At 41.1% G+C, this 144,179-nt stretch overlaps 2 protein-coding genes across 2 annotated transcripts; both read right to left on the bottom strand.

The window, feature by feature from the left end:
* Nucleotides 1–2,211: 2,211 nt before the first annotated feature.
* LOC149275988 (CMP-N-acetylneuraminate-beta-galactosamide-alpha-2,3-sialyltransferase 2-like) lies at nt 2,212–14,563 on the bottom strand. Its single transcript, XM_089504049.1, has 6 exons — nt 14,276–14,563; nt 13,415–13,608; nt 11,767–11,946; nt 11,217–11,262; nt 2,486–2,605; nt 2,212–2,379 (listed from the first exon to the last, which is right to left on the bottom strand). Exons 1-6 carry the CDS (start codon nt 14,561–14,563, stop codon nt 2,212–2,214), a joined length of 996 nt encoding a protein of 331 aa, XP_089360175.1.
* A 16,108-nt stretch (nt 14,564–30,671) lies between these two features.
* LOC149275987 (arf-GAP with SH3 domain, ANK repeat and PH domain-containing protein 1-like) lies at nt 30,672–100,417 on the bottom strand. Its single transcript, XM_089504070.1, has 26 exons — nt 100,292–100,417; nt 77,933–78,005; nt 66,018–66,163; nt 64,602–64,676; nt 63,697–63,746; nt 63,430–63,559; nt 62,505–62,590; nt 62,033–62,108; nt 57,170–57,256; nt 55,354–55,457; nt 53,815–53,884; nt 53,314–53,401; nt 51,861–51,909; nt 50,699–50,862; nt 48,172–48,305; nt 47,840–47,931; nt 45,568–45,754; nt 45,098–45,183; nt 43,151–43,266; nt 42,226–42,293; nt 41,984–42,091; nt 41,451–41,676; nt 40,199–40,357; nt 39,492–39,547; nt 38,627–38,745; nt 30,672–30,822 (listed from the first exon to the last, which is right to left on the bottom strand). The coding sequence occupies exons 1-26, from the start codon at nt 100,415–100,417 to the stop codon at nt 30,672–30,674; spliced, it is 2,826 nt and encodes a 941-aa protein (XP_089360196.1).
* Between the last annotated feature and the right edge of the window lie 43,762 nt (nt 100,418–144,179).

The raw sequence follows: 144,179 nt of genomic DNA, 5'->3' as shown, positions 1-144,179 counted from the left end.
CTCACAGGACCAGGGCCCTCTTCTCTTTCCGTACCGTCACTGTGCCTTAACGTACCTTAAGGTTATCGTTAAAGGGACACCCCAGCCATTGCATGCACTTTAATGCACATGGGAGCTATGTGGCCCCTTTACGTTTTCGTGGTGTCCATTTACGAATGCAGGGGCTATTCTGCAGAAAACATATATGTGTTGCCCCTTGTATGCGATATGCTCACCCTCTGAACGCTCCAAGCCCCCCAGGTGGGACTCATTCAGACCCCTGTGCGCATGCATGCCAAGCGCTCCCATTGATTTAAATGGGAATAATTTTCGACCACTGATTAGCTGCTTAAATGAGCCGCGTGAAAGGAATCATAAAATCGTATCATTTTATTAAAATACTATTGGAAGAGTCTTTAATCAATAAACGTTGTTCATCGTCATTGTAGCCACAAAGGAGAATTTAGGGATTTATTTTTGGGGGGAAGAAAGTTCTTATTTTCATGTGTAGTCAGATGCCGTCCCATCATCGCAGCTTTTGAACACATTCATTTTTGCAGATGTTTGTGTGTGCCGTTACTGACAATTTTCCATCTTCCACATGGCGCTGCAGACCCTGGACCCTCAACAAATCCTTAGCAGGCAGCAGCACTTGCCCATTCTCCAGGCCAGTGTATTCTAGAGTGCAGGCGTGGACTAGCCTTTGGCACCCCAGGCAAATGCCAACAACGCCCCATGCTCATCTGATCCGCTGCTTTAGCTGGTTATTGAGTGCCGCTGCGTGCAGCTGTTGGCTGGAAAACAGCCTCCCACCGTGAGCATGAGAACTTAACGTGTGTGCGTCGCGCACATCCAGCCATTGGCCTTAAAGTGCCAAGGCAGCTCCATCAACAGTCCTGAAATAGATTGTTGCTAACTGTATCTTGTCCTATTAACCATGCGTGACTCAGATTTCCCTGATATTTTGGCTACCTTCAGAACCGCATACTAGATCTAATAGTGCTTTATATTTTGCGCATTGAGACCCAGTACACAGATAAAATTTAGGATGGACTCATCATCGAGGTAAGAATGGAAAACTGTGCCCCCCAGATATTTTTTTTTTTTTTAACAGAGGTTGTTTTAGTTACACTGCCCTTACACACACCTGTCCATAAACACACATACACCTTGCCTTTACACACACCTGCGCTTTAATAAAAATATGTGAAGCCGAGGTCTGAATTGGCAGACCTCGCGCTCCCTAATGCTGGGGCGCTTGGAGGAGGATTGTGATATCCCCAACCAGCCCTGCTCATCTGGCTCCTCCACCCCAGACCAGTGCTGATGATGCCTGGGTGCGCACAATCGTGCAGCAGTCCCCTAAAGACCGGCCCAGGGGAGGCAGCCTTTCCGCTTGCCCCTCCCCTATAGATTGGCTACTGTTTTTTTTTTTTTAGGGGCTTCATGGTGAATCACATTGCTGGCAGGAATACGATTCACCACTGGGCCCTGTTGAGCTGGTTAGGGAGATCCGTGATCTACCCAACCAGTCCTGGAGGCTTCAGCTGCTGATCGGGTGGCTGTGGGCCCCCTCGCAGCTGTGCCCGAGGCGAGTGCCTTCCCCTTTCTACGGCTCTGATCAAGATGGTACAGTTAGTATGTAACATTCTTATGCAGGTTTGAAATGTATTGCTGGTCATTCACATCTGTGCTGTATTCTGGTGATGGGATAGTGTTGTGTGTCTCACCTCAGTCCATGGACATCAAGGGAACATTTATTGCTGAACAATAAGTTACTGAGAACTCCAATTTACCCTGATAGCTTCCTCTTACTAACCGGGATTAATACCATTCTACATATAGTAACCTTATCACATTTACTATGAATGCAAACAAACATCCACCAAAAAAATGATTAGAATTAAAGATATCCCAGATCTTCGCTCCTTAAGTGCCACCTTGTGGTGTCCGTGGATATATTTATCAGCCATAATCTCAGTCTAGCATGTTTTCCTGGATTAGATGAAGTATGTTGAAATAAAGATTGTGCCTTCTCTTTCCTCTGGTGTTTCTATATATTTGTTTTTAGTTACTGTATTTAAAATTTATACCATTAAATGGACATTAGTAGATCTGCATTTGACCACCAATATGTTTGTATAACTTTTTTTTTTTTATTATTATGAAATTATCAAAAAAGGTTCAAACCACTGGTACGCTCTAGCTTTTGTAACCATGCAGAGTCATGATTTATTTATAAAATTTCAGTTTTCCTTCCGTAGATAATTTTGTTATGAGTGTCGATTCAAACTCTGCATTGTGGACCCCTGTCCAGCGAAACGCTCCAGCAAATCTGTTTCTTTCCCAATAGTGATGCCAGTTCCCATTTCCGTCTGCTCCGAACCCAAATACAGATACCTACAAAAAAAAAAAAAAAAAAAAGACGTATCAGTGAAGAAAGAAAATAAACTAATATAGCAATTATATCATTATCTGGCAAAAGAAAACAGTTTACTACACTCACCTCATCACATATATGTATAGCAAAGAATATCGCCAGTATTCCAGTAGATGGATATTTCCCGTGATGATTGGTCCAGTTATCATGAATATATTTAAAAAAAGCAGGATTAAATATCAATACCTAAAAGAAAAAAGGCAAATACACATTATTGAAAGTTCCATTCTGTTTTAAGAATTAGAATTTCCACAGCTGTCCACCAAACGTAGTGATGACAAGCAAACAGTCCCATAATATTTGCCTTGGAACAGGGTAAATGTGCTCTGCCCAGTTCAATCAAACATACATCCCCCTATAGATGCCTATGGAAATAAAATGTATGCTGTAATTGTAACTGAAAAGACAATTGAGTCAAGCAGCTGTGTGTATCCAGCAGTTGGCCACATTTCTGTCATTTATGGACCACAGGCCTTAAAGTGCCAGGGCATTTTGGTCCCAGTTCCATCCCTATTCACCGTATAGCTCTTGGTTACAACATAAAAGGTATACATCATTTCAATTAGTGGTACCCTTAACCCCTTCGTGACAAAGGCTGATTTTACTTTTTGTACCCTTCGTGACAATGGCCGTTTTAACATTTCTGCGCTGCTCGTGTTTAGCTGTAATTTTCTTCTTTCCCGTTTACTGAACCCACACACATTAGATATTGTTTTTTTCAGTACAAGAAGGGCTTTCTTTATGGGTAAATCAAATTTTATTCGTTTTCAAAAGTTTTGGGGAGGGATACAAAAAGGAAAAAAGGGAAGGGTGGGAAGGTCAAGGTACAATGCAATAAGGTACAGTACAGGACATTACAGCATCCAACACAACACCAAGTGTGAGAGGGCCCGAGAGGCAACAACAAGCCCCGGGACTAGGCACAAGTCCGGCGTAGATGAAATATACAGTAAAAAATGCAGAAGTCGCAGCTCGGAAAGGCGCTCCACCATGGGAGTGGAAGAAAAGGACAGGAGGCATAATCACAGAGGAGAGGGCGAGACAGAAGAGCACAAGGACTAGGTAAGGAGAGAACGGGCCAGAGGACCAGACACAAATCCCAACCAGTAGAACCATGTCTGTTGATATCGCTCAGTCGCCCCGATCGCAGTGAGGTGGAACTCCTCAAATACCCGGGTCTGTTCCACTCGGAGAATCCATTCCTTAAGAGTAGGCGGGGCGGAGCAGCCCCAATGTAGGGGTATCAACGCCTTGGCCGCAGTGAGAAGATGGCGAAGGACCGACTTCCGGAACCAGGAGGCAGGATACTGCATGTGAAAAAGAAGAAAAAATTCCGGCGTGAACGGTATGGCCCTATCCGTAAAGTGCTGCAGCTGAAGGTGGATGGAAGACCAGAAGGGAACGATACGTGGACAGAGCCACCACAAATGAAGAAGAGAGCCTGGGACCGCGTCACATCTCCAGCAGGTGTTTGGTACATCCGGGCGGTAAGCGGAGAGAACAGAGGGAGGCCGATACCAAAGGGCCAGCAATTTATAACATATCTCTTGGTCCCCGTTACTCCTAGAGCAACGATGAGTAAGGACACAGATCTTCTCCCATTCCTCGGGAGAGAGGACGATCTGTAGATCAGACTCCCAACGCCCCATAAAGGGGGGAGAGCCAGAGCTGAAGGCCTCGAGAAGTAAGCCATAAAGACGTGATATGCCATGAGGTGGGAGGGAGGGCGCCACACAAAGGTCCTCAAACGTAGTTAAATCCCGTAGCACATTATGCTTTGGAACCAGGGACCGAAAGAAACTATGAAGCTGAGCATGGTGAAGCACATCAGTAAGAGAAGGAGGAGAACGCGTGGCAAGCTGAGCCAGTGGTTTGACACCAGCCTTAGTCACGTACAAGCGGATGTCGGACCGCACCATAGGGGGGGAGGAGGGAAAGAGGGGGGCGGGCAATCCAGGAGGGAAGTCAGGGTTATTGCGAATGGACGTCAGGGGAGAGGGAATAGTGGACAACCTGGTCCGTCGCACGATGGAGAGCCAGGTGTCCAAGGTAGCCTTAATGAAAGGATGGGGCAGCGCAACCCCCCGGGCCGTCGGGATCGAAAGCCAGGGCAACACACCGGCAGGAAGACCCAGCAATGCAGACTCAACCCCCACCCATTGCTTATGACCAGGATTATGGGACCATTCCAGGACTCGGAGTAAGTGACAAGCCCTGTAGTAAGAGCGGGGGCAAGGCAAAGCTAAACCGCCTTGAGACTTAGGAAGGATCAAAGTGGAGAAGCGGATCCGAGGGGCCCGAGAATTCCATACAAATCACAGAAACAAAGTTCGAAGAGAGGCAAAAAAGGAAGGGGGGACAGCAATAGGGAGGGTCTGGAACAAATACAGTAAACGGGGCATGATGTTCATTTTAATGATATTAACCTTACCGACCCAGGAGACCGACAACCGCCTCCAGGACCGAAAATCATCGGAAAGCGCGGTGAGAAGGGGTAAGAAATTATTGGCGAAGAGGTGGGAGAAGTCAGGAGAAAGCCAAACCCCTAGGTATCGAAGTTTAGCGTCGCACCACGCAAAGGGAAAAGAGGACCGCAGGCGAGACGAGACAGTCTGGGAGAGAGTGACATTGAGGATCTCCGATTTGGAATTATTAATTTTAAAATTGGTGAGCATACCGTAGGTCGAAAATTCCCGGATAATATTAGGGAGGGTGACCGGAGGACAGGTGACTACAAACAGTAGATCGTCGGCATAGCTCAGCACCTTATGGTGAGCACCCCCGATGCGAAGACCACTGATGTCAGGGTTCAGCCTGATAGCCTGGAGTAGGGGCTCCAGGGCAAGCACGAAAAGAAGAGGGGATAACGGACAACCCTGCCGGGTTCCATTACGAATATGAAAAGGGTCAGAAAAGGAACCGTTAACGCGAACACGAGCAGAGGGAGTGGTGTACAAGGAGTTCACCCAGGAGAGCAGCCCAGGACCAAAGCCCATATGAGTGAGGGTGGACATCAAGAAGCCCCAGTCCACCCTGTCAAATGCTTTCTCCGCATCAGTGGCCAGCAGGATGGCTGGCGTGGAGGTGTGTTGGGCATAATGCATGAGGGATAAGGCCCTAATAGTGCTATCCCTAGCTTCCCGGCCTGGAATGAAGCCGGTCTGATCGGGATGAACCAGCAGGGGCATGAGAGGCTTCATTCTGTTGGCCAGGATCTTTGCAAAAATCTTCAAATCGGCGTTCAGTAAGGAGATAGGGCGATAGCTACTGCACAACGCGGGGTCCTTACCATCCTTAGGAATCACGGCGATTGAGGCCGCCAGAGTATGTTCATGGATACGGCCACCATCTAGAATGGAATTAAAGGCCCTCACAAAGTGAGGACCCAAAAGCTCCTGGAAGACGGTGTAATACCTCAAAGGGAGCCCATCGGGGCCAGGGCATTTACCAGGTGGAGAGGAGCGGAGGGCCAGTGTAAATTCTGATAAGGTGATTGGGGAATCCAGAGGAGAAGATTCCTCCGCCGTCAATTTCCTACCAATCGCCCTCTCCAGGTAGGAGTGGGCCGGGGAGACACCAGTGGGGGAACGCGAAGTGCCGGCGTCTGAGCGAAGGTTGTACAAGCCCTCATAGTAATCCCTAAAACACTCGGCAATGTCTGCTGGGAGAGACTTAGAAACGCCATCAGAGGAGCGGATCGTGGAAACATAGGTAGATTTCCGACTAGCACGAAGAGCCCGTGCCAAATACTTACCCGGTTTGTTGCCATGCTCGTAAAACAAGGCCCTCGTTTTCAGAAAGGAACGCTGCATGTTGTAGTTAAGAAGGGAGGCCAATTCCCCCCGCAAAGCCAATAGACGTTGGAGGTCCTCACCCGACAGGGAGGATTTGTGAGCCTGCTCAGCTACAGCGATTTGCCCATAGAGCTCCTCAATCCTCTTTGCCTCACGGCGGCGACGATGGGAACAGGCGCTAATAAGGTGGCCCCGAACCACACATTTGTGCGCCTCCCACACAGTCAATAAGGGGGTCCCCGACACTAAGTTGTCAGCAAAGTATCCCTCAAGGACGCGGGAAGTCTCCTCACGGAGCGCGGCATCCGTTAGGACAGACTCATTAAGACGCCAGGAACGCCCAGAGGGGCGGGTCAGAGAAGAGGAGAGAGAGAGGGAGAGAGGGGCATGATCGGACCAAGTGGCGATCCCGATAGCAGAGCTACGGAGAAACGGGGCAAACTGACATGGAATGAAAAAATAATCAATGCGAGAGTAGGAGCAGTGAGCCGCAGAAAAGAAAGTGTAGTCCTTAACAGCGGGGTGTAAAGCCCTCCAGCAATCAACCAATTTACGATCCGTGAGAAGAGAGAGAAGCTTCCGCAAGACATGTCGAGGAGTCCGCGTGCAACCCGCGGAAGCGTCAAGCGCCGGGTGCAGAGCCACATTAAAGTCCCCTCCCAAAACCAATAAACCCTCTTGGAAAAGGTCAAGCTCACGCAGGACCGCACGGAGAGCAACATGTTGTCCCCGATTAGGGAGATAAACGTTCGCAAAGGTGTATACCTGCCGCAAAATTGTCCCCTTCACCAACAGAAATCTCCCCTCAGGATCAACACGAGTGTCCAGCACCGTAAAGGGAACACGGCTGGAGAAAAGCACCGCTACTCCTTTAGATTTGGACAGGGGGTTGTTGCTCACGAAAACGGTGGGATAGAGCCGATGTTGAAGCTTGGGAGCCTTAGGCCCAAAAAAGTGAGTCTCCTGTAGAAAGGCAACATCAATCCGATTCTTTTTCAAGTCCCGGAAAAGGGAGGAACGTTTCTCAGGGGTGTTAAGCCCACGGGCATTGAGGGACAGGAAAGCGAGCTCGGAACAGGCCGGAGGCGCCATAGTACAGAAAAAGGAAAATCAGAGAGAAGGAGACGTGAAAGAGAAGGAATAACGAAGGCGAGAGAGAGAGAGAAGAAAGAAGAGAAAAGAAAGAAAAAAAAAAAAAAAGAAAAAAAAAAAGGGGGGGGGGGGGAACGAGGGGGAAACACACAAGAACAGGACCAGGGGGGAAACGAGGAGGAAACGCACAAGAACAGGACCAGGGGGGAACAAGGAAAGAGCGAGGGAGGAGGGGGGAAAGAGGCCGGAAGGGAAGCGAAGGAAAGGCGGGAAAGAAAACAGACACAAACTACGCCTGCCGGGGACCACTACCCGGCAACGAATGGCGTCACTGTGTAGGGGCAAGACCCACCACAGAGGGAGAACCGCGAACAAAAACTAGAGAAAAGAAAACCGTAAAAACCAAAACGAACCGACGCGAGCCGCCGCTCGCAACTCCAATAACACAAAAAGTAGGGCAGCTATAAAAAATCTGGGCACAAGGGAAACCATGAAGAGGGGAGGGGACACCCACTGCGTAGTCCACGGGCGCCACAGGGGAAGGCGTTGCCAGACATGCGACCAAAGTCGCAGCATATATAGGAAAGGGCCGGGGGGGGGGGGGAACAGGGGAGGAACAAAAAGAGAGAAAAGAAAGGAAAAGAGAACCGAAAGGACAGATGTGCAGGAGTGTAAGGGTGCACCGGCCAGGAAATCCCGCTACTAGAGCGGGTCCCCGCATAAGCGACTAAAACCACACCGGCGAAAGGTATAGCAGGAACATGCGCAGATTAGGGCCACAGCACACAGTGGGATTAAAGCCACAAAGTACACTATTCACTTAGGAAGCGGGACAAATAAGGGAGGAGCAAGGCAATACGCGCACCCGAGTGAGGTAGCATCATGCATCGGTATACAAGGAAACAGGAGAAAGTACAATCACAGCCACACCCGAGATATAAAACAGTGTGCAAGAAAACAGTCGTCAAACCAAAAACCCCCCCGCCCCTCCCCCGAAACAGCAGGTGCGTAGAGGCGAAAGGGAGCCCACCAGGGCGGGTCCCCACACATGCGGAGAAACCGCACCAGCGGAAGGCATACCAGAGACAGTTACCCGTGAGGCCACAGCACATAGAGGATATAGCGCCCCACAGTGCACAGGCCCCACAGACAGTGGGACCAGAGCAGGGAATGGGGGCTAAGGCAATATGTACATACAAATGAGGCGGTGGCAAACAGCGATAGTCAGAGAAGAGCAAAATAAAAAAAAAAACAAAAAAAAAAAAAACAAAAACCCCACCCCCCCAAGACCCACAACGCCCCCCAGAAGGGCTTTCTTTAGATGACATTGTTTTGATTGTATCATATTATTTACTATTAAAAAAAGTATAAAATATGGTGAAAAATTTAGAAAAAAATGACTGTTTCTAACTTTTAGTTGAAAAATCTTTTACTCATCTATAAAAGGTAATAAAAAAACCTGCTAAATAGATTCTACTATTTGTCCTGAGTTTAGAAATACCCAATGTTTTGATGTTTTTTTGCTTTTTTCTGCACGTTATGGAGCAATAAGTACAGGTAGCGTTTTGCTATTTCAAAGCCATTTTTTCCAAATCTGGTAATTCTTCCCCCATGTGCCATTTCGGGTATCTTTGAAGCCGGCCAATGCAATTTACCCCATCAAGTCATATATTTTTGAAAACTAGACAGCCCAGGGTATTCCAAATGCTGGTATTTTAACCCTTTCCAAGCAATTATTCTACCATCAGCCTTTGTCAAACTTTATGGTAGTAATTTTTTTGCATTTGTTTTTTCACACACATTTTACTTTAGGTATAAATAAACAGGTTCTGGTATATGTCACTATCAAAAAACACCCCAATATGTGTTTAGCAACATCTCCTGAGTACAGCGATACCTCACATGAATGATTTTGCCTGGCTGTTTGGGGGCAAAAGGGCCACATTTGGGGCATGCACATTTTTCAATGTTGAACTTTGGCATTTGGGGATCCACTGCCCATGCCCTATTTGGTACATCTTTGAGCCGGGCCATTTCAGTGTGCCCAATAAAGCTATATATTTTTGAAAACTAGACACCCCAGGGTATTTCAAATGCTAGTATTTTAACTCTTTCCATGCACCATATCTACCACCAGTCTTTGTCAAACTTTGTGATAGTCATTTTTTTCCATTTGTTTTGTCACACACATTTTACTTCAGGTATGAATTAAAAAGTTCTCGTATATGTCACTATCACAAAACACCCCAATATGTGTTCAGCAACATCTCCTGAGCGCAGTGATACCCCACATGAATGATTTTGCCTGGCTGTTCGGGGGCAAAAGAGCCACATTTGGGGCATGCACATTTTTCAATGTTGAACTTTGGCATTTGGGGATCCACTGCCCGTGCCCTATTTGGTACATCTTTGAGCCGGGCCATTTCAGTGTGCCCAACAAAACCATATATTTTTGAAAACTAGACACCCCAGGGTATTTTAAATGCTGGTATTTTAACTCTTTGCATGCACACATTTTACCACCAGCATTTTTTCAAAGTTTGCAGTAGTATTTTTGTGTGTGTATTTTTCCCACACACACCTACTTTATGTATGAATTTACAGCTCCTGGTATATGCCGCTGTCACACGACACCCCAATATGTGTTCAGCAACATCTCCTGAGTACAGTGATACCCCACATGCATGGGTTTGTCATTTTTGGGGGGAACTAAAAGGCCACATTTGGTACGTGTGCATTTTTCTAATTGGAAATTAGATGTGTGGCCATCCTTTTCCCCGTGTTAATTGGGACCTTGTTGAACCCGGCCAATTCAATTTACCCCATCAAATCATAAATTTTTTAAAAGTAGACACCCCATGGGCATTTAATATGCCAGTATTTTAACTCTTTCCATGCGAGAATTGTTTTAAGCTAATATGCTAATTTTAGGACTTGCTCACAAAAATATATTTTTTATATATATATATTTTTTTTTTTGCCTTTTTTTTAATTTTTTTTACATTTTTTTTCAACTTGAAGGTTCCCCTGATAGTGACATCAGTGGGAAATGATTTTTACATTTTACTGTTTTTTTACTATTTTTTTTCTAATTATTATTAATTTTATTTTATTTTTAATTTATTTTTTCTAATCACACTGTGATTAGAAAGCTGAGCTCCATTGACTTGCATGGTTGAATGCAGTACCTATATTCAACCTGCAAGTGGAGCCAGAGTTCTCTAGAGGGTCAGGAGACCGTCTAGCGAACTTTTTAGACTTTATTGTTTTTCTTTATTGACTTTTCCCGGACCGCCGCCATCTTGCAGATGGCGAAGATCACCGGCAGCTGCGGCTGTGACGGCTCTCCGGAGCAGTCACAGTCCATCCCCAGGTAAGTGTTTGGTGTCGCTGGATGCCTCCTGATCGAGGCATTCCAGCGACACCATTTAAGTTTAGGAGGCGATCGTTGATCGCCTCCTAAACGCTTTTAAAACGGGCGTCCGCCGCCATACAAAGTATGGCGGATGTTGACGCCCCGGGGAGGGGCCAGAGATGGCCCCTTTGTGCCGATAATGGCGTTGCTGAATGCCTCGAGGTCGAGGCATTACAGCAACACCGTTTCGGTGCAGAAAGCGAAAATAGATCGCTTTCTGCACCCGTTTAATGGCGTGCCGGTCCTGGCACGTCATTTGTCGTTATCGACATGAATTTCCGTGACGTGCCCGGACCGGCAATTGTCATCAAGGGGTTAAAATTGAACTTCGTGCAATTGCCTATTTTAGTTGCAATTCCCACTTAATCCTAGGTTACCCTACTATTGACTGCCGCATTTCCCATCACCCATTTTTCAGCTATGCTAGCTCAGGGAAAAGATCACCGAGTCGGAGATGGAAGCTTCTCAAAACATCTAAAGTTAAAATAACCCTCACCTTGTCTTTGTCAGCCTCAATAAATTTCTTCACCCTTGTGTAAGTGCTGCAAAGAAACAAAAGAACACAAAATAAATGACTGACTTACTAGCAATTCAGAATAAGGTACAACATAATTTAGTATTCTAGGAATGAGTTTGTTAGAAGAGCCCAAGAGAATATGGAGTCTAAGGAAAAAAGACCTCTAAGGTCCCCAAACTTTGTGTGACTTTTTTTCTACACAGGCCCAATAAAATAAATAGATACTTGAAATAAAGAAGCGCTGTCTGGAGTATGTTGGCCAGGTAGTGATTTGAAGATCACTACTTTGAGCATTAAAGAAGATTATTTACTGGAATAAATTACCTATCATGGTGGTGAATAAACACGATTTCTTTTTTTTTTCTTTTTTATTAAAGAAAGGGTATTCATTGAAAATGTAAAAGTTGCTGATCCAGAGATTACTCCGACTGCCTGTGGAATCATTAATAGATTCTACATTCTTATGAGAAGAACTGTGCTTAAAAATTCACTGTGAGATTTCGTAGTGTGAAAGCAGGGGAGTACTTACAACGTGACTTCTCCTGTTGTAAGAGCACTGGTGATCCATTTAAGGTCCTGTAGTTTGAATGGGATCAGCACCATATGGACTCCGTGCGGTAGATGTACAGCACTCTCTGGGTACATAAAGTGATGAGTTGTTCGAGAGCCAACATCTGCTTCAAACCCTGAGGTGCGAGCTCCATTCATTCTAGAAGAACATACTCAAAACCTCAAACTGGGACCCTTGAGAAGTATTAAATAATGCTCCACATGAAAATCATGACTTATTTTAAACCTTAAGTCGCCTGTATTCAGATACATGATAAATGGCACCAAATGGAAGGCTTAGGTATCATCAAAGCAGAGAAAAACTACAAAATGACTCAGCACCATACCTTAAGACTTTGCTCATTCATGTCGAGAATAGTATAACACCCCAAGAGCTCAACAAGAATTATGAAAAGAAAAAAGAAAAAAATACACTTTACAGTTTCAGTTTACTTGATCACCAACAGGAGGAGTACAAGGCATGCGGTTACAATGGCCATCTGCTAGCCGGTGGAAGAGATATACATAGCTAATAGAACACTGATTTTATGAATTACTTTTACAAAAAACCTTTACTCAACGCAGTAACTCTTGAATAAGTATTTATACGGTTTAAGTTATTTGTTTCTAATCGTTACTTTAGTTTGGCCAGCCCTAGCATGAGGCCTGAAGCTAATCAATTGCACATGCTTGGTTGGATAGCGTAACTGCCAAACCACTTTTAAATGAAACTGGATACTTACAACATTATACAAAGGACCAAACCTTATAAAACATTATACGACTTGTGCACAATACCTTATTGTTCAATATGTGAACATAAAATGGAGCCAAGATGCAAGGTGGGAGCCAAACACTTTGTAGTTTATTAACTAAACCGCGAGTCTGTAGATAAATTTAGGTTACGTTACACGATACCAATCTAGCAATGTAGGAGAGCTAATCCTATTGAGCTAATACATGATCAAATTGTTCTTGCATAATCCATAGCTAAATTGATGGCTTTCAAGATACTCGTGAGATGATGTTCAAGAAACTAGCAGGAACACAAGCCTAGCTCAGCCCTTCATCCAATGCCAAAGTTGTTCTAGTGCATTAACTCTGGATGCAGAAATGTTTTGACTCAGCGAACAATCAGAATGTTCTTAAAAGGGGTTCTAATTTTTTTTTCTCAATTATTCAATGTAATATGTATCAGGAAAAACACACACGGAATGACATATGTTTTTGTTCATATGTCCATTAAATCAGAACTGCTGCCTTCACAACTTCAAGCCTTATTGAAACTACTAATGACTTGTGGTTTAGGAGTTAGGAGCCAATTGTTTAGGAGGCATTTTATTTTAAACCTCAGCTCATGGAAGCTGGGGTTGGCAGCTTGTGGCAGAGCCAGTATGAAATTTATCATTTGAAATTTCCATAGGCGTCATATGTATCCCTCCACTGTGGAGGGACCTGACCTGTGGGATGGAGGGAACATTAAAAAAGAAAACCTAACCTCTCCCCCACACGCAAGTAGAGGTTGGAGATGTGGCCCATTGAACACGCTTGGTACATTGGTGCTATAATCGGCAAGCTGAAACTGCAGCTCTCCTATAAATTCCCGCTGTAATTTAAAATCCTTTTACCTGAAAATGAATCCATGGGAATCAATCTTCTCCCCATGTCCAGATCCTTTCAATTTCCCAGAATTTCCCACCACAGCACAGCTTCGGCATGGTCGGTTTTCTTGTTCCTCATATGGATTCCCAGTAGATAATACCTTGAACAAACGCTCCAAAATTCCCGGAATGGTGCTTGCATTGTTTAATCCTTGGAGTTTCTGAAATTAAAAAAAAAAAAAAGTTACACGTCTACTGCATCCTATAACATTTAGAATGTTTTTAGAAACATTAATGTATCTAGGCCTCTGTATGCTTCCATAACCTGTGGCCATTGGGACAGAGGCATAAAGTATATTTTTCTTCCCGTGGTGGAATACTCAGGTTATAGACCCAACTACTGGTAATGAAAGTACCCACTTTTCAAACCTTACACTGATGTTGAATTTTATTTATTTTTAGATGTGTCAAGTTTGACAAACACATGAGGGCTTACCAGGTGGTAATTAAAGAAAAACTTTTGGTCAGTGTGATAATATTAAATCAAACAATTCTGTATGAGGGCAATAATAGAAACCTCAAACCATGCTAAGGGGCCTCAGAATTAACAAGTGGGTATAAAAAACAAGGAGAAAAAAACAGCGGGAACAGAAGGTCAAACTTTGAGATCCAAGGGTAAGAAATTTAGTGCAACAAAGAAAATAAAAATCTAATAAACCCCAAAACATTCGAAAAGGCCTTTGATAACCTCCCCATGTTGCAACGAGAGTCATATATATGTATCCATCGGTCTGGGTACAAACTTTGCATACTATTTGCAATTTACCAATACCCCCATTGTTCTGACTTTTATATAACATGTAGAGTACACGCTGTGGATTTTCTTACCAGCCACCACTTCTGAACATGCGCTGGCATCTGCTGATCCTTCCTCGTGAGAAGAGGCTCTATCGTTTCATTGAACCGTTCCTCATACCATTCTGTGTTTTTCTTCTTCGGCCTACAACGGCCACACATGCATCTGTGTTGATCTATTTGGTCAACCCTTTCCACGGGGTTTGAAAAGTCAGCGAAGAAAGAGAGATATATCAGGAAGACCGTTAAACACACCACTGGCGGGATCCAAACGGTTCTTCTATAAAGAAAAACCCGGCAGCACAGGCGCACACAAACCATGGCTTGATCCTCCAGCAGCCTTCAGATGGACCCAACAAGTTGCGAATTCAATTTCTTAATTCACCGGTCCCTCCATTATATAATGCTTGCGGGCTCTTGCATTCCATGCTGACAGACGAAAAAGCAGCAGAGTGGTTTTCTGTATCTACTGAAAGAGTAGAAATCCATCTGCTGCTGGTTACAAAACAGATGACAGTCACCTCTTCAGCTAAATAAAGAACTAGATTGAGAGCACTTTTATGGCAATGTCTCAAAATCTTTTAGAGTGTTGAATCCAATTCTCCTTTATTTGGGTCAGAAACAGTCCTCGAAAACAAGACAATTCTAGATGTGCAAGCCTCCCAGGTACTTGTTATCTTCAAATCTTGACCGCAAATCTACTGTTCCTTTACAGCGCCTGAATAAAAAAAAAACCATAAAACACGTTTTACAAGAACCTCAAACTCTTCCCACTTCTTTGCCAATCTTAGTTGTCTATAGGAAAAATCTATAATAAAAAAAGTGGACTTTTCTATCCACAATCAAGATTCTAACTTTGGATTTCAATTAACCAACAGGCTGTCGCGCCCGGTTACACAGAAGAATCATAAAGAAACATGTATTGAATGTTCTCGCATACAACTTTGTGAAGTCCCATGAAAGATCCTGTTTACGTCACGCTGATTCACATATATGTATAGTGCTGATAGAGCGTGGCGTGATGTCACCCCGTCGTAAACATATCCTGAGATGCTGAACCCAGGGTCTTGGTAATTATGAGACTGAACCCTAAGAACCTAACCATCATTCAACTGCATCTGTTGGCAGCTATGATGCAGGCGACTTTCACTAAATGTGATTTCACTTTGATCACCAGAAACTCAGCGACCTTGAAACACATTATTTACTGCTGCAAGAATCTGCAGCCATTGTCTGTTTCAATTAAACCCTTGAGACCTTTCCCAGACTTACTGTGTCCTGCCAACAAACACATTTAGTTTGCTACAAAGTCAGCAATACACATATCCATTTGTAAAAATGCTACAGGCGCTCTGCCATTAAGCCTCCAACTACTTTAAGTCAACTCAAATTTTTGTAATTAGAAATTATATATACAGTACACGCCATGTAGCAGGAGATTTTTATATGTCTTTACTAAAAGACCCTGGTGGCCATCTTTGGAACTGCAAGTAAAAGCACATGCTCGGTTACCACCCTTCACCCCCACTGCCAGCTTTCCTGTGGTTAAAATAATAAAGAAAAATGGTCCCTCTTTCACATTAGTTATTTAATGGTACTTTAAAAAACACACAAATTGGCCAAAAAAAGTTTTGTGATTAGTTCTCCAGCCTTTACATAGTTCTCATTTTTATTTAGATAGCACCCAAAAATCTGCGGCATTACAGTAAGTCAAAGATACGATAAGATTAAAATAAACAGACAGAAAACGTCTCGCTTAAGAACATACGCTGTATAATTTTATTTCTTTTTCATAAAACAGATACATAAGCAACAATATTGAATATAATTTGTTTTGTTAATCTTTATATCTCAGACATAAATTTATTTCATCCAACCATATTAAGGGCATACTTCATTTCCTTGCCTTCAACTCATTGCACTGCATTACAATCTCCCCTTGTTGATTGAACTATGCATTATACAGGGCCAGCTCAGTCCTTCTTATGAGCAAATACGCCAAGGATGGCTCTTCATAACGGCACACTTATCTGTGAATAGCCACCTTGCGAGAGCTCCCACTGGTTTAACAGCCCTCTGGGCAAGTCAGGGGTAGTCAGTGGACCTCTCCAACTGGCCCATGATCCACACTGCCTGCAAAAAGCAGGACAGACAACCTGGACTCGTGGGAGGTATGGTGGAAATCACCATTTGTAATGGATCCAGAGTTCATTCTACTCATCAGCTCAGCCTACTCTGCTAGGCAGGTGATTAAACTTGCTCTATACTGCAGTTGGTTTGGAGTAGGATGGACTGGCATTTAGTGGAACTGAAACTTGGTTCTCATTTCGGTACCCCTGGTGACTTACTCTATGGGTTTTTAGGAAGGCTGTGGAAGCTACAGCTTCCCAGTGGCCTGACGATTCTCATCATTGATTGGCTGCTTGAAGGGGCAAATGGATATGAATAGATCCTAAAGATCTATCTAGGGTATTTCTTAATGAGATGAGACATGCAAGATATTTAATAAGCCATCGAAAAACACCTTTCTAGCGAATTAAACAGCTTTGAAAACCAGATTCTTCTAATGCTGGTGTATAAACAATTTATATAGCACATTCATATTCTGCAGCGATGTTACAAACAGGACATAACTGGGACTTACGGAGAGAAAAAGTGAGGGGACCCCTACCTGAACGTGCTTACAACCTCGAAGGCGATGGGAGTATATTACACAAGAGGTGAACGTGGGAAGGTTGGACCAACCACACAATTGTATCTCAGTGTAAACATTGATTAAATAAATATCATCGGGCATATGTACAGAACGACAGCCGGAGCGAGGCTGGGAAAGGCGAGTGGAGGGGAGCTAGCCTGTCTTCCTTGAAAAGGTGGCCCCATGAACATTTGACACGTGTGTAGCAGAGACATGTCCTCAGACGGTATGTTAAATCAGTCTGAGCACCTTTTGTGCTACTTGACGCTCCAAGTTCCCTGTTTAACTGTTCCAGTACTTATCTATTTCGCAACTCCATGTGTGAGCATCAATATGAGCAAAAGTGTACCTATTATTTCCATATCAAACTATTTTAGAACAAAGTGATAATAAAAACTAGATTTGGGCGCCGGAGTCGTCGTGTTCAGCTTTGTATAAAAAAAAACAAAAACAAAAAAAAACAAAACAGGGCTGTCCTGGAAAATTTGGGACTGTTGGCAGGTTGGATGGAAGAAAGTGGGCTAAAAACTTAAAAGATTAGACTTAGAGTTCTAGGGTTAATGTAAGGTTAAGGATAGTAGTAGTGCACCGGTTGGGTCCAAGATCTATTAATTTATTATCTTATTTTAAATGTAATAGGCGTGTTTAAATGCATGATGCCACAAGAGTGAGCTGAGTGGACAAACGAGGATCAGCTCACTCAATGTCCCTCCTCCTCTTTCAAGAAATGACAAGAAAACAATATGAACAAAATAATTTCTTTATTCGTTATTCAGTTTGAAAAACAAAAAACGCAACCTTCGGGTTTGTTTTCATGTTCTCCCGAATACAAATGCAGAAGTCTAATAAAAAATATACCGTAGATGTGAGCCCAATGCATAATAGAAGTGGGAAGGACATACAAAGTACATTGGGGTCAATATTGTGTCTATGCGAGGCAGAGGGGATGTGTATAAAGCAATTTGGGCTTGATTGACATGGGCCTGCTGAAGCCATATCCACTGAGGTTGAACCCCAAGTATAAAACATTGTCAGCCTAATTGGGCGATAGAAGTGCACAGCAGCAATCAACGAGCAAGGTTCTATTACGAGGGGGCTCTTTTCCATGTAATCAAAATGTGGGATATGAAGTCAAATAAAACAGAGGACAAGAAGCCCCCCTCTGCGCTGTAGGTGTGGGGGGGCTGTACTGGGTCAGGCCTAGGACAGTGACCCCCCCCAGAACCGCATCACCAGATCATGCAAGCCTAACTCAGCATTCACTCTGGTTGTTCTTCATCAATACGAGACTTAACGTTCAACTCATGGCAACCCAAACGTAAACTCAACGTCTGTTGAATATGTAAATGTTCTGGCATAGGATTATGTATGCTAAATTTTGTTTAAATCATCAGCAAGAATGTTGGCAGCCTTTTTGAAATTCGGTTTTATCAGGCTCTTTTAAAAAAGTACCACCCAAGACTGGAATACAAGACATATGACACGCCATTTACTAAGCTATGACTTTTAGGATCCGATTGAACTAGCTTTGCCACATTCGGAGACTCATCTGCCCCAAAGCCATGTGTTAGGTACAAACATATACTGCCAGGTTGGATAGAAGATCCAGCAGTTTGAATATAAGAATTAAATGTCTAAATTATTTCTTAGAAGCTATCTATAGGACACAACATTTCACTAACCCCCCCCCCCCAATACTTTAGCCACAAACACATTACAGTTATTACTATTGATTGATGTAGTACCATCGTATTTCAAAGCGCTATACAAAGGGATACCAAAATAAAAGCAAATACCAGCTCACAATTTACATCAAACAGTTAATAAGATATAAGGGAACAAGAAGCTTAACTACATGAATTCATGTTGGTACAGGAAATATGATTTATGTAAAAAAAATACCCAAAAAACCTCTTACTGGAGATATTTACAATAAAAATACTGTTCTTGCGCAATTCTGTGTCCTTGCCGCGTACATTTTTAATGGTTACATTTTGCACATTCATAGCTAGAAAATAAATGCTACGTATTGATACGCAATGCATCAAGAGTCCATTCTGGGAGTCAAATAGTTAAGTGCATTTATCCAATTTAAAGCGCAGAGATCATGTATTCCGATCATGTATTCCGTAGCGAAACAATGACTAACCTGGCTTTACCGTCTTTACAGCGCAACATCTGTAGCGACAAGTCAGCGTTGTGTGGCCCCCAAAGTCTCCTGAGCCGGGAGTCTTATCCCCAACAGCGAGAATTAAAGAGTCAGTGATCAGCTAGGCTGGATAATCAAAGGGAATACCTCCGCCTTGCCTTCTCTCCCGAGGAATTTGTTGCCTTAGGGAGCGAAGACTGAAAGTAAAAAAAAAAAAAGTAGTAACCTGATCAGAGGAGAGACATTTCAGATCTCAAGTTTGTGTCGTAACGAGATGTCTTGTGCCAGATGAGGAAGGTTCTGCTTTAAAAGGGAGTATTTAAGGAATATATATAAAAAAAGACAAACTGAAATCTACTCTTGCTACCCAGTAAAACATTTTTCCATGTTTTATTATAGACTGTGCAATGCTGTGCCATCGAGGACTTTACATCCAAGGTGTCCATGAAAACCACAGAAAGCCTATATTCCTAAATAGAGCAAAAAAAAAACAAACAAAAAAACTTAAAAACAGACAACCTGCAGCAGGGACATAAGACTGGTTGTCAGGACTGTAATGAGCAATTTGAGACCCTTGGCAGTTGACATGCTTAGTGCGCCTTATGGAAAAATTAGCACCTATTTAATACTCCAGTTGTCCATTCACCCCGATGAAATCTATAATTAGCTTTTATATTTAACGTATATTAGCCCACGGCTGGATTTCCACAAAAACTCTTTCAGATATTAACAAACAATTCAGACACGCAACGTTACAATGTTGTCGATAGGCTTCTAACAATCCAGACTGATCATTAATAAAAATTCCCTTAACTGATGAACTGGAGATCTTTAAAATGAGATCTAAACCCCCGTTCTATAAACCAAGCATTTAAAAGATCCATGCGCTACCATAGACCCTTTTTACTATCACTTCCACTCAATGTATAATTTAAACTCTTCCCTAGTCTATAGTTCTGAAGCTCTTTACACTATAATTACTAACATTATTCAAACCGAAAGAGGAAAACGTCCATCTCCAGATTCCATTACAAAACACAGCGTTCTTGGCGGGCGCACCCAGTGAGTCAAGGAAATGTTGTAATTTTAAGTAACTGAGAAATTATTTTAAAAAAGGAACATCGACCTGGCGGACTTCAGGAATAAAAATTCAGAGCAAAACATTACTGTCGCCTGTGAAGACTCCCTACGGTCCAGACGGAACTGGAACGCATTTATGGGAACCTTGCTTTAATTTGAATAAGCGTCTAGGTAAATAAATATGGCGGCCCTTTCGTATGTAAATTAAATAAATAGGTGTTCTTGCCAATTTGTGTACTATTTGCCAGAAAAACACTACTCTCTACCTGTTGTTGATCTCAGTTTCCTGTGGGTGCAGCTGGGCAATCGCCATCATTTCCTGGTTTGTGCACCATTTATAAAACATGTTACCAAGCGCTGGAATGCTGTTGAGTAAGGAGCCAATCAGGAAGGGCAATGGGGAGCCGTGCACCATGCTGTTGGCCGATCAGACAGGAAGTGCAAATGCAGATCTCCTCAGAGCTCTCTCTTTTTTTTCTCCCCACGATACCCTGTAGTATGTGGAATGGATAAACCCACAGTAGGAAAGCAATTTTTCGAGTTTATTCATCCCTCATAGTGCAGGGAAGCGTGTGGTCAGCAACATGTAAAAATTATACATGACCTGGGAAAAAAATGGCCGACATGATAACCCTAGCCTGTGTGTTTACAATCATGAGCCGCACACGCGCAGTTTATTTATGCCTTGCGGATTATAGTCAACTATATATTTGGTGGCAGACCAACTTTAAGATTATTTTGTATTAATTTGCATATTTAATATGCATGCTGGGATATTTGTGATATGCAGGCCCAATCGTATTCACTATGGTGACCATTTTCTATATAGAGAACTGCAGCAGGACATGGGCCCCTAAGCTAGTCCGTTTCATGGGGCTCAGAATCAGATGTGGGGCCCCTATAGTATTCATACCTATAGTATTCATAGCTATAGTATTCATGACATTCCGTCGCTGTCACTATTGACATCTGTAGACCCCCGAGGGATTCATAGGTCACAAAAGAGCCTCATAATGTTGTTATTATTATTATTTATTGTTTTATATAGCGCCATCAAATTCCGTAGCGCTGTACAATGGGTAGACAGGACATGACAAGTAGTATGTAGCATAACAATTTGACTTACAGAGACAACAGGTGAGGAGGGCAAGTCATTTAGCTGCTGACATCCATGGTCCTTCACCGTGTGAAATCATATGATGTCTTATGACCACCATTCATTGCTGCAGGGTTTGGTATCCAAGCAACAACAAAAAAATACCAAAACCACACAAAACAAGAAAAGTACAAATACAAACATCGCCATCGCAGGGCAACAGCAGACCTTGCCAACCTACGCATTCATACCTCCCAAATGACAAACTTTGGGAGGCGCAGTCCCTCTTTGGATGAAAATCTCTCTCTTTCCATCTTGTCCTTCTTTTGTTGGGAGAATGTTTGGTAGTTATGGGTGCACTATAGCCCTAAAAGCCACAATGAGATGTGCATATAATGTATGTGAAGAGCATACAATGTCTATAAATTAAACTATAAAGTATACTGACTAGATGTCAGCAGTCCTGAATTTAATGGGACAGTCCCGACAACCTTATATTTCAGTTACTGGGACTGCTCTAATCAGGCACAACTGCAGATGTTTAACTGTACAGACCAATTTCTTCTTCTTTTTTCTTCCTAAAAACAGCACGCTCACAATAAACATTTAGTTTTTTTAATGACTTGGTTGTTATTTACGAGCTGGTGTCTTCTTATTGTTAATCTTGCCGTTGTGCCAACATGTGCTTCCTTAGAACTTTGTGCGGAAGAACTTTTTTTTTGTTGAATAATTATAGGGCTGACATAGTTTGCAGGAAGATCTGTTACTCTGTAATTCTAGACTGTTAAATACTATCTTCCCGCTCACTTAGCATCCATTTAGCTTCTCCCTGAAGGCCTGGTAATATATGTTTCACAGCTGCCCTAAATAGACTCATAAATTTAACCCTTCGGAGCCATGAGATTAAAAAGGGGGTTATGGGTTACAAAATTCCAGCATGGGAATTGCCCCTATAGCCTACCCACTCCCTTCCCTCTAGTCTCATCCATGTAAACAATTATTATTATTATTATTATTTATTGTTTTATATAGCGCCATCAAATTCCGTAGCGCTGACAATAATATCAAACCAAGGCACCAACAAGAAATCAATGATACACACCGAGCAGTTGCTGAAAACGTATTCATGGGTTCCCACTTGGCACCCCTCTCTCCCCTCCACGTCAAAAAAACAAACAAAAAAGAAAAAGAACAGCGTTTCAATTCCGGGACAATGCATTGTCTCGGATTGAGGCTGCCTGGGCAATCCCGGACATGTGGTCACCCCACTCCTTGGTCTTGTTTTAGATTCAGGATTTATGCCTATCCCATTCATGTTTTAATCCCGTCACTGTATTAGCCTCTACCACTTCTGATGGTAGCCTGTTCCATTTATTTACCACCATCTCCTTGTTTGTTTAAGAACTTCAGCTATTGTATTTCTCGTTTGCTTTGCAAGATATCATCATTAAAATACAGGAATATGATCTGTAGAGATTCTTTGCCTTTAGCACATTTATATTTTTTTGTAAGTCATGCGCAGAATGCTTTTCTTGGCTGCAGCTGTAGGAATTCCCGTCCAGTGCTGTATGTTGAGTCCGCGTAGAAGTAGCATTGCGGTGCTAACAGATCACATTGTGCTTTGGACATATATTTGAGATGAGCAGCTGTCCTATGCACAATTATGTAAGCTAAGCACATGTTCTGGCACGAAGCACATTGTGTATAATGAATTCAACCACAACTTGCTTGGAATTATTTAAGAGAAGCTGCAGGAACAAGTCTAGAGATGAGATACATCGTATAATGTATTATATTTTTTGAACATGTAGAAAATGGCATGTCTCCTCACTTTGGGAGAGAAAAACAACTTAAAGTATGCCAAGGGAGTATTTAAATGATAAAACCTCTATATATTTTATTTTTCATCGGCATGTCATTGACCTTCATCTAAGTCCAGAAATCTATGCTCAGTGTCAGCCAGAAAAAACATTGAGGAACCAAACACCAGGGTCAGGCCAGAAAAAAATGTACAGCCCTAAAGCTGAACCTCGATTTTCCACGTATTTCATTTTAAAGCTCAGCACATTAAATACACCCAATAAAATTCCACTACAGGAGCGACTGAATCTCCAGGATTTGTATAATTATTCCAACTCCATAAGGGTTACTCCAACTTTAATGCACATGACAGCAGAGAGGTCCATTTACAGGATTTAAATTTAAAATGTATTCTTCAAAACGAAAAAAGAAGAAAAAAAAGGGCTAGTAGCCGGAGGAATGGGGGGGGATGGGTGAATGCAAACAAAAACAAGCAACAAAAACAACACAAAAGTTAAAAAAAACAACCACAAACTGTAGGTAGATTTATTAAATGGGTTAGTTATGTCAAAAGCTGCGAGGAAGTTGGCAGTTCTTACAAAGGAAACAAACCAAGTGCGGCACCATTAGTGTACCCCGGGCGCGGAAACGCACCATTGTGCTCAGGCAGATACATCAACACAGAGAATGTTCAGGTATCACCTTGATCCTCCACGGTCATGCATTCTGCAATGAATTCACTGATGTTCCATATAGCTTTACACATAGGGGCGAATTTACTAAATGGAAAGTGCAGCCTTCATACGTACTTCTGTTGGGATATACGCCAACACCCCTGATGTGGCAGTTAATTTAGTCATTTTTTGGCACAAATACAGAAACAATATTTATACATGACATGCACCACTTAATATGGCGTGGGCATGAACCTTTTACTTAGAAATTTACTTTTTGGCATGACTGCCACATTCTGAAAATTTGTGTCGGAAACATTGTATACAGTTCCAGAAATATATAATATAAATTATCCATACAATCATTGGACCTTAAGACATGCTATATCTGTATCTATTATATATATCCATGGTCATAATCAAGAGAATATTATTGCATGTTATATTTCCTTACAACAAAGAATTCATTACATTGAGTGAGAAAGTAAGAAGATCTTTGAAATTTGTAAATTCTACTTTTTAGATTTATGGGAAAATGTGTGATTTATTTATTTTTCCGTGGTCATAATCTAGTGGATGTTATTGCGATAAATAGCATTTGTTGAGGAAATCTGTAATACCGACAGATTCAGAATTAATTGGACTACTTCAGTGTCAATGACCTGAAAATTATGATCGTTACAAGAAAAATAGTCCCACACGAAGAAAAAAAAATCTCCCTCTCAAATATTTGGTCGGCCGCCACATTTATGCTGTGTGGTTTGTACGTCGATAAATAAAACACTGGACTATGGAACTGGAAACAAAACAGATGATAAAGACCAAATAAATAAATGAAGAATGCAGTGTGAGAAAACTGCTTAAAACTTAAAAGAGGATGAAGTGATACGATACATACTTAACACATTGGGGGCACACTAACATACCTCCCAACAGTTGTGGTCTTTGTGGGGCAGTCCTGGTTTTTGGAGGCTGTTCCACTGCCCCGGGTAGCTTCCACACTGTCCCACTCTTGCAGGCAGCGGGGAGCGTTGGGTGGTTGGGGAGATCCTTAGACCTCCTCTGACTGCTTTATTAAGATGCAAAATCAATGGAGGTCTGTGCTGTCGCAGTGTTGTTAGTGGCGCTGGGTTCACACAATAACATGCAAAGCTTACTCACTCTGATGCTATACACTCACACACGCTATCTCCCTCCCCTGCCTCGCACCATAAATCCTAAACTCACTCCTGACCAGTGACGTAGCACAGGCCAACTAGTGCGGGAGGTCCTAGTTGAGGCAGTTCCTCTGGTGCTAATTCCGGGGTCAGATTGCTCTCTTGGGCGATCAGGCCCCCCGGTATCCCACTTCTCAATGGGCCAGTTACAGGGGAGATCCTTGATCTCCTCAACAGACACATTTACACTATGAAGGCATTGCCCACTCAGTACAACCCCGATTGTCTGCATTAGAAGGGGCTGCACACGTTTAGACATGAAGGGCATGGATTTAATGTAATGCACGTATATGTATATATTTCTCAATTTACCAACATCTATCAGTGACGATTGCATTGCAATTATATGGTCAGGCCTAGTAGGAAGTTGTAACCCAACGGACTCCAGATTATTTTTGCAAACTGTTCCCAGCACTAGAAATTGTTTAGCCCCGACCAAGATGGTGTCTGCCGTATAGGAGAAAATGTAAAATGTAAGATAAGAGATAAGTTGAAATGTGACAATTGACCTTTAATATTAACAGCATACCAGCAGATAGGATAGGCATGCCATTGTGTCTATCTTGAATCTAAACCAAGACCAGAGTCTGATTGAGGTTTACGTATCTTTATCAAGAAAAACAGGCAGACTAGATGGGCCAAATGGGTCATATCTGATGTCAAATTCGATTTTTTGACCCTAATTGGTTAAAATGATCTGTCAGTTTGTGGTTTGTCAGCTTATTTAAAAGCTGCAGTGCTTGCTAGAGACAGACGCAGGAAACGAAGTTCATGGCCGTAACAGGATGATCCACCCAGCAAACCGCTGTCCTTGTGATCATTGTGTTTCCTGTTAGTATTGAACAACAACATCGACAGCACTTGATCAAGGCACTAGATACATTTGTGGGTCATGTTGAGACCGCACTAGCTCGTGGTGTAAACGAAGGCCCTCCCTTTCCCATGGGACCCTGCCCGTGGAAAAAAGGTTCAATAAATAACGACAGACACCAATTGGATTTTGAAAGGCCACAGTTTTATTTATGGAAAATACTGTGACACGTAAAACTTTATTCAAACTTTTAAAACATACATTTCCTTAAACTTGTGTAACCTCCAATCTTAATGTACGAACCGCCAGATTTTACCCTTTAGAATCAAGGAGGTTACAACCACCGACCGCGCAACAACTAAGTGACTTAACATCGATACCTCATCACAGGTGACTCACACAAACATGTTGCCGCGTACACCAACCACGAGCCGTAAAGCCGCACTAGCTCGTGGTGTAAACGAAGGCCCTCCCTTTCCCATGGGACCCTGCCCGTGGAAAAAAGGCCCACCATAACTCTCGATAACCACGGATTCCATACCTCGGATGAAAACCGCGACAATTTCAACTCGTACCATGAATAAACCAACCATAAAACCTGACGGGAACCTCAGTTCTCCGCCACACCAAAGAACCATCAGAAAAAACACAAGGGAGGGTGGGAGGGAAACGCTTCTCTCTGCCTCTCCTTCCTGTTGTAAAGAAAATGGTAGAGGATCAGAGAAAAAAGCAGCCCCATTTAAAGACCCTTAACCCCACCCCACCATAAACCCTTGACCTATGGCAAACTAGCCATGAGGTGATCATGCCCCCTTAGCATGATCCAGGCCTGATCATGCGGCCCCTTCTCTGATGCTGTGTATCCGGGGCCCACTTTCTAGCAAAGATTTTTCCATGGCCGTTATACACTTGGGTTGTCACCTTGCAATGCATACTAACCTGTTCTCGTTTCTATACCACTACTGGGGCATCACGATTACAGGCAAGATGGAGGCATAGACAGTGGCGGTGCTTGAGGTAGAACCACCATCAGGGCCGGCCGAAGACTTAACGCCGCCTGGGGCGAAGTTTAAAATGCCGCCCCCCGCCAACGCCGGGGGGGCGGCATTATCTACACCCCCCCCCCACGGGTACTTACCCTTAAACAGTCCTGCGGCGAGTCTCCCTGTGCTGCCACGGTGCCGGCTTGTAATGCTGAGCGCCGGAAATTCACGTCACTTCCGGCGCTCTGCATTACAAGCCGGCACCGAGACCGAACAGGGAAACTCGCCGCAGAGGAGAGAGAGAGAAGGGCGCCGAGCGGGTAAGCGAAAACCACTCGGTGCCCCTCTCTCTCTCCTCCGCTTCAAAAAAAAACAAAAAAAAAACGCTTGGGGCGGCAAAGTGCCGCCCCTTCTGAAGTGCCGCCTGGGGCAATTGCCCCAGTCGGCTCCATTGTAGGGCCGGCCCTGACCACCATCCTGACTTACATGTCCAGCCATCATACAATGTATTGTGGGTCCAGTTACTTATAATGCACAGCAGGTTGCTTGTATCTTGGGGTCTTCCACTGCCGCCCAACAAAGCGCTTGTCCTGCTGCACAGTGGGTGGGATGTTAAAACTGGGGTCTACTGTTGCAACAGGGAGATATATTTGATGCCAAGAGATGAAATCTTTCTTTTGAGGGCTACAACTCCTTGTAGTCATGGGAGTTGTAGTCCACTAAACCTCATTGATCTGTTAAAATAAGTAAAAACATTATTTACATTAAAATGTGTCCCATCTATTTATCCCCAATCCATTTTTATATTGAGGAAAGGGGTTTTAGGATGGGGGGGTACCTGTGATATCACAATCCCTGTGTTGTAACAGCAATCAGGGTATTTCCAGCACGCCAACCAGTTGACCTACTAATAGAGCAGCTGGCAGCATACTGTCCTGAACTCAAGGTTGCTAAAAAACTACTACTAATAATAAAATAAAAAACATGGAGGCAGTTACATAGACAAATCAACTGGGAAGACACGGAAGACTAAGGATCGCATATGATAGATTAGCTACATACACTAGAGCCACATTTTCTTTAGCAGAAAGGGAGAAATGGCTGTGGAGATTTAGCTCTAATTAGTAATTACTTATACCCCACACCCAAAAATACATACATTTTTTAATGGGATGTGCGTATATGAAAATTTTTTTTGCTGTATGGGTCCAGACTTTAGAAGTTTTCGGTACTTTCCACGTTTCATGCATTTTTACCTCCTGGTAGATATATCAGCGAAACGCGTTGAGTATAAGAGGCCTTTTGATCGTTGCGGACATTAGCTGTGTTCTTACCTATTTATTTACAGTCTGTAGTTCTGTTTATTTATGTATCTACTGATATTATCATTACGTGGATACAGCATTGTTTTTTGTTTTCTTTTTGCACTTTATATCTTCAGCACCGTAGTCAGAGGAAAGATATAGTACTTTAAAAGGGGTTCTATATGAATCAAACACTCTAATATGTACAAAGTGCACCTTATATCTTCTATATCTTAATCACTTTATATCCATCTGGAATCCTCGTCTTTGCTGCTGTTCTCGGTGATACTGTACCACTGGACTCCTATAGGTTTGCGTAAGGAAACTCTTGTTATTGAGATGAGACTATCCTATCGATATTTCTTGTGAGTGCAATATAATGCTACATATCAAGGTAGTCTACATGTACTACACTATAAGGTGTTATTTTGTGTTTTATCTTTTGTTTGTATAAGCGCCCCACTGTGTTTACTATTGGTACTATTTGGCTGCCTGGAATATTCATAGCAAAAGGCACTGTAGTTTGGGGTAGCCGTATTAGTCCAGTGTATAAGAATGCAAAAAAACAGAATGTTGCAGAATCTTGTAATACCTTTTTTATTGGACTAACAGTATTTAAAATAATAGACGAGCTTTCGGGAATCCTCCCTTGACTTGATAAAGGGAGGACTCCCGAAAGCTCGTCTATTATTTTAAATACTGTTAGTCCAATAAAAAAGGTATTACAAGATTCTGCAACATTCTGTTTTTTTGCATAGCAAAAGGCAGAAAGCAACTCAAACTTGGAGGGTTCCCAGTCATCAGTCCTCAGTTCCTTAGTGCAAGTCACCCTCAAGGTGGACAAAACTTACAGCAATCAGGACGGAAGCGTGATGTCATCCATAGGCTGAGGTTATTGATCTATTAACAGACAGGACATCCTGAGGACAAGGAAGCCTGTAGCACCTACCTGGTTTCATGCCCACCTATGATTAGGCGCCACTAGGCATGAAAAGTGTAACGAGCTACAATATAGTCTTCCTTATCCCTATGGTGTCCTATAAATTTATGGATCGTTGAAGATTTGTACCCTCAGATTATGTATGACTTCACTGTTCCAGATTGAGTGCCGTCCTTTACAATGCCCCAGCGTGAGGGGCTTTTGGCATGTCCAAGAATCACATGATCTTATAGTAGGTAATCTAGTTTATTCATTTACATGCTGTGATTGAGTAATAGCGGTATTTAAAGCACATGGTATAAAGGACCCATATGTGATCCTTTAATAGTAGAAAATAACATAAATCACACAGATTTTTATTCTGTCAAACTACAAAGAACACGTCTTATTCCTAGAAGCTTTCTGGCCCAATTATGTCTCTTCTGCAATATTCATAAATCCCTTTGCTACATGGTTACTAGAAATCACATTATCGTTCTTCTCATCACGCTTATTCTTTTCTTACCTTAAGTTTTCTGGCGTCTTGTAAACAGTCCGGACGATTGCCATACAGCGAAGAGACTGAGTTGCACAAGCGAATGATCTAACTGTGAAACATTCATGCTCGTATCCTCCATACAGAACCTCCCCCGGTGTCTGGCAGGAAATATCTGCGTATGATTAGGGCCAGGGAAGGATATGTTTTGCTAAATGCAGCGTGATGGAGGGCAGAGAGCATATTACATACAGTCCTCATACTTAAAGGAACACGATCATAAAAAAAAACATTAGTGAGAGAAGTAGAACGTCCTTTTCTGCTATAGAATTTGACGGCAGATAAGAACTATCGGGCCCACCTAGTCTGCCTGTTTTTCCTGCTGTAAAGAGTAAAACCTCAATCCGTCCTTGGTCTTGTCTCAGATTCGGGGTAGCTTTGTGCCAGTCCTATGCTGTATTAACATATATATTTATGATATAATAATATATATATATATATATAATATATTGCAAAGTTCCTTCGCCGTTTGCTCTCAGTGTAATAAACGGATTGCACCACAGTCAATGGCATAAAAATCCCCACCAGCCAATTTTATTCAATATTTTTAATAATATTTCAGTGAGATGGGAGAATAAATATTGTCCAGAATGTTGCAACATCCTAATTATCCTTTATCCTAATTATTTCCTGATATGGGAGGGGTGCTTAAATTTAATTAGATTTTTTTGGAAAACATAACATATTCAACAGATTTAAAAAATAGCTGCTCAGTTGATACAGGAACCCGGGTCGGTGCACCTTCTGTAACTTCCATAGCTACATCACAAATTGCTTTTATACCAGAAACGCATCATAGGAATGTTACAAAAAATAATATAACATTTAAAAATAGGGGCTAGCTGGTGCCCCTAGTGTGGTTCAATGGGGTTATATATGTATATATACATATACATATATAACCCCATTGAACCACACATATATATATATATATATGCTAATAGCAACAGTGTCGGCCTGTGTATGCACTAATGTAGGCAACTTTTTGCCCACTTACCAGCTTGGGCCAATAGACAGCTTGATATCGCTCCCCACCAGAAACAATGCACTGTTGGGACATTGGGTGGGACACCCAGCCAGTAAGCATTGCACAATGCCAATTAAGCATTTAACGTATGTATGGATGTATATTTATTGAGTGGTAATCAGGCCGACGGGTGGGTCGGTGGCCGACGGGTGGGTCGGTGGCCGACGGGTGGGTCGGTGGCCGACGGGTGGGTCGGTGGCCGACGGGTGGGTCGGTGGCCGACGGGTGGGTCGGTGGCCGACAGCACCACAAACCCAGCCGATCTGCCACTTTAGCCCAGATATGTCTGCATGCTATGTTTTTATGTACACATACCGTGCAGCTGGACATATCTGGGCTGGAGTGTGTGGTGCTGTCGGCCATCAACCCACCCATGGGCCTGATTACCACTCAATAAATAAAAATACATCCACATGTATCCAGATGGCAGCCACTGGCCTTAAAGTGCCTCATCATCGCCAGTTCAGCTCTGGGGATAATAGATCTACAATATAACAAAGGGGAGGTAGAAATAATAAGTAACAGTCTATGGATTATTTGGATAGGGTACAATAGGTACGAATACATTAAGAAAGGAGGTCCTCATCCTGTGGCGCTTACAGCCTATTTAACTCTGCAACAAATACGGACTTGGCATTGATCAGATTAAATATTCAGCTAGCAGCTGCCCATGTGAGTGCGTCAATGGGGGCTATTTAAATACCCTTCTGCTCTGGCAGAGACAGGCAGGGTAGGTAGACAATGAAACAGAAGTCTGATCGTTTCATTCTAATAACGAAAGGACGCATGCAGCGATTTACATGCAGAAAAATGGATGGGAATCTTTGCACAATGGGCACTAGAGCGTCCTTTGAACACAAAAAAGGCTTTTATTCATTATTGATTAATTACACATTTATTTGGGTGACGGAGCCACCCCAAGGCAGATAATTAGTAAGTACATTGGCTGTGTTTTCTAATCATATCATTGACTATAATAAATATATTTATGGCATGTAAGAGCTACATTACCTTGAGGCTTTAGAGAGGTTCACATTCTCGAGGTCTGACGATGGGTTCTTCAATCAGGGGGGACTGTACCCTGAGAAAGGGAATATCGCATAACCCTATAGAAATTGGACCATGGACGTGCGGCCATCTAGGGAACACAGAGTTAAAATGTAGCAAAAATAGTTTTGGCTGGAACGGAGTCATGAGAGGGGAGGAGGACGTTGCACTATGCCTTAGTTATTAGATTGTGGCCATTTCTCACATCTCTGCAGTCTGGTTCCTTTCAAACTCAAAGACCTATGACTCATGCCTCCTAACTACAAGCAGGGCAATCACCGCAGGGTTAACCCTTTGCACAGGGTTTCAAACAAAACGGGGGATGTATATTCTTTTTTAACAAAAGTGGATTAAAATAACGCCCACCTTATTTACAAATACTGATTTGTTACTTAAGGGAAAATTGCAGTTAGAGGGAAACAAGCTAAAAGGAGAAAACGTGCCAGAAGTGTTTATATATTTAGCTTAAAGATACACATTATGTTGTAGAGAAAATAACATAAAAAGTAACAGAGAAATAGAAATATTCTACGCCAAACTATGGTGATTGTGGAGCCTAGAGACTCAACAGGTTTGGTTTTCCACTGGAGACTGGGATTTCCATGACATCATCTTAGGTCAACCTGGTAACTGGCATGAAGTCCGATCCCGTCTTTATGTCTAGGTAGCCCCACTCTGCCCTTTGCATAGGAAGCCCATGCAGCTCTGCCCTGTTAGCCGGGGGGGTCACTTACAAATCTGTCCTTTTTTCTGGGCAGGTCTATAAATCCATACCCCCATCTATTGGCCTGGTAAGGCAGGTCCATTCAACACTACTCTTTTATCTGGTTCAGCAGGTCCATTCAACACTACTTCCAGGACCAGCTGGCCATTGGTCAAACTGGCTGGTGTCAGATGGGGCCTCCTAATTACCTTCGTGACTGCTCTTGAGGCAGATCCTTGAGTGTATGACCGCTGGTTGGATACCCATGGCTGCATACCGTTTTGGGCCTTAAAGTGCCGAGACAATGTTAATTCCTATAGAATAAAGAAGCAGAGGCTCCGCACTTCAATGGTGAGGTGAGGTGAGGTGAGTTTATTTCACACAGGCAACGTTTCAACACACCGGTCCCGTGTATTTGAAGGACTGGCGGTACCCTGGCTCGTGCACCATCTCATATTTGAGAGCCGTATTTTCACCTTTCGTTTTGGTGAATTTTAATTCCAAGCATTAAAAATGAATGCACAGCCAAAGCAGACTATTATCCGGGAAATTCTCCACCTTTTACCTGCTAGTCTAGGTTGCGTGGTTATGGAGAATGCATGGTCTGCAGTAGGTGATTGCTGCCTTTTACGCAAAATTACATACAGCATGCATTATACTTTGTGCAGTTTAGTGCTTTGAGAACCTTAGGTTTGGTTTAGGAACAATAGTCATTTGATTTTTATATATATTGTCCTTTCCATTTGTATGTAATAAAATACAGATGTTTGGATGGTTGTGGGCTCAATTCTTGTTCTTTTTGGAAATACACTGCAGCCAGGGCCGGCCCGACAATGGAGCCGAGTGGGCCCCTAGCCCCTTTTTTTTTTAAAAGCGAAAGAGAGAGAAAGGGGCGCCGAGTGGTTTTCGCTTACCTCTCTCTCTCCTCTGCGGCGAGTCTCCCTGTTCGGTCTCGGTGCCGGCTTGTAATGCTGAGTGCCGGAAGATTTCCGGCGCTCAGCATTACGAGCCGGCACCGAGACGGAACAGGGAGACTCGCCGCAGGACTGCTGAAAGGTAAGTACAAGGGGGGGGGGGCGGAGGGAGAGGAAGGGTAGATAAGGGGGGGGGGCGGCATTTTAAAATTCGCCCCAGGCGGCATTTTGCCTTGGGCCGGCCCTGACTGCAGCAGCGGGCAAAATGAGGCTCTCGGGAGGGCACCGCTTCCTGGCACCCAGAGGGGTAGGTGGAGAGCTGTGAGAGGAAGAGCTGCAAGGAGAGTGGGTGTGTATCTAGGTGTATTGTGTTATTATTATTATTATTTATTGTTTTGTATAGCGCCATCAAATTCTGCAGCGCTGTACAATGGGTAGACAGGACATAAGTAGTATGTAAAATAACAAATTGACTTACAGAGACAACAGGTGAGGAGGGCCCTGCTCAAACGAGCTTATAATTTATGTGTAAGTGTATGGTGTTAGCGTGAGTGTTTGCACATGTGTTACTGTATGGTGTTACCGTGTAGGTGTGTGTCACGTGTGTGTGATCCTAGGATTAATGGAGCCCGGAAGAGAGGAGGAGAAGTAGAGAATGCCTGTGAATGTAAGTGTATGGTGTTAGTGTGAGTGTGTGTGCATGGTGCTAGACGTAAAGTTAAGGGCAGTGTTTCTTATGGTTTTATTTTAGCTAGCTTAATTTTCACATGCAACTTTTTAATACAATAGTTAATAAATACGTACTATTAAATGCATTTACACAGAAATGAATGATAGCTAAACGGTAAGAAAAGGTAGGTAAATTTTGGAGAAAATTCTTAGCTCTTACATTGTCAGCCCTTCTCACACAGCATTTACGTGATGTTGTCACTAATGAGGGGGCCCACAAAACTCAGGTCACACTACCCCTCCACACCTCACTAGGGGTGGCCCTGAGTACAGATGAGTACAGAAAGTGAGAGACAGAAATACAACCAAAGATTTAAGTTATAAGCATTTTTCTTTTTGTGGATGTTAAGCTTTAAATTTTCTAAACCAAAATCTGACAGCGACACCATGTGGTCAAATATTAATATACATTTCACAAATCTTTGCAGCTACATTTTTTCTCTGTCCCACATGGTGATTTGGTACTGCTTTATTTGAACATTTCCATATCTCCAGAATCTTGACAGTGATCACATTATTAAAGGCTGTTTAGCAAATTAACCTGATCTGTCCCGTTTATATATGTTTTGCTTCCTGTACTTCTCTTTGAACAAACCACAACAAAGCTGAACTTTTCTGCTCATGTTCAAACTGCCCAGAGGGGCAGAGCAGTTTCAAGGACTGTCTCTCCTAAAGCGGGACACTTTGTATGTATGCGGCAGAGGATGTCATTCTGTGCTTGTTCTTGTAGCTCAGTGATTATTGTGGCGTTGTTTTTTCCCCTTTGGTGATTGGCTTCTTTTTAAAGTTGTGCGTGAGAGCATATGCTTAAATCAGGTTTACCTAATAAACCCCAAATTATTTCATGTGGTTGTGGCATTCAATATATAGAAGAAGCCACTAGACCATTAAAAGTCAGAATTTTGGAGCATATGAATCTTATTCTAACGAAAAAAGATGACTATTATTTGTGTTATATGTATATATATATATATATATATATATATATATATATATATATACACACAAACACACATATACACACAAACACACATATACACACACACACGCATCAGCCACACTATATAAACCTTACAGTTTAAACTACTTAGCAGCAAATAGATCAATCAAAGCATTAAGTACTAATAATACAACAATCCGTATTTCATGTACTTTTTTATTGGCAAGGTTAACATTTTTTGCTTAAATAAAAGATATAGCGCTATATATATTTCCTGATCTATGAACTAACTGCGCATTTCCTATATATATATATATATATATATATATTTATATCAAGTAACAGTGATCAGTGCAACGTAGCAATGGAATTGGCATCACATTCAACTCCTTCACTGCCAGAAACTACTGCAAAATAAGGAAATATCATCCATCAGAGACTAAACTGAAATAAACCCAGCACAAAAACTGAACTTCTCTTTTTTATTTAAATTCAAAAATGTAATTCATTTTTATTTTAATTCAAATTCATGCAAATTGGTTTAGGGCACACATGCTCTCGAACAATATTTGGACTCGGTCTGGAACAGGTTAGCTATTATATTGAGCCTTAATTTCATTTTTTTTTTGCCAGCATGCCAATAAAATGAAATCCATAAGGTTACCCAGTAAGGGAATATGTTGGGCTACTAGCTGTCCAGATTAGACTAGACTGACTAATATTGGGGTGTAGTTAAGAAAATGATGAGCATACATTGCTTGGATTTAACAGCCCACTATTTGTCCAAAGGAAAGAAAAAAAACATTAATTCTCATACTTTGGGGCAAAAAACTCCCCACATATTCCAGCTGGTACCGAAGGAGTAATACATAACTATATGGGATCTATTCATGAACTTTGATTTAGCGTTTAAACTTCACCTCACTGTAAGCTTGACACCAAATACTACAAAGGATTGGTTTGGGAATTTACAACATGGCTCCCACAAAGGGATAATATATATATATATATATATATATATAACACCAAATAAATACATTTTCATGTTCCGTTCGCAGCTGTCCCTAATTCTAAAAAGAGAGATACTGTAACTCTGAGGCAACAAAATAGTTTTTACAGCTGGACCCAACCTCAAGTCGCCTAGCTGAATCTACTCCCTATATAGGATTTACATATATATATATATGCTGTATATACACATTATATATACAATCACAAACGTATGCATTCCGTTGGCACAAAATATTCTAATAAATGGAGTTCCGTTATAAAGCCAATATTAAATATATTGTCTTCTTCTGAATATACCATCCAAAAATAATCTTAGGCTGGAAAACCCTACAGGGAAATCATAGTACAAAAATAAATAAGAAAAAATGACTTAAAATGTGCCACCAGCCCTCGATATGCTTCCAGTTACATTGGTATGATGTACAATTAATTAAAATCAACACAAAGTAGATTTGGTCCATTTCAATTTGCAGTGGATAGTACCGCTCAAGCTACCTTAGATGTAATCACACATTAGATATGATATACTTGTTTTTAAATGGTCTGTGCAAATAGCAGTTGATGTAATATAAATGATAGCGGAGTAATAAATCACTTTAGAAGCAATGCTAAAAAAACATAGAAACATAGAAAGTGACTGCAGGTAAGAACCGTTCGGCCCGTCTGGTCTGCCCAACTGTCTGACACATCATAGCAGATCATCCTAAAAAAACAAAAGATGGCATCTCTCGGTAGTCCTACTTTGGTAATGTTGATGACATTTATCACGCTTTTGTAACACCACACATACAAAATAATGGAGTGAGGAAGTACTATATATGTTATATATAGCAAGTAAATCCTGTTTATTTTTTGGGTACTATTTCCGTTACAACACTGTGCTTGGTACCAACTACTGACGTTACTAGGGGCTATTAGAAGAAAAAGAAAAGGCTGGCAAACAGAACACATGGAAATGTTTCAGTCTTGTTTGTAATATTCATGCCAACTGTGATGATAGAACTCGGAACCAATAATAAATGTTACGGGTACCTGGATGGCAGGTACCAAGGAAAAAAAACAGAGCTGGGAAAAAAAATCTATTTTTGGATAAACACGCCAGTCTTCTAGATCTGAGCAAACCAGCAACTCAATGGAATCAGAAGCCACGTTCTGTACTGTCACGTCCTGGATATGAAATATGTGCATATACATAACAAGAGCTCTGCTTAATTCCTGGAACCAGATCTGTTAGTACATCTAAAGCCTTTCTTGTCACTTGTTTTTAAAGTGTAGCATGGTAGGTGCGAGTGATGTTGGTATTCCATGTTCTGCTGTAAACCCAGACTCAGGAGATGATTGTGTCTTGGTTCAATATGATATACATCCTTTAAAATTATATAAAAATATGCAATTCTGATCCTTCTTGTTTTGTGCATATTATTCCAGTTCATATTTTTGAGCAGTAGTCATCAATCTGTCATTAAGTGCACAAAAGATGCTGGAAAAACACCTCTTCTATGTAGCTGTCCTTCAATGTAACCATTCTGAAAATACAAGAAAGGACCAAAGATAGGTAATTAGTGAGTAATTGGAGGACCACACATTCAGTTTTATATGAATCTTAATGGCCCAATTAGCTTTACATGCATTTGCCACTGAACACAGCCGAAGATGAGATGCCAAATGACCACACCAAGCTCACATTGGGGCTGAGCAGGATCTAAAAATGCTCGTAAGTTCCCAAGATGGTGATCCTTAAATACCGTTTTTGCTCGATTATAAGACAAGGACAAATGCTCTGAAAAAATGGAGGTCTGACTACAAGACTAAGATTCAGATCCCCCGCAGCGCTGCAGGAGACCTGGATTCTCCTCTGCTGCTGCCAGTGAATGTTTGCGGTATGCGCGTAGACAACCTCCGCCAGGGCATGTATGGTGGAGCACCGGAAGGTCATGTGATGCCGGCGCTCAGTCATTGAAGCCCCGGCAGAAGTACTGGCCAGTTGCAGCAGAGGTCTGCATCGCACAGACCTCCCCCGACTGCCCCACTAGACACCAGGGAGTCTGAAGCACGGGTCACAAGTAAAGGGATACACTGGTAAGTCGGAGTGGGGGGGGCTCAATGTTTTTCTGGAGGCAGAGTGGCATATAGGGGTGTATAAGGTATTTCAGGGGTGAGAGTGGCAAATAGGGGGTTAAAATGTATGTCAGGGGGGCAGAGTGACATATAAGGCATATCTGGGGGGCAGATGTGCATAACCGGGGCAGAGTGGAAAATAAAAAAAGGAAATAAAAACAAAAATAATTTTTCTTAATCATAGTTTTTATTAAATATGAAAAAATTGTTTACATGTGAATTAATATTTACTAGTAAAACTTGTTTTCCCTATAGGGTAGCCTTATATTCAGGCTTTTTCTTTTTTTCCTAAATTAATATTCAAATTTTGGGGGGTTGTCTTATAATCAAGCAAATACAGTAATTTCCAAAGGACCAGTAATTATTAACTAAACTTTGGACACCTTTGAACCTCAAATTTATTTTAAAGTGTACGTGAGCATGAAACATCTGTTTCTTTAAATATTTATTATGTTATGTAAAACTCAGACTTAACCAACCCACTCAACCAAATCATGTATCTGATTGTTTAAATGTATTTTGGACACAAACTGTCACAAAATGTAATTAGCAAACCTGTGGACTGATCTGTAGAGCCGTCCCTGTTGTTCTCTTCTAGACTACTTACCCACCAGTTTTGGTCCTCCTCCTCTGTGACCACAATCACCTCTCCTGTACTAAATGTCAACTCATCTTCTCGATCGGCAATGCAATCGAATAAAGCCTTTACTCGCCTGAGCTTTGGTTTGCTCTTTAAACAAAAGGGAAACAATGTTAAATTAGCTTAAACTTTTCTAGGTGGTGCCAGTCAAAGATCAAAAGAACAAAACAAATCTAGAACCCGTTGTTATACATAATTGTTTCACAAATGTACTCAGGAAAGAGTCATCTTCTCACCAGACTCATTCTACGAGGCATCGGTAAAGGAGGTTCTTGGCTGGGTACTTGGACAGTGTATATATCTTGAATTGATGATCCAGGAGAACTAGTGTTGCTTGGCACAGATCTTTGATTTGTTGGTGTAAAACTCCCATCCACTCTATAATCCACTAAAGAGAGAACATCGTAATGTATGATTAGATCTAGATTCACTGAGAGAAGCACAGGAACCTTCTTTAAACATCCTAAAACTAGATCTGATAAACTGCCTATGTTTGACCCATGTTTCAGAATATTGATATTTCTCTCTCTCCTCCCCCCCAAAAAAGATTTTTAAATTTACACCATTACCATTTACACCACTAAATTAGAAATGGAGAAGTATGTGTCCCTGTAATACCCTCCCACAAATGGTTATACGGTCAACTATAACATTTGTTTAGTATATGCTTACATAGTTAGGATCCTTACATGGATATCTACAGCATATATGACAAACACGATATATTTCCTAGTCCCCACCTATTAGAATTGGCTTTGTGTGTATGCCTTTGTTTTCTAGGCATCTATTTTGTCAATTCAGTCCTTGGAAACCACGAGTATGATTTCTAAACATACCATTGTGTGGCGTCTCTGGGACTTCATGGAGACTGCTGAGTTTTGGAGACCCAATACTGCAGAGAACATCAGAAAACAGGGACAATTAGACTGCTGCCCTTTGAGAATAGTATTTCAGATAGGTTGTAGGGACAGATATGTACACAGTATGATGGTAATTTCCCTTCAGAGACAGAGAGTGTTACACTCACTCGGTTGAATGGGCTGTACAGGCAAGGACTCAGAACCAAGTCTTACCTTGGCCTTCTAGATACAGCTTCTGACTGGAGAAATTTGGATGGTGAGGTGCAGCATGAACCATAATCTAGAATAGAAAGATGCAACATTGTCAAGCATCGTGAATGAATACATGCATATTACACCCCTACAAAAATACATAGATGCAGTAGAACACTAAAGGATATGATACACAAATAAAAATATCTGTACAGACAATGATTCACACATATGGACACTGGCATCATGTAGCTAACCATGGGTTCTTTTTTTGTTCATGTAATAAATTTTGAACATCGGTTTTGTTCATAAAAATGGGCTACCAAACGCTATCTGTGCAGTTACACATAACATTACACTCAACGGTAAAATGCAGGCCCTTCTCATTCACCTACTTAATACAGTTAAAATCTTGTTGGGGGTTTCTGACGCTCACGTCACAGGGTTATCAGTGACAGACAGGTACAGGTCTGCTATCTGGAGTTCCTTACCAAAGTGCATACTGGTCTGACTAGAAGGGCTGTGAGGTATGATTGGTGCAGGCTCTGACAGCGCCCTCTTGTGCTTTGTAGTCAATGGAGGAGTGGGAGGCAGCTTTTTAGGGGGAGCTGAGGGGCTGGCAGGTGGGGGTGGAGGTGGTACGTTTGGCACTACAAAAGAAATAAAAAAAAAACAAAAAAAAAACCACTATAACATTACTAATCTAAACAATAATGAAAACATAAATCCAGGATTCCTCTACATTTTATTAAAGAAAATTATAATCTTTTACAAGGGCGTTTTAATACAACTCACTTCTGTAGATAAGTATCCTCTTACAGTTAGCATCACAGTTGTTTCCAGGTAACAGTACAAGATAATTACACAAATATATCTTCATACATAAATAACTCGTCATTATTGGAGACACTTTGGTCCCTCTTGGGTCCCACTCAATCTCCAAAAAAGTGCACCAAGGCTTTGTAAGAAGGCCCTTGGATACAAGTGGACGAAGAAACACCAAAAAATAAGTGGGTAATGGTCAGAACCACCAAGTCAACCCTCCCCATACCCCAGTCGCACATCTAATATCTAGTATTTATCAGTGGCGATAATATGTAAAATGTTGCATGAAGACTGAGCTTTGTACCCACTGAAACCCATAACCCTAAAAAATACTGATTTATAAAACTAGACCTTTAAGCAACAATGGCATATGCTAATTATATATATATAGATGTCGTAAGAAGTCAAGCCATATGCTTTTTGTTCTTTAAAATGTTACCCAATTTCCTTTTAAGGGTCTAACGAATTGAGTTTAAGCTGAGTCAACGTAATATGTTCTTGCCAAACACTAGGAACCCAATAGTCCAGTTTAAAAATAAAAATAATTCAATGAGACATAATTAGATGCATCGTTTTAACACCCCCAAAAAACTGTTTAAATATTTAGATTTGCATGCTTTTTTGTAATTGTCCAAATTCCTTAAACACGCAATAATGCCTGGAATTTCTCCTAGGCATTTGTGAGGCAAAGAAAGTGGGGTTACATCCTAGAGACAAGGATAAGAATTGAGAGTACTTCTCTGAGCCCTTGTCCTTCCAATTAATTTATAAACATACATTTGCTTCACACATAGCCAGAGCAGTTCCTTCAAAAAGACAAACCGAGGAACCAACCAGATGTAGACACTTTGACCGTAGCTCAGCCACATCTGGGACAGAAGTTCATAAGTCTACGTATGGATTGCTCCCAGTACATACCTCTGATGGGGTTTCGAGGAGGCAAAGGAGGTGTAAACGCAGAGGCTGGCGTCAACACATTTTCAGCACAGGCCTGTGCCATAGCTGCATCATACCTCGGGTCCTGAGACACCTGGGAAGCACGCCTTAGAAATGATATAGGGGAGCCCCTGTCTGGAAATTGAGGACTGGGAGACTGGAAGCAGCTATACGGCCGCAGAGATCTCTCCTTCTTCACAGGGCCGAGCTGAAACAAAGAGGAAAAAGCAGAGAAATGAAACCAGCTCCATAGACCTAGAATATTATCTCCGCAGTGCCTGACACATCCAAACAGGCCTGTTTAACCATAGTGAGCACGCCATGTTTCTTCAACAATACGGCATGCAGAGTTTGGGATGGGTTTGATAGAATGGGTCTCTCAAAACCCCAGGAGAGACACAAAGTTGTTATAAACCTCTCAATTATCAGAGAGACACTGAAATATATCAGAATGATAGCATTAAACGGTGTGTTTAAATGTTATGCTGGTATGATCCATGCTATCCCAAAGTTACCTTTTCATCAAGATCATCGTCACTTTCATACATATCCTCCTGGCGCAATCGCCACTCATATTCTACATGAACACGCATGTTAAACTGATTGTTCTGAGCCTGGATCAGCTGAGAAAAGAAGGTTTGTGAAGAAACATTAGATGGGAGTGAAGAAAAAAAAAAAAAAGAATATTAAATTATAAAATGTAGATGGGGTGGGGGGGTAGACAAGCAGAAATGTTGTGTATGGTCTTATTTCTTACCAGTTCTTCACAGAGGGAATGTTTAAGTCTCTTTGCAATGTCCAAGGCAGTTTCCCCAGCTTCGTTTTCTATAATGGAATAAGAAATTTGAATGAAAAATTAAGTTCATGAGCTGAACCTAAGCTTTTGCCCCTAGTACACGGAGTGTCGGAAGATATTGAACTGAGTCTAATCTGTGTTCTCGCTCAAAAGAGACTCGTCAACCCTGGTTACATTACAGTACACTGTCTATTGCTATACATCCTCTTTATTGCCATCTGAAGACTGTCTGTGGATTATTTGGGAGTTTTTTTAAACTCATTTCTCTTAGAAGAACGACATGAACCAGGAGTATTGACTTGTTGAGATGGCAATAAGGAAGGGCTCCTTTATAATTTATTACTACATTACCAATGGAAATTGTACTGCTGTTTAATACTGGCCATCGTGGTGCTCTTTGGTTATGGTGAATGTGTAGATTTGTTTACATAGGGGCATAAAGTTGCAATTGTTGGCAAAAAAGGGATTTTGTTGCAAAGTGATCTTATCACCATAGCAACCAAAAGATTGTTACTGCTGATTTCACCATTCCATTGGGTTGCTATGATGATAGGACACTGTACTGTGCAAAAGATTTAGGCAGGGATTAAAAAATGCTGTAAGTAAGTAAGAATGCTTTAAAAAATAGACATGTTGGTTTATTTTTACCATTAAATAAAATACAATTATATTTTTTCTTCTGTTAGATGTTTAACAAACACATCTTGTATACATTTTTGCCCAGCCAAAGAACTTCATCACAGGATACAAAATAATTTTTTGGGGTATTATTACAGCTAGGTAACAAACATATTACTCCAGAGCACCCATAGGCGATCTCTTCCTCTACGTATAGAACACCAGAGCACCCATAGGTGATCTCTTCCTCTACGTATAGAACACTCACTTATCTTCAGGTTGACTTTGGCTCTCAGGAAGAGCTTCATACTTTCTGGCTTGTTGTACAGGCAGCAGTAATGGAGAGGTGTGTTACCTCTTACCGTCTGTTTCACCAGGTTCCCACTGTTTAAACACAAATTGGCATATCATTGAGCTATTATGGAGATTCTCATACATGAAAGCCTATAGGCAAGGAAGGCACCGGCCTGGAGCGCAGATCTACATGGGTGCACCTGCTCTGTGGCAGACAGGACCTCAAGTCCACCACAGAGAGCCGCTGCCGTTGTGGGAGCGTGAGGCCTCTGTCTCACTGCTCCCTCACGAGGTCTTGCTCTCCTGCCCCAGGACTTCAGCAACGTAAGTGAGGGGGAGAAAGGGGAGAGATAACAAGAAGGAGTAGATATGGGAACAAAGAGGATAGATGGAGATACGAAGTGGGATAAATAGAAAGAGGATTGATAATGAGAAAGCAGAGAAATCATGAGAAAGAGGAGAGTGTGTGTTTTGAAAGTGTTAGGGCAAGTATGTCTAAGAGAAAGCAAGTGTGTGAATAGAAGGGCAAGTAAAAGCCAGAATGTTTATGCGTTAGGGCAAGTGTGATTGTGCATGTTTGTATGTATAGGTATACGGGCAGGTGTTTGTAACGGTAGAGTATATGTTTATATTTCAAAAGTCTATTCATTATTGTTACTGTTTTGGTCCTAAAGGGTATAAAGTGAATAAAGGGTGAGCGCTCACCCTTTATTCATTTTATACCCTTTAGGCCCAAAACAGTAACAATAATGAATAAGCCAGACTAAGAGGAGACTTGACTGAAAGGAGATCTAAGACTCTGAGAGGAGGCCCCTGTGGGCGCCACTGTGGGCGCTTGAACACCTAAGGCTGGCCCGGCCTGTGGTTGTTGTGTCCACACACGAGGGAGAGAGGGGCGCCACTCTAAATGAGAAGAAAGCATCATGCCACCCGAACAAGCAAGTTTGCTTGGTGGTTTCTTTTTTTAAATATATAAGTCTTCCAGGCTCCTTTGTAACGAAGTACAGTGGAGACTTAGGCAGCGTCAACACTGGGGGGAGTAGGGGTGGTCATGTGTTTGATGCGTTGACATGAAGTCACCCCCAAGGGTGCACAACCTTCTTGGTTTCCCATTCCCCATCATGTAACCAACAGATCAGATGATCGGTGTAAAGTAGTAGAAGATTGGGAGAGGGACAAATATTAGCAGACATGAGGCCATCTGCTGCATGGTTATGTGCTGGCCCAGAGTTCCCAGGGACCAATTGGAATATTTGCCTACAAAATCAGTTCCTGTAATTGACCCCCATTTTGGGAATAAAAACCGACAGAACAATTCCCCTTCTTGTTTATGAACACATTCATTATACAGACAGTTGGAGATAAACAGTATAAAAATAGAGCTTGGGCATAAATCATTCATTATCATATTTATATGATTTTTGCTTATTTTTTATTTGGCTCCAGCTGTCTGCAAAATGTATTTGCATAGAGCACTGACAGGGATATTGTAGATTTATTCTATGCTTTTAGAATTGTATACATGGTAGATGTTTATATTTGGCATTGAATCTTTATATTAATAAATAGAATTAGAAAAATGTTAATGAAAAACTGTAAGATCTGTGATAAACGCTCTGAAGTAAGTAACGATGACTATGTATGACTTGAGCTGTTATTATATTTAATATTCTGGTTTTAAACTACTACTTATGTGTATATTTCTGCTATGACATCACATATGCCTCCACAAAAGACATAGCCATGGTATTTCATGTAATTTTCCACTTTTCGCATGACACGTTTGGATTGTATTCCTATCTTTAGTTCAAGTAGCAAGAGGTGAGAAGAAATATTTAACCAAATCCATTAAGCTTTTTATATGGGCATACCAAAATCATACCTGGATACCAAATCACCCTTACTCAAAACAGCCCCTCACCTGTTGTGCACCAGAAAGTCCACAATATGGAGTGAGGTCCGTTCAGATAACAAAACAGCCAGGTGTAGAACGGTCTCTCCAGCTTCCTGTACAAACAGAGTCATTCATTTACGCCCAAGATCATAGAAGTTAGCAGCTGATAAGAACCACTTAGCCCATCTAGTGTGCCCATCCCATGACTATTTATTAATTATTCCGATAGTTCAAAATTTTTAATTTTTTCTCGCAAATTGGCCAATGATTTAGGGTCTCCCCAAATACTTTTATTTAACACGGGTATAACCAACCAATAACGTTCTGTTGATGTTGAACTACAATTCCAAGAATTCCCAAAGGCAATAGAGTCCTACAGTAGCCGTGCCCCTATAGTTGGGGTGTCCCCGCCGTCTTCTGGCCAACATAGGAGAAATTCCAACTATATCACGGTGCAGATATTAGGTGTATGTAACAAATTACTTCTGTTTACTTACCTGTGCTGGCTGGGGTATTGGTTCTGTTAAATCCACTCTCTCCGCATAAGCCTGAATCAGGGCAAATATGTCCTTAAATCTGACTGCATCCTGAAGTTCACGCAGCTGCATGTGCGGGTTAGTGCTGCCTCTCTTTGTGTACATCCAATGCACGTATTTGGAATTTATAAAGTCTTTTCTCATTGCCCTGGAATATACATCAATGGAATGAAATCTTGGGTTGTATATACAATAGGAAACGCCATTGAAATTATAATACAATGCGCACCACTGGCCAAGACTGTTAGTACTTAAAGGGGCAGTAAAGCTTAAAGATAAATAAACCCCCTAACTTCCATGGGGGCATCTCTAAAACTCATGCTTGGACTATTTCAGTTTTAACTTTAGTATTATTATCAGCAAAATCGGAACCTTGAAAGTTTGAGGTTTAGCTTGTTCCCAGCCGCAATACATCTTGAAAATAGAGGATTTTTATACAATAAAGATTTACTATCCCTTTAACTGATATAAAAAATAAAGAGTGCTTTTTAGTGTAATATACAAATGTAATTGTACGTTTTTTTTGCAGTTAGTGAACCAGTGGTTAGCTGGCATGCTCATGCACTGATGCAGTGCAACAAAAAAGGAGGAAAGACTGCACTTTTTGGAAGCATGGATCGCCTAGGTACAAAAAACAGCATTTTTCTACCTTTTGTGTTTGGAGGAAAGCATTTTCATCCATCCCTATTTCGAACTGCAGGAGCTCACTGCTGTTAGGAACCCAGACATGTCATGTTTGTATACTTAATCAGCTAAGCTGAACAGAACAGATACAGGAATTTGGTAAAAATAATAATAAATAATGATACTAATTGAATTTAAGTTTAACCAGTTTGCTTAAGAGGAATATATGTTATGTTTGTGACTTGTGAACGAGTAGGTGAAGTTACAAAAAATGATGTCTAAAGTAATAAGATCCAGGTTTTGTGGACATGAAATGTAATCTTGCGGCTTTACCTACTTGGCCTTTCTTAGAGGACAAGCTCATCTCAGTGAGGCTCTATGAAATGCTTCCACAGGTCACTCTCTACGGAAGATGTACAACTTGTGATGACTCTTGATAATCTTCCATGAGGCTTACTAGAACTCCCTTGGCCAAATTGACCCTTCATCCCTAGAGCTGGGTCAACTGATGTGGACTAAAGTCCAACACTCAAATCAACCCATCTTGTTATAAGGGAAGAAGAGCAAATCAGTGCCGAACCAGCTAAACGTGCCTTCCCTTCTGTTTTGCCAAGGCGTTTTGCAGCAGAAGGGAAATGGAAGGCTCCTTATTTTGATTCTGGATGTTGACTGAGGGGCTGCAGCCCTCAAACACATCACTACTTCTATACTTTTTGTATCTAAAGAGTGGCTCGGGTTTGACTAGTCCACAGGCTCAGGAATGTTGGCCTGGGTCAGGCTGGGTTTTGGCTTGTGCCCTTTGTGATATGTTAATGGGGAGATATTCATCCTACACATACTTATACATTCATGTGACCGCTTTCACAAAGAATGGGGCCGAAATATAAGGTTGCCACAGAAAAGAAAGTTCAAGGTCATTTGAATGGGAGTTAAAAAAAAAATGTTATGCATCCTTAATACACAAGGATAGATTAATTATAAAACCATACACGTTGAACCAATGGGTTTTTTAAACGATATTTTATGTATCTTTGATTATATGGTTTGTAGGTGCGAGTCTGTCTTTCTATAAGGTTCTCACAGTTTTGGCTCCTATAATGCCAAGCCATCTCTTAAGGGTCTCCGACACTACCCCCCCAGCTGTTTCTCCTTTTCTCCATGCATTTGCAAGGGGGGTACCACATAATTTAAAGGAAACTCCCATGCATTAAAGTGCATATGATGCCTGGTGCGTCCCTTTAAGTAATAGCAGGCATGGATACTGAGGCCAAATAATTCCAATAGGTACCATCAATGAGGTGTACATTGTAGCATGTCTTTAATTCATTAAAATAATTTTAATTTCCCTTTAAAGAAAACTTCTCAGTAAAACACACTCCCCATCTGTGTATCATATACCTTATTTTAGATTGTCAGCCCCTGTATTATTTATATCTATCTTACCCTCCAACATGCTTGGAGGTGTAAAGCCATAATCATAACTTTCCTGTGTGATTTTAGTTTATACACTGGAAAGCAGACATTAAACAACCTTAGTAGCAGATACATCTTTAAACTCGATCACATATATTTAATAACAGTATGGTTGTAGCAACAGACAGACACTCACATGGGACTCTCTGTAGTAGGCTTGATGGTTTGAGATGGGAAATTAGCTTCTGCTATATCGTTGAACCCAGAATTACCAACGTTTTTCCCTAGCTGAAAGAAGAAGAAGCTGTTATCATGGGAAACAGGTGATTTAATGAAAGTTTCATTTATAGTACAATACTACGACCTATTGCTTTAACCCAAAACTGGTCATTATTAGTAACAGAAAGAAAGGTGTTAATTGACCAACCAAGACCAAAACTGTCTTCCACTGGTCAATGTCAAGCTATGCAATTGGTGTAAAATATATGGAAGAAAAAAACTTTTTTTAAAGGAGAAAAGCATGCTTACTAAGAGCTCAGAGGTTCCAAGTTTATCCAGTGAGAGAGACTGAATACGTGAATGATGTACACCAAGCTCTCGATGAACTCCAGAACACTCAATGCACGTCAGGATACCAAGATTTATGGATAACCACATAGGATCTGAAAGATAAACGGACATCAATGGTTCAACGATCGGTAGAGTGAGAGAGAGGCACGCGAATCATAGGGGAAAAAACACCTATGTGTGTCCGCTCTTTGTATGAATGGTGTTAGCTACAGCATGGTTACCTAAAATGATCAGCTCTGGAGGAGCTGTCTGTGTAGAGATAAAATAAACAGACAAGTTACAGTTTTTTCATGTTTTCTTTTTTTTGTGCTGAAAAGGAAGGTTGGTGTGATCTTAGGTAGTCTTATAAACTTGTTCAAGGCAATTCAAGGCAAGCATGTATTCAGAGTGTATGAAAGGTAGCTGAAACCACTTTGCCCTTTACAGGCATCATTCACAAGTATTCCCTTCCTTTAGTTGATGTTTTGGTAGGTTAGTTTAGGATTTGTTAAAAAAAAAAGCTCAAACAAATATGGCTTTCAATTTCAAATATGCTACCATTAGTAGTAGGTCATTACCATCTCTTTATTCTAATCTGCACTTCCAAAGTGGCGCCAGCAAACATTAAATTAGAAAAACAAACAATGTTACTGTATATTTTAATAATTACAAAATTGCAAGCTCTTATCAAAGCCCTAGGGACAGTTCTGATAGCCTGGATCTTCACAACTAAAGCAATACTAAAGACTAATAAATATTTTATGCTGTGCATTCTAAGTAAGAGCCAACATGTTTTCTTTAAGGGAAAAGGCAAAGGAGTTAGTAAAAACCTATATCATACATGTCAAAATGTAATTGCCCCCCTAAACCTAATAGTTGGTTGTGCCACCCTTTTACATTCCTATGGAGGGATTTTGGTCAGATGGCAGCAATTATTATAAATTGAATTTCGAAACACAATTCAGCTTTTACTTCAAAACTGTAAGGAATTTCTTCTGCTACCCCATCACCTGTTTTCTTTAGAAGTAGTGATTGACCTTCTCAAACATCCAACACAGGTGACTGGATGTATGTATGGAATGATGTGGGGCAGCAGGGCAGCAGACTGGTGTGCCTGGTGACCAGTCCGGGCCTGCAGACAGCGGAGGGGGCAATGCGACGTAGCCCTGGATCACCAGCATTTTAGGAAAGTCATTCTTTATTTATTATTCTTTTGTGTAGAAATTATAGAATTCATACAAAAACTTGCCAAATACTTTAATACACAATCTGTGTTGGTGACACTGTACAGGACATTATACTATGCCTTTAAAGAACAATCATGTTCATAAAATGTATTTACCTATATGACCCTCTTAAAAGTTTGTTATTTTATATATATATATATATATATATATATATATATATCTTTTCTTTTAATGTGTTGCAGGGCAGAAAAGATCCACAAAGAGCAGCTGTGACGATTGTGCCTAAAAAAATAATCAATGAGTTTCTCTTTAGAAACGCTGCACCTGCTCGTGCTTCAGCTGAAAAATAAATAAACTCAAGTGGATGGGAAGAGGATATGTTCAGTTTTGCAGCAATTTAGTAAAACGGCAATAGAGCCGCTAATTGCTACTTGTGTATAACCAACTTTATGGATCGTGATCATGTACTTGTGTAATAAATATGAGATGAAAGGGAGGAAAAAGAACATATCTTGCCATACCCGTGCTATCAGAATACCCACAAATGTTCAGATATTTTACTAGGATTGGCCCAGGAGACCATGAGCCAGGTGCAAGTAATGGCTGTAATTTCCAGGGCTGATTTTATTCTTAGCAGAAAGAAACAAAATAACACAAACACTAACATACATACAGTATTAACTATTTAAATGAAAATATACTACATATAACAGAGGCTGATCTGTCTGTTGGATATCCTCCAACCTGGTCCATGTCAGGGAGGCATGGTCATATGCAGGCTTTAAGCCCACTATTAGTAAATAGCTCTTTTTGAGAGGCCATGGTTGCACATGCCAAATAACTATGTTCCGTCTAAGCTGTGCGTGTGATAACAAGAAATGTATCTGCGGGGGACTGGACTGCCCACCCCTGGAGGAGCAGGGCCCTTTGGGGAGATCATGGATCTCCCTCTAACAGGGCCAAAATAAAGGGAGCATGAGGTCTGTTCTCAAAGGCCTCTGTTTTGCTGCCCCCTCACGTTGCTGCCGGTTATTGTTGCAGAGTGCCAGCAGGGCCGACCCAAGGCAAAATGCCGCCTGGGGCGAATTTTAAAATGCCGCCCCCCCTTATCTACCCTTCCTCCGTCCCTGCCGCCCCCCTTGTACTTACCTTTCAGCAGTCCTGTGGCGAGTCTCCCTGTTCGGTCTCAGTGCCGGCTTGTAATGCTGAGTGCGGTTGCCCCACTCGGCTCCATTGTCGGGCCGGCCCTGAGTGCCAGGGTACGATGTCAGGGTAGTTGACATTGAGCTATGACATCACAGTAGTTGACAGGTAGTTACCTGGAGCACCGCAGTCACAGCACACAGAGTTCCCAGGCATCCGTCGAATGTCGTCAATGATAGCCTTGGTGAGCTCTTCAATGCTGTTCTCTTCGCTGGAACGAGCTTCATGAAATGCCATGTTCAAGGCTTCTTGTTTACTGTTAGTCAGCACAGAAATCCATCTACAACACAAGGTGCCCAGTGGATGGGTGATTTCGCTCCAGAATGAAGAACAGCAAAGCAAAGCAGTCATTTTTTTTTTTTTAAATTACTTCTTAATTGGGCTACCTGAACTTCCATTAAAACTAAGAGTCATTACAGATATTATTCCACAAATAAAATGTATTTAAAAGTATAAATGTATTTATATACTTTATAACTGATTTCAGAAAAAAAGCACAAAGCCACCATAACTGTGGATGAAATATTACCCAAAAAAGTCTAGAGACTATTGTCCTATAAATAATAGTTTAAGTTTTTTGTAACTTTAGCTAGATAACAATTTTAGTATGTTGGGTACTATGTATCTTTTTTTTCTAAATAATTGTGTTATTTTGCAAGAACAATTGTGGTGCCAAATTTTAAATCTGATTTTATCACCTCGGCAACCAATAGAATGTTCATGCTTTTTAGATTGTTACATTTGTCCCTATGGTGACCCCCAATGTTAAGTAAAAAAAAAAAACCTTGGCGTATAAGAAGAAAAGTGATAAGGTGATGGTGTCATGGGGCCAGTTTATTTGAATTCAGTTCTGAAAGTACATTACACAGCTGGCTTTATAGAGGAGACCGGTATGAATCTGATGGGGTGCTGTGATCTGACACGGTAATGTATGATTTGTGACCACACTAAAAAATAGCGGAGGATATCCACCATATTTTCCCTCATTTTCTGAAAAATTCTGGTATTTTGGTAATTCGGCTGATTTGATCAAATAATTTAAACACAGAAGTATGCAGTATTTCACTACTGGAATATCGTGCAAGCAGTTTGACCGTTTCATCGCTTCATGCAATGCAACCATGGTCAAAATGCAATCTCTGGAAGTCCGCTTATCCGTCTTACCCAGCGTTTTACACAAAGAAGTTGTTCAATGAAAAGGATTCCTATTGAAGGACTGAATGAAAGAAGAGTGAGTCGCTCTTCTAAGTAGGATTACAGCTTCTTGCTATTACTTACGCGATACAGTCCTGTTCATCTTCTGCTAAAAAATGGTATGTTCGGTTATCTGGAAGAGAAGAACAAAAGATGCATTTCATTTTGAATAAATATAATTTTCTTTGTTTAGCTTTACATCTTTGGTACTGTATCAGACAGGCTTTTCAAGTCCCGAATAGTTCTGTTTAACCAACCGCGAGGGTGTTGGATAAATGGAACAGCCTCCAATCATAAATGGTAGAGGATGAAACGGTGAAGGAATTTAAACATGCGTGAGACGGACATAAAGCTATCCTGGATCTGAGACAAGACAAAGCTTGATTAAGGTCTGAGTCTCTACATCAGGAAGAACGAGCAGACTAGACGTGCTGGATGGGTCTTATCTGCCGTCAAGTTCTAGGTTTCTGTGTTTTTATGCCAACACAAAACACACTGAATGGGTATTGAATTATGTTTGTGCATTCCAGAGGATCCTGATGTTCCAAAAGGGAAAAAGATACCGTTTCCCCCAAAATGATCTTGATGTATATCATCACAGTCCTAATCAGCAGACAAATAACAGAAGTAACTCATACAAATGAGGTCTCTCCCCAACTACATCACATAACAGCACAGCAAAATCTTAATGCTTAATGTTATTTTGCTTAGGGCTTAACCATTGTTCTTATGTATATCATCAGTACAGCTTGATCTTTTGGCTCAGATATCCTGAAATCTCACAAAAAGTCCCAATTATAATATGCTACAGAAACCATTAAAACAATAATGTTATTTATGAATGTTCCAGCCAACACAGTCACACTTGGCTTCTAAGTGGTGACATCATGTTCCCATCTAAATTAAAAAAAAGTAAGTGTGTGACCTCACAATGCCCATAATCCCTGTCCAGGCTCTTCATCACTAGGATCAATTACCAGGAAAGACTCCAATAAATGACATATTTGGGCTGGCAAAGCTTATAAATTATTAGTAATAACACAACCATTAGACAAAAATGACCCAATCAACTGGTGCGTTAATTATATATTTTTTTTAACCCTATCCCATATTTTAGCCATTTAAAACAAGCACACCAAGTAGGAGGCCTCAGCTGTTCCTCCCAAATTAAATTTAATTAGGGTGCAGCTCACTAGCCGTTTGCTTTATGACATGTGAAAGATCTTTTTTTTTTTTCATTTATTGCACAAAAAAATAAACTGGACGGCTGTACAGTATTTATTAAAAATGTGTGAAACTCTCGAATTTGGCGTGGGATACCCTGCATCCAGCGAGACACTTGTTTTCTATTGGCTTAAGCTCTGTGGATGTCACACTCCAGCCAATAGGAACTGTCCTCTGTCAATCCCTTTTACAGCAACAGGTAAAAATGTAGATTATGAGTCCATACGAGCAGACCAAGCAGCTGCTTTAATGCCCTATTGGTCTAAGTTCTCCGGGTACATATAAAGGATAATCCCATGAATCGTATACGTACGTGATATGAGGTCAAAGCATTTTTTATCCTCCAAATTCGGCTTCACTTGACATGTCAGTAGGTTTAACTTGGCCGGCTGTCGATTTGGCTGCAAGAACACAAAAATGATAATAATCCATTATCTGCTTTCCTCCATTTCCATATCTGGGAATGTCTCCTATTGCTCTTGTACTAAACCAAAGAAATGGTGCAAATGGAACAGCTTTCTGTAGGTACGATAAATACGGATATAACATGGCAGGATTGGAAAAAAATAGCAGTACATAGACTGATAAGATATTAAATACACATATACACCCACACATACTGTTTATGACAATCATAGATATAGAACACTCAAAATGTTGGGCACCATAACAACCATAGCTCTTCGGATTTCCGTCTACTAGTGTCTAAGTTGAGTGGTGTTCTTTATAATCAGATATTCGGACCTATTCGGACATTGTGTTGTACCATTTGTGGGATGACTTATGCTGTTGGGCAAAGCAGGATGTCTCATACCGTTCCATGTGCGATGGTCAGGTAGCAATTCTTGACGGAGCATTTCCTTTTCTGCCAAACCTTTCTGAGCCTGGGTACCAAAAATATACAAAACCACGATTAGGCTTGTACTGAAGGAAGATCAACTGAACTTGACAAGAACCTGTTATGAAATCTGGTATAGACAATTCACTTCCACACGCTAGTAAGTGGTATTCACTCCATTTCCATGTGCTGGAGCTGAACATCCTAGTTAATGTCATAATGATCTTCTAGACATTTGATTCCAACATCACAGAATTTTCATTGAACTAAACAGAAGAATTGTGCACAACATCAAGCATCTGTCTGGTGCTGCTTCGTGACATCACAACAATGCAGATAGTTGTGTCATAGCAGGAAAGATGAAGTCAAAGAAAAGAGGCGTTTATGATACCTTTTTGCTATCAGGGGAAGTTATTTAATATAGCTACAGATCTGTGAGAAAGAACACGAGGGGTTATCAAATGAAGTTTGGAACTAAAACTACAGGAACACAATACAAAAATTAATAAAAATAAAACATGTTTTATTTATTGCTAAAAACAATTAGGTCATCTTTGTCAGAATGGAAATTCCAGTGAGCTTTTTTTGTGTTGTCCAGTAGACCATGTCCTTTAAGGGACACATCAGCCATTTTATGTCCCGATACCCGAGAGGTTCCTTTACATTTTGTTGGTGTAAGGAAATCTATGGGGGTATTCTGCCAAATCCCCCAACATTCATTTTCCTCTTTCCATACCCCTCTGTTCATTGCTGTGCTGGAGATGTGTTCGGCTGTCAGCTCCACACTCTGAATTGGGTCTAATGACATCCCCATGCGTGTGCACAGAATGCGCTCCCATTTATTTCAGTGTGAGCACTTTCCTGTCAAGCAGCCAATCAGTGGTGAGCATACCTGGGAACTCTCTGGGTTTGACCCGGAGAACCTCGGGAGAAGCACCACCTCTCCAGTTCAAAACCCGAACCCTCTGGGGTCACTGAAGTGGGTTCTTGACACGCCCTGCTCCCCGCCCATTTCCCCTTTAAATGGGGGTGTTTCCCACAATGTCAACAGGAACACCCCCCTGACATCAGCGGGAATGTCCCCGACTTGACTGCCCACTGATGTCCCGCAAGGGCAGGCTTCGGGTACCCAAAGCTCAGAAGTTCCTAGGTATGGTGGTGAGAAATGGCCGACCACAGAGGCGGTGCATTCATTGTTTAGGGGGCCCCCTGGGACACTGAAATGTCCCTTTAATAATAGGGGGTGAACATATGTTATTATTTGTATCATATAGCAGTTGCAGCTTGATTACTTCATACATGCATTCTGAGAAACGCGTACGTTATCAGCCGGGGTAGTCAAAATATGTTTGTGTGGGTACTAGAACTCCCAGAATGCACTGCTAGTGAAAGCCTGTCACTGCATCATGGGTATTGTAGTTTGACAGCTGCAGAAGCACAGAGCCTACTACTGGAACATTGAATATTGATACAGCATTGTAATGATACTCCACTGGCATATACGATACAACATACCCATCACTTTTCTTGTACAAGTAGCCTTGCTTTTCTGTCCCGTATTGTATGTTTCCTTGTAACTGATGCATGCTGTATACGGCTTGTCTGCTGCTTATGGAATCCTAAAAAACATTACTTTATGAGGAAAGAAAACCCTGAATAATAATTATACAAAGTGGGAGCCACAAGACAGGTGATGTTATGGTGGTAGTAATGATGACGCAGAGGAAAGATCTTTGTAAAGGTGCTGTTCCACTTATTATTATTATTAATTATTATTATTTCTGGCAAGGATTTGGGCTTTCAAAAGTACTAAGAATGAGGTTTCTGATGAAGCATTTAATTACAAATGTGTTAAATTCAGAGTAGGTGGAACAGCACCATTAAATATTTAAGCTGCATGCAGGAGAAATGGAATGGCTCAATATGAAATCGCACAAATATATGTATTTTTAAAAAATGGCCAGACACGTCAGTAGAGGTTGTAAGCGGCATTGTGTGGAGCTCTGCTTCTTGCTTGCTGTGTGATGCAAAAAGGTATACATGAGGTCACTGAAGTTCTATGCACTGTGATCAGGACAGCACTCATGGAAAGTGAGTGATGTCTTTTAACCGAGGTGGTACTTCACCATATTTATAATGGCAAACCGGTGCTAAAAGAGCTTATGGCCAATAACAACCCTGCCGTAGAAGTCAATGATAATTCTAATACAAAACACGTAACCCAGCTTATGGCGCCGCTCACTAGAAAGAAAACAGACTGGGTTCCCATCTACCGCTAGGTTCATTTCCCTGCGATGAAATTAGTTTGTGTATTTTGTGACATATAAATGTAAAAGAAAATAAACATCAGGTTACATTAACACACAGAGAGGACTAAATGAAAATAAAAAATAAAAAGAAAAATGGCTTTTAGGTAATTTTTATGTTCAAACGAGATCACTGACACCTCAGTGCAAATATGCAGAGAGCTTTGGAAATGCCAGATAGTGATATTTACAAACGGATTGTGAAAGCGTCATAAATGGGAGGAATGAAATCCATAAATTAGAGAAGGGAAAAGAAAAAAAAAATCAATCAACTTACTCTTCTGAGCTTTGGAAAGCGAGGGGGAGAAATCAGAAGGAAAAAATAATATTAGAGAAGAACTCTGTCTTTATTAACCCCTTTTGGTATCAAAGACTCCAATGTATAGCCAGCCACCAGATTCCAACTCCCATACATGATGGAGTTTCAGAGCATGAGGGCATTGGTATTCTATATGACCGAGCAAGATGGGAATAAGAAAGTCGCTGATCCAAATAGCAAAGCCAGTACATCAGGGTGAAAACACGACAGCTATACTTGGTTTACAGTCACTGTCAAAAATGTTCAGGGCCTATATCAACTTAGGCCTCTGCGCCTCCACTCCATCATGGTAATGCCCCAAGGTGCCACCATGTTGAAAAGTACACTTCTTTTTGCCCAAGGGATACCAAGTACAGTTCCCCAGGCCCCCATGCAGCCGTATAATTCTGTGGGAATGTTTGGTAAAATAGGTGCTAGAGACAGATGCAAAGGTAAAATTATGCTGTGGACAATCAGGGACTTTGGCTTGAGCCTTATAATAAATGGTGACCTGCTGGAGAATTAGCTACAGCTAACCTACAGTATCCTGCAGCAGGGTATCTAAAATATTAAATAACTACAACAGCAAAAAGGATAACAGGTCCTAATGGGGTCACACACACAAATATAGAAGAATTCGATCTGCGGGCTTATTTAGCCAATATGTTCAGACATACTTCATAGAGACGGATGAAAAGGAACAAGAGAAAAGACATTATAGCTTTACCTCTTTGGATTCAACCTGTAACGTGGGCTTTAGCAGGTCTCTCAGAGAACATAACTGCTTCTTCTCTTCGTCCTGTCTGCTCTTGATCTAATGAACAGACACAGCAATGGCAATTATTAGAGACACACAGCGTGTGCATATTGTGGCAGAAGGGAGGGATTGTTATCTTTAATTATTTTTCATTCATCTCATTCATTCCCTTTCCATAAGGTCAACTCTCCCACACCGTTTTACCAGTATGCTATGCAAGGTATTGTCCAAGAACATGGTTCTTAAAGGGTTAAGTAAATTAGTTGTTAAGAACAAAAAAAACCCTAAAAGCAATTAAGCTGAAATTTTTCCTGGAGGCAGTTATTGTATATTTACCATACATTAAAAAAAAAATCCTTAAAAGCAGGACTTTATTGTGTGGCGATCAGTCACTGGTTAAGCTTCTCGAGTCTTCTTAGTGAAGAGGATTTTGTCAATTAAGTCTATAGTTTATGAGATATCCCTTAGTATTTATGAACGTCGATAAGGGAAAGGGTTTTGCTGTTGAAAACATTGACATTAAACATTAGACAGCTGGGGAAACCATACCTGGCTCGGCGCATGTTGTTTAACTAACGGCTACAGTCAGGAGGGGAATGGCTTGAGGGTCCGTTGTAATCCTTAAGCCAAAGCAGATATAAGGGGGGGCAGGGAGATCACATCAGCAATATTTCCAGGACTCGTACACATTGCATGTTAAGTGCTACCCTGCACTATGTGGGATGCGTTAATAAGTAACTGATCCCATGCCGTGAATGAATAACCAGTTCATCCCACATACAAAAAAACTGTACTTTACTTTTTGGGGGGAAAAAACATAATGTAGGGGTTATCTATAAAAAGGTATTCCGGTGCAAACATTTGAAAGATATAATAAATATAGGTTCAGATCATCCTCCCAATGGCTTGACTTACAATATTTCAACAATGGTGTGATAGTAACACACATTGAGTATGTTTACCGACTACCCAAGTATGATACAGGTACAGTAATGTATGATATGTGAATTCCACTTAAGATTCAATTTACAATGGAACGTCGCAATTAACTTACCGAACATAACTCCATTGTAAATCAAGGGGTACCTGTAATCCCTAATTTTATTTTTACTTGGCTTTGAATTAAAGAAGCTAGAGGGCAAGTTGAATCTTCAGCAACCAATACTTTAACCCCTTAATGACAAAGCCGGGATCAAAATGCATTGTTTTCAATGGGTTTAGGGACCGTCCATTGTCCTTAAGGGGTTAAAGTAATGTTCTTGGACAAACTTTTATTTCTGTATGAAGATCTTAAAATGGGATTCCTATTGTTCAACCCACTCTATAACCCACTCTATCTAGCCACCTTCTTAGATGATATAATGATAAAATACAATATCATTATATCAGAAAGATGGCAGCATAAATCACTACTACGGAAACATGAAATGGCACCACAGTTCGGTACTGCGGGACAGATTTTCTTTCAGAATATGAAGAAAAAGACAACAATCTCACATTTAATTGCTGAACTTCTCTCTGTTTGAAGCTGGGAAACCAGCTGTTTCGGGAACGAGCACAGTATTTTTGAAGATATTCCCTGTTATTATCTCTGTCTGTGAAGTACAATATCTCGCTGCGGTGTCTGGTGATAGAGAGGAACCTGACCTAAACCACAGACATTTTCTTTCTTACAGATTTTTGTTAATTATAACCGAGAATAAAGTGCTAATGTTAACTTTCAATGTCAGTAGAGGAAGTAGAGAAAATATATATTATATATACTGTATTTGCTCGATTATAAGACGAGGTTTTTTTCAGAAAACTACCCCTCGTCTTATAATCGGGGTCGTCTTATAATCAGACCTCAAATAGGATCCTCCTGTCTCCCCCCGCCCGCCCCACTTACCGGTACTTCTGAGTCCCCGGTGTGTAGCTGGGGCAGCGTGTAGATGTCTACGCGATTCGCGTAGACAAGTTCCGCTGCAGCAGGAAGGAGGCGTGGCTAGCAGCGGGGGTTGTCTGCGTCCATCGCGCAGACCTTCCCCAGCTGTCAGAGATCGGAGTTCCCCGCACCGGTGCCGCACCGTTGGAAAATAGAAGGAAATAAAACCAAAATATTTTTTTCAATCATAAATTAAATTAATATTCAGATTTGGGGGGTCGTTTTATAATCAGGGTCATCTTATAATAAAGCAAATACGGTATATATACATACATATACACACACACATATACATACATATACATACATATATACACACAGACACAATGTACATACCTTCTGTACCCTGATAAGGTTTGTTTGACTACTGTATTATGATTGCTTTTCTTATACCTCACTTTTTTTAAACTTAAAGTCCAAGTAAATATGTTAGTATTATATAAATGCATTTTACGTGCACAAAATAAAGCCATGACATCACAACGCATTACTAACGTGTGCTAAATGTTTGGACACGCTTTCATTCTGAGATATAACAATGGGGTCTCACTAAAAGACTTTGCAAGAGAGTGTTGTGTTTCAGCTTGTTGACTTGACTATACATTATGAAGAGCTTCTTGAGCATTTATGATCTTCTGCTGCAGCATATGCCACAGAGATCATCCTTACTCAGTGGATTCCTAAGATCACTTTTGGATCCCCTGACCTACTCTAGTGCTCAACTTCTTCCTGTTCCTAAAGGGGACAGCAGGTAAATCCCCACCGAGGTCCACCGCAGTCTATTCTCTGCACATGGAATTGTGGATGTGGAGCTCACAATGCGCGTTCTTAAGCATTCTTGAAGCCAGACACAGACGATTCATCTGTCCCAAGCCAAATCTTTTTCTGCTTTTTTTGCAAATTAAATGTCCCCAGAGAGGAATAAAGTATGAATTAAGATAACTGATCCAGGTAACAAGGGAGTATTTTAATCACCCATTCTGGAAAATTAAATAACTTTTTCTAACCCACCGCCACCTTCACTGCTGACCAGAGGGATATCCTCTGGATTAGGGGGTAGTGTGGTGTTTCTTAACCAAGCTAAGCACTTGTCACCTTCAGTTAAAACGGGGCATTAAAGATTACACGTTTCACATTAAGATCATAATCCTATTTTAATAAACTGGACATCAGGGTGCTCTCTCCATTTAATGTGTATTCAGTGTATTTTTTGTGGTCATGCCCCCAGTGTAGATATACCGGTATTTTTCTTTATGGCTCATCCAATAAACTTTACATTTTAATTTTTACCGATTATTTAGTCAATTTATTTATAGCTATATCATTTGATAGATTCTGCAGTCTGTGGCTCTCTTTAGATTATGGAGTTTAACAAACACTCTCTTCATTTCTCAGGTCTGCCATATGGAATGTTGTCTTGTGACAGCTCACCATTAATGAGACCATACCTTACGGAGGACACAGCTTCACTTTATGCCCCCTTTAGAACGTAAGCTAGAAGAATTATCCTTCACGTCTAAGCCTGGACAGAGAGGTGACCTCCCAGTGCGGGATACATTGGTGAGGACATCCCGGCCATCTGCATATGGTTAGTAGCTCATCTTTTAACCACACTGACAAATGGCATAAAGATGTAAACGATGACATCATACTTAGCCTTTACTGCTCCTTTAACTCGGGCTTTCATTTTATATCTCAACAGCTGACACATGAGAACATATGATTATTAATCTGCTAATGCATCGACTCACCCCTGTGACACTTAAACATTTAATCACATTTCATATTTTGGAACTCATCACTTTGTGCTTTTTTTTTTGCTGCATGAAAAATGACAAATTTCCTTTGCTCCTTCAGAAGGTTAAGATGACTAATACAGCAATTTAGTTACAAAAAAACCCCCCATAAATTGTAGTAATAGTCATAGTTGTTGTAACCAAGAATAAAGGATTAACCCTTTTGAGTATTTCAGAAATCCTTTTTTAGAAAATAAGCGGGCATTCATAAGATGGATATTATGACCGGTATAACTCCGAACTAAGGAGGGTTTGAGATGTCACAGAAGCTAGGAAAAACATGGTAAACTTGGTGGGACAAAAATCTTCCACTAAGCTTTGTGCTTCTATTAAAAAAAAAAGTACACCACTATAACAACAACAACAACATCCATTGTTTCTGTTCAACCAACTTCCTTCTAAAACAGACTGGTTTTGGGGTCCTTCAGAGTAAGAAACTTCTCCCATGACAGAAGGTCATAGCTCATTTTCTCCCTTTATGCTGCCATGAATGTAACTAGAGATAAAATTATAAAGTCTGTCCATTTTCTTTTTTTAACCCCTTAATGACAAAGCCCGTACATGCACGGGCTCAAAATGCATCGTTTTCAATGGGTTTCGGGACTGCCCATTGCCCTTAAGGGGTTAAAACAGAATCCCAAGTAAATGTAATCTTTTTGAGCATAATGTGGAACCACATCACTAAATGGGTCTCTGCTGTGTAAGTGACCATCTACTCTAAAGGTTTCCTTCATAACCCAATTTACCTTTACATAAAGAACTCTTCAATCACGTAAGGGGGTGGCAGCTGCAGGGCTGCAGTTTCAGGTAAGTGCATTTTGTTTTGGAAGAATCCATATTAATGTGTTGACTAAGTGGAACAGCAGGCTTAAGGGAAAGAGATTCTACATCACATGTTCCCTACACGTTAGGGAACGCAGAACTTGTTAGGAGATTCTATTTTTCTTTTTGAAAGGTCATAAGTGAAGGTTATTTAAAAAGAAAACTAATTCTGCTGCAAAGTTGCTCCAGCAGCCCGAAGATGCCATTGGTTGCTGTAACGATAAGACCGATTCTGAAACCGTCGGACCAGAATCACTTTTCATTCACAACGTCATAAGAAGGACTACTCACGTTCTGCAGTTCTGTTGTCAGGTCTTCGATGTAGGATTTCAGTTTGTCGGTGGCTTGGAGACATTCCTGCAGAAAGCTACAAATAAGTCATTATTCTGGGTTCAAATCACTGGGTATGAACTTTTAACATATTTCTTAGATAAAACTTGTATTTTTAAAGAAAGGCAGCTTTAGGGCACATTAAATAACATTTTCATGTGAATAAATACAGTGTATGTATGAAAGATTCCAAAGAAGAAGGAATATGTAAATTTAGATTTTATTTAAACTTCTTTTAAAGCTTTGTAAATCTCAAATTTCCTTTACGTCTATGTTAGAATGTTCTAAACTCTCATATACAACTCTTTTGTTATAATTATACACAAAACTGGTTGTCCTTTAAAATATATAAAATCCTAAACTTATTAATAAAGTAACTTTTCTAGCCGGATTTTTCATCCAGATAAGTACGGTTTAAATATGACATCCTTACTTGCACTGGGAGGTATAGTGTTTGATGAGGTTCTGTAAAAAGTCTGCTCCTTTCTTGCTTTTGATCTCATTCACTTTGATTAGATACTGTAAAAAAAAAAACAAATTGAAGTTAAACATTCAGCTTTTTTTAATAGCAGCTCACCTTAAATATTTTGGGGAAATAACGTAAAATGTTGAAAATATAGGGACTTGAACTAAGCATTAAGGAACAAATTATAGTTAAGGGTTCTAAGATTTGAAAGATAAATAACCCAGAAAAAAAAGCAGTGTTTAAGATGCAGGGGACTATATAGAGCGATAGCCATGGAAAACTGGGGAGTAAATTACAGGAAGGATTACAAGAGCAGTTCCAGGAAGACCGTAGAGGAACAATATTGGGGAAGCTACGTCAAGGACTTTGTGACACAGCTAAATAAAGGTTTAGAGCAGGGGTGTTCAACCTGCGGCCCTCCAGCTGCTGCAGGACTACATCTCCCATAATGCTCTTTCAGCTAAGGGGCAGGCTGAGGAGCATGGGAGATATAGTCCTGCAGCAGCTGGAGGGCCGCAGGTTGGACACCCCTGGTTTAGAGGAAAAGAGCTGCACAAAAATGGACTGGGTAGACAACAGTGTAGAGGGTTTTTTTTAGCAGATATATAGTGGGAAAGTAGTATTTATGAAGAATTCTTAGTAAGGAAATCATAGATAAGAACCATATCTTTAAATAACATGAAGCAGATACAAGGTATAATAATGTAATATTTCCTGGCCATTAGGAGAGGAGGATAATCTTCATGTACAATAGGAAACTCATTAGGTAGCTCCCAAGCTACTCCCATGTTGACCTGCGAGCTATATTTCACTGATATACATTATTAATTCACATGTATAGCATAGGGAAGACCAGTAAAGGTTTCATAAGAAAGGCTAGCATACAACGTACTTCACACATCTGTAACTGGAACATCCTTCGCTCTTTCTCCAGCTCTTCAGCAATCTCTCCTCCGGCCACCTCATTCCGCACCATGCCATACTGCTTGGCCAGCTCCCTCTTCTCCTTCTCAATTTTAGTACTAGAAGAAAGAATTGAGATATAGTTTACATGGAAACCACCAAAGTGGTTTATTCACTAAAGTGGCAGTTGGCATGGCAGGGAAAGTTCTTTGGGATGGAGAAAAGGTCTTGGTCAGATTTCTTTGGTTTAACTTACAATTTATTTTCATAGTCTTTCCAAGCTTTCTCAAAAGGTTTCTTCAAGTCCTGTAAATGGGAAATGCCAATTAAACAAATAATACTAATTCCAAAGCAACATTAAGAGGGCCGTGGTCACCCTGATTGAAAAACCCAAAGACCTAGAAGACAGCCAGCCAAGCAGTATCTCTCAGTTAGCCAAAGGCTCACCTCTCTATTTAGAATGCTAGCAAATCAACGTAGTTTAAAAAGCAGGCTACCTGTTTGTATATTTAGGAGAGGGCAGGCTACCTGGACCTCTCCCTCTTATGAGGGGGCGGACTAGACCAAAATAGCATTAAATGGGTTTGGAGTAGGTGGGGAACCGGGCAATGACCACGAGAAGTAGGGCTTCATCTGGAGACTCCGGGTCAAATATGAACAGTTCCCAGCTATGCCTGTTTGCTTCTCGGGTCCAGGCGCCATAAAGTGACAGAAGTCTTTACAGTGAGAGGAATAAACTGAAGTGAGCTTTGAAGGACACAGGACATGAAGAGCATTCTTCAATGTTAGTTTATCTGGTTTATTTCTAATAATAATTGCTTGTATAAAATAATACATTATAAGACGTTAAACAGATAAGATAATCAAGAAACATGTCCGTGGTTTTATTGCGTTAATATTCAAAATTATACTTTCACTCCTGAAGCCGTGACCTCTGAGCTTATGAACCTTCTTTGTTGACCCATTAAGTGGTATCAACTTCAACTCTGTTACCCCAAAGGATCCTAAATTCCTGCACCTTTTGGGTTTGCCTGCAGAATGTAGGTTGTAAATGTTGATGTAAAAAGCCTTTTTTTAAAAGATTAATGCTAACGGAATAAGCATTCACGCCATTTCTGTTAAGAAGTACAAGCTGAATAGTGTCAGCAGTAAGTTACTCACCCCTTTCACCTCCTTCAAATCCCCTTTAACCAGCGTGTTCAGAAAGTAATTAATGTTGTGATTAAAGCTCTGCAGCTGTGTGAGACAAATATGCAAATTTATGACAGTACAACATAATGCTCGATAAGTATTTTTTCAAAATGGTTTATTAGATGCTATAAGGTAACATATTATTAACACCGTGGAGTGTCGATCAACTGGAACATACGTTGCGGGCATTGTTTGTAATGTTATACAGTTATTTACATTGAGACATAAAATCCACTTTGTATTAGAGCATTTCATAAATTAACAAAAATTATACGATGACAGAAACATATTGTCTTATGTCTTATTTTCAAATGTAACAAACCAAATAATCACTCAACAAAACATAACTTCCCCAAACTCCCAACACCGCCCCCCACCCAACATGGTGTCTATCCAGACAAAATGATCACACATTATAAAAATATAAAACAGTGTTGATCTCAATGTTGTCTGGTCTTATCAAAGCTTGCGCAACTGTTATATTGTGCCAAAAACCAAGAGATAGGGTGGCCGGTCTTGTATAAATTGTATAGAGTACCAAGAGATGAGCTCAAATTTAGGGAAGCACTATTATATCCTCTGGGATCTGGGAGCATGAAATATGTAATAGTAAATTTAGAGACAGCGCTGGAGAGTATGCCTGATCAACGTGAATATCAGTTAAAGTGGACGTTAAATCTTACATAGAGAAGTGTGATGAAACTGATGACTTATCAGTAAACAAACATGGAGCTGGTGTGTGTAATCAAAACTGACCCCATTATCCAAACCTTTTTTGCTGTTGATCTCAAACAATGTGACTATACATCTGGAGATAACTGAATAAAGTAGATAATCATTGGCCGATAATTTTGTGTCTTGACTCGAGTTGTGTTACACAAACAGTACACGTCAATTATTATTCTTCCATTCTGAAAATAGCTGAAAATAGGTGTTTCTTGAGATGCTTTGATTCCATGCAGTGAAAATATATTGTAGCTGATGTATTGGGAAGGACAGATTTGTAGAAGGAATCCCACCAGCAAATCACCCATTCTATGCTACCATAAACTTCTATGAATTTCCCTCCTGTTAGTTTAAGTTTGGATCATGGGCAGCCAAAAATGTATTCACAGGATGGGGCAAGGTCAAAGGTCTAAGACAAGCTAAGGGTAAGCGAGCCAGGTGATGAGTGGCACAAGCCAAATCCAAACTCATGCTCATCTTGGGAAGCCACAAGTTACAGAAGGAAAGGTCTCAGAAACTTTGCGTTGTACCATTAAATTTCGCAGCTAACCCTTAACGGATACAGAAAGTTAGATACAGTAGGGGCGGAGGAGATCACAGCCATATCACAGCAAAATAAAACATGGTAGGGTAAATTCCAGGCAGTTCAAAGCAACTCACCACATTTTTCATAGGTGTCAACAATTCCTTGTACAATTCTGCAAATGCGTTAAAGGCGTTGCTCAAAGCTTCTTCTCCATTGTCCCTGCAGTTTAAGGATAACTTTTCCAGCGCTGCAATATAAACTTCTAGGTGCGTTATGTGTTCTGTAGACAAAGAGGAGAAAACATGTAGGATTTTCAAATAATCCATTGATCAAACACGTCAGGTGGTTATTTTATATATATATATATTTAAAAAAAAAACTATACAATGCAAATCACTGGATGACATGTTAACATTTCTAAAATCAGTTTCTAACATCTATTTCAATAATCACATTTTTTTTCATCCTGATATCATCATGACATTATCTCATTTTATATCTGTGAATAATAAGTATACATTGAAACGCATGTTTTCTTTAAGAACGTATACGAAGCACCAGGAATCAATCACATAACAGAAGAGCATAAACATAGTAGGATATACTACCCATAGACCTGGTATTTTGTTTTTATTAAGGAATTAAATGTTAATTAAATGTTTTTAATAGTTTTGTGCGTGAGACAAGCAAAAATCAGGTGTACAAAACTTATAGACACGGTAAGGTATGGGCATTTATACCATTTAGCCTCTTACTTCCTACAAAATGTTTTAATATTACTGAAGACGAGCTGAAATTAGATTTTTTTTTCTTTCTTCAATTTTTTTCTGCTGAATATTTGCACTCATTTCCTCTTCCGCAAAACAAACCAACCTGCGTGATAAATGCTTGCCTTAGGCGAGTATGGATTGTACATTTAAAAAGTGCTGTGTCTGCTATAAAAATCATTGACAGCGAAATACTGTGCTAAAAATAAAAAAGTTTTCCTGTTTCCTCAAGTTCCTAATAACTTAAAAATGCACTAAAAATAAAGTAGTTTTCCAGGCTAGCATCCAGCCCCCTACCTATGACACCAGGAGACACAATTTCAAAGACCCTATTACAGTATATCATACGCTTACACTTTTCGTCAATAGTTTGGTTTGCAAGCGATTAAGATTTAGGCTGCGTGGGAGTCTTGGCAAGCTATACGATTGTTTACAATACTTTTTACTTTTAAATCTGTTGCAAGTGAGCAGATGTAACAGCACTGTCACAGTGGGTGGTTGCGTCATGAATGTATCACGCATATGTGGTGTGGAGCTCTCATACAAAATGCAGCACGTGCCGGGCCGGTATTATGGTTGTGTGACCCGTGTGGTGTCACAGGATGCCACGTGACTACTGTGACAACCACCTACAATTGGCAGAAGGAGCAAGGGGTTTGAGCTTCCTTCAGCCACCTTAGTGTGACGATCGGTGCAGGTCTTTGTGGGGCAGAGAGCACAGAGGATGATGTCCTATCCCAACGCAATCTCCCTTACCAGGACCTGCCTGCCACGCAACAGGGGAGCAGAGAGGGAGGTTTGTGCCAGCAATGGCGGACATGTCCTGGTCCGTCCACTTACCACTTGATACAAGACCTCCTTCCGGCTACAGAATCTATATGAAAGGGAGATGCCCTATAGATTAAGAAAAATAATAATAATGGTTTTGTGTTTGTATATGAATGTCTATAAGTGTCAGTGTGTATGTATATGTGTGTGTGTATGTATGTCGGTTTTTGAATGCATGTTTATCAAGTTTATTGGGAGTCATTGTATATACATGTGTCATTGTGTGTCACAAACTGCATATATGGGACACTATATGGGACAACTGACTGTTATACCAACAGGGACTCTTATGACATTAATATGTAGTTGGTTCCCCTCTCCACTCTCCTCAGAAAGGCTTTCCACAAGATGTTGGAATGTTTTTGTGGGAATTTTTACCCTTTCATACAGTAGAGCATTTGTGAGGTCTGGCTCTGATGTTGGATGAGAAGGCCCGGCTCGCAATATCCGTTCCAGTTCATCCCAAAGGTATTTGATGGGGTTGAGGTCAGGGCTCTGTGTGGCCGGTTAAGTTCTTCCACACCAATCTTATCCAACCATGTCTTTATGGAGCTTGCTTTGTGCGCTGGGGCACAGTCATGCTGGAATAGAAAAGGGCCGCCTACAAACTGTTCCCACGATGTAGGAAGCATAACATTGTCCAGAAAGTCTTGGTATTTTGAAGGGTTAAGATTCCCTTCACTAGAAGTAAGGGGCCCAACCCCTGAAAAGCAGCCCCGGACCATTATCCATAACCCTCCTCCACCAAACTTTTACAGCAGGCACCATGCAGTCTCATAGGTAACATTCTTCTGGCATCCACCAAACTCGCCCATCAGACAAGCGTAATTCGTCACTACACAGAACATGTTTCCAGTGGCGGCGTGCTTTACACCACTTGATCTAACAATTGGCATTGTACTTGGTGATGTAAGGCTTGTATGCCGTTGCTCGGCCACAGAAACCCCTTCCATGAAGCTCATGGCACACCGTTTTTGTGCTGACATTAATGCCAGTGGTTTTTCACACCATGCACCTCAGAACTTGGTGACCCCACTCGGTGACTTCACATGGTTTTAAGCTCCGTGGTTGAGTTGCTGCTGTTCCTAAACCCTTCCACTTTTCAATAAAACCACTTACAGCTGACCGTGGCATATCTTGCAGGGACGAAATTCTCATGAACTGACTTTTAGCAGACAAAAGGTTGTAAAGCACAAACATATGCTGCACCAAAAACCCCTAAAAAATCTTGAAAATGCAGCTTGATAAACATAGCTGCTAGAAACTTTGCTAATATAAAAGATCAAACATACGGCTACATCCCAGCCAACACCAAACATCGGTGACAGTGCTTCCAGCTTTTTTGAAATATATGTTCTATTGCTTGCTTCTAGAGAAGAACTCCCCCTCTGGGTCCCTGATCGCCCCCCTTTTAAAAGCTACCAAAGACCCCTGTACAAATAAAACTCCTGTCACTAAACATATAGAGGTAATATATACTAGAAACCGGGTCTCCTCTGTGGACTTCAGACAGCAGTCTGTTGAAGGACAAATGTTACGCCATTAACAGGTTCTCTCCGTGCTCAGTAGAATATGCCATTTGCGCATGGGCTTTTTATGAAACCTGAGTGCATTTGGTCTTGCGGAATTTTACCCACATCACACTACGCTAATATCAAAAACTGTACATGTACTACTTCCTAAAGACAGACATTTAATGAAATACAGAAGTGTGGGGTTTTTTTGTGTTTAGCTGTCATTTTCTTCTCTTTCATTTACTGTACCAACACAAATTATATAATTTTTTTCAGGATAAGAAGGGCTTTCTTTAAACACCATTATTGGATATATATATTATAAAATAAAAAAATATGGTAAAAAGGTTATTTTTAATGTATATTTCTAGTGGGAGGGGTACGAGGTGTTGGGGCACCAATTTATACTTTTTGTTTACATTTGTATTTGTTTACATTTTCTTACTGGATGGTTTCCCTTATGATATAATGGTACCATCACTAGAGTAGTATTTTTAAAATTGTATTACATTTACTTTTTTTTTTTGTAACATGTATATATATTTACATATTGCCCTGCATTGCTGATCGCAGTGCCCGTGATCAGACTGCAGGGGGAGCTGATGTCTCAGGAGGGCCTGGACAGACCCTCTTGGAACCTTTTTACTTTCATTGGCTCTGGCCAGAAGTAGGGCGCCATCATCTTGGGAAAGTCATGCTGGCTTCCAATACGGTGCTTCTGATCGCTCCTGTGTCTTTTTTGGTGTTACTGAATGCCTTGATATTGAGGCATTTAAGCAACACCTGCAGGGCGCCGCCACATTTGAAAAGCACGTCAATGGTCGTTAGAGGTTAGAATTTTTTATACTATAATAACCATAGTGTAATAATAATAACAATAACAACTGTAAGCTTGTGAGCAGGGCCTTCTTTAAGGTCTTCTTTAAATAAAAGATAATTGCAATAATAATAAAAAATCACTTTATATTAATAGCAAATCAAAAAAGCGGAGATAAAAATCATTATACACAATGTAGGGTGTTTATGATTAATGTTTAGATTTCATAAGCAGCAGATCCACTTGAAATGGCAAACTGGCTGCTATACTGTCAAACCTTGTAATTTATTCAACTGGAGATGCATTCACAGATTTATTTAAAATACAGAAGCGATATGCTTCTCTGTGTATATTATGATGTTTACTCCTCCACTCGTCCTTCAACTCACATGCGCGTGTGTGCTATCAAGAGTAAATAAGTCAATACATTAAAATAAAATATGTTTATACTTCTGTTATGAGACTTTTAGCCAGTCGTGGGCGAGCAAGTGGTACTATTCCATTAGGATGATTCAACTGAGAATAAATAATGTTTCCAGGCAAAGTAAAACTATTTAGTGTAAAAAAAAACAACAAAAGACTATAGGGGGGAGGCAACAGAAGCTGTGGCACAGTAAGTGAATTCTGGGCATACCTAGAGAAATACAGAACCTGAAGACACGTAAGAGCAGTTTGGCCCCTGTAGGCTGTCAGTTTATATATAAGAGGAAGCCTCTTCACCGTATTAATCTCTGAAACTTCCACTAGGTGATGCTTCTAAGTTTCCACCGCTCACTCAGTAAAGTAATACATTCTAATGTCATATCATCAAATTATAAGTCATCGACCCTTTAATTTTCAATATTAGGACTTCAGACTTTTTTTTGTAGCATTTCTCTCTACCTCTTCCTACCGTGGATCAAGCCTGATGCGTAGGATCTGAGTTCGGGGGGGGGGGGGTTATATAGTCTACTGGTATACAATTTTGTTGACTTTTAATGAAATCAGCTTTATTTCTCAATTTACTTAATGAAGGACTCAAATTCTACACAAAACAAATCAACTCCAAGGGCTTTACAAGCCATCAAACACGAAGAACACGAAGAAGCACGAGAGTCATTCAAAGACTTCCTTTCGGGAACTAATTTTATGTCTTTGCTATTAAAAATTTCTAAATGTTCTTCTTTGATCAAGCGTGATCTCCTGGATTGTAAACCTGTTTCAGTTGGTCCCTCTTCATATTTTGGTTCTGCAAGTCCAAAGAGTTGCGTAATGCACTACTTGTCATGTCCTGTCTACCCATTATACAGGAATATTACGATAATATATAAATCAATAACAATAAACTCGACCATAATTCATTGAGGATTGCGTTGACTGGTATGACTAGACAACTGTGCACTTAATCTCAATCTATCGGTTTGTATTAGTCTGTCAATTCTTGTCTTGTCATACCCGTTGATTATATGTATTGTATTAAGCGCTGCGTAAACTGTTGGCGCTATATAAATAAGCGATGATAATAATAATAATAATAATTATAATAAATGTGTTCTACCAAGCTGCATTTTTCAAGATTGAAGCCCCCGTGGCACCCATCCTTCCCAGTCAACAGCACATCAGCCAAACAATTGACACAACTGTTCCTTTAATTCACAAGGCATTATATGCGTTAAAGGGATTATATGCCACTACACTAATTGTGCGTTCTGGAATCCTAGATCAGGCAGAGGAGGGAAAGAAGAGCTCTCTTGCTTTGCGGAGAGAATAACATTGATATTCGTAATTACTAAAATATGTAAAATGTTTAAATATGCGCGTCTAAATCAAACCTCCCACGTTGTTCACATTGTCAATGCCATTCATTTGGCCTGATTCCATAAAAAAAATATTCATACTAAATTATCTTCACTTGTCATTCACCACCCTGACACTACTTAACACAAAACTCAATTTTCCATGTGCTATAGCTATGAAGTTAAATAATGAGTCCACTCTTGGAATTATTGATCACAGATAAAGTGATTATATTCGTTGTGGCGATTTATTATAACCACATGATTCTGTTGGAGGAAAAGATGGCTGGAGAATTAGGACGGCCTTAAAACCCCCCCCCCAATTATTTTCATTTTTGTAGTGTTTGGGTGTATTAATCGAAGCTAGTAGCTCAGAATATTTTTGGTCATTTCAACCAGGACGATCATGGGGTACATGTGGGGTACATGTGGGGTACAACCTGGCCCCCTGCTGGGCCGCAAGGATGCCAGGTCATATTTCCAGCCGTCAGACGTAGCGAGCCAGGACTTTAAAGGGAGCAGAAGAGCTGGCGCCGGCCTACCCTTCCTGAGCCAACAAAGGTAAGTTGTATGTGTAAGTATAAATAAATATGTTAGTGTGTGTAAATGTGTTTCTGTATGTGTGTATGCTAGTGTGTGTGTGTAAGCATGTTAGTCTGTGTAAGTATGTTTCTGTATGTTTGCAAGTATGTTAGTGTGTGTGTACGAGTAAGTATGGCACTGTTTTGTGGGTATGTGTGTATAAGTATATTAGATCATTTGTGTGTTAGTATCTTTGTTACTGTTTAAGTATGTTAGTGTGCCTGAAAATATGTTACAGTATGTGTGTGCAAGTATGTTAGTATAGTTTGTGTGTAACTATTTTTTTTGCAGTTGCACTTAGCTTGGACACACAAGCGAATCCTGAGCTGGGGCGAATCTCCTAAGTGACATCTCTAAGTGAGGAGTTACAAGCAAAGAAGGAGAGTATATTCATTACTATTGCAAGGGGGAGCACTGTGTTTGTTTGTGTTGTGTTCAGTGTAACGTTTTGTTGAAAAAAAGCAAAAAAAAAGGGGTAAGGGCTATTTCAGGTGTGTTGCTAATTAAGTAATTAAGTCTCTGTGAGTTCTGCTTGGCTTTTGCAGTTGCATTTAGCTTGGACACACAAGTGAATCCTGAGCTGGGGCGAATCTCCTAAGTGACATCTCTAAGTGAGGAGTTACAAGCAAAGAAGGAGTTAAAAAGCAAGAAGGAGGGTAAAGTATAAATCCTTGTGATTCCTTATATTTATATATATATATTGCACCTTACTGTCTGTTTTTGCCAGTTATTTGAGCTATCCCCATTGCCAAGATGTCCTCCATGTCTGACAATGCGGTCAGGTGTACATCTTGCTCAATGTATGCAATCCTTGATCAGCGCTTCGAGGGTGCATATTGCTGTGCGAGATGTGTGCGGGTTGCTCATTTGGAAGCACAAATCCTGAGTCTAGAGGAGCAACTGGCAACACTGAGATCTATTGACAACTTGGAGAGGAGTCTGCTGCTCACTGAGCAAGCTCTCTCGGGGGTAGAGGTGGGGGAGGATAGCGGGATGGAGGTACAGGACAGTCAGGCAGCTAGCTGGGCTACAGTTAGAAGGCGGGGTAGGGGGAAAAGTGCCAGGGAGGCTAGTCCTGATCTAGCACACCCCAACAAGTTTGCCCGGTTGGCAGATGAGGGGGATGTTAGTTCAGAGTTAGCAGTACTGCAGCAAGTCACTGCCTCTGACCACCAGAGGGGTGTCTGCTCCAGTAAGGAGGGAAGGAGGAGCGCAGGGCAGGCCAGACAGGTGCTGGTAGTGGGGGACTCAATTATTAGGGGGACAGACAGGGCGATCTGTCACAAAGACCGGGATCGCCGAACAGTGTGTTGTCTGCCTGGCCCTCGCGTTCGGCACATCGCGGATCGGGTTGACCGATTACTGGGGGGGGCTGGAGAAGACCCAGCAGTCATGGTGCACATTGGCACCAATGACAAAGTGAGAGGTAGGCGGAGTGTCCTTAAAAATGATTTCAGGGACTTAGGTAGCAAGCTTAAGGCAAGGACCTCCAAGGTAGTATTTTCTGAAATATTACCTGTACCACGTGCCACACCAGAGAGGCAGCGGGAGATTAGGGAGCTAAACAAGTGGCTCAGAAGCTGGTGTAGGAAGGAGGGGTTTGGGTTCATGGAGAACTGGGCCGACTTCTCTGTCGGATACAGGCTCTACGGTAGGGACGGGCTGCACCTCAATGGGGAGGGTGCAGCTGTGCTCGGGGAGAAGATGGCCAGAAGGGTGGAGGAGTGTTTAAACCAGGTAAAGGGGGGGAGGGAAACTACAATATAGAAGGGGAAGATAGTGTAGATAGAAAGCTGGGGCTTATAAATGTACCTGGGGGTGGAGCGGAGGGAGGGGTTAGAATAGTCAATAGGGATAGGCTTCATAGGGAAAAAAACCATACACCTCTAAATTGTATGCTTACTAATGCCAGAAGTCTGACCAATAAAACTGACGAACTGGAGTTAATAATGTCTGAAGAAAACTATGACATAGTGGGTATAACAGAGACATGGTTGGATGATAGCTATGACTGGGTGGTTAACATACAGGGTTATAGTCTATTCAGGAAGGATCGAAAAAAACGAAAAGGGGGAGGAGTTTGCCTTTATGTAAAGTCCAGCCTAAAGGCCACACTGCGGGAGAATATATGTGAGGGAAATGATAATGTGGAGTCATTATGGGTAGAAATATATGGAAAGAAAAATAATAAAATACTGATCGGGGTTTGCTATAAGCCACCAAATATAATGGAAGCAGCAGAAGATCAATTATTAAAGCAAATAAACAAGGCAGCAAATCACAATGAGGTGGTTATTATGGGGGACTTTAACTATCCCGACATAAACTGGGAAACAGAGACCTGTGAATCTCATAAAGGAAACCGGTTTCTGACTATAAGTAAGGATAATTATCTGTCCCAAATGGTACAGGACCCGACCAGAGGGGGCGCCCTACTGGACTTAATATTAGCCAACAGACCTGACAGAGTAACTAATGTGCAGGTCAGGGGGCATCTAGGAAATAGTGATCACAATATGATGCATTATAACTTGTCCTTCAATAAGGGAACTCTTAGAGGAGCCACAAGAACCATGAACTTTAGGAAGGCAAAGTTTGATCAACTAAGAGAAGCCCTTAACACTGTAAATTGGGAAAATGTCCTCAAAAACAAGAGTACAGACACTCAATGGGAGATTTTTAAGGATATCTTAAATTCTCACTGTGAAAGGTACATACCGTATGGGAATAAAAGAGTCAGGAACAAGAGAAAACCAATGTGGATAAATAAAAATGTAAAGGGGGTAATAAATGGCAAAAAAAGGCATTTAAGCTACTAAAACAGGAAGGCAGTGAGGAAGCACTAAAAAGCTATCGGGAAAAAAATAAAATATGTAAAAATCAGATAAAAGCAGCAAAAGTGGAGACAGAAAGACTCATTGCCAAAGAGAGTAAGACAAACCCCAAAATGTTCTTTAACTATATAAATAGTAAAAAGGTTAAAAATGAAAGCGTTGGCCCCTTAAAAAGTAATGAGGGAGAAGTTATAGACGGGGATCAGGAAAAAGCTAATCTATTAAATATATTCTTCTCTGCTGTATTCACAGAGGAAAATGAAATGCCAGGTAATATACAGCAGAATGAGATAACTGCCCCAGTACATGTCGCCTGTCTAACCCAGGAAGAAGTGCAGTGCCGCCTAAAAAAAATCAAAATAGACAAATCACCAGGTCCAGATGGCATTCACCCCCGCGTTCTAAGGGAGTTAAGTAATGTAATAGACAGACCCCTATTTCTAATATTCAAGGACTCTATAGTGACCGGGTCTGTTCCCCAGGACTGGCGCATAGCAAATGTTGTGCCAATATTCAAAAAGGGGACAAAAAGTGACCCGGGGAATTATAGGCCTGTTAGTTTAACTTCTGTTGTGTGTAAACTGTTTGAGGGTTTCCTAAGAGATGCTATTTTGGAGTATCTGAATGAAAATAAGTGTATGACTCCATATCAGCATGGGTTTACAAGGGATCGGTCCTGTCAAACTAACCTGATCAGCTTTTATGAGGAGGTGAGCTCAAGACTGGATCGGGGTGAATCGCTGGATGTCGTATATCTTGATTTTTCCAAAGCATTTGATACGGTGCCACATAAAAGGCTCGTACATAAAATGAGAATGCTTGGGCTGGGGGAGAATGTGTGTATGTGGGTAAGTAACTGGCTCAGTGATAGGAAACAGAGGGTGGTTATTAATGGTACATACTCTGAGTGGGTTACTGTTGCTAGTGGGGTACCACAGGGGTCAGTTTTGGGTCCTATTCTTTTTAATATATTTATTAATGACTTTGTAGAGGGATTGTATAGTAAAGTATCAATCTTTGCAGACGATACTAAGCTCTGTAACGTGGTTAACACAATAGAGGACAGTGCACGATTACAAATGGATCTGCATAGGTTGGAGGCTTGGGCTGGGATGTGGCAGATGAGGTTCAACACAGATAAATGTAAGGTTATGCACATGGGGAAGAAAAATCCAGGCTGGGAATATGTATTAAATGGGAAAACACTGGGGACGACTGACATGGAAAAGGACTTAGGAGTTTTAGTTAACACTAAATTTACCTGTAGCGCCCAGTGTCAGGCAGCTGCTGCTAAAGCAAATAAAATCATGGGGTGCATCAAAAGGGGCATAGATGCCCACGACAAGGAAATAATTCTACCACTGTACAAGTCACTAGTCAGACCACACATGGAATACTGTGTACAGTACTGGGCACCAGTGTACAAGAAAGATATAGTGGAGCTGGAGAGGGTTCAAAGACGGGCAACCAGAGTAATAAGGGGAATGGGAGGACTACAGTACCCAGAAAGATTATCAGAATTAGGGCTATTTAGTTTGGAAAAAAGACGGCTTAGGGGGGATTTAATAACTATGTATAAATATATAAGGGGACAGTACAGAGATCACTCCCAGGACCTATTTATACCCAGGACTGTATCTATAACAAGGGGACATCCTCTACGGTTGGAGGAAAGAAGGTTTCTACACCAGCACAGACGGGGGTTCTTTACAGTAAGAGCGGTGAGATTATGGAACTCTCTGCCAGAGGAAGTGGTTATGGCAAACCCAATAAAAGAGTTCAAAAGGAGCCTGGACGTGTTTCTTGAAAGCAATAATATTACAAGTTATGGATATTAGATTAATAGGGACAGAACGTTGATCCAGGGATTTATTCTGATTGCCATATTTGGAGTCGGGAAGGAATTTTCCCCCTGGTATGGGGCAATTGGCATCTGCTTCATAAGGGTTTTTTTGCCTTCCTCTGGATCAACACAGTAGGGACACAATATGTATATAGGTTGAACTTGATGGACTTTGGTCTTTTTTCAACCTTATGAACTATGTTACTATGTTACTATTTTACTGTATGTATGTGTAAGTATGTGAATACAAGGCGTTAAGCATGTACTGGGTCCCAAGATTTCTGATGGCGGCCCTGGTTTCAACTAAACTACATTTATAAGATCCATGACTCAATGTGTTACCATTTTGCTGGATACAGAACGTACATAAATAATTAAATTATCACAGTTATTCATGTCTCCCAATGCAAGGTCTGGCAGTATCATCTGTCCATCAATATCTGTCAATTAGAATCTGAATATATTTATTGTGAAGCTTGTGTTTTCTAATTTTTTTTGTTAAGCATCAGAGACTTAAGATTAGTTGTTTTTAGAACAGATCCCATTAGTATTCCCGGTTTGAACATAAGGACTAATATAACTTTTTCAGTTTTCATTTTTAGTACTGGAGGGGTGGACAATGCTTTATTTACTTATTTATACTGTCAGCTTCTAGATTCGCTCCTTACTTTACATATACACAAGGACGAGAAAATAAGCGTTCTCTGGTCCATTACAGATTTAAAGGGACAGAATTTTGGGAAGCCCCTCGAATGTATATTAAACAGACAAAGGTACTGGACATTCCTGGTCCCATACAGACAATCAGCAGAGCCCATTACATTACGTTGGACTGAAAGCTCAAAACAGATCATTATAACAGTACAATTTAATATGAAATCAAGCAATTAACCTGATTTTTTTGCCCTGGTAAGCATATTCTATTTGTTTTTGGATAAAGTAGTACCCCTCTACATTTAACAGGAATATGATCAGCTCAAAGAAAATTGTCGGGGAATGTCATTTTAAGATGTTTATTGAATTTTAGCACATTCCATTAAGAATGACATGTCCCCAAGCCAAAGGCTGGCCTCCTATCTCTGAACATACCTTCCCCGGCACTGTGTTTGGACTTTGCAGCTTTCTTCATTTTGATAAGAACAGCTCGATCCGCATCCAGTGCCTGAAAAGGGACAGAAAGAGAAAAATTATTTGAATCATTTTTTTAAACGCATCCTGATTTTTCAGGTTGGGGGAGATTCACAGCAGCAAAGCGTTTGTCTTGGACATGGAAGGTGCGGAATACAAATCAGCTTTTCATGAAAATTGTGCTGCTTTTCCCGCTGATAAAATCAGGTCACTTACATGGCATCATGCCATAAAAATGCTCTGCAGCATTTTATACAAGTCCTGTTCAAACAACTCCAATGCACTTCTATTATTTCGTCCAGACAGTCCATCTTTGCAATTTTTTTCTTACGATGACCCACTTTGTTTTGATCATTTTTGCACAAATGTATCACTAGAGCTCCATAGTAATAATAATAATAATAATAATAACAGTAAGACGAGCAATAAAGCAGCGATATTAAAATTATTAACATTGACATTGGTTAAGTTTTGTAAAAAATGTTGTAGAAATCATGTAAATAAAGTTGTTTGATTACATGATGTCATATTAATGGGTCATGAAGTCACCTAAGAAGTCAGCAATACTCTTCCCATCCTGGCATACCCCCCCCCCATTTGTCCCCTGTTAACCATATGATATCCAAAAGAACAATAGGTAGAACACTGGAGTACACGGGTCCAAAGGGGCTCATCACATTTCCAGTAAGATGTAACTGGGGTATCCAGCCATATGGAGCACTCTGCAGCCCCCATACCAACCAACATTTCAGGGGTCCAAAGGAGCTCAATGCAGGCACGGTTGGTGTCCCATTTCACCCTGTTCTGTGGATGTGTTATGTAAAAGGGGAGCTTTGGGGTCCCCTGCAACTTTGGCTTAATCTATATTAAAAAATGGAATATTTGTGTACACACACACACATATATACACACACACACACATCTGTACACATATAGAAATATATACTATACAAACAGCCATTGTGCCAGACTGCAGAGTGCTAATCCTCACAACTCCCATGGCTCCAACTGTTTGGAATGCAAAGCTCTGAACAATTATTTTTGTGCCCTCGGGGAGGATGGCAGCAGGACTGTGTGTCTTGGAGGATGGGCAGAGGAAACTCAGTGGGTAAATATCAAGTTTGATGCAATTAAAGACATCCTTGTGAGACTCCCAAACCAATAACGTGCCCGTTCTGGATTGTCGGAGGTGAATCACCGCGGAATGTTTCCGCAAATTTCCAATTAACCTTTCCAATGCTGAAACCACTTGGCGGTCAACTGTCTGCGTGACGGATTACAGTCCGGATCCACTTGGCGACGTTCTTTGTGCTTGCTCACTTAGCTCGAGACTGCGTAGGACTAAGTATGTATATTACACACACAGCAACAGAAAATCAAATACAAGGAACATTTTCTACGTGACTCAACCAGGATGAGTGTCTTGGTAGCAATACCTATTTAATATAATCTATAATGACACACTGACTACTAGTCTAATGCTGTGAAGCCACCATAGGATCTACTCAATCGAGCTCTATTATTTGGATTATAACGCCAAGGTTCCCCTTGTGTTTAAAGTGGAAATAGGACAGTACTACTTGCAACTACAAATCCCTCTGTCTCTCTTTCCTCCCCTGATGCCCCTGATTGCCGGGTATAAATGTATAACAGTGTTCTACAGCGCTAGAATTACGCTAGATTAAAATCTAAAGCAGACATGTGTCATAATTCCTCCCGTAAACAATTTATTCAATTACATATTCAACTGAAAATACGTTTTCATAAAACGTACCAGTGAAGCTCCATCCTTAGCATTACCTCTGACCATTTCCGTATTTATTTTTGGCGCATATGGGGCAAAAAAATGGCACAGGGAGGCTGTGTGGGGACAATGAAGGCACGTCCTATGTGTGCAATCTGTGTGCTAGGGCTGGCCTATAGAATGTGCGACCTGTGATCTATGGCCGAAATTTAGGATTTCCATGCATTATTTATTTGATTTATACCTTAAATGCTAGGTTTCATATGAGTTTTCATTGATCTATACCTGCAAGGCTCTTTGTGTGTTATTCAGTTGCTCTATACTTGCAGTGCTATGTTTCCATGTGTTATTTATTTAATCTATACCTGCAAATACATGGTTTGTATGTCTTATTCAGCTGATCTATTCCTGCAATGCTGTGTTTCCATATGTTTTGTGTGGAACAATGAAGGAGGGGACAAAATGACCCTGGGGGTGATGATGGGGTAGGGGCACCAGAGTGGTGGTCCACACAGGGCTCCTGAACACCTAAGGCTGGCCCCGATCATCCGTTTCCCTAGAAAAATGTACATGTTTGCAAGTTTTCCAACGCTAAGCGCCAAATCAATCAATGCAGATCCATTGCGTGGTCTACAAACTGTTTTTTTTATACAATTTATTTTGTATAAATAGTGATTAACGGTGGACATTTACAATATCTCCTAAAGCGAACATGCTAAAGTCTGAAGATCAGTGCACATTTCTATAAAGATCATTTCCAAATGTTGTGATCAATGCAGTGGCAAAGGCAACAAAACAGTCAAATGCATTGGCAATAAGTTAGGGGCACGAGAGTTTTTCAGTGTCCATTTGAATTGAGGTAGCTACGGTGGCTATATACATTTTTAGGGCTGCAACAACTAAATCCATAATAATCGATAATGAAAATCATTGCCAACGAATGTCATTATCGATTAGTTGAATCAATTTTGTCGAATATAAGATGAGAGTTTTTTTCAGAAAAAAAGCTCTCAAAAATAGAGGTCGATAATAACACTGAGATCCAGATCCCCTGCAGCGCTACAAGATCCCCCTCTCTGGCAGCCGGTGGGCGTCTGTGCGATGCGTGCAGACATCGTCCGCTACTGTCCTCCTTCCACTTCCGCCGGGGCTCCTATGATGGAGCACCAGCGTAACATGGCCTTCTGGTGCTCCACCATAGCGCATTGCTCAACATTCGCCGGCGGCCAGAGAGGAGGATCTGCAGCAGCGCTGCAGGGGACCTGGATTATCCTCTCTGTCAGCCGGTGGAGGTCTGTGTGATGCAGGTGCACCTCAGTGGTTGTTACATTTTGTTCATAGTGCTAAATGGTATTACTCAAGCTGGTTCTTTAAATATATATATATATATATATATATATATATATATAGGAATGGGTGCCTATATATATATCTATATATGTATATGTGCCTAGGGGCCTTGCAGTGCGTTCATCTAGCCCCGATTAATACAGTAGAAATTAAAACAGAAAAAATTAGCAAGTACATTGATACCAATAACCTGTGTGATGCTGATTTTCATTTTAATTGAATTCTCACTGAGAATGACCGGCTTTATGGCCTGGTTGTAAAACTCTCTAGCAAAAAAAAAGACAGAAAAGGTTATTTGTTATGAATTAGTGGTGAACAAAGCAAATTAACTCAGCAGAAGTCAGGAGCTGAGAGTAATTGCTATTTAGTTTCCAAGGTTCTCTCATTATTATTCAGATTCCCGTCACCGTGGAAACGGCTTCCTCCAGCTGCCGTGTGCTACCCGCATTGATTGACACAGCACATTTATGAATCTTAGCAGAATGCGACTTTTGTGAATCATATCTCGTACAGAACACTTAAGCAACACGAGTACCCAAATAAAAAAAAGGCCATATAGGCCAGCTAGGCAGTTGCCTAAGGTGCCAAAATGGTTCTCATCTATGTTAGGAAGCAACTGATGGACCTGGAGTCTGTTGATTGCCTCATAATAGTAAAGCCAACAATCACCAAAAATATGTATACTGGCTCGCCAATTATATGGATATGCTGCCCGATAATACAACCCCTCACACCCAAAAATCATTAAATATCACATTTTGACTGCTTGTGGCTTTATATGTCACCTTAGATTATTTTGGAGCTTTTTTGTGGATTTTAAAGTTCATTTTACGGGTTATTCAGAGAACTTGGACCTGCCCACCGGTGGACTTTCACATACCAATTTAGAACTTCTTTTTTGAAACATTACATGTCGCTTATTTCGGTTTCGATTAGCGTTAAGTTATTTTAAGGCGTTGCCTGGAATGGAGAGGAACATTTGACTATGGTGTATGAAGCAAACAGATTTAAAAAACAAAACAAAAACAGAACATAACTGGGTTATTTACTGAAACAAGCAAGATATTCTTAGTGTTCAACCTAGGCTGGTTCAGTCTAGGTCTTAAAAATCAGATGGCAAAAAGCATGGACACATAATGACAGGGCAAGTGTTAGACAGTAATATTAATATAGTAATAGTGTATTCTAAAATCAGTTTTTTGTTGTTTTTTTTTGAGATTATAACTGATAACTAGCCCCATCAATAGCAGGTTTTACTAAAACACATACATAAGCAGTAACTTAAAGGGGAAGCCTCAACAAAGCACACTCAATAACGCTCCTCCTAGTTTCACTGAGGAACCGTATACTTCTGCGTTTTGTGGTCCAGAAACATCTAAGATTCACCTACAAATAAATGTTGCATTCTCTATATTCTCCAAAACACTCTGGGATGTACCTGCATAGCCTACTCTACCAGTACACCAAGATCTGTTTGAGCCCTCTTTAGGTGAAACTCCAATGAATCTGTAACTCCTGGAATCTTCAACTAGCAAAAATACTTCTTCATAAAACATCTATCTGTACTAAGGGTTTATTGTGAGCTTGACGAACAGCAATTCGGTGTCTAGGGTCCTTCGTTCAATTACCTTGTATTTGGTGTGGTCTTTGGCTGGTGCCAGACAAACGTGTGCTACTTTTTTGATAGTCCACTTCAAATAGACTGTTAACAGGACAGTCCCCCCTGCCCTGCAATAATTTGTAATCCAACGTCTACACTGCTGCCGGACTATCTTGGCTATCTTGGATGTCTAGCCGTAGATGAAGACCTAACCACATGAGTCACACGTAGGAGCCATAAGTATGCCAGACTCTGCTAAACATTGCAAGGCACTAAAAGAGGCGATAAAGGCTGTGACTCTCAGAAACAAAATTTAACTGCAATCTAATATTAAACACTGTTTGGTGGGCGTCACTGCAGAACTTAAAGCTATAGGCAATTGTACAGCTCATCTAGAGTATGCAATTCTTTGGCTGTGCCCATACTCTCCACTGCTCACGGACTGCAACCATTCAGCAAATGATAATTTGAGGTCTTCTTCTCTCCGTATCTCAGTACTACTAGCTGTAAAACATCCTAAATTTAAACACACCCCATATGGCTCTTCACCAAGAACCTGGCCCTGCAGAAGAAACAAGGAAGATAATTAAAGGCATGGACTTGCCCAAGGAAGACATCCTTAAGGAATACACCAAAAAACAGCATCAAAACCATTAAAAGATGTACTACAGATGAAGACATCTTTACATTTTCAAGGATATTGCCATCACTACTGGATCATGGAACATTATTTAGGATGACCACAACTATTCCAGAATGGACAGTGACCATGACCCACTGACCAAGCACAAAGGTTTAACTCCCTCTGGATCTTACTCCAGAGGTATGCATCTACGCCAATCCTTATCTAAGACGCTTCAGCCATTCCAACACAACTCCTGCACACTCTTCTCAGGACTCAATGTGTCTCCCTTAAAGCTGGACTTGTTTGCTTGGTTTTTTTTATATTTATTATTTCATCCTCATATTCAAGAGCTAAATCTTAACCTAACTGAGCTGGGACAACAGTTTCAATGTCTCCACAATACGTAACCGCTACATGTTTTAAACAAAGAAGAGCTCTTAGAAGTAGGTGCCATCTGGATCCACAAAAGCTCATGGAATCTGTGCTATATAGGTCCTGGAGGCCACAGCACCTATTTACATACATGGTTGTCTGGCCTCAAACCACTTATGAACAAAATCTATAGTACGCCATGGCCTGACTGGTGGTTCACACCTCTAAATAAGACGCCCCAGTACAATCTCCAAAGACATTATGTAGACTCTGTGTAGAGTCCAAGATATGAATACCAGCACATTGAAAGGGTCCCACTCTTCCTCCTTTGCTTAAAAAAATGTAAACATCTGATTATGTTTTATGCATGTAAAAAAATAAATTCCTTACATTTGGTGCGATTGGGCTACAAATGTTCTAGACAAACGTGAACTATAGCATCGTGGTTATTGCAACATTGCTTCAGGTCCCTAAATACAGGAACCCCTTTTATTTATGACTTATTGTAAGTTTATCTTCTGAAAATGTCAATGTTATATATTGTTTGTATTATACTAGATACATTTTACTCTTGCATTTGTTTTACATTCTACAGAAAGAAATAAGCGATTTAAAAAAAAAATGCAATAAATGGTAACATCCAACTGCAAAAGATCCTGCAAATAAAATGTGTGACAGATGGCTGGAAAACTGATAGAACACAACTTGTGGTGACATATTGGAAAGAAATATGTAGAATGTTTCCAGTGACATTTGGGTAAAAATGATTTTACCAAACAGGGAAAAAAAAATATTTTTAAAAGGAGCATCAACCCTCCTCTCTTGCATTTGAATTTATTTTTTATCTGGGGTAATTTTTTGGAGGGGCAAACCCATTATGTGCAGCAATAAAACGCTTTATCATGATGACAAAGAAATATTGTCTTCCTCTTCTTCTGTTTATGTTGGATGTATTTAAATGGCACATTACTTTTATGTTGGATTTGTTTTATATTTTCTAATGTCGAACCCTCTACACCCTTACACAACACACATGGAATTTTTAAAGAAATAATATGTATCATTAAGAAAGTATTAAATTAACATATGGGCTATTCATCTATTCTTGTGGGGTTTTTTTGTTTTTACTTTTATTTTAATACAGGATCTGATGGCGATAGATTGATATTTTTAATCATTTAGTCAATTTAATCATTAGCAATTAAACTTTTTCCAATATAACATTTAATGAGAGAATAACAGGGTTATTCGTTTTTATATTGGTGCTTTTATAGGGAGGGACGATTGTACGCCCCCAACAATATAATCTTATGATTGCAAGAAACCAGGAACATTGGATCATTCATTGCCTATTGCACTAAGCGATGAACTCTGCGAATTACAAGTCTGACAATGTCACATCACATACATTCATACAATACTAGGGATAGCCTCACGTCTATGTGTGGTTACACAACTGGCTGCCATCATCCCCTAAGGAAACCACCGCCCTAGAAGAGGTCCCTAGAAGAGGGGGAGCTCAAGTAACCTGCCCTGGGAAGTTCCCAGGTTTGCCTACAATGCATGGTAGCCAAGTGATGTCACACAGGTTCAAAGCCTCTTTCACTCTTTCAACCAGCATGACAGATCCACATCTGGCCACAAAGAGAGACAGCTGGAATATCCATGTAACGCGATGGCAACCCAAGGTTAGGACTATCTAAATGTGTGCAGTTGGCACCTATGGTTTAAGAGAGTGGTTAAATCAGGGACGTATTGACATTTAAGCCTTTCCAGAAGATCATGATCAGATTTTACAGCAATGTTACAATGACACGTGTTTAAATAAATCCGCCGTACTCTGTGCCTACCTGAGACCAGATCGGCAGTAACAAAAACATGTTACATTATGACATCATCTAAACAAGGTAAGGGAAGTAGTTGGCAGTAAAATGTCTGAAGGTGGGGGGACGTTGAATAAGCAGTTTCAATTTCCCTTGATATTTTTATTTGACATTTACATCCTAAAATGTTGTTTTTCGTATAGGCTAAATTGAGTTTGGGAATTCCATTAGATTACAGCAATAGTCAGCGCATCATTTTACAAAAAAAAAAACCTCTTACCGTGAGCAAGAAATCTTATTATATTCAGGGAGCCAGACATACCACCAGGGCTCAGAGAATTGTGGCTCTGGTTTATGATGTCAAACATGCATTGTTTACATAGCTATCATAATGAATAGGTTAATAGGTGATGCAACGGTGTAAGAACACTGGTAAATTTAGCAGTGAACCAAAGAGCCAATGCTAGATGCTCATCCTTATAAGAAATGAAACTCAAAATAAAAGGCTTTATTCACTAAAGCTGAATTTGCTTTTGAGATTTGCTTGTTTAACTCATTGATATAATTATGCATTATTGAAGCCCAAGGCAGACACGTTTCTCTTGGCTAACCTGCCCCTGCATAATCCATAATTCAAAAGATTGAGGTGACTTTAATTTAATTGATTAAACTACGGACTGGTTATTGTAAGAGAAGCTCATTGGGACAGGCTATTCATAGCGCACAATGAGATCAAAGTTATTTAAGTTGTTTAAGACTAAATTGTCAATTCGGCATGCTACTCAAAATCCACATGACTTAATGTAGTTACCAAAAATGCATATAACAAAAAAAAAAGGGGATTAAAAAAGCATCAGCATTTACAATACATATTTATAATATAAAGCGCTGGATGATCATTGTGATTGAGCAAAATCCGACAAATAGGGCACGGTCTCCCCGAACAGACCCAGCGCCATTACTGCTGCAAATTGCTGGCAGCTTCTCTGACATTTGCCGTTGGCAGCAGAACGTGTTCCTCTTGATCTCCGATTGTGCAAAAACTACCAAGAGAAATACCCAACACCAAATGTTTTAAAGGTGGTCAAAATTGCAAGAGAAAGCGATCCCCTTTCAAATGTAACCATTTATGTACCATTACTAATTTGGTTACAATTCATGGTTATTTATTTGGGGATGAGCGAGGGTTAATATAAACAATATATACGATATATAAAGCTGTTAGACTGGCCTAGAAGGCTGTTTATGCTCTACTGGTTCAAAAAAGGGTTTTTGGGTCTATCTTAAATGTACTGTAAAATAAAGACGAATAAAGCCGCCAGTGACAAGCCTGCTTCTAAAAAGGGACCCTGATTTAAAAAGATGCGTTTAATAACGGTCATTTTAACTCCCGTATATAAATTTGTAATAAAAAATTTATATCTACCACCCTGTCCCAGAAATCCCCATAACTGAAACAAAATTTCTGGTGAGATCAGCTTGGTCGGCGTCAGCTAGGTATTTTTGGTCAAACCAAAATGGACTTATCTTTACTCATTCATTAAATTGATGGGATTTTGGACAAGCATTTAGCTCAGAGTCGCTCCAAGTTCTTCTCCATCACGAAATCTATTTTTACTATCCTCGCTCCATCTCAACCCCTTTGCCGTCCCACTCTCCATCCAGTTTTGGTGGTCATAAGGACCGTTTTTTTCCGAGTGCTGCCATAAAGTGCTCGGGCCCTCATGTGATGACCCTTCCATGGCGGTGTGCGACTGTCCAGGGAGACGCTCAATCCCTGTAGGCCAGCTGATACGACCATAAAGCCACGCGGCTCTCATTGAAACGTCCCCGATCTCTTCTGGCTCCTCATTAGACAGCGTTTAGCTCACATCCGAGGTGGACCTCAGCTGCTCAAAGCCGATTAGAGATTTGTTAGACAAAGATTAGAGGAACGAACATATTCTGCCTGAAGCTAAGACAACATGAAAGGGAAATTCTAACGAGCGTTTGCCAAATGGGAACATCATTTACTTGTTTGATTTAGTAAAGTCTTTGCATTGTGGAACATGATGGGAACTATGGGATTATGGTGAATAATTGTTCCCAGCAGTGGTTTAACCATTTCAGTACCAGGGGGGCTTGCAAGGTTTTTCTTGTAAGCGTGTCACTAGACCAGATGTCCAGTCCTAAAATGCAGACTATACTTACTCAGCCAACGTGCGGCACGTGGTTATTTTCATTTTACAAAAAATGAGAAGGCTTTGCACGTTTTAATGGACGTAACTTGATCCAATAATATTAGGAACGATATATAAAAGTTTGCAGAATGGTGGAAATCAACAGATTGGTCGGGGTCAAGAGCAACTCATGATGTGGACACCAAGTCATTCTCCACCTATATTAAATGGTAGCATTATAACTTCATAAGCAGGCCTGTATTGGTTATCTGACACACCGGGCACATGGCCGGTGGGCTGCTGGTTGATTCTCACCCGATGCTGCCGTGTGTGTACACCAGCTGGCTATGTGTGAGCATAAAAACATAACGCGCAGCTGCATATATCCAGCAATCGGCCGCATTTACGCCATCAGGGGCTATCAACATTAAAGGGACGGGGCTGCCTCATCATCCACAGACTGGACCTGTTTATGAGACAGTTGGCAGCTATGACACATCCTATCAGCTGCAAGGGTGGTAAAACCAGACTGACCGTTTGGATATTTGACCATTCATTGATGGTGATATAGAAAACTAGGGGTTAACTTTTTCACTAAAAATTGATTCTATAAACACCACCCCATTGAAGAAGATTCCTGCTCATTTCACCTTAACGGCTGCTAGTTAGGTGCAACATTTCAGCCATTTATTTAACAAAGCGTATCATGCCAGCTTCTTTTTCCAGCAGATCTATTAAATCCACTGTCCTCCATTACTTTGGAGTTTCAATCATCTTATAATGTCCGGTGTTCTTCTGTCCTCCACTGTACTTGGTTAAGACGTATCCTGAGCGAATGCAGGGAGCAGACTCCTTCGGTACATTATATTGATTATCTTGTGATTACGCTTCGCTAACTAGGTGTACCAGACGTGAGCAAGACTGCTATATGTAGAACTTGATGGTCTGGTGAACGGCTGCAGAGCTGCCCAGACGTTCCGGACAAAATGAATGAAAATAAGCTCGCGTAAACCTGTTCCAAGCGCGAAACGCGTTAAGCTCCTTGTTTATTGCAATAGACTAAATTACAAATTACTTACCTTCGGAGTACAAGACTTGGACTTTGCTTCAGGTGAAATTAACCCTTCAGCAGTGTGTCTTATGTGCTAGTATGTCAAGTATCAGGGTCATTTTATATACTCAACAACAAAAATATAAAAATAATTATAAAATGTTTCCTTTGGAATCAAAAATATTTTTTCAAGAATACATTCTGATGGGCCTTATATGGACATTTATTGTAAAGCTTTTTGGAAAAGAATCGTAGATGAATCTGGGATATTACTGGACAGGCGGTTGTTATTAGGGTAATGTAACCTGTAATAAACCTATTTTATATTACTTCCTCCATCTTTTCCCCATTGACTTTCCTTTTTTGCTTGGAGTGAGAAGAATGGTATTTAGAAGAATAAAGCATTTTAATTTTTAGAAATAAATATGGAACCTTTGGCATAAGTTAATAAGGAAAGTTGATATCGCCACATTGCACCGATAGAAAATGGAGTACGTAGTCAAAATGTATATTTTTTACTTGGCCAACACAGAAGAATATGTAAAGTTGCATACGCTTTGAAGACCTCATAGGTCTCATCCTCAGATGGAATCTAAAAAAGAGAAACCATCAGGGGAGAAAAATGGATGGAAGGATTGTGAATACCAAAAAAGGGACACTTTGGAGCTACGTATCTGCTCCTGTCAACTCATTTGCAAACGCATCGACTTCTCAGGGATACCATACTCATTTTATTCCGTAGCATAATAAACAGGCCCGAGATTTATTGAAAATGTCCGTGGGGGAAAATAAAAAATCCAAACTCAGCCATCTGGAAAATGTGCATCCAAGAATACATAACATAAACATGATTTAATACAAACTGACACCAACATAAAATGTACATTACATCACCAAAACCTGATGATATAGCCGTACGCGGCTCAGTACCGCATCGGAGTCACTTTAGGATGCAGTCACATAGCTGCCAGTTGATGCTATTTGAAAACCTTTTTTCTATACTTAGGATATTATGTTACTTGATACAAAATATATGAAAATATATGAAAATGTAAATTTAAGGGAAATAAAAGCCATTATTGTTAAAATCATTATGTGTTCACGCTTATAGCATATCTAAGTTGTCCCCACACCCAATAACCGCTCCCTTATTCCTACAGGCCGCTTGGCGTTTATGTGACCACCTGAATGTCCCCTCTGATGGGCACCTTCCCAATTGGTTCCAGGCTTGGATCTATGGGTGACTTTGAAGGGACATCCGCCTGTCACCTGCTATGCCACTAGCCAATATCAATAATGATGACCTAACACATTAGTCTCTTGTCTTTTTACACATAGTGGCTATTGTCTTATGTGAATAAAAACCCTGTGTTTTCCCAACAATACATTTTAGTCTGCAGAATCTCCTGTTGTCTTTGGGAGACTTTTCCCTCCCAGAGTATTACCCCTTATTTTGAGTCCTGGAGGCTACAACCTGTAACCGGCCAGAGTGTGAGGAATGCGGCAATGATGGCCAGTGACATCCCAATAGACCAGTTAGTTTCCATTACATACTGGCCTGATACATTAAAATTACAGTGCAAGATGCACTAGAGATAAAAGAAAAACTATAAATGGAGAGGGGTCTTCCAGTCTCTATCTGTGGTTACTACTCTTTGACCACGAGATATGCACCAATGTGCAATGCCAACAGAACATTTTGTCACACAGCAGCTGCCAGACTCATCTTGAAGCCCCATCTTGAGAATCCTGCTACAGTTTAGGCGTTTCCAATGTATTATGAGATTCCAAAGGGGTCCTCGTTACAATCGGGAACCAATGGTCCTCTTAAAATGTCTCTGTAGAGACACCAAGCGACGAACCCTCTTGGAGGAAAGACGTTGCTCTAAAACGTCCACCAACGGCAAACCACATAGCGACTGATCTTTAGTTTTCGCTTAAGATAATATTTTTTTGGCTAAACTCTGCTTTAAAAAACACATACAGCTGCTTCATATCATCTTATTTTTGGTGAACTTCCAAATAAAGAGCACAGCTTCACAGAACAAGGATTATTGTCGTGTATTTTTAAATAAAACTCATTATGGTTTTTGTAATTGCAGAGTGAATAACGGTTATATTTTTAGACGATATTATTCTGAGTGATAACTATTTAAGGCAAATTTATTTTCAAAAATATTTGTTTCGAAATCTGAAAAAGATGTAAACCATACCTGGGAACTTCTGGGACACGGCCAGGACTGCACACTGACGTCGGCGGGCATTCCCGCTGATGCCAGTGGGAAACTCCCCAATCCGGTCCGTCACACCAATTTGAAAGGAAAAATGGGCGTGTCAAGACCCCGCGACCCGGAGGATTCGGGTCTTGACCCGGAGGATTCAGGTCTTGACCCAGAGAACCGGAGAAGCAGTGCTCACTCGGCAATCTCCGGGTCAAACCCGAAGAGTTCCCAGGTACGACTACCACACACACACACACAGCACCTTTCAGAATTTTGGGGTCATTTTTGTCCATTCAAAAAACATGAAATGGATCAGAAATCTAGGGCAGACAGGGTTAATGTTGTAAATGACTATTGTACCTGGAAAAGGCAGTTTTTTTGGAATATCTTCATAGGGGTACAGAGGCCCTTTAACACTCCCATCACTCCTTTATCACTCTCATCACTCCTGTGTTCCTATTGCATGTTCGCTGATCCAATTGATGGTTAGAAATGTTGCTAGAGATGTCCTTGTTTTCCATGAAAGCAGCTAAGTGACCCCAAACTTTTGAATAATAGTGTATATTTTAACTTTTTCCACTCTTACTGGTTCACTAAACGTTTTTTTTTTAATATTTGGTTTGTGCCTTTGTGTCAGGGTCCGCAACTCCGGGTCCGCCGAAGCGACTCACCTGAATACCCGATGCCCGCGGGTACCGGATCCCGCGGCGCGTCTCCAGCTTCCTCCTCTGCCAGCATGTCTGCCGCTAGGCGCGCGCGTGCCCTCAACAAACTTTATGCGTCCCCGAATGGAGACGCCGGGGTACGCGCACGGATGACGTCACGGCTGGGGGCGAGGCTTCCCCCCAGGCGGCAAGTTTAAAAACTGAGCACTGAGATTAGCTCAGTGCTCAGTGATTGTTCTTCTATTTGAGCTCTAGTGCATTTTTGTTTATCCTGACGATTTCTGTGTACCAAACCCGGCTTGCCCTCGACTCTGCTGCTCTCTATATCCCGACCCTTGGCTACTTAACGGCGTTCCTGACTCTGGCTTTGGATTTCGACCTCGCAGCTCGCTATTTCCCTGACCACGGCTTCGTTCCTGACTTCGGCTTATTCTCGCCTGCCCTATCTACTGATTCCTGGGGTTACGTACCCGCATACCGGACTCCACCATTGTACCTGCCTCGCAGCCTCACACTTTGGAGTACAATTTTAAAAAAATAGTATACAATAGTACTTTGTTTTGGTGGATTTTCAGAATTGTTAGAGGTTCCTACAGTCCACATGACAATATGTGAACGTGCTCACCTTAGGGAACTTACTATTTTGTTAAATTGGTAAACATAATTAAAAGTGTTGTTCATGTTGAAATGTGTCGTATCACTATACGAGGATACAGTTGCTTGAAGAAGTTCAGCACTAGGTCAGGGGCACTAATAACCACTTCCCCAATAATGAGTTTCCCTCTCCAGCTATTTGAAATATTAGGGGGAACGATTAAGACATGAAAGTAAAATTATTTAGTTATAACAATACAATTTAAGTGACTTTGTAACACCTCTTTATGCACATAATGGTGTATTTTATCTACACAATATTTTCTGTTCCTATAGACATTATTATGTATTTTAGGGCTGTTGGATACTGTAATACTATTATGATACTACACACACATACATATACAGTATATATATATATATGTACATACATACATACATACATACACGCACACACATACACACAAATATTCTTAGTGCCTACAAAAAAATAAAACAAAGAGAGGGAAATCAGAAGAAGAAAGAGGGCCTTGAATGCGGATTGCAGACTTTCGGAAGGTAATGAACAGCAGGTATCCAATCATTCACACAGACCCTTCTTTCTGGTACCACTTGTCAGTGTTAAGTAATGAACTGTAGCACACCTCCAAACTTCTACCCCTGGCGAATCGGGATGCTGGGGGCAGGGCTTAGGAGGTAATGCTACTGCACATGTGCACAATTCTGAGCATGTGCAGTATGCATTCTCCAGTGTCCCAGGCAATGGAATTGGGACCGCGGCATTGGGGGGGCTAGCGAATGCGACTGCATTAAACTCCTCCCCTGGTTGCCTCTACTGAAAGTAAGAAGCATTTGTGTGTACATTCCTTGCACATGCTCAGTAGTAAACTCACTGTACCCAACAGGAGCTCAGTAGTGCAGCCAATCACGGGTATACTAGCTGAAAGCGGATTGGCTGCTTCTATAGGAGGAGGCCTCCCACTGACTTGCAACTGAGCATGTGCAGGACGTATGCCACATACGTCCTGCACATACACCTAGGAGGAGGTTAAATGAGACAGAAGTCTTATCCTACCTCCAATAACTAAAATATACCCGTGTTGACTTGTTTGCAGTAAAACGCATTGTCTATGGAAATTTAACCTCAACATGCGCTAAAATAAAAACATTATTTTGGGAGCTCAACAGTTCCTTGGCTAACCGGATTTTATTAATATCATATCGATGCCGAAACATCTTCTTTTTAACACAGGAAGGAAAGATGTGAAAATCCTGGCAGAAGGACAATATGTTTCACAACAACCCACTTCAGTAATGTGCTGCTTTATAATAACAGTTTTTTGACACATATTTCCTAATTTTGCAGAGCTCTACACAACCAACAGAATAAGAAAGCAGAAGTTATTCTTCTCTTTTACTGATAACCTTTCATTGATTAAATCATGTAATTAACGATTAACAGTCGATTAACAATTAACGATTGACAACGCCACACGGTTACATCTAGCAGGTTGTTGCCCCTGAAAACAACGCAGAAGGGAAAATTAAAGCCCATCATAGCGTGACTGCCACCGCTGTAAAGCAAAACAGAAAAGAAATGGGGGCACAAAGGTAAATCTAACCCCAACTACAGGTTATAAATCCCCCCCCTCTGTGTACCCCCCATCTACACACATTGAACAGACCCCCCATGACATTCACCCCTCGGCCCAGACTCCCAAAGTCCCCATCACGGGAGATGTTATCCCTCGAGTACCCAGCGGAGAGGTAGAATGTAACGCGTAGGGAGGGGCGTTAATATATTGTCCCCACACCTAAAGAAAAAGGATTTGGTCCTCGTTTCCTTTGCTTTGGATCCCTCCATCCATGTGGAAAAAAATAAACTCAGACATGGTAGCGCGTATCCAACATTGTCAAACTGACGCAGCAAGGACGATATGTACTTTGTGTTTAGAAAAGTTTGGAGCTGGGGAGAATAACCCCAAAAAACGCTAATTCTGGCTGCAGGGAGAAAAAAAATTAATATTGCTGACTGAGGCCAAATCTTGTACTGATCACCAAAACCTCTGAACTAAAGGACATGCACACAAGCACAGAAACAAATCCAGGCAATTAGGACAAGCATTGGTTTCTTTAAGAGCCATCAAATATTGATGATGTGGGGAGTAATAAGCAGTTTGGGGTGTTTTATATATAATTTCACGATAAGTGAATGAGGGAAGAAAATGTATGGCCTCGGACACTGCCTTGGGTATGTCCTCTACTGTGATATCCTGAATAATCAGGCCCGGGACCGCTCATAGAGGGAGACCCCAGCAGATATATACGTCTTACTGAGCGCGACTATCCTCTCACCTGCCGAATGAACGTATTAAACTCATTGGACCAGTCACCTTCCTCTGAACCCTGTCCAGAAAGACAATATCCTTCTGGAGATGGGGTCTCCAGAACCATACACAATAATGATGTAAAATAGTTGGGTGCCAGCAGTACTTTTAAGTGCAATTACTCCTAGACAGGTGAAGATTGGTAGCTTTTATTTTATATTTTCAGGAGATGAATTATTATCACTAAGAAAATAGTGTTGTAATTTTAGGTTTTTAGCCTTTAAACGTACACCCCCCACTTCTGCCCGAAAGATGGTAAGGAACAACATTTATAGCACTGTAATTAGAAAATGTTCCCCACTTGCCCTTGAGGACCTCATTAGGCAACATCATACAAGAACATCAGATGGTTGTTTGTTTGTTTTTACAGGCCAGCATTTAATTTTTTAAAGCAATTGTTATATTGTCAGTGATTCTGCGGGTCTGAGAATATCCCAAGTCTGCATACTATCCAGAAGCTTCTTATGTTACTAAGGGGAGAGCTGGCCTGGGCATACCAGGTTTATGTTCCTCACAATATGGCTGATGCACTCAAGGGTCCATCTATATGTATGTGCAATGGGGACTACATGGAAACTTTAAGGACCACTCAGCTATTATATGCATTAAAGTGCTGACGGATGGAGCGTCTGTTTTAAAGCAACCAAACATACCCCTTGTCTGCTGAATTCATAGCTCTTCTATCATCGTTATTCAGATGTTAACTAATTAACCTAATTTCTGAAACTGCTAAATTGCTTTGACCAAACGTACTAGCAATGCATACCGATAAGAGTTTGTGTTGGGGTATTTGGTCTACAGTCCTGTTTTTTTTTTATTTTTTGAAAACTAAATGATCACAAATGTCTTGCTATTTAAACTGAGCCACCTCCCAACAAAATTAGGAGAGATGTGTAAGTATCTGTGCATATTATCCAACATATGCTGCCTATTGTGCTAGCGGAGTACTCCAAACTCCAATTTCAGATGTCATTGTAGATGAGCTGGGGCAAGGGGCAAGTCCAGCAGAATAGCCCAGTAATTGAGTAGCCAAAACACATTTGGAGCAGAGTTTTCTCCAACAAGCACCAAACCACAAAGCAGAGCAACCCAAGCAATTGCCGTCATATTCCTCTTGCTAACACTGTCTAAAATATTTCAGAACTACGTATCAGCCTGAAAAGGATATACTTCACTAACACTAGGATCTACTCAGGTGACAAGTAAGGTATATTATTGCTTTCTCACCCTGAAAATGCCACCTGTGTTCACCTAAGGAGATCCTTGCACCAATGGAGTTACCCAAAGCTTCAACCAAAGTACTAGAGGACTACAAAGTTCTACAGTCTGTTGATCCATGGGTGATGTCCACGGAGGACCACCTAAAATTATAACATGGCGGCAAGGTCATAACACCTCAGTTTTCAACTTTACTTGATGTCACTTGGGCAAAATGTCAAAAAGGAAGTTTGCTTCCATGTGGAATAACTGTTTGCACAAATAATCAGTTCCATACAGACTAGTCCTGTTCCTGGGGACCGCCATCTATTTTTTCTAGTCTCTAACTGGCTCCATATCTGCCATGATGAGCATGATAAAGTATTTGACCTTTCTCTGGATTGCGTCAGTTTTATTACGAACATAAGAAACAATCTAGTTATAGATCCTCTATAGAGATGTCTAAACAATTTTCAATATTTACAGGATTCAGCCAGAGACAGGATTTTTAATAATCAAATTTTAGCAACTCCATGCATGTCCTAACTCACACTGAGCAGGACTTCCTCATCATTTACCCTTTAAATTAGGAAGTTATGAAATTTGGATCTCTATTATACAAAACTTATATAGTTTCCGTGTCCAGTAGTATTAATGCAAACACAAAGTTTCATACAGTATCTGTTAAAGTCCTTTAAAAAAAACAAAAACGATATGTTAGTCTAATAAAACAGGTTATTACCAATAGCATACTACAGTAACACATTTAACCAAACATACATAACATGTGTAAAGATAGAGCAATAATTATGCAACAATGTCAAATATATGCAAAATTCAGCACAAGCAGAGATCAGCAGGCAGCTTGACGAGGACATTTTCCAGCTTAACTAAAGAGTTTATTTCCAACAATTTCTTCCCAATTAATCTGGAGACACGCCACCTCCACTCCACTGTCCTTGTTTCCCCGCTTTTAACTGGGGGGTGTGGAAGGAAGGAAACTATGGAGGACTGTCCTGACTCTGGCCAAAGGGCCGGTTGCTGAGATCAGGACCTGAGGCTCCCCATTATGCCCTTAACCCGCCGCCCTATGGGCCAGAATACATCAATGTTTTGAACATCCATGGGAAGCCAAGGGCATCTTACTTGTTAACCTCAATTTATTTCCCCCCATTTGAGGCTTTCTAAGGCTGTAGCGTTGTATTCCAAGAGTTTGCAAAAATGCTTCACTTTTTTGTGCAAGCCTCACGCTTCCCAGGATCATTACTCCAAACATATTTACAATATTCTGTTCATCATAAAAACATTACAATGTTTTTATAAGAAATAAGAAAAAATATTAATTTATATTCATATTCTTTATGCTTTCAATGGCACAGAAAGAGCGTTTTGGCCATAGCAAACCATGCAAATAAACGTTTAATAAAACGAGATTTTAAACACATTACAAACAATTTCAATTCACTGCCTTTCTTTAAGCCAACTCTCATATATAAAGGTCATAAAAGGGATGTTATAACTCCTTTGATTTGATCGGATTGAATCAAACATTGTATTTGACTGTCGAGAACAGGATTTATCACTAGACTTCCCCGCCTGTCTCTTTTTCTGTCTGCTATAAAACCACAAGCCATTGATCGTTTGGCTTATTTTTTTTTTTTTTAATGTTTGCAATTTAGCCGTGTGTCTGTCTCATGATGTTCTGAATCGTATTGCATCTATCTCCTGAACCACCTCTGTTGGCAGAATGCCCCAAAACTCTCATTATCATGAATAATTCCCTAACAGGAACATTCTTTACAAGCTAACCTAGGGTCGCCACTGTGGGAATAAATCCTATGTCAGGATAGGGGGTCTCGAAACCCCTCCAAATACTGATGTCCATTTAACTTAATGATTGAGTCTGTAATATCCTTATAAAAACGATCTCTTTGCTTGAAAACTGATCAACTTTTTTTAAACAACAAAGGCTCCTACAACGTATAGTGTTGGTTGAATGGACTACAAAGGGTTACTAAAAAAGACATTTAAAAGAAGTTATACAACATTCCATTATTGATCTTAAGGTATTTAAGAGATACACATTCCATCGGGCAGGAAACAGCACTACTCTAGGGGAATAGCTTTAACAACATGGCAAAGACTACACGGGTCATACGATACAATACGTCGTATAAAATTATCATCAATATGATAGACAGAAGACCCACATTAACTGATGTATACAAACGTCATAAATACAGATTCCACCACTTCATGTGGCCCAGTTGGATATCAAATAGAAAAAAGGATACCAACCATGGCAGCTAACCTACTGGTTAGAGGTATACCAAGGGCGCAGAACTTTACCAAAACTTTTAGATGGCACTTTGTTATTATTGAGGATTTGCGTAAGATGTATTTTATGTATACATTTTAATTTACAGATCTGTTTTTAAAGTTCATTCACAACTCTAGCAACTTGGGCTGCAGAACACTGGGCGACACTGGAGAGGGAAGAAAGATTTCCGTCTCGAGGACACTTATGCGGTATGAAGATAGCTACAAATGAAGATACGTTTATTTCGGATTGTATCTGATATAGAAATGTTCAAAAGTACTTTTCATAGCGGAAGTTCAGTTCTGTAACTAGACAGAAGTAGAGCTATCATCTGGAAGTGGCCAATAGAAAAAAAAACCAAGATAAAATCAGTATAAATGGGAGGACACATAAGGCTCTGGAGATCCCAGGCGTAGTTACAGGGAACCATTATGTTTTAACCTATACTACGTATTAAAAGTATTGGGCTACCAGGGCTAAGTCACGTATAAAATTAGCCCAATGAGCCAAATACAAGCCTAGCTGGACCAACTGCAATATATATCATGAAAACATTCAATCTCACTGAATTTAACGGTCAACAAAAGTGCATCTCATTGTTTTAAAAGATGCATTATCCTGGGCCAACCTAGCCTTTCCTTTGGGGGGGGGAGGAGATATTTTTTTAAAAACTTCTCTTAGCAATGTAAGCATTTGAACTCAATGGGAGCGCTTTCTGAACATGCCTGAGGGGGTTTCGTTAGACCCCCTGGACTCTTGCTGGAGCTGCAGGGCTGGCAGTGAGTATAAGGTGTGCTGGAGATGAAGGAGATGCCTTCAGCCAAACATGTCTCCTGCAAGGCAAGGAGCCGGGGATAGGGAAATACCGCAAATACATACATTCTGCTGAATACTTCTATGCATTCAAGGGGACATAAAATCATACAGCTATCATACACACTAAGGGGCGTATAATGGCCGGAGTGTGCCTTTAAGGTTCCATGACATGGAAACTTGCTTTTTTTGGGCAGGACTGGACATCTAGGACATAAAGATGGCTGGGTGCGCTGGCGGTTTTCCTCTAAGTAATAAAGACACGGGGTTCTAGAATAACTTGGGCTGATAGGTCATCAGAAACATATAAAAACCAAATAAAATTACAGGAACAAATAGCCTAGATGCAGCAAATGTGTTCTTCAGCGTGCAGACTGTCCTCAACTCCCACCAAGAGGTTCCCGCACCTGGTGTAACGCTGAATGCACTACATTAAAGCCATACGTGCCATTTGCCACTTTATGGGGTTGTTTTTAGAGCTTATTGACCAGCATTTAAAATTGGATTTAAAGACAAAAAAAAATTAAGGCTTGATTCCCACTTACATAACAGGCTGGCATTTCATCTCTAACAATATAATGATAAATAGTGTGATCTTAAGAAGCCCAAGTCGTTACACACTTTAAGATCTAATTAACTCTTGAGTGACTAGAAAGCTAAAGTCCTCTGCTGACGCATCGTTGGCTGCGAAAGCATTCTGCTTGTATTTCTTTCCTCCCGTTACAAGTTACACGTCCATGTTCCATCTGGCAGGCAGGTGACACAATGCGTCAAATGTAATTATAGATGCATAAAGTGGACTCCACTTCGTAAGTCCCGTTTGTGTTGTGCAAGCAGTTTATAATCAGTGCTCTTAGTCTGATCTCTGGCATACAGGCCCTGGAAATGTTAAAGCCAGCGCAGATCACCCCTTTATGCCCACACAATGTGTTACCGGCTGTTAATCACCCCAATTCTGAATTCAATTTTATTTTTTGGACCAAATATAACTAGAAATAAGAATTTCTGAATTATGTGATGCAACTCAAACAATCCTTTGTCCTGAGGGTCATTTTTATGATTCTAATGTTGCCCCCACCCCACCCTAACCCTTCTGGCTTTAACACCTTGTGTGCCACTTTGGTGGTGCTATGTTTATGTTACCACCAACCATTTCCTCCACCTATCCAGGCTCAGTGAATCCCAATAAATGACCCCCCTGTAACTGCAAAAAGGTATCAAATCTAACCCTCTACTCCCAAGAAGGTTAACCCATGCAGTACTAAAGGGCTGAAGCTGATCTCTTTAATTATCTATGTAAGCCTTTCTGGTTCTTGAAAGGTGAGCAGCTGGTTGGATTAGCACACACACAAATGGTTAAACGCTGGACCAGACTCATTGAGCCTCGCTCACACTCACCTCTTCTACGTTGCTGACTGTGTTCCTGCAGCTTCCCATCCTGGTAGTAAAGGATGATGTAGTAGGTGAGCTGTGGTCCTCAAGAGTCTCCAGTATAAACTCGCTAACGCTGATGAACTCAGGCATGGTCCTAGAGGTGCCGATCAGGGCAGCAGACACTGGGTATCTGATGTGTGCAGCAGGCACAGGGTTTTGTGCTGGCCTTTGAAGGTGTGTTGCAAGCAGTTTCGTGCTATGTGTTGGGTTGTGTATGCTTACTGTATGTTACAAGATGTGTGTGCCCCTGGCTGTATAGCTGAGTATCCTATATATATATATTTATATATACCCTGTAAAGATCAGTAAATGGAGTCCAGCTATAGGGTGTGCTGATGTGTGGATCTGCTATATAGAGCTGTCGGCTATAGGTGCCTATTCTGTAGGTCCCAGGGTGTGTTTATGTCGATGTAGTTCAGAGCTGTGATATCCTGCCAGTATTGGTGCAGCTCCTTCTCTGAAAAAGGGGAACTGACTCGAAGTGCGCATGCGTGAGCTACACGAGGGGGATAATTGAGAGGGGGTAGGAGCTGAGGGAGAGACAGAGAGGTTTGGTTGTTAAAGGAGAATTGATGGGGGTGAGAGAGAGAGAGAGAGAGAGAGCGAGGGGGGATTTCAATGAGAACGGAGGACGGATAGATTAGGGATTGTGACAGTAAAGACTGTTCCTGAAAGGGAATTAAAGGAGCAGCAAAGTGACGTTTTTTGTTTCCTATATTCACTGCTGTTTGGTATGGAGAATGTGTACAGCGATGTGTACAGTGATGTGTACACAGACAGTGTGTTTTGTGTAAAAACAGGGAACTCTAGAACGTACTGCAGTTGTTTTCCTAAACAGAGCAAACTGTTACATATTTCATGTTACATGTAACTGTTATTTTTCTACAATGTTTCTTGGGTCAAATCAGAGTGAAACTTCTTATATCGTTGGAAGTCACCAGGGAATCTGTGCTCATCAGTCTTTAGGTAGATGGACTCTGGATGAGCTCTGGATGACCATGATGAGAGTGGGGTGCTGTAAGATCTAGCTGGAAATGACCCAGAAACAATGGTTATTGGACAATGCAATGATATGCAGGGCCGGACAGGGAATGAAAAGTACCCATGGGAATATTTCGACACCAGTCCCTATCTTTTATTGTGTGATTGAGCTCATGTGCCCACACTCCACACCTGGGGCATAACTAGAAACCACAGGGTCCCCAGTGTGCAAACTGCCCCAAGGCGCCCCAACTTCACAAACAACATGTGCCACATTTGCCCCAAACAGCTTGTCTGTGCCATCTGCTCCCCCTGACATGTCTGTGCCACCTTTGCCCCCTAAGCATTTTGTCAGTATCCTCAAGCAACTTGTCTGTGCCATCTTTGTCCCCAAACAGCTTGTCTATACTCCCTAAACAGCCTGCCTGTGCCACCTGTGCCCCCTTACACAGTTTACCTGCAATACCACTTTTCCCTTAACAGCCTGCCTGTGTCATTTCTTCCCCCAAACACTTATATGTCCATTTATTTACTCATTTACTCTCCTATGATTACCCTCCTGCATCCCTTTACTTCACCTTCAGATCTCTCTGGTGTGTGTGCAAACTCCACATCAGTAAGCTGCGGGCTGTCGGGGCTACATAGACATCAGCGCCCCAGGCCCCTGTGCTACTTGGCCGGCGCTCCGGGGGCTCTCCCGGTTTCCTGGTTGGCCAATCTGGCCCTGGTCATATGTAACCATTTCATAAAATTCCAGGTTACTCTTTTTGCTCACATACACACAGGGCCGGCCCAAGGCAAAATGCCGCCTGGGGTGAATTTTAAAATGCCGCCCCCCCCTTATCTACCCTTCCTCTCCCCCCCCCCTTCCACCCCCCCCCCCCTTGTACTTAGCTTTCAGCAGTCCTGCGGCGAGTCTCCCTGTTCGGTCTCGGTGCCGGCTTGTAATGCTGAGCGCTGGAAATCTTCCAGCACTCAGCATTACAAGCCGGCACCGAGACCGAACAGGGAGACTCGCCGCAGAGGAGAGAGAGAGAGGGGCGCCGAGCAAATACTGACAGCTTGGTAAGCGAAAACCACTCGGCGCCCCTTTCTCTCTCTTTTGGTTTAAAAAAAAAAAGGGCTTGGGGCGGCAAAGTGTCGCCCTTTTAAAAGTGCCGCCTGGAGCGGTTGCCCCACTCGGCTCCATTGTCGGGCCGGCCCTGCATACACAGCACACTGGTTACACGCCATACTGAGCTGATTCTTTATGGCAATGCTAATGAAGTCCTTTCCTCCACACACTTCCACTAGTCAGAGTGTCAGGCTAGGTGATTAAGACTGAAACTTTCTATTATTTACCGCAAGCCTGTATGTCAAGGAGTAAGAATGTTTCTCTACCACAGGGCTAACACATCTCCAGTCCACAAGGGCCACATAAAGGCCACAGTTTCTTGATATCCCAGTTGGGCATCTCAATTAAAAATAACTAATACTGTTTAGGCAAGGATACGCAAGATTCCTGGTCTGTTTCTGTGTAACAAAGTCTTATTCAGTTAAACTGAAATTGTTTTAATGGAAGCTTACCTGGGAGAGATATTTAACATATTATTGTGACTTTTAGGGCTATAGAACACAATGATGCACTTCTATACACCAAACATTTTGAGCACAGAGAAAAGAGCAATTTCAGTCCAAAAGATGGATTATTCTTCCTAAACAGGGAGACCTGGAACATTTGTTGGGACATAAAGTCTAGTTGTCCGGACTGCCTCTGAATATTTGGGCTCCTTGGCAGTTCTGATTTTATAAATGTGCCCTTTGTTCCATTAGGTAAATATACAATACTCTGGTCCCATAATTATGAAGGGGAATCCCTTAGCAAAGTGTACAATAGTGAGCTATAAGCAGTGACATTCCGCTGGTTGCCAGGGTAGCTTCTGTTTAGGTGCACATTTAGAACTTTGCCTTGGAACACTCTTTATAAATGAAGTCCTTTGTTGCTGTTGATTCCATCTCAGTAGGGGCCAAACCATCTACATTTTAGTGATCTAATAGGGGCTTTGTAAACAGCGCAGCTGATATCTCCAATCAATAATTGGCCAGTGTTACCAAGAATCCAAAATCTTATTTTTTTTGTTTCACAAAAACAAGTTTTGTTCATTAAGCATCATGATAGAATTAGTAAAAAGAAAAAAAAATCTGATCTAAAATCTAATTTTCTAACACAGCCAGAGATCAGTAGGGCAATGATGAATTAATTTACTATCACATGCTGACTCCAAAGAAGAACTTGGGATGTCTATGATGGCAGCGTGCCAAACAGTGGTTTCCAAAAATAATAATTAAATCGTAATGTCTTAAAAATAACGTTAAAAAAGTCCTCAGTCCTTTGTTTGTGCTTAAGGGGGAACCACCACTTTCTTTACTCTTAACATAAGTTGATTAAAGAGACAGTTTAATGTCATTGACACTCCCATTAAAGAATATGGCATAATAAAGTATTCTGTAAGTAAGCTGCCCTTATCTGCCCTTATTCTCCGTGGTCCCAATATTTCTTGCTGCTGAAACTAATGGTAGCGTTTTCCACGCATGAGCAAAGTGCAAACCTGAACTTGAGCTGACTAGCGGTAAGTTTATTACATGCAAGGAGATGCGTTCAGTCGAAGACGTTGCCTGCATGCCAAATAACTGGGGCGGATGGGGGAAGGGACAAAAGCATATGGAAGGTTTTTGCAGAACCTCTGCAAAAGCAACACCACAAACGTTTAAAGGGACCACACTGGCACCAATAAGGCTCATTGACTTCAAAAGCAGAAAGGAATAACTTAATTGGAAGAATAATCATCCAAATCCTGAATAGGATTTATGAGAACCGATATTGTTTGTTAAAATATTATAACACCAGTAAATAGATTTATTTAGCGAAGCAAACTATAAAAATGTCATATCTGAGAAAAGTACGTGTTATGCACAGGTGGGAAATTTCTCGCATTAATGTCTTAAAAAATGATTTTTTGTGAGTAGGCGGTGTTAAACATCCAGCCATGTTTACTTACCATATACCTTCTTTCTACTTTATTACCGGAAGATTCAACACATATCTGGAAAGAATAAATATATGCTAGTTCACATTTGTTTTTAAATGAGCTTTTATTAATATCCATAAAACCTTAATTACCAATGGCCCTGATTTGGTCAGGACAGTCCTGAGAGTGGGACTCACGAAGCCTATTTTGTGATAAAAGGAGCTTTCAGCATGAAGAATGTAAAATGGACTTGAGTATGGGGACATCACACGCTCACACCTCCTAATGTCAGGGTTCGGCAGGAATTGGCACTGCCAGGCAGGGAGGCACACTTGCAAAAGACCTCTAATCACAGAGACTAGTAAGATAAACAGCACGAGGAGAGCGCGAGGGTCAGGAAGATAGGCCAAGGTCCAAGGCAGGCAGCAAGGTTCAGACACAGTTCACATCCAGCACTCAGGCTGACAGAGAGAGAATGTCTATTCTGGCACAAAAGTCTATCCAGAAATGAAAAGGGAAATGGGTACCTCTGTCAGATGTAAGGTTTTAGGGAACGCTATGAAGTCTAAAAATATGTTGAAGGAATTAATCCGCAGTTTGAGCAGCAGATGGAAGGCCTTTGACAAGAACAAAATGAGTCATCTTAGTCTGTCAACTACAACCATGATGGAAGTGATGGTCAGGAGGTAAGTCCACAATAAAGTCAACTGAAATTTACTTCCAGAGACAGAATGGAATAGCATGGGGCCGTATAGACCAGCTGGTTTATAGCGAGGAGCCTTCATCCCTGAAAATAAGGAAAATAAGGATACCTGTGAATGTCTGGGACATTGGCAGAGGAGGCAAGGGTCCCTATTGTGGACCTGGGACACAGGGATGGCTGCCTGCAAGAACCTCATGAATGTTAAGGGGACATTGTGTGTTTGAGCATGCATGTGTACTTGTGTGTGTGAGCATGGATGTGACCTGCCGGGCATTGAAACTATGACACAGAGCCTGCACAACACCGGCCGCACATCATAGACGTGCCCCTAAGTGTGCGTCATCGGAGCGTCTGCTGTTGTGCTTGCGACCCGACATGAGACCCGGCAGGAGACGGCCATCAGGCAATTGCTTTTAGAACGGAGACCACGCTCATATTTCAGCCTGGCCAATTTAATAATGTAGAGCAAGGATGTGAGGCCACAGAGATCATGGGATTGGAAGCCTTTAGAAAAGGAATAGAAAATTATGACATATCCTCTTAATATAACATAAATGTTTGGCTAAAATGATTGGTATATAAAGGAATACCTAGGATGTGACAGGGCTCTATAAATGGCAGGTAATCTGTGGTCTGACTAGGTAAAGGACCATGGGTTATTCCCTCTTCTCCTCTATCCACTAGTTGTGATATCTTCTTTACTGTTGAGAAATCCTCAATCTACCCAATTTACCAAATTTACAGCATTGGCATTATATCTGACCCCATTCTGAAGGAAACCGTCTATTCTCCCCAGCCTCAAGATCATCCAAACCCAAACGGTCCTTCTGTCCCATTCTCCATCAGCAACTTAACAGATTGTAAGCATGCAATACGTCTCTTATAATACCAGTATATGTGCTAACATATGATAATGTTATTGTCAGTTTTACCCATTGTCCATTAGAATGGTATTGCTAATTTTTTACTCACTTTTATTGTAATAGAACTACGGAACCTGCTGGTACTCTATACATAAATGTAATGTTCCTTATACCGCCTCGCTTTATAGTATGCGTCTCTACCAAATCAAATTGTGTATCACAAATGTATTATTATTTAGAGATGAGATAAGATATACAGCGCTATAAATATTCCCTCTAGGAATATATTGATTTGTTTTATTGTTATTTTTTTTCTTCTACAATCCTCTTGTTAAAAACACCAATTCCATTTTCAAAAAAAAAAGCTTTCTGTCTTCACAAATAAAATGCCAATCTTAACTAAACCACAGCTGTTATATCAAAAAATGACATTTTGCTCATTGTTCTACTTCTATTTCTGTAGATGGTGTGATCCTTATGGCGAATGACAGCTTTATTTCTAAGACATCTTAAGAAAAACATATGGGGAGTCTTTGAAACGCTCAGATCGAAATAAAATCATGATTTGTACATATTGGAGTGAAATCCTCGCATTTTTACCCCCAGCCATTAAATGTTTAGTTGGGTTAAAACTACATTACAATTGCGTGTTGACTTTTAATGCTCATTAGAAGCGTGTCCTAATTTAATGGCCATGTATGAAGAACCATGATGGAAGGGATAAGCAATTCACAGGAATTATCCCAATCAAGATATATATATATATATATAAACACATATACCGTATTGGCTCGATTATAAGACGCACCCTTAAAGAAAAAAATATTTTTAAAGAAAAAAGTACACAAATACATAGATATTCCCCTCTGCTCCTCTGATATGCCACTCTGCCCGCTGATGTGCTTTATGCCCCCCCAAATATGCCACCCTGCCCCCCATGATATGCATTATGCCCCCTGATGCCACTCTGCCCCCTAGAAATGCCACTCTGCTCCCTAGACATGCCACCCCCCCTCCCCAGACTAACCAATGTACCCCCAGACTCCCTGGTGTCTAGCTGAGTCAGCCGGTGGACATCCCTTCCATAAATCCATACTGCAGGCAGCACATCAGCAATATGTAAAACATTTGATGTGTCCTAGAAAACATGGCTGATGTGGTCACCCTTCGGCCTACCAGCACCGGTTTGTCACATGGCCGGTCTGGGTAGTCATCAATAACTAAACAATGCATTCACCAATAAAATGCACCCATGGAGCCCATGCAGAATGGATTCTAACATGCATCAAAAAATTAAAATACGGGGTGGGGGGGCTAAATCAAATGCACAGACATGTGAGGTCAGTGCATTATAGGAGTCTACGTCTTGGACCAAATCTTTCAAGTTTTTCCACATTTTATCATTCATGGGACTAGGGAAATATCTTAAAATATAAGCACAATAAGCGACATTCTACAAAGGCTACTCAGTTTTTTCAACCTAAGCAGACGAAGACGGATCATCTTCAAGGTGGCGCCTTGAGCTCTGAACACTTATCTCCGCAATCTGAGGATGAGTTATATGACGATGCATCAGACACAATGTAGTTGCCGGCATCTGGAAAACAAATCAAAGACATGCTCTAGGATCTAAGGTCATCTGTTCACAAAGGTTCTAGCCACTTGAAGAAGAAGAACCGAAAAGAAAAATTAAAGACATCGGTGAAGGCACCGCACACCTGGAGACCAAAATGCAGGAACTCATGGGTACCCACCATGATCTGATTGATAAATGTGATCTCCTGGATAATAGAATAGTGTCTTTGATGGAAAAGATGCCAGACCTTGAGCACAGCATCAACAACTTGAGAATTAAAGGGGTGCCGGAGGAGATCTGAAACGCCAACATCAGTACATACCCCATGACCCTGGTCCACACTTTTTCACCTAATATCACTGACAGAGACCTACTCATGGATAGGGCTCACAGAGTGCCAAAGAGCTTGTCCAATAATGCTCTGAGAGGTATAGTAGTGCGTATGTTCTTTTATCATGCCATGAAGCAGTTACTGAAGAAAGCATGCCTGAACAATACGCGCCATTTAACTTTCTGCTGATCTCTCATCATACACCCTACCAAAGAGGAAGACCTTTGCAAGCATCTCAAGAGCAATCATAACACATAACATCCCATATAGATTCAGAAAAACGGCAGTAACGTGGCAGAAACCCAAGAGGAAGCGGCAACTCTCTTTCGCAAGTGGAATATTCAACACGAGACGTGGATACCACATCTAGCAAGGGGATGCGGAGGAAGCTGGCTTTGGACTGGTCATTGCAGCATACATAGACTTACACCGTGCGGTTACTTCAAGCGATTGCTTCATGGGCTACAGGAAGGGTTCTTTTTGATTCTGCTATATAGCTGCAATCTAAGTAGCTTATTTTATAGTTCTGCCCTGAGGCTGTTGTGATATATCCATGCGGCACAACTTAGCCAGGCCTTCAATCACCGTTCTGCCTAACACAGCCTTGGGAACTCTTGAATAGATATTTGGGAGATACATTCCCATACGTGTGAGGTTTACCTGTTTGTTATTTTTATGTTTGTCGTCGTAAAATTTGTTTTTACCTTCACCGCCAAAAAAAGTGTTTCGCATGCGTGATTGGTTTCTACGTCCCGACGGAAACAAAACAGAAAACATATTATTTATTTTACATTGCTGTTTGAATGGTAGGGCGCAGTGTTATGAATTGGGGGTTTTGGACGCCCATCTGGGTGTCGACCCGGAGAACGAGAGAAACGATTCTTCTCCTGGATTCTCCAGGCATGTTAGGACAGACTTTGCAAGGATCATCTAGGAAAAGAGGGAGAGAACTTTAGACCAGAAAAATAGACAACATAAAAGATGATTGTGCCACCTCAGCTTCCATGAGGTGCGCTCTTAATTTGAATACCTCCAAAACAAAGTGAATTATTATGTTAAAAGCTGTGACTGCAATAGATCCTCTTCAGTTCTTAATAGAAAGGGTAGGTAGTCAGTGTAGACCCAACAGAGGATGAAGGGTATAAAAATCATGGCCATCAGGAACATTTATGGTGTACTGATGTCGGAAGAACTGAGTGGTGGTTAAGGCAAAAAAAAGAGAGTACAGGTGTCAAGACGGAAGACAGGGCTTTAGTAAGGTGTATCCAGCCGGCGGCCTTGTGTATCCAGCCGGCGGCCTTGTGTATGTCATTAATAGGCTACTTGCCTTAAAGTGCTAGGGCCAATTTTAGCCCCAGTCCAGCCGTGTGTTGCTGTCCATGTTTATGGATGCTCATCGGTTTGCTGAATTGCATTGAATGCCACAAAATATCTGGTATAATACGCACTCATGTATGCTTATAAATACATAAGGGTACACTCGTACAAATGCTTAATTTTCAGAAAAAGGTTTACACAGGGGTCATGGTGAACATAGTATTCTACTATTCTACTTCACACTGAAATGCGCATCTGCAAAAAAAAATTCCACGATTTCTAAAAATGTCTCCTTTTGTAACAAATTGTTTCCGTCTACTGTAATAGACATTTCATCTTCTACATCACGTAGACAAAGGGGAAAACACAACAGAAATGCAGACGTCGTTCTCTTAAATATATGGTTCCTTAAAATAGACACCAATTTATTTCCCTTGAGCAATTGATGGGACGGAGGAAATTAAGGTGTTTTATGACATTAATAAAAAAAAGAACCCTTGATAATATTATTTCATAGCTAAACGATGCTGTGTATTTTCTCAATACCTTTAAAACATTACACTGGATTGGAGCGGAATGAAAGAGCGAGAGATGAACGTATCACGTCTAAATCGCGTTCTCAGCTTCTTGAAGGTGTGAATGAGGTGCAAGTGGTTGTATTATGTTTAAGCGTCATCCTTCTGACAGCCTGGGTTTTTGGGTTGCTTGGTCTTTGGTGTGTGGAGTCTGAAGCTAAACTGAATGTCACACCGGACTGTAGAGTCAGCCTGGATGTAGGGAGAATATTTATCTTCATCAAAGGGTTGCAGACGATCCTGCAGGTTTGACATGATTGCAGATAGCAGGAAGCCGTTAATAGCTCAGATTATAGAGCATGGATTCACGGAAAAAGAGAATTAGACTCACAAAGGCAACTATGCAAGTAATTAGCCAGCTCCCCAGGTTGTGCTGCCATGCTATCGCTGACTGGTAGGAAGGGCAATCAGGAGGAAATTAACAGGCTTCTCCTTTCAGGGTACAGCCAGCCAGAAGGCCCAAAAACACAATTTGCAAACATATTTAGCAAACAGCATGTCTAGTACTGTCTACCCCATTCACCAAAAGGGACTGCAATCCTGGACTGGCCACCTGGGCAAGTACCTGATGAGCTGGTGTCCAACGGCACCTCCCATGTACCTTTATTACCAGGCGTGCAGCAGATCCTGGCCTTGTTGGCTGGATACACACGGCCGCGCTCTGCTAAAGTGTAAGAGCGAAGCACGTGGCCACATAATTCCAGTAGGCGTGCCAACAAGAGCCGTGACATGGCCCAGTGCTGAGACATGGCATGTGCATGGTAGTCAATAGATTGCTACGGTTATACGGATAGAATGGGAGAAAGTGGTTTAGCACTCCCTACCTCCTTAATGCTGCTGAAAGTAAATACTGGAGAAGTTTGGAACTACTTGTAAAACACATCAAACAAGCTTCTGGTTTTGGCCCTAATCTATAAATCAGAGCAGACCACCCCCTGCCCCACTTTGACAAGATTCTTTTCCATGTTATCACTCAGTAATGAATTAATGTGTCCCAAAAATGTTTTACTAGTTTGAAAAGATGGAAGCTATGGATACAATCATGAAAATGCTGCATGATCATATCTATGTTCAACCTGTCGGAGGTCTCATATTCCTTCTTTTCACTTACTACTTTTATATGACTGAGTAACAGACACGATGTATCTTTCCAACTCAAGGGACTGCGTTCATAAGAAGCTAATGTCTTTTCTCCATAACCGCTTTCATCTAGCGTAGCTCATTTTGATGGTGAAAGGATTTCCATCAATAGAAGGTTCAAGAAAGGTTGACTATATCCCAGTTTACCATTATTGTATGTAGGATCCCTGGTTACAAATGAACCTCACACTATACGGAGAACCTTAGTTAGTTCTACCTTGGATTAACCTCATAAACACACGGTTAGACGATAGATAACGGTGAACTGGTAGCTTTAATCCACTTTCTGTGGGGGGGTTCCGTGGCTGCTGGGACAGATTCACATATACCACTTATCCATTGCCAGATACTTCCAAAGCAATTGAGTCCTAATCTCATCAAGCATCATATATTTGATAAAGACAGAGGACATATTTTGAAAGTAGTATACATTTTGTCTCTCTAAATCCAAGTGCTTTACTTTCGCTGTTAGAGTGGACGCAGCTGCGACAATAATTGTAATTGCTGCAAGAATATGGCAAAAGCTAAATGGAATTCAGAAACAAAGAGAGAAAAATATGTACTTCATCTTTCTAAGGCAGGAAAATGTAGCCAGGTACTCGAATATGAATACTTGACAAGTAATTTCAGATTTTTTTAGGATAAATGGAACATGATGGTAATAGATTTACAGATTAAATATTAGTGCTTGTTAGCAAACTGAATAGGAAAAGCAACACAGTCAGACATATAATAAACCGCAAATAAATTGCAAACGTGTGTTTGCTGGCAAGAAGTGCCTTTAAGAACACATTTGAAAATGCTACCCTCAGATTTGTCCTGTAAATATATATATATATATATATATATATATATATGCCTAGATTATATTTTGCACAACAAGACACAAGAAGACATTTGCCCCCCCATAAGCTCTGCCCCTGTAGGGTATAGTGAAGTGGCCATATAATCAAGTAATGATTTGGGGGGGTTAAGAATTGACAAAGTTAAAATGAAAAGAACAGCGATTGACAAAAGAGAAAAATATTATGTATTAATAAAGAGTGATATAAAGTAGTTAAATCAACTAAATCAATAAGAACAAAAAGGAAAAGTGACAAATACTTGTGTCACACTATGTATAATAAACATTTCAATGTGATTATACCACAAATAGTGCTGTATATTCAAAAATAAATATATATATACTTATATTTCCAACGCAGCATATTATTAAAAGGCATATACATGAAATGAAAACAAAACATAAAACAAAAAAATCATATCGTTCTCTGTGTATAAAAGTAAATAAATTGGTCACTATATGCAATAATTCACACATCAGTGAGCATAAAAAACAGGACCACCTTGTCATCCTGAGTCCAGCCCGGCCGTCTAATAAAGTATAAATTAAGAGAAAGGAAAAGTGGATGATGGGTTAAAAAGTGTTTTATCCAGGAATGTACATTACACTCAGCATACCCGGTCCATGATATTTTACTGTATATTTTCCGAATATCTCAATAGGGTAACAAATCCCTATATTTTTTGCATCCACCACACATCACTGAACAGAAATCCAAGTAATGGACAAGAAATCTTGATGCAGATACAGAGCTAGAGCTCCGCTAGGTGGTCGTATGAAGGAAATACCAGAATTAAGTAATGTTTACAAGTCAATGTGAATAATTTTGTATCCTTCAAAGATTCTGTTAAAGATGCTATAACAAGTGTCCTCTTTGAATCTGTATGGTGATGGCGAACTGAAGATTCTCAAAATTCTCAACTTTTATCAAATTTATCATCATTTATATCCCTATTTATGGTGCAATCGAGGACATATTTAGGCCAAGGGAGGCACTTTGAGAGGGGCAAAAGACCACCCTTAACTGATGGAGGGAGCCAGGATATTATGTCAGATGCTAGAGATTAGCAGGAGCTAAAGAGTATAAGAGATGGACATCGGTGTCAGAAGACACCGACACCAAATAAGCCAGACTGTGCTTCCTAAAGCTTTCTGCTGGTAGCTTTCCCCATACTGGACATGCGCCACTGTCACATGTTCTGGTCATGTGGCCACTAAAACCTGGGCATGTACCCTATGGAGGCAAGTGGTGGCCCTGCTCCAGACCCTCAACAATGACATGTTCATCGAATAACCGAATCTGCTTGCGTTTCTATATCACTTTTGCATCACTATGACATAGTTAACCACATGTTAATACGCTGACCTTGCTCAGTCTCTCTTGCATCATGGAAATTCATTGCAGAATCATCAGGTTAATGGAATTAATCGCTAAAAATAGCTTTATTTACTAAATATAAAACACAGACACCAAAGAAGGTTGGTCTTAAATGTTTATTCTATTATATAATACCAACGTGAGAGGATATCATCTCAACACAACGGTTATCAAGCAACACACTTCTAAGGAACAACCATTATATTATTACTGATAAAACAAATTACTACAACACAACAAATAAAATGGGATACGTTTCTCCCTAAATGTTTAAAACAGAAAGAAAACAATTATAGAACAAAAAGATCCAACATATGGTACAAGATGTTTTGAAGGTGTTATCTGACAAAGACAGAAGGAGGTATTTAGTAGATTTGTAACGCACGAGACCGGATACTAATCACAAATCACCTATATAAAGAAGAAGATAAAGTATAAATACAGAGGAGGAAAACAAGTAGAGACGATAATACAGACTAGATAACACAAGACATTAACATATGACCAGGCGTAAGTGTTTTATAAAGGGTCAAAGCACTCCCCTGCTGATAAAATCTTCTTACATGGGCATTAAAAGATTATAAGAACATAACTCTGAAACAGTATTTTGTGAACAACAACAAAAGGAAACACAATATGTGTAACAAGTAATAATGACAGAGTTTGTATACACATTACACATTGTAGTCCGGCTCCTATGAAAACCTTAATGAATTGGAGATTAGTAACATGAATAAGTCAAGTAAAAAAGGACCACAGAGGGGACATTGTGTTGCTGGAGCTGCAGTAAACACACACACACACACACACACATTCAGGGGTTGAAGAATGCATATTAAAGTACCTACAACATACAAAGTTCTTTAATATGCATTATTTGTTGCTGGGGCTGCATGGGACGCTGTCCATCTAAGTAAAAACATAAGATGTGCAAGATCCAAAACGATATAGATAGGATAGATTTATTAAATTGCCGGTACCACTAGAAATAGGAGACTAGTGTTTTATACATTGCCCACAATGGAAATGGATTGATCCACGCACCAGGCTATTTTGCTGGGAATTGTCCCAGGCATTTCTGATGTCAAATGACTACATGTATAAAAGCGAACCCAAACGTTCAGCAAACATTTGCCCTCATGCCAAATGTCTATTCCACGTCTAAATAGTTAAGTGTAGCGCCATGTTCAGTTTGTGTGCTTGTGGTGTGGACGATCAACATATCAAGTGTTAATTCACGAGACGCTATTGAGTACCTAATGACTTATTAGCCACCAAATGTGTCTCATGCATTGTGCCTCTTTTCCATTTGTAATACAATATATTTAGACAACACACTGCATGACATTTGTAATTAAAACAAACAAAAAGCCCCAAATGCATGTGTGTCACTTATAAAAGAATGAATTCAAATTTAATTGAAGTGGAGAATAAATACGCACGACTCACCTGGCTGGGTTTTCTCATTATGAACATATAAAGAGGTAAAACAAATATTTTGGAGCGACAATGCCCCTTTTTGCACAACTTGGAAAGGGTGAAGTGTGAGGATCAAAATATAAATCTGTCGCTGAATAGATGACTTTAGTGTAATGTTTTGGGTTTGGAGCGTATGCCTGTGCTTGAATTCCATGATGAATAATTAAACGTAAAACATAGTTATTGCTCTAATTTCTTGGCAGATCCCATATAATAACAATACTCACTGACCGCTGTATTAGCCCCAGCTCCTGACTCACTTGCGAACATGTTGACGGCTGTCTTCTAGCTTGTTCTGCGTGTCGTGCGGTTTGAAATGACGTGCCGGGAATGCTGGACGGTTAGGGATGGTTATTAGTTGCCTATATCCAGAAGCAAGAGACAGCGGGAGGAAAAATACAGTTTGTTAACGGATATCTTTCCCAGCTTTTACTTTCACTAATAAATGAGAACATGTAAGGGCTGGCTGATTAGACACATGTCCCGAGATGCTCTGCCTTCTATATTTTGCACTGTCAACCAAAATTGTGTTGCTTGCGTGTCTTTTATATGCAGTCCATGGGAACAGGCGTCCAAAAAAATGATGCAGGGGGTGACATGAACTTACGGTCCTGGCACCTTTATGTTGACAGGCCGGGAACAGGATAAACAATGGAAGCCTGGAATTATTTGCCTGAGGGTGAGAAAAGCAGAAAGTTAGAGTCTCCTCCATTCAGTACTAAAGACTAAAGAGTACAATGTGAAATTCCTTTACTACTGGACAGTACGATGAGTCATTACTAAATGTCCATTTTTAATTAACGCAACTTCCCTGACCCACACAAAAGTAACGATCATTAACGGGGAACTGTCATCTTCACAGCCTACGGGGTAAGACATTCGTTTACCCAGACTACATAAAGCATGTTTTTATATTTCCTTGATGAGCGGAATTAATTCAGAGATACTCAGTTTGAAATCATTTCCACATGGTAACTTGGACAAAAAATGTCAATACTATATGGTCAATTTCCTATTCTGAAGTTCTCTCTCTTTTCCACTCCATATCCTTCCAGAAAGCGTGAGGCAGGCTGATCCCAGTGGTAAACATACCAGGTGGATTTCTAAAACACATAGATTGCTCCACCTTCTGAAATGCTGCATGCCGTGGGACATCATAAGCACTCGGCTGAAGTACCGTATATGTCATATATATATATATATATACATACCGTATATATGGAAACTCAGAAGGTTCTTCCTGTTCCGTAATCTAGCATCCCAGCCACAGAGCCAATGTCAGCATGTCTTTCTCATTCTTACAAATCTCTTACGAGTGTGCAGCGTGCAATAGGCACATGATTTATAAGGAAGAGGAAGCAAAGTGAGGTGATATTCAGCAGATTGAAGTGATATTCGGCAGATTGCAACACAGTGGTGTACTGGAAGAGTCAATATCTTTTGCTTTTTCCTCAAATCCCCCATTATAAAGCTTAGTTACAGGTGTTGTGTGCAGCATGATGTCAGTTCTTACTTGCGAATCCCAGCAGCATCCTCGGTCAACTGCTCCTGCGATGGATTTTCAATGGCATTCCAGGACCGATCCGGCTGTTTTTTTAATGTGCCAGACTCAGTGAAGTCCTGCTAAAAAAATAATAATAATACAGAAAAATAATAATGGTGGCAACGCTAAGGAGGCAGGGACTAGTAGTGTATTATGATGTATATTCACAAATGGCAGGAATTATATTTAATATACAATTGAATAAAATTTAATAAACATAAGAAATATTTTTTATTGGTAAACAATGCTTTTGAAATTAATGACATTTCTAATTACAAAGTACTTTAATATACATTCTTTGTTGTATGGGGAAGTTGACTGTTCCTTTTAACCATTTTTAACAACATATCTGATGAATTAAGTAGTTGGACCAGCACTCAAACTCATAAGAATACATATACATGTTGCTTGCCCTCTACCCTCTTGGTTATTACCTCACTTTCCATAAGATAGCGCGCCTTCCTTCAAAGCCTTTGTGGCCCTGAACCAATTTTTAAACAGCTCAGGCAAACCCCTCACCTTCTGCTTGTCAAAATCCAAATCTTGCTCATCTCTCTGCACAGGATTTATTGTATCATGCAGGTAAGGTGATTTATTTGTGCGTCCATCTGTAAAAGTGGGTGTATATATCACATCAATGTTACCACCCCTGGCCATTTAAACGTCTTAACATCAAGCACTGATTAAAAGTACAACATGATTTGATGATTTTTAATGATAGCTAAGTCTGTCCTATTATGTTCCCATTATTATCTGTTAAAAGCATAGCTTTTTGTGACTATTGGGTCTATTCACTTAGAAGTTCAGTGGTCAGTCAAGTTGAGGGTTAACTTAACTAACCGTACTCAATTTAAACATTTTCAAAATACATGGTCATGCAAGTTCCATGCAAAATGTAACAGGCTACTATAAGATTACGTGAAGAAAAAAATATTATTAAAAAAAAGCATTAAATATTTAACCTAAAAAGGATCCCTGACCGAGCAGGCAGTTGTCCCTCTCTTACCTCTCCTCATGCATGGTGGAGGGGTAATTAAATAACCCTTGGGGTATATACACCTTTACAACTCCTGCTAATAGGTATGGAGTATTTAAAAATGTAACAAAAAAAACATTATTCTCCTGACCCCCATCCTGTTCTCAAGGGTTAACCTTAAAAATATCTCTTGTGGAGAATCAGGTGTTTTTGTTGGTCTTCCACTTGCACAACACGTAACGACACGCATACCTGCGTGTCCGAGCAGCATCCTTAGATCTTCTTGGTCAGTCTTGCTTCTTTCTAAAGCACTCACTCTCTTTAGGACCAAATAAAGCTCTTCAGACAGAGATTCAAAACTACACAGAACTTCTCTAGGACCGACACAGAGCTTGGAAGAACTACTGCTGTCAGGGGAAGGAAGAGGGCTGTTGAGTGGGGATTGTTTACCAAATGGGAAATTAAGATCAGGCTGGATGCTGCTCTCTTGAACGTGGGTTATTTGATGTATATTTGGTGGTTGAGTAGTAGTTTCTGGAGAGGAAAAGCCACAAGGTTGCTGGCTACTTGCTGATATATTTGAAGAGGAAGCTCCTGTTGGAATGGGCGCTTGCATTAATGTGGTCTTCTCTTCGGTGATGAAAGGCATGTCAGATTTTAGCGTGCTACCTTCAGTCCCTTCAGAAGATTCAGTAGACTCAATATAGTTATATTCTGGATCATGGATTAGAGTGGTGGAGATCTTGGTGGACAGTTGGTAGCTATGTTCTGGATCGCATTGTGAGCTTGCCTGTTTCAGAATATTTTCACTTCCCTGGACTATGTTTTGTTGCACATCTTGTGGCAAGCCGTGCTGAGGACCAACCTGAAAGGTGTCAGATAGGCCTTCTTGGGTACCCCTTTGGAGGATTGGAGACCCAAGCTGAGGATCCTGTTCTCCAGCTAATGCAGCGCAGGGAGCCTGGGCATCCTGAAATTGGATAAAAATCCATAAATTTTAAAACTTCGCTTTAAGCATCTCATCAGTTTTTTGCACTCAACCAATGACACCATTCACAGTCTACCATAGCTTCTCAACCTGTGGCATACGCAGTACTCTTTACAGTTGGTTAAAAGTAGAAAATACAGACAGTTGGGATATTGTATTTATTTATTTCCTACTACGTTATTTTCGGTAAAGTGAGGTACTTTTAAATGTTCAAAATCAGGTTTTTATGGAGTGGAATACGCCAAGAAAATATTAGGACATTTATTTTACGAATGCTATCAGCTATTCTGCAGTACACCTGATCTAGATATTCCCGACTACAATACCATTACCTTGGCTACTGCATTTGTTACCCAAGCATCGTGCAATACCTCCGATATATTGTGCAGTTGGTCTGGGCTGGGAAACTGGGTCAGCTTCTCCTCCAAATGGCTCTGTGGTGACAGACACGTTGTAATGTAAGATGTGTAATTGTTTGCAGAGGTACATTTAAAGACAAAAGTCATTTTCTAAATCGGCCTACATTGCCTGTTCAAATTCACGACGACTTCAGGAGGCGTATCACCGTAAATTAAGCAGAGTAGGGAGGGAATCCCAGATACTTTTTTAATTATATGTGGGGCAGACATGTCTACCCAAGATTCCTTAGCCAGTAGTCTGTGAGCTACTGGTACTTTACTGCAGTTTGGTAATTCTTTGCCAGAATCCCATCAGACAGGCTGGCACACGCCATGTCTATTACTATTTTTAGAAGTAGTGGTTCCCAAAAAGTTTAATTACTCTTAAGTTTCTTTTGTACCTTTGCATTCCTTCTCATATGAATCCAAGTCTGTATGTCCACCAATAGATATTCTGTCCCTTGTTTTTTTCGTTAAATCTCTTTGTCTTATTCTTCCCACCTGCCTTTCTGTGTTTTCTGCTACCCACACTTTCCTTTTCCTGGCTTCTCCTTTCCATGTGTAATCACATTCCCCTATTGATGTCTATTCTATTTCCCTTCTGTTATTTAAATGGACATTCTACTCTTCCAGACTGGCTCACTAAAAATGAATGCATATTGAAGCTAGGTTGCAAGGGATGAATGATTAACACAATCATTACTTAAATGGTAGTATTTTAACTGTTGAATGCTAGTTTAAGTATTTATTTTAAACAGTAAGTATTTCTATGATTCATTCATTCAAAACGAAGAAGAGATTCCTGAGACCCCAAAAGCTGTGTGATATCATGTTTTTCTATGTTGGCCCAACTAGGGCCAATAAGACTATAAACATTTTTATACTTATATTTCATTAAAAAATAATAGTTAACAGGAACCTATGTGCTCTTTTTGATTTCTCTGCTTGAACCTTTTAAAAATGAGGGTGACATCACAGATGAAGTGTTGAGATCTGACAATTCAGCGGTGTCAATGTTCTCTACTTACTACCCTCTCCTCAATGAGATTCAATTTATTATGAAGCTTATCCACATTTTCTGCTTCGGTATTTTGCTGCTGCAGCTGGCTCAACCTTTCCTGTAGGTCATTCAGACTACCCTGAAAACAGAGAGAAGCGTGTGCAAAAAACATTTCACGTGCTTATTATATAGTCTCCCTCAGTTTCTACATAACTTTTAAGTTGTCTATAAAACAGAATCAGGGCCACTGTCAAGGGGGTAAAACTAGTATTAGTGTACCAGGCCAGATGTGCAGGGTGATCCCAGCAGGGTCAGTGTGCATTACGTGACCCTGTGGTGGTAGAGAAGCAGCGGTAACATTATGACCACCTGCCTAATATTGTGTAGGTCCAGGCTTTAAGGTGGCCCTGAATGGAGTAATTCTAAGTGTATTGTAAGTAAATGGGATGGATAGAAAACAAATAGGTTTTAATGAATAATCTGCAATCCTTTAGATTTGTCCAAAGTTGACTGACACTGATCCAAAAACTGACCGGTATTTCCAATGGCAGGAATCAGCACTTTCTGCTTACCATTTTCTGCTCAATGAGATCTAACTTCTTAAGACATCTTTCAAGATCTTCTGCCCCAATTTTAGGCTGCTCCAGTTGGTTCAAGCGTTCAGTTAGACCATCCTGAGGACAGGCAGCAAGGCATATTAAACAGAATGACACCCAACATGATTATTTTATCATATTAAATGCCTTTTGCACAATCTCTCTCTTACCAATTATGCAATATAATGTTATCGCTTCCTTCCTTCATTCTCTAATCTTGGACGTCTTCAATGTTTAATGTAAAGGAGTCAACAGCAAATGTAAAGCTCATCTTAACTATTTACAGTCATGTAGGCTTGTCCACAGTCAGAGACTAAAAGGAATCACTGGAAGAAAGACAGTCCTCCAACTGTCTTTCCTCCATCTTAAATGTTAAGAAAAATAATTGCTAAGATTCCACGGAGGGAGTGGGAACTCATAAAATAAGCAAATTATCAGAACGGTCTTATAAAAAGTGACATTGGAACGGGACAATGGCCAACTGCTCTTGCAAGAGGGCTCCATATGCCGACACTTTGACCCCCTCATCCGACACTGCTTATGAGGGGTGCCTGAGCACCCAAAGGGCACTATGACTGGGAATATCAACCTGGTATGACCCTGCTGAGCCATATAAATCAGTTATGCATTACTGTTAGATTATAAATTAGGTAACTGGAAATCGGGTGAGGTATGGGGATACAGAGTGGAGTCTCTGCTGACTTCAATCAGCATTTGGTGTACAGTTGGTGATGAGTGTTTCCAAGGTTAAACTACTGAGACTGACCTCTAAAACAAGAAAAGGACAAAGACTCTTTCTGAAACCCTAAAGGAATTAAAGCACATCCTTATTAGATGACTCTTTGGAATTAACCTGGGGGCAAGAGAAACTTGGCTCTAATTTTAAAATAATAAAATAAAAAAAAAACACGAAGGTCCATAAGACTTCCGATACTGCTTTAGGTACAGCACAAAAGGTTATTTGGTGGGAAGGAAGAGTCAGTGCTTTGTTACTTGTAGTTCTTGTCCAGCCCCAAGAGGTGACCCAGAAGATAACCTACTTGTTCTAACTAGTGCTGCTACAGAAACTCACATCCCTCCATAAAATAAAATGTAATACAAACCCAGTGTTCTCTCCTTACCACTCTCTGCTCAATGAAATCTAGCTTCTTTTGGGACCCCTCAACATTTTCTGTTTTATGCTGTTCCAGTTGGCTCACACGTTCATGTAGGTCATTCAGACCACCCTAAGGACAGGCAGCAAGGCATATTAAACAGAGTGACATCCAACATGATTGTTTTATACACTCAGTCTTACTGCCCTTTCAATTTAATGTAACCATGTTTGACCTCCAGTTTCCTTGAAGTACTCTACCTTTGTAGGATTTTCTTTCTATCTTTACTTTAAATATAAATAAAATAGCCAGTAGACATTCTTTATAATCTGCAATCCTTGCATAACCCTTGTACAATTCACAAACGCTTTTATTGTACAAAGTGGGGAATCACATCTGGTCAATAGCTGGAGACAAATAACTGATGTTGTACTAATAATGAGAAATATTACAGATGCCATGAACCTGTGTTATCTACTTACCACCATTTGCTCGTTAACATTCAACTTCTTCTCAAGCCTTTCCAGATCACCTACTCTCTGCTGTTCCAGACTGCTCAAACGTTCCTTTAGGTCATTTAAGCCACCCTGAGGACAAGCAGCAGGGCATGTGAAATGGAATAATATTCTCTAGTTGTAGACTTGCTATAATCACTTGTGTGAATGTTTTCAAACCCATTCATATGTTGCCTCCTACCAGTGTCACACATTTTCTCATGTCTTGCAGTTGGTTCTCTACATCTTTTCCTGCACATTTTAGACCGCCAATTTCATGTAGCAAATCCTGTAGAAGTTCCATCACCTATATTTAAACCAAAACAGGGTGATAATATACCTTCCATCAGAAAATGTGGTTGAGACCTCACCGATGTATGGATTTTCAAAATTCTATTGATCTCAGAGCCAGTACTCATCTTGTATACCTAGTTCCAGACTCTGCTATGCTATCCTCATCATTAGAGACTAATCAGCACTGTGCCTTTGGAGATTTGATGTAATGATAAGTGCTGTCTCTGATCAGGTTAGTAGTGGAGGCTATTCTTACAAAAGGATCCTCAAAGCTGCTTTTATGGATAAAAGTCATCATGAAACCAGCAAAAATGGCCATGACCAGTGGGGACAGATCTTAATGCAGAATTGTTTTTAGATTTACGTTAAACATTTCCCTCCTCACACAACCTTTTATTATGTTGACCATAGAAGATATATGATTGTCTTAGAATGTGCCCGTCACCTCAAAGATGGGACATTTTCTTCTCGGTTCTTGTCTACCTTCTGGTTCTACTACCCTTATATTAGAAAATCTTCTGGCACCTTCTGACTAAGTCCCTATTCCTGGACAGAATCAAGGACCATCAACGACTCTTGAACAAATACATTTGGGGCAAAATAAATATATGTTGTATAATGTGATCCATGTCTTATTACTAGTAACAAGTTCATGATTTATTGTAAATAATTATCATCATAAATGGCTCATAAAAATTAAGGGACGAATCAGTAGAGGCCACCAATAATATAAATGGACTGGAAAAGCTATGTTCTAGAAAAGGAAAGTTGGAGAAGTGAGAAATGCAAATAGGGGAAGAGTAAGACAGCATATGACTTTGAGGCACAAAATGATGGCTGAGGTTGGGGATGGACCCCTTAATAGGGCAGTTTAGTGTCTCTGATGACCCCACTCTAGACGAATGCATGTTAATGTACTCTGTGAGTTCTTTAATGGGCTTTTTTTCTAAAATACAAAGAATACAGCTCTACTGAATTTGATGGTGCTTTATAAAACACTTAATAATAATAAGAATAATAACATGGGTACAGGGGTCTGAACAGATCCCCACCCAGCGCAGGAACTGACTGGAGGCGAGTAAACCACGTGCAAAGAGATGGACCACTGTACTCTTAAATGAATTGATCATAATCCTCTAAGAGCTATTTTTGGTTTTGTTTGTGGATGGGGTTTTCCTATATATACCTTAGAAAGTCCATCTTCATTTGTCTCGATCCTCTTCTTCATTTGCATCACCTGCCACATATCGGCCACCGGAGTGGTGACCACTTGCTGCCCAACTCCCTTGGACCTTTCCAGGAGATCAGATCCACTGGGCAGGCTGTTCAGTGCCTCCAACTGTCTCTCCATGTCCTGGATCTTGCGCTCCATTTGGTGGTAAACAAGAGCTCCCTCCCTATCCTCTCTTTCACCCTCCTTCTTTGTGCAAACACCTAGCGGCTCATACAGACCCCTCTCCTCCCCTGGCATTTCTGTTTTAATATCCTGTATATTCAAATGCTTGATTATAGCATGTAGGAGGGTTTGAAGGGCATTAAAATTAACTGCCCCTGCCTCTGGTGTGCCAATAGATAAATTGGCCAAGTCGAAGAGGGTGATTACAGCTGCCATAGTCTAATCCACCAATCTAATGGGTGCAAATACAGTGCCCTATATGCATCTACAAAGACAATACAAAGTATGTAAGTGAGTGGCTAATGTAAAGTCAATAAATGACTAATATAAAGTAGTAAGTGGCTAATATACAATAAGCTAATTAGTGGTGAATGTGATATAAATTAATTAGCTGTAAATATAAACTAAATATAAACTAAAGTGGCTAAAATAAAGTTATTTAATTAGTTGCTATTATAGATTAACGAGGGGCAAATATGAAGTAAATTGAATGGCTAATATAGAGTTAATGAATAAGTGGCAAATATAAAATAAATTAAGAAATGGCTAGAATAAAGTAAAGTAATTAGTGGCTAATATGAATTAAGTAAATTATGACTGGCAAATATAAATTAATGAGTGGCAAACATAAAATAAATTAAGGATTGGCTAAAATTAAAATAAACGAATGGCTAATATAAAGTGAATTAATGACAGCTCATCATTAAGTGAAATCGGTATTTTGATCCCTAAATGAAACGAGCCTGCCTCCTCACGCAGAGATACGCTACTTGGCGTATCCAACCTTTGCTGCGCTGCGATTGGCTTTCTTCAGTACGCGCGCCGACCATTGGCTATCAAGTTGCGCGGCTTTAACCATTGTGCCATATACCGCCTTCTAGTTGCCAGGCAGATAAGCAATCTATTGCAGTTATTTTTCCAACGGCCGTTTATGACGTCAGCATATCATGTGGCAATATCGTAGCAAATGCTACAGGCAAGGTGAAAAAGGGTGCTGTGGAATTAGCGGGAACGGGTTGTGCTCTTTGAACCAGGGATGACTATCTATATGCTTTGTGAGGTGGATACCTAGGCGCCAATAGCTTCCCCAACCCTTGTCACGGATGCTGGCAAGTGTCCAGGTATGTGCAGTTGCCAATCCCTTCTCTGCGTTTAGGCCAGAGGGCATAGAAACCCGGCAGTCGCCATCCCTGTGTCTAGTTGCTGTCAGACGGTCCTCTCTCATTAAATGTAATTCTCTATCCTCAGCTCGATTCCTCATTTAAAATGAAGCCTCGTGCCCCTTATTTATCGGGAGGGGGCAGGAGCTCAGTTATTCATTATGTTGCCCCTGCCTAAATTTACCCTTGGCTTTACCCCAAGCTGCCCTCCAAGTTGATGTAAGGACTATACCCATGCTGCCATGTTATGTCCTTAAAAATAATGCACTGGGTTTCAATGTAGGGATCAGGGAGGGGGACAAACATGAGACTGTGGGGGCTCTCCAGAGGCTGGGGCCCATATTTTTGTATTGGCTGTACCCCCAGATAGCAGCTCTTAGCTTTTCCATCTGACTGAAAAAGTTGAATTGTGATGCGTTAAGTAAACTTGTGGATATGCTAGGCTTCCTGGTGGTTGCCTCTTGCCATCTGAAACCATCACAAATAATGATCAGTGGAGGGATTACATAACTAGAGTATCCTCTAAACTTTGTAAAGACCCACCTTGGCCGATATTTGGTGGTAACCATGACAGGGCTTAGTGCTGAGATAAGACCCTCCTGGTGCCCAAGGTACATGGCTTTTGGGGCCCTTGGTTCCGTTTAATAGTTTGGGTTTTTTTCAAACGTCTTTTTATTTAAAGTTTTTTTTCTTTTTTATGTTTTCTTTGGTTCGTCACGATAAGGATACAGAAAGAAGGGTTGGGTCACAAAAAATAAAATGCAGTGTCAGATCCATGGTAAATTTCAAATGACAAACAGTCACACAGTACATGAAGGGGTATAGAGCCAACACAACAAGAATGTCGTATAATAAATATAAGTAAGAATATGTATAAGTTGAGGATATGTAGCAAAGAGAACGAAAAGCATGAGTAGTCCTCATCATTTGACGAGAATGACATGGTATCAAGTAGAGGTCCACAAAGAGGAGGTGAGATGGTAATGTGTGTGTCAGCCATATGGGTAGGTACAGAGGTTCTCGTCGTGAGGTAAATATGACACTATGTATCCATAAATGTGAACGTGTATAAATGTAGTCTGAAATGAAACAGAACATAACAAACAAGAACAAATAAACCCTCTGCTCATCCTGCCCGTTTAATAGTTTTAACGCAGTTATTTTAATTTAATAGATACTATCAAATACAACAAAGTTGCGGATACCAAGTAGAAAAGTGACTACAAATTATGTTGAAAAGAAAGAAATAGATCACCATTGGGGAAATAGCAATACAGATGAAAGAAAGAATAAAAAAACAGGAATGTATGAGTGCGATACATAGTTATGGATCTCAGTTCTTACAACATGTGAGGTAAGAGCTGATCCCTTTGTATTATGTCCTTAAAGCTGATCTGTCACTTTTACCAAATCCCATGTTCTACTTGATCTGCACATTAAATAAATGTGTAATGGTATTTGCTGATCAGAAAAAGCAGTGTATATGTATAGGTACAGAAAGCATTAGTGACCATAAGTGATGAAATTTAGGACAGATGTATACATCATTATATGTATCGGAGTGCTGCTGAAGTCAAAAGTATACACAACTGAACAAAGAATAAGTACACAACCAACAAATACATACTGAAACATACTAAAACACCCTTAGATAAAAGTATTGCAGACATGTCTCGCTAAATGTCTGTATGTTGCTTAGCCTACCTGTGTGCCATCTTCTGACCTGGGTGATAGGAAAGCTGTGTGACCCTCCCTTGGTCCCTTGAACCCCCCAATATACACACTAGCACTCACATTTGCACATTCACTCTCATGTTAACACACACACACCTTTAACCCCTTCAATCCCAGGGGGTTTTGGTACCTCAAAGCCCGGAGCAATTTTGCCATTTTTGCGCTATGTCGGTTCAGCGATTATTCACTTTTCCTGTGAATAGTGTACCCATGTAAACTATATATTGTTTTTTCAAGGAAAGATAGAGATGGGTAAAGTGACAGACAATTCCATCCAAATTTATCAATTCAGGTGTACATTACTTTATACAAAGCCGTAAAATTTTTACATTAGGTATGATGGGACTGTAACTCTAATTTTAAACAAATAAAACAAAAACACCCACAAAGGTATATATTTCTGTAAAGCAGACAACCCAGGCTATCCTATCAGGGGTATTTGGGCATTCTACATGCAGGTATTTGGCCACCAATCACTGTCAAAGGTGGCCACAGAAATTAGTTCCTGCGCTTTTTTCAACAACGCGTTTTAGTATTTTGTAGTATTCTTAGGATTTTTTGTACAGGGTATGTGTTACGGCAGAGAAATCTGTCCTAAATTGTTGAGCCGCCTCTACTGATTACGGAAATACCCCACATGCCTAGTTTTTTTGTGGTTTTCTGGACATTACAGGGCACAAACGGGACCATGCGCGTTATAGATTCCAAACGTGAAATTTTCACATTTTGCTTTAGTAGACCTATGTTTCATTTGGGGCTGTTTAGCACCCCCCTAATTATAAATATCCCCATAAAAGTATATATTTCCATAAAGCAGACAACCCAGAGTATCTCATCAAGAGCATTTGGACAATTTTCATGCAACCATGTGGCCGCCAATCACTGCCAAAGTCAGCCGTAGCAATAATTTCATGCGCTTTTTTCGCCAACACATCTGTGTTGCTGAGGATATTTTGCACATGGTATATGTTATTGCAGAGAAATCCAGCCTAAAGTGTTCAGCCGCTTCTCCTGATTACGGAAATACCCCACATGCCTAGTTTTTTTGTGGTTTTCTGGACATTACAGGGCATAAGTTGTAACGTGCCGGCATACTGGATCACTGATTACGGAAATACCCCACACGCATAGGTTTTTTATGCATATGGTTATTTAAGTTTTTTTTTAATTTGCAGGGAAAAAACTTATGGAATTGTGCCAATTTAAAATACCCCCCTGTGGCTCACCCTAACACAAAAAAAGTATAACGGAAATTTAATCTACCTTGGTGTGGTCGATCATGAAGCACTCATCGATGCAGAGTCCTGGCAAAGAGGGACAGGAAGGGCAGTGGTACCTGGAGTCCTTCCTAATACCCTTTTTGTAACAGACTCTGCATCTTTTCTGAGGCTTCTGTTTGGCACTAGTGGTGGGGATTGTAGAAGGAAAATGCCTGCCGGTAAGATGCAGGACATTCTCATCCTGCACATTAGGGATTTGCTGCTCAAAGAGGATATCCCTCAGGATTTTGAGCTGGAACTCTAGGAAGGTGTAGATCTTCCCAGTGGCACATTTCTTGTACAACACATTTGTGTTGTACATGGCAACCGGGGTGAGGTAAATGGCCACCTTTTTGTACCAGGTCTTGGTCTTACGCAGCACCAGGTACGGCTGCAGACACTGGTCAGAAAGATCTATACCCCCCATGTTCTTGTTGTAATTGGTGATGCACTGAGGCTTGAGCCCCTGAGCATCACCTTCCCCATGTACACTGACAGGTACCACCTTCTCGTTGTGTATAGTGGAGAGGATATACACACCCTTCCTGTCAGTGTACCTGAGGGCCAACAGCTCCTGACTGCGCAGAGCACTGGTAGTGCCGCGCCTCTGCTTTGGGTATGTAAGGTTTTTAGGATAACCCTTGTGGGTTGGCCTAACAGTGCCACATGCCGGGGTCTGCTGTAAAAATAAAAAATGAAAAAAATTGAAAAAATGAAACAAATCTGGGCTGGTATAAAAGTTATCCACCCAGAGGTGGTAGCCCTTATTCAAATAGGGGGACATCAGGTCCCACACTATCTTCTCACTAGTACCCACAGATTGTGGGCAGCCAGGGGGATCAAGGTGACTGTCCTTCCCTTCGTAGATTCTGAAGGAAACAGTTTATATAACTTTACACCGTACTTCGAGCGCTTAGACGGGATATACTGTTTGAAGTTCAGTCTACCCTTGAATAGGACCAGGGACTCGTCTATAGGCACATTTTTATCGGGGGTATAAATTTCAGGGAATTTACTTGAAAAATAATTAATAATGGGCCTCAATTTATATAAACGGTCAAATTGGGGGTGCTCTCTAGGGGGGCATTGGGAATTGTCACTAAAATGTAAAAATTTTAGGAGCCCAAAGTACCTGTTTCGGGGCATTATTTGGGAAAAAGCAGGGGTGCATATTATGGGATCTGTGCTCCAATATGATTGTATAGTGGGCTTTTTCACAATGCCCATCATAAGGGTCAGGGCCCAAAATTTTCTAATTTCATGGGAGTCAGTGGGGTACCAGGTCTGGCTTCTGTCTCCTTGGTCAGCTGCCTGACACTGGGCTGCATAGATGTTTGAAACTCAGGGGCAAACATTAAATTGAAAAATGACTTTGGCTCACTAGCATCAATGTCACATCTGATGCCAGGAGTCCCAGTAAAAGCAGGGATTACTGGGTCGATCATATTTGGGGGCACCCAATTATATTTAGAGTCAGGCTCTCCACGCATGGCTTTAGCAGATGGACCCTGGCCATCATCTTCTTCCTCTGACTCGTCATTATCTGACGCAGTCAGAGTGGCATCGTCGTCTGACGCAGTCAGAGTGGCTTCGTCATCAGACTGAGTGAGGAAGTCATAAGCCTCCTCAGCGCTGAAGACACGTTGCGCCATTGTACACGACACCTACCTACCCAATTTCTAAAACACTACACTATCCCCAATTCCCTCTAACCACCCACCTTGTGGGGAGGAAAGGGTGGGTTGATTTTGGGTAAGACAGGTATTTGGGGGTTTATATATGATGTGGTTTTGCACTAAACACTGCAGCTCTGCAAGATGATCTCTCTCTCTCCGATCACAATAATGGAGGAGAGAGGAAGAGCATCTGCAGTAACAGTCACACGATCGCTGTGATTGGTCATGTGGTCACTGAGTTTACCTGAGGCAAGTGAGGCCTGCAGCTCTTTACTAGTCTGGGTTATTTTGTGACCTGGATGAGTGCACTCTTGGAGTAATTTTGGTAGGCCGGTAACTCCTGGGAGCCTTGGAAATGTCTTTGTGACCCTTTCCAGACTGATAGATTTCTCATCTGTTCTTGAATTTCTTTAGAAATCATAATCTGCTGCTTTTTAGACATTTTAGCCTATTTCACTTCGATCAGTTCTACTTAATTGATATTCAGATTCAACAGGGCTGGCAGTATTCATGGCTGGGTGTGTCTAGTGATTATCAATTATCAGTTACATTTGGATAATTGGTTGATTTTTTAACTAAGGGGGCAATTAACTTTTGCACATAGGGTCAGGTAGGGTTGATTTTTCTGTTTTATACATGAAATGGTAATTTTAAAAAAATGTATTTTGCGTTTACTTGGCTTATCTTTGTCTTACATTAAAATAGTTTGATCTGGAACATTTAAGTGTGACAAATGCAAAAATAGAAGAAATCAGAGAGGAACAAATACTTTTTTACATCACTGCACACCTTCTGCACATTCACGGATCATACACACACTGTGAAAGAATAAGAAACACCTCATCTATGTACAAACCTGACTTTCTTTAGATGGAATATATTAACCCCTTAATGACAAAGCCCATACATGTATTGTTTTCAATGGGTTTAGGGACCGACCATTGTCCTTAAGGGGTTAAAGGTGGTTGATGTTTCCAGCTGCTCATTAAACTGAAAGGGTATACTTGTAACTGTGTCACAAGTGAAATTATCCACGTATAGAAGAAACACGGGCTGGTTATAGTTGATGGAAGGCTAAAGAAGGGAGGGTTCCGGTCCTTGAAACACGAGAACTGGTTATAGCCATTGTAGAAGCTGGACATGAAGGCCTCATGTCTTGTTTATTTCCTTTCAGAAAATGTTAACATTGTTGGATGTCAAGGCCTCGCGCCTTGCTGATTTCCATTCAAAAAAGGAGTGTTGTTGTCAGGGTGGACCTTAATATAGTGAGCTGCCTCATTCCATATGGCTGTGAGGATTTTAAAGAATCACACAGAACTCTGGAAACCACTGAAGGAGTAGGCTGCATAGATATTGCTTAGTAAGCATGATATCCTGTTGAAATATAATTATGTTCAGTGACCCAAAATTACTAGGGAGAAGGTAAGAGTGGTGGGTTTATGATTTTAGCTTATTACACACAACACAATGGCACCAATCAATCTAGTCACAATCCTAGATTTCTCCTGATATCCATGTAAATCAGAATTCACCCAACTTATAACATCAGTTTCATCAACCTGCTTTGTTAACTAAAAAGAAAGGCTGACAGACAACCATACAACGGGTAAGCTTTAATTATTAGTAATTACCTAATGTGATATTTTGAGGAGTAAGGGTAGACATGGTTATGTTTCTGCTGATTTCTTTTGTTCCCCAGCTAACTCAAACCTGTCTCTGTCGAGTGTTTTTTTATCTGAGCCCTTTGGCAGGTCTTGCCTCTGTGCCGAATGTTGCCAACCATCATATGACAACACAGCATACCTGCAGTGGAAGTGAGAACATTTTACTTTGTTTTTGCTTGATACATTAAGGAATTCCAAAACAAAGGATGCTGTAAAAAAATTCTATACAAAAATCACTAGCCCGTCGTACTGGATTCTTGATCAAGCATTGAACTGTGACAAAACCAAAACTATCATGTCACCACTGGGTGGCACTATTGTAAAACAATTCAAATCAAATGTATCAACAATAACAAAACAATAAAAAAAATACTAAATATCCCATTGTTATCAGTATAGCATAAGATAAAATGTACTCACCAACCCAGCAAAACGGAAGAAATCTTAAAAACACACCCTGTGAATAAAGTGCTGAAAAAAATTTTGGCACAAAGAGTTGTTATCAGTTTACAGGGGGGGGTTATTACTTTTTCACATTGGTGATATATCGAATATCGTATATCGTGGTGCCAAATGGCCAACGGTTAAGTTTGTTTTCGAATGAGAGTGGACGCTTTTTTCATGAAACCCTTCCAAACAACTTGTGGTGATGTAGGTGACGTCAGATTGTAGTTTTGGAGACTTTTGGCCACTCGAGCCATCCTCTTAACAGTGCGTTGAGGAAATACAGACGCACGTCCTCTACCAGGTTCATTCATAACATTTGCAATTGACTGGAACTTCTATTTTCTTATAGTCACTTTCCATTTTGTGAAGCTCAACAATCTTTTGCCACACATCACAGTTACATTCCTTGGTCTTACACATTGTAATGAATTTGGCCTATGTGTTATCTAATATTTATACTCCTGTGAAAGTCATGGTTAACAATTTACCGTTCCTAGTTACCCATGTGTGGTGAAAAAAATATCACTGAGAATATACTTCAAATATATTTTTCTCAAATGACTTCATAGGGGTACCAATAATTGAGGCACAGATATATTAAACAGTAAAGACAATTTCTCACAGCCTTTGCTCGTATTTGCCAAGGATGCCAATATGAGGGCACTGTATATATACATACATTCGCATGACATTTCAGTATAATGTCTTATTTCTCATGGCATATCCTAGTTAATATAATATACTCCAATCCACATGATTCTCTGTACATCCTTGATAATCTGTTTTATCTATAAAACACAGCTGTGTAAAGGTCTCAGATAATTTTGTCTGGAACAAAGGCAGCCTCAAGGATACATTTCAAAGATACTAAAAAATTGATAGAAAACAGAGAACTGGCTTTACCGTCCCTTTAACACACTGGCACAGCATATAAAATGCCAACATGTTTCACCCTGAAAAATGGCTATATGTCTTTTTAACATACACCCTGTAATTATTAAATGAACCCAAAAACATTCCATAATATCCATACATTACAGAAGGTTATTTCTGAGAAAAAATGTATGAGATCTGAAACTATATCAGTGACCCCACATATTGGTGACCTAAGCAATCACCTAAAGGACTGAGCGGCGTGAGTGCTGGACAGACACCCTTTTGATTTTTGAAAGGTTGTTTAATTCACCAGAATTCATTTAAAGGTCTTCTCAAATGACATCAGAGTGATGCAGGGTTGCATGCATGATGAAAAATAATTTGAACAGCAACCTATTGGTAGAGCAGACCGTGCATTTCTGGATTCCTCCCTAGTTCCCCCATGTGCTGGGTCAAGCAACTATGTAGAGCCATGTGTCATTGGCAAGGGAACATGCCAGCCATCATATGCACTTTGAAGTGCACCGGAAGTGCCGGCACCGGAAGTTGTATACCGTTCTGTGTAGAATAGATGTCCCCCGCCGGCCCCGCAAGACACCGGGGACTCCGGGAGTCTGCACTGGTAAGTTTAGGGGAGGGGGGCACATCTCGGGGGACACACAGAGTGGCAGCATATCTCGGGGGGGGGGGACACAGAGTGGCAGCATATCTGGGGGGGGACACAAAGTGGGACACACAGAGTGGCAGCATGTCTCGGGGGGGCAGAGTGGCAGCATATCTATTACACTTTAAATTAAATGTTTTCTTTAAAAAAGCACCTAACTTTTAGGGTGCGGCCTATACTCGGGGGCGGCCTATACTCGAGCCAATACGGTATATATGTATATATATAAAACCAATAATATGCTATTGCACTCCAAACAAATTCTGTTGTAGCCTGGTGCTAGGTAATAAGGCAAAGTAATATACACAGTCTATGGATAGTTACCGGCACTCTAGGTCTTTTTCCAATAAATACAGATTCCTCTTTTGCAGGTCAACGTTTCAGTCTTTATTTAACTTTCATCAGGACACATATATGTATATTTTTTAGAAAAATTTGGGGTCTAAAAATTGGGTGCGTTTTATACAGTGGTGGTAGATTTTTTATTTTTTTTATTTTTTACTAGAAAGGGGACCGGAAATGGGACTTGCTTCATACCTGTTTTGCTCAGCAGCGTCTCTTGATCCGTCGCAGCGACACATGAACCCAGTGGAGTCATGTGAATGCACATCGCATCACATGACTCTGCTCAGTTCCTGTTCCTGCTCGAGCAACGCAGAGAGAAACAGCGGCCCCCACGAGATTCTGCGAGTGGCACTAGAAGATCTGCAGTTCAGGTAAGGTGGCGGAGTAAATTAATGAATGTGTGTGTGTGTTACAGGGTCACCGTACCCAAGGCTGGGTACCCCTGTTTGAGGGCTGAGGAATCACCAGTCAGTCCCTCATACGGATCGCACTCAGCTATCCACGGATCATCCAGACCACCATTCGTAGTAAACCAAGAAGAACTCTTTTATTTACAAACACACAGAATTTATATACAATCTCAATGCAATGTGTACCGAACCCAACCCCCAATCCCATCAGCCACATCCCATCACAAATCCCGTCAGTATACAGGGGATGTATCAGGTGAGGGGATTACAGAATACAATGGGTTCCCCCACCTGTGTTTCCCCCCTGTAGTGCGGGTGCGGTCTGGGCAGACAGGGCTGTGTTGGTTGATTAAGAGCCCCAGCCAGATTATAGGCTTGTCTCTTTGAAGGCTGGAGCTGAAGCCACATCAGTCTCTGGGCCGGTTACACAATAATACACAATATAATATATTACCGGGTCATGGTATACGGAACCGGACACAAAAGTGCTCCGTGACCCGGCTAAACTTCATATGACACATGAGCCAGCTAGCCTGGCCCTGTCACAGATCTCCCCCTTGACCAATGGTCCGGCAGACCAGGCAGATCCACACGGGTCTGCTGCAGGCTGTCCGAGTGGACAAAGTTCAAAAGGTGCAGGCCTTAGTTCATGGCGCCCTTTGTCAGAAGCATCCATAGAAGGTGGGCCAGGGCCCTGGTTGCCCAAAAAGATAGTAGTTCTCTGTGAATTGGAGGGCGGTCCCAGCTCAGTCGGGGGCACATGGCTATCCCCCTCACCAGGGTAACAGGGGCACATGGGGACTCTTGCTCCCTAGTCTTGGGAACTGAGTCTGGGGCAGCTGCCAGGCCAGGGCGTTTGCGTGGAAGGAAAGCCCTGCTGATCGGGCCGGGGGCACTCGGGGAACCAGGGAAACACGTAGAGGTAGTAAGAGGGGCCTCTACCGGGACACTGGAGTGACCTAGGGGACACTCTGGGACAGGAACGGGTGCCCTTACGGGGTTATTGGGCGAGCTAAGCAGCTCTGCGGGGTACTCAGGGGAATACTCCGGGGCAGGGACAGGTGCCAATACTGGACCACCGGGAGGGCTAAGCAGACCCTCGATCTTTCTCTCTGGGACAGGTGCCGCTGCCTGGGCACGGGGAGAGTCAGAGGAACACTCTGGGACAGTGACCTGGGCTTCTACCAGGACACTTGGGGAACCAGGGATAGGAACCAGGGCCTGCGCCAGGCTACTGAAAGGACCCAGGGAACTCGGCAGCCCCTCTGGCGCCCTCGCTAGGTCGGGGAACGGTGCCTCTACCAAGTCACCGGGGACTTCATAGGGAACCTCTGGGGCAGTGACCCGGGCTTCTTCCAGGACACTCGGGAAATCGGGGACAGTCTGAGGCACTGGCTTCTACGGGCATAGCTAGGGGTTTGGTGAGGGCGATTGGCGGTGGGGACAGTCATCTCTTCTGCCGGGGTAGAGCAGCCAGGGTTGTTGGTGGGGACATGGGTCGGAGCTTTTGGCTTCCTCCTCCGCTTCTTCTTGCTGGCGAGGAACTCGGTTCTTCTCGCCAGGACAGGGGCAATGGAGTAGGTGAAGAGGACCTCGGTCCCACTCCCGCAAGTTGTAGTACCATGCTCCCAGTCTCCTTGTAACTCCTGGAGCTCCACTCTCCGCAGCAATTCTTTATAGTCCCTCTCGAGCTGCCATTCCTCTTGGACCAGGCAATCCATAACAGCCTCCAGCTCGGGGGGAATAGCATAAACCAGGACTTCTGCACGGTTGTCCCAGATTGTATCCCTGCGGTACTGGCACGGGCTTCCGAAGGACGAGTCAAATTGGAAGGCATCATATATCAGTCCTGGGTCGACGGGGCTATACAGCATCAGAGGGTCGTTGTGGTCTTCACCTGCTAACTGCTGGGAGAATCCCTGGTAGCGGCTCTGGAGGTCGAGCTCTGCATATATGAGACCCCTCAATTCGTCTTCCCACTCTGGCAACGGGTTCTCCCCCAGGAGTGGAACTCGTAGATCCCACATTGTCCAGTATTGTGCCCAGTACGTTTCAAAGTGGGGATGGGAGAAATCATCCCTCCAGTCTGCAGGCGCAGACTCTAACTGCCATTGCTGGTGTTCCAGCTCACACACCTCGGCTGTAACCCGGTCTGTCTCATCCTCGGGTTCTCGGAAGGATTGGATATTCTGGTGCAATATTTTGGTGTTCTGTTCCCCTAGTCTGGGAGATACAGACCCACTCTGGCTCAGTTCCCGGTGACACATTTCAATCACCGCCGTCACTTGCTCCGATGTAGCCCCTCCTGGGTACAGGGATAAGTGCCATAGAATGTTCTTTTGTAGAGCACTCAGTCCGAGGCTCTCCTCTGGGGCATCCTGGTGCCGGGTCCATCTCTCTGCAGTCCGCAATCAGAGTAGCCTTTCCTTTGCTCCAAACCTCCAGGAGCTCTCTTGGTGTCTCTCGTCTGCAATCCCAGTTGGTGGTTTGGATTTCACCCAAGTCGTGGGATTCATCCCACCGCTGCCACCAATGTTACAGGGTCACCGTACCCAAGGCTGGGTACCCCTGTTTGAGGGCTGAGGAATCACCAGTCAGTCCCTCATACGGATAGCACTCAGCTATCCATGGATCATCCAGACCACCATTCGTAGTAAACCAAGAAGAACTCTCTTTATTACAAACACACAGAACTTATATACAATCTCAATGCAATGTGTACCGAACCCAACCCCCAATCCCATCAGCCACATCCCATCACAAATCCCGTCAGTATACAGGGGATGTATCAAGTGAGGGGATTACAGAATACAGTGGGTTCCCCCACCTGTGTTATCCCCCTGTAGTGCGGGTGCCGTCTGGGCAGACAGGGCTGTGTTGGTTGATTAAGAGCCCCAGCCAGATTATAGGATTGTCTCTTTGAAGGCTGGAGCTGAAGCCACATCAGTCTCTGGGCCGGTTACACAATAATACACAATATAATATATTACCGGGTCATGGTATACGGAACCGGACACAAAAGTGCTCCGTGACCCGGCTAAACTTCATATGACACATGAGCCAGCTAGCCTGGCCCTGTCACAGTGTGTGTTAGTGTGGATCCGTGTGTAGGGGGCAAAAGGAGGGGGCACAAGGAGGCTGAAAGTGATGTGCATATACTGGCTGTCTGAGCATGGTAGGAGTGCGATTGCTAACAATTGCTAGCAGCTAACATCAATCACACTCATATCATGCCCAGGCAGCCAGTACAATAAGTTTATGTAATATATATATTTTTTTATTTTGGCCCCCATGCGTCTTATACAATGGAGTGTCTTATACTTGGGGAAACACGGTATATATATATATATATATATATATATATATATATATATATATATATATATATATATATATATATATGGACTCTACAAAGAATGTCTGGCCACAGCAACCAGTGGTCATATATATAAATCCAAAATCACCTGGGTGCAGTGTAGTCAATAAATAACTATCCAAAGAAATCACATACTCACAGGTCTTTACAAATAGATTAATCTTTAATCTGTTTGTGAAGACCTGTCAAATAGGTATATATATATACCGTATTGGCTTGGATATAGGCCGCCCCCGTGTATAGGCCGCACCCTAAAAGTTTGATGCTTTTTTAAAGAATTTTTTTTTTTAAAAGACATGCTGCCACTCTGTCTCCCCCCCGAGATATGCTGCCACTCTCCCCCACTGAGATATGCTGCCACTCTGTCCCCCCCGAGATATGCTGCCACTGTCCTCCCCCCCGAGATATGCTGCCACTGTCCTCCTCCCGAGATATGCTGTCCCTATCCTCCTCCCCCCTGAGATATGCTGCCGCTCTGCCCCCCCCCCCCCGACTTACCAGAGCAAACTCCCGGGTGTCTTGCAATCTACGCAATACGCGTATACAACTTCCGGTGCCGGGACTCAGCGGATGTCCCCCGCCGGCCCCGCAAGACACCCGGGAGTCTGCTCTGGTAAGTCTTGGGGCAGAGGTAAAACGCATCGTGCGGACGTTCACCGCTGCCGGTGAACGTCTGCACGATGCGCTTAGACAATCTCCCGTGCCAGCACTCCCCCCGTGGGAAGTGCTGGCAGGGGAGGCTGTCTGAGCGTATCAGAGAGTAGGATACGGGTCCCCTGCACCGCTGCGGGGGATCTGTATCCTAACCCTGCTGCCTGCCCGGCGCCCGGAACTGCATGTCCCGGGCGTTGGGCGCTAGACCCCGAATATAGGCCTATATTCGAGCCAATACGGTATATATTTTTGGAACAAAAACGTTGTATGTATGTGATCAGCAACAAAAATAGCTTTTAACTGATGATCAAAACACTAACAACATATTTAAATAACACTGTTCTATTATAACACTATATGACCAAAAGTATCTGGACACCCCTCCTAATTATTGAGTTTCAGCCATTGGTAAATAACACTGGCAGTAGAATAGGTCGTACTGGAGAGCTTAGTGACTTTACATGTCATAGCACGCCACCTTTCCCACAAGTCAGTTTGTGACATTTCAGCCCTGCTAGGTCTGACCCAGGCCAACTGTAAGTGCTATTATTGTGAAGTGGAAGCATCTAGGAGTAACAACAGCTCAGTTTTGAAGAGGCAGACCTCGCACACTCACAGAGTGGGGCCATCAAGTGTTGAAGAACACAGCGCATACAAATCGCCTGACTACAGATACCCATACTATCTGGGGTTGCGTGTAGTGGATACACTTTGGAGCAGTGGAAACATGTTCTCTCGAGTGATCAATCACGCTTTACTGATGGCCAAATCTGGGTTTGATAGATGCCAGGCGAATGCTACCTACTGGAATGCATGGTCCCTGCTGCAAAGTTTGGTGGAGAAAGGAAAATGGACTTGGACTGATTTTCAGGGTTTGGGACCCATGCCAGTGATGGTTAATGCTGCAGCATAGAAAGACAGTTTTAGATTACTGAATGCTTATAACTTTGAGGCCCAAGTTTTGGGAGGGCCCTTTCGTGTTCCAACATGACTGTGCCCATGTGCAAGGTTTGTAAATAAATGTTTTGATGAGTTTGTTATGGAGCAACTCAGGTGACCGCACAGAAGCCTGACCTTAACCTCACACTGAACCCTTTTTGGGGTGTATTGGAATGCCGATGGCAAGCCATACCTTCTTCAGTGTCTGACATCACAAATGCTCTACTGGATGAATGGGCAAAAATTCCCACAGAAACTCTCTAAAATCTTCCCAGGAGAGTGGAGGCTTTTATAGCTTCAAGGGGGGTCCAACTCTATATTAACTCCTTCAGTCCCCTATGGACGTACCGGTACGTCCAAAAAAACCGCATTCCCAAGAATCCCCTATGGACGTACCGGTAAGTCCTGCCCTTCTCTCAGCGGCAGGAACATATCCCTGCCGCTACAAGGGAGATCAGGCTGTTGTTTGACAGCCTGGACTCCCCCCTGACAGCAGAAGGCAGCATCGCTGGCTTTCTGCTGTCCGATCTCATGTAACAGCTTCTGGCACGAACCCGGAAACATTTTTAAATGCCTGATCGTGAGCGGCAGTTGGGTGCACGAAAATGCCTTGTTGATGTCAGAGACTGGGCAGACTGGTTCAAGATGACAGAAAGGCAACAGTAACGCAAATAACCACTCGTTACAACCAAGGTATGCAGAATACCATCTCTGAATGCACAACATGTCCAGCCTTGAAGCAGATGGGCTACAGCAGCAGAAGACCACACCAGGTGCTGCACCTGTCGGCTAAGAACAGGAAACTGAGGCTACAATTCGCACAGGATCACCAACATTGGACAGTGGAAGACTGGAAGAACGTTGCCTGGTCTCATGAGTCTCGATTTCAGCTGCGACATCCAGACGGCAGCGTCTGACTTTGGCATAAACAACATGAAAGCATGGATCCATCCTGCCTTGTATCAATGTTTCAGGCTGGTGGTGGTGTAATGGGGGACATTTTCTTGGCACACCAATTGAGCATTGTTTAAATGCGATAGCCTACCCGAGTATTGTTGCTGGCCATGTCAATCCTTTTATGACCACAGTGTACCCATCTTCTGATGGCTACTCCAGCAGGCTAATGCACCATGCCACAAAGCTCACATCACCTCAAACTGCTTTCCTGAACATGACAATGAGTTCACTGAACTCCAATGGCATCCACAGTCACCAGATCTCAATCCAACAGAGCACCTTTGGGATGTGGTGAAACGGGAGATTCATATCATGGATGTGTAGCTGACAAATCTGCAGCAACTGCGTGATGCCATCATGTCCATATGGAATAAAATCTGAGGAATGTTTCCAGCACCTTGTAGAAAATATGCCACGAAGAATGAAGGCAGTTCTGAAGGCAAAAGGGGGTCCAACCCAGTACTAGGTGTGCCTAATAAAGTGGCCCAGTGAGTGTAGTTTGAGGGAACATCCAATATTTATGCCTCAAGTGTTTTAGATTGGTGTTTTCTGGGTATGAGCTGATTTCTTTCTTATTTTTCTGATCCCTGGTACTTGCACCAGTTTCCTGTTTACAAGTGGTAGTCCTTAGGCTTTGCAGGACCTCTTTTGATTATCAAAGACCCGTGCTGCAACACAAAATGTTGGACGGCCTTTCTCTACTAGAATTTATATTATTGTGGATGTGAATTTATGTGTTTATCTGTGTTTCTCTATGTGCAGCTACCCTAAGAATAACTAGGTAAAGTCTATTTCCCCAATTGTCTTCAGGGCTTCACCTGAATTGCATCAATTATCATTGGTGAAATCCACATGAAGGGAATTTCATTTCTCAACTTGAATCCATGTCTGGGCTTCATGTCAACAGAACCACATCAGTCTTTGCTGAGGGAAACAGCGGCACATTATTTCCAGATATAAAACATTTTAAGTAATTTTAATAATGCTGGAACACAACGCTGGTTACTATGGTGGCAGGACTGCCATTTACGCTTTGCACTGTAATTGCTCTTTTGATAATCTCTATAGTTCTTGTTTGACTGCTGATAGCAGAGTTTATATATAAACAGCTCATCTACAGTATAAGCAATTTTTTTTTTTTTTTTACAGTATGAGTGCTTATTTTAATAAGTCTATTAACCATATATATATATATATATATATATATATATATATATATATATATATACATACACACACACACTGTATACTGCCCTTTCACCTAGGCATAGCAAATGTATACTGCCTATTCATGAGGTTTTTTTTGTTTTTCTTTAAGTCTCATCTGCATGTACATACGTGTGTGTGTGTATATATATATATATATATATATATACATACATACATACATACATACCTCTCCACCATCCTCATATCACTAACACCTCTTTTATCTGATTTGGCACTTCAGAAGTGAGTGCAGCTATAACACCATTTGTGTTAAAAAAGTTATTTTTATATGTTCTTAAAGTAAAAAAGTTATAGTTGAATGAATGTACCTTTAACTGCAAACTCAATCCAGCAGACAATTTTCTGGCTGGTCACTGCTTAGCTTGGCAGGTACATTTTTTAATGAATATACCTACTAGTGCACCAGATTATATAAATATAAACTCACTAAGAAGTCCAGACGAAAAAGTGGGTTAAAAAAGTTTATTTATTTTTTTTTAAATTAAAAATAAAAAGAACCCCCTTCTGGGGTATAAACATTTTTCTGACCATAACAGCCATAAGTGTGTTTGGGGCAGGAAGATATATCCCATAAGTCACCCCCCCCCCCAATCATTTTTTGTTTTTGTACCCCCATAACTATCAGAAGCACCTAAAACACAGCAGCAGTATTGAACCCCACCTAATATTTGTGACTTGTGATAACAGTGTACTGCATCAAAACTTCAGTAACCCTACATTGGAAAGTCTACCAAACGCTCAGGGCATTTCACCTCTTCCAGGCAGTAAAATGTGGAGCCCGATATTTCATTTTCAAAACAAATATTTTTAAGTTCCATGGAATATAGAACAACTGAAAGCACACCGTCTTCGTTGCCTTCTGACCTGCTGCAAGACACCAGATCTTTTACATTCAAAATCTAATCTTTTCTAGCATGTCATTTACCAAACAAACCTTACTTGGGCACCAGCCCCAAAGCTCCACACATGTACCCTCTGATCCACCCCACCACCCATGAAGAATATAAGCTCATGGATCTTTGGTCCAGTTTGCTCCGACATTCAATTTTCTTACATTCTTTATTAAATCACATAATTATAGCAGTTCTACTAACTCCTCAAATCCACTTGCATAATATGGGAATATAAAATGGAAAATGTGCAGCATTTTCTGCCAACAGATATTTTCTTTCAAATGTAAACTGTGTATGTATATTATAATGTTACTGAGGAGCCATTTTCTAGAAGACCACAGTTGAGGTAGCACGAGTTTTGTTATACCAGAACTTAGACAAAGAGGTTGGACAAAAACTAATTATCTGTATGTGTAATAATGTTTAGGACAGCCATCATCTCTCATACATAACTAAACAAGTGACATTTCACAAAAGGACAAATGCCTTCTGTGATCTACTTATGCAGAAAATAATCACTGTGGTTTCAGACATTAAGGGGAAAAAACATTCTAAAGAGATACGCAAGCTCCACATATGATTTGGGTGCATTTTTTTTAATCACCAAAAAGACTCCAGGCTTACCGCAAACTGAAGGACAGGGTTAGAGCGTGTCATTTTTTTTATTTTTTTTTTTACACATTTATCTCTACGACCTTCTGCACAAACATACAGCAGCTTTCTTGGGTAAATTCTATTTCTGAAAACCTAAACTATAACCAACTAAATTAGAACGTTCATAAATGCCACAAGTGAGTAGTTCTCACGTTACTCTACTTCCTAATACTAGCCTGGGGAGTGTAACATTGCTTTTGTACCAGTCTGACAAATATATAAAGGTCAAAGATCAGTTAGCAAGAAGCTTGTTGACTTCCATATAGCGCTGCCCACATAGGAATTCATAAGATCAACGCAAGGCGCTAAGAACCTTGTGGAGTACAAGAGGCAGGTGAGGTGCTCAAACCCTGGCCCAGCTCACACAGCCTGTGCACAAGTCAGACACCCCCTCTACAGCCATCTCTATGTACATCAAGAAGGACACCACAAGGACCCACAGGTGGGGGTGGGGAGGGCAGCACTTATGCTCCTGCCCTCCCCTGCCTGTCAGGCATCACACTGAACTTGAACCTCTCTTAGTCTAATAGAGCATTGTGGGATGACCTGAGAGAATAAACAATAGAGAACCTTGTAGAAAACCCACATAGGGAACAAGGCACTTTGTTTTCCTCCTGAATACTGTGGTTACCCAACAACTAACTGCTACCAGGCTCGCTTTGCTTTTTGCTGGATTCTTTTCATTCTTCTTGACCATCTTTACCCCATACATAAAACATATAAAGCAGGAGCTGTCAGCCCACTGCAGTTAGAGGATAGGAAGAGACAGCAAGTAGAAGTTCTGTGTAACTCGTGCTCTCCTGTGTTCTCATACAGTCACTTTATTGTTCTTTTGACAATAAGCATGGCTTAAGCTGTTCTAAAATAAAACAGGAGATCAGATTCCATCAAATTCTAACCTTCCGAGCATCTCTTAAGACCATTGGTGCAAGGGCTGCAAACAGCCGGCATATTTTGGATATCCCAACTAAAAACAAAGTAGACCTGCATTTCTGGTTATCATTGCTTGAATATGGGTGAATTAATACATTTCATACTTCAAACATTCTACGTTTAAATTTAATTTTCATAAATAACATTGTACGCCACTCTGCTGGTGCAATTTAAGCAACAAAAAAAGTCTGAATATCCAGAAATCCTAGTTTTGTGGCATTGGACATGTGAAGCAGCAGCATCATCGTGTTAACGATAATGTCTGATTTTATAGGCTACCTATTTTTGTTAATAATCCACCCCGAAACATAATCATTATTTGGGGGGCTGAGACTCTGCAAACACAAAATGATACATGAGAAGCAGCAAGAATAAGCTGCTCCTCTGTACAAGCCACAGATACCCATGTGTTGGGGTGTACAAAATAGCTGACATGACAAGTTACACTTTATTGCTGTGGGTGAAGCCAACATTAACCCCTTTGCTACCAGAATAAACCTGAAAACCTATATATAAAGGGGATCTCTTTCTTTTAAAACATTGTGGGAGGCTGCTAGGGTAGGCAGCAATGTTACATTTACCGCCAATACTGTGGTCTCCAACACAAAACCGTGGCTCGTGTTTCAGGTTTTAAGCTTGTACAAACAACAATCGCATCAAAATGAAAACAGTAACTACTTGCATAATTTTCAGGTCTGTGTCGTGGTTATATCTGGGCAAAGGAGGGCAACAGGATCCACTACAAAGCCTGCCTTGGCAAATTATGGCTTAACCATCTTCAAGGCCTCATATCTTAAATTCCCGTGCCACATGTCCCTATAAACCCACATATTTCAAAAGCGCTTGCTTGAATTGTTGGAAGCGGATGGAAAAGGTGATGATAGATGAGGTGGTAACTCCAGATGCCGCCTCCTCATGCCTTTTGCAGATGCCAGTTTTCAGTCCTCAGCTAAGAGGCATTGTCTGTAATCCCTCGTTTTCATTGAAATCTCCAAAGCTGTACATAT

This window comes from Sceloporus occidentalis, unplaced genomic scaffold (genome assembly GCF_023333645.1).
Source record: "Sceloporus occidentalis isolate IW3139 unplaced genomic scaffold, rSceOcc1.0.p SCAF_253, whole genome shotgun sequence".
Taxonomy (NCBI): Eukaryota; Metazoa; Chordata; class Lepidosauria; order Squamata; family Phrynosomatidae; genus Sceloporus; species Sceloporus occidentalis.
Note: the sequence above shows the minus strand (reverse complement) of the source record. Positions and strands in the feature narration are given on the sequence as shown.

Coding starts and splice junctions, on each gene's coding strand:
- LOC149275988 (XM_089504049.1), bottom strand. CDS start 14,563: ATGGTTTGTGTGCGCCTGTGCTGCCGGGTTTTTCTTTATAGAAGAACC. Junction 11,947..13,414: donor TCCCATGGATTCATTTTCAG/GTAAAAGGATTT, acceptor ATGTTCTTCTAG/AATGAATGGAGCTCGCACCT. Junction 11,263..11,766: donor ACAACAGGAGAAGTCACGTT/GTAAGTACTCCC, acceptor GTTTCTTTGCAG/CACTTACACAAGGGTGAAGA.
- LOC149275987 (XM_089504070.1), bottom strand. CDS start 100,417: ATGCCTGAGTTCATCAGCGTTAGCGAGTTTATACTGGAGACTCTTGAG. Junction 43,267..45,097: donor GACTTTCTGGTGCACAACAG/GTGAGGGGCTGT, acceptor GTGTTTAAACAG/TGGGAACCTGGTGAAACAGA. Junction 38,746..39,491: donor CCCAGAGACGCCACACAATG/GTATGTTTAGAA, acceptor TTTTGTTTAAAG/AGCAAACCAAAGCTCAGGCG.